At 41.8% G+C, this 144179-nt stretch overlaps 10 protein-coding genes and 1 non-coding gene across 12 annotated transcripts in view; 3 read left to right on the top strand and 8 right to left on the bottom strand.

Moving 5' to 3' along the window:
* Positions 1-2019: 2019 nt before the first annotated feature.
* LOC119734593 (muscarinic acetylcholine receptor M5-like) lies at positions 2020-18638 on the bottom strand. The gene is made up of 5 exons (XM_038208128.1): positions 17459-18638; positions 16029-16232; positions 9235-9315; positions 2541-2644; positions 2020-2112 (listed from the first exon to the last, which is right to left on the bottom strand). Exons 1-5 carry the CDS (start codon positions 18636-18638, stop codon positions 2020-2022), a joined length of 1662 nt encoding a protein of 553 aa, XP_038064056.1.
* Positions 18639-18928: 290 nt separating this feature from the next.
* Positions 18929-23059, bottom strand: LOC119734594 (muscarinic acetylcholine receptor M1-like). Its single transcript, XM_038208129.1, has 2 exons — positions 21713-23059; positions 18929-18955 (listed from the first exon to the last, which is right to left on the bottom strand). Exons 1-2 carry the CDS (start codon positions 23057-23059, stop codon positions 18929-18931), a joined length of 1374 nt encoding a protein of 457 aa, XP_038064057.1.
* Positions 23060-23339: 280 nt separating this feature from the next.
* Positions 23340-27093, bottom strand: LOC119734595 (muscarinic acetylcholine receptor M1-like). Its single transcript, XM_038208130.1, has 2 exons — positions 25762-27093; positions 23340-23351 (listed from the first exon to the last, which is right to left on the bottom strand). Exons 1-2 carry the CDS (start codon positions 27091-27093, stop codon positions 23340-23342), a joined length of 1344 nt encoding a protein of 447 aa, XP_038064058.1.
* A 293-nt stretch (positions 27094-27386) lies between these two features.
* On the bottom strand, positions 27387-31594 carry LOC119734596 (muscarinic acetylcholine receptor M5-like). Its single transcript, XM_038208131.1, has 2 exons — positions 30239-31594; positions 27387-27398 (listed from the first exon to the last, which is right to left on the bottom strand). Exons 1-2 carry the CDS (start codon positions 31592-31594, stop codon positions 27387-27389), a joined length of 1368 nt encoding a protein of 455 aa, XP_038064059.1.
* Positions 31595-64253: 32659 nt separating this feature from the next.
* On the bottom strand, positions 64254-68160 carry LOC119734597 (muscarinic acetylcholine receptor M5-like). Its single transcript, XM_038208132.1, has 2 exons — positions 66805-68160; positions 64254-64280 (listed from the first exon to the last, which is right to left on the bottom strand). The coding sequence occupies exons 1-2, from the start codon at positions 68158-68160 to the stop codon at positions 64254-64256; spliced, it is 1383 nt and encodes a 460-aa protein (XP_038064060.1).
* A 16-nt stretch (positions 68161-68176) lies between these two features.
* Positions 68177-72231, bottom strand: LOC119734598 (muscarinic acetylcholine receptor M5-like). The gene is made up of 2 exons (XM_038208133.1): positions 70876-72231; positions 68177-68209 (listed from the first exon to the last, which is right to left on the bottom strand). The coding sequence occupies exons 1-2, from the start codon at positions 72229-72231 to the stop codon at positions 68177-68179; spliced, it is 1389 nt and encodes a 462-aa protein (XP_038064061.1).
* A 117-nt stretch (positions 72232-72348) lies between these two features.
* On the bottom strand, positions 72349-75972 carry LOC119734599 (muscarinic acetylcholine receptor M5-like). The gene is made up of 2 exons (XM_038208134.1): positions 74695-75972; positions 72349-72372 (listed from the first exon to the last, which is right to left on the bottom strand). Exons 1-2 carry the CDS (start codon positions 75970-75972, stop codon positions 72349-72351), a joined length of 1302 nt encoding a protein of 433 aa, XP_038064062.1.
* Positions 75973-91073: 15101 nt separating this feature from the next.
* On the bottom strand, positions 91074-94330 carry LOC119734234 (muscarinic acetylcholine receptor M5-like). Its single transcript, XM_038207607.1, has 2 exons — positions 92601-94330; positions 91074-92280 (listed from the first exon to the last, which is right to left on the bottom strand). Exons 1-2 carry the CDS (start codon positions 93975-93977, stop codon positions 92116-92118), a joined length of 1542 nt encoding a protein of 513 aa, XP_038063535.1. The 5' UTR covers positions 93978-94330; the 3' UTR covers positions 91074-92115.
* Positions 94331-105452: 11122 nt separating this feature from the next.
* On the top strand, positions 105453-108770 carry LOC119734603 (muscarinic acetylcholine receptor M2-like). The gene is made up of 2 exons (XM_038208137.1): positions 105453-107168; positions 108609-108770. The coding sequence occupies exons 1-2, from the start codon at positions 105453-105455 to the stop codon at positions 108768-108770; spliced, it is 1878 nt and encodes a 625-aa protein (XP_038064065.1).
* Positions 108771-115237: 6467 nt separating this feature from the next.
* LOC119734284 (H(+)/Cl(-) exchange transporter 7-like) overlaps positions 115238-144179 on the top strand; it is a 33296-nt gene continuing 4354 nt past the window's right edge. Inside the window, exons 1-17 of one of the 2 annotated variants that reach the window (XM_038207692.1) lie at positions 115238-115311; positions 115971-116087; positions 118544-118660; positions 125877-125936; positions 126842-126907; positions 128541-128679; positions 130593-130702; positions 131456-131599; positions 132201-132284; positions 132888-133046; positions 135383-135493; positions 135894-136009; positions 136789-136924; positions 138822-138915; positions 141104-141273; positions 141906-141957; positions 143235-143448. In XM_038207692.1, coding sequence (XP_038063620.1) covers positions 115282-115311; positions 115971-116087; positions 118544-118660; positions 125877-125936; positions 126842-126907; positions 128541-128679; positions 130593-130702; positions 131456-131599; positions 132201-132284; positions 132888-133046; positions 135383-135493; positions 135894-136009; positions 136789-136924; positions 138822-138915; positions 141104-141273; positions 141906-141957; positions 143235-143448 — 1919 coding nt within the window. In that variant the 5' untranslated portion in view covers positions 115238-115281. Of the gene's footprint in view, positions 115312-115815; positions 115835-115970; positions 116088-118543; positions 118661-125876; positions 125937-126841; positions 126908-128540; positions 128680-130592; positions 130703-131455; positions 131600-132200; positions 132285-132887; positions 133047-135382; positions 135494-135893; positions 136010-136788; positions 136925-138821; positions 138916-141103; positions 141274-141905; positions 141958-143234; positions 143449-144179 lie in introns of those variants that run through there. The other variant, XM_038207693.1, reaches the window with a different exon arrangement.
* On the top strand, positions 140965-141037 carry Trnat-ggu. The gene has a single exon. It is a non-coding gene; the product is annotated as a tRNA-Thr (tRNA).

A 144179-nucleotide genomic window follows, 5' to 3' on the forward strand; every position in this document is an offset into this window, starting at 1 on the left:
TTAATACCGCTTAGAGTCTGGGTGCTGATAATTACCCGAGCCGGAGGCGAGGGTAATTATCAGCACCCAGACTCTAAGCGGTATTAAACGAGTGATAAATACCGACCGAGCACATATTTATTCCCATTCATAAATGCCTTATCCGTAAAAAAATTTCAAATAATTCGTTCAAAAAATCCCGATTTTGTTCAACAAGTTCACTTCATGCTTTTTGAAACATCCCTCTAGCAAAATAATGGAGTGTTCAGCTGGCGAGTAAGATGTAAACAACCCTTTTATGGAGATTGACGCGCGCGTAACATGTTCTGCGCGATGTCACGCAGAACGCACCTGGGGCGTTGCGTTTTGAGTTTAGAACTATAAAATTCTGACTCGCTTGTAGTGTTGCGCATGCCTACGTGAGGATTGTGAACGTTCAACCAATGAAACGCTAAGAGGAACTGGATTTTTAGGAGTCCACATTTTATTGTGACACTGGAAAAGTGTTTAAGACCAGCTAGCCATGTCTTTATCATCCGTTTAATACCGGCCACGTGACGGGCTCTCGACCAATAGGAATAGCTAAACTGTCTGAGGTATTTATGAATCTGATATAAACAGTACAATGTCGCTTTCAGTTCGCCTATTTAAAAAAAAAAAAAAAAAACATTAAGCCTCTTAATTCAGTTAGAAAACCAATGATCTAGTTTTGTGTGTGTTTTTGCTGGGAAGCAGGAACAGCAACAGGAAACAGTTTGGGATTTTTTTAAACGCATGTAAAACAGATTGCCCGCCAATGGCCTTATTTTGTCAGTTTCCCTTCAAAACGATAGTGTGTCAGATTTTATTTATATAATTATACATGTATTAATCTTCAGCAAGGATGGGCACAAGTCTATTTATATGCATGTATTAACCTTTAGCAAGGATTTAAATGTCCTGAAATTGCCAAGCTGGGCAGGCGTACATCTCCGGGTGACTACTAGTTATGCTATAAGTAACTTTAACGTAAAATAATATTCTTCAGGCAACGTGGGACTGAGTTTTCTGACAACAAATAAATTATACAAGTGCTATTTTTGAGTTTCATCCCGAAAACACAATTGGTTTTTAACATTGCTATCTTAGTAATTCAAAAGTTACACAATTTGAACGAACTTTGTCAACAAAAATATCAGGACGATTTTAGTATTGGCAAGTAAGTTCATATAATTTAACTGTTTGCGTTTTCATTCGAGTCATTCCCATATCCGTTTAGAATCGATTATACAATGAATAGGGACATCATGAACCAGTCTACTTGCATAGTGGATCTGCGCGGCCTAAAATGATAAAACCTCCTATTTTCCCCCAATATACAATGCCCCCTCCCAAAAAAAAGAAGTAATAATACTTTCTTCATTACCATTAATTCGTCATTGGGGCTTCACCTTATTTCTTTGGTTCTCATTTTTTAATCGACCCTATTTCGGGGTATGTATTTCCGCCGACAATTTCCAAAACCCCATTCACAGACGATTTTTTTTTCCAAATTAAAAAACAAAGAATACTGCATTCGAGCAACTAGGCTCTGTGTTATTCTGAAATGTTATTTAAATTGAATATCAGATTTTTTTTCTCGACTTGAAAATTACGGCTTACGGAAATCAGAGGGAAAAAGACAGATGAGAGAATGTTGCCTCTCATTATAATATTACTGGCTGCTGCCACTACAACTAAATTGTTAATGAGATGCTTCGTCCAGACATTACTGTAAGTCGTCTATAATTGGCCAAAAATGTTTTGTGGTTTTTGTATTTTATTCAGTGATATCAAATCATGATAAATTTATTGCGTCATTTAGTTTACCATCTTTACGAGTGCAACTATAGTTCAGATTGCTATTGCTTTTTGACTGACCGACCGGGCTTCATATAAAGTCAAATAAAATAATTATGAGAACCGTAGAGATAGATAGGGAAGCCCCAATAGGCCTACAAGAAAACAAATTTTGAAGAGCACGAACGGTGCACTTAGTTTCAAGCAAAAGATGCAGTGTCGTTATTCATCATCTGCAGGGTTTGCAGGGTCGACAGGGTCGACAGGGTCAGCGGGCTCAACAGCGTTGGCAGGGTCAACAGGGTTGGCAGGATTCTGCCAAAAACAAAACAAAAAATAGAAAAAAATCAATGTAAAGATTTTTTCCAGATGTTGGACAACCGATGATGACCAACTGACTTATTTTTGGATTATCTGTCACTTCTTTTTGGATAATTATTGTGCATAAGAAGGTAAACAAAATGTACTGACAATTCATTTTTGTGTTCCGCAAGCGTACTGCGATTAATGCTTCAAAGGCAGTTCTGGTAAAGAGTACACTATCTGCAAACAACTTCCAGTGTACAAGTTTGTATATCTTGGATAGATATTACATGTTGTCTTCAGACATTAGTGTGAAGTCGACATTACGATAACTTTGCCCTATAAAGAGTTGTTTTCGTACTCTGTAGGCCCAGGCATACTTGTTAATTTAACAGGCAACTTAAATACTGTTCACAGTAATTTGGTGTAATTAATATTACCCTGAATCTTGTCGCTCCGGGCTTGTTTGGGGCATACTTCAAGAATGAAGCTATGTCCTCCCTCGCCTTGGCCTCTGCTACTCGATGAGTTGTCATGCAGTCCCCTAATAAATGATAGAGACCATGAATTTAATGCTATATCAAAATGTACACGAGAAACTACCGACATTTTAAAAGGAAACAGCAATTCGTCTTGTGTATAAAGTCCGATTGAAGCTTAACACACACAAAAAGAGTGCACTGGAGAAGGGAGAAGAGAGGAGGGGGGAGAGTCCCGATTAAACAGCTAAATAGAATTAGTAACGTCTCTCTTGGGTGAGAGAAATTATCAGTAAAGAGTCAGATAAGATAATGTCTTACACACACTAGTCTCTACTGTTTTAGTCAGGAATATTTACATCTCAGCTCAATAGAGGACGTACTACAATGTTTAGTCAGGGCTGTGTGGGAGCTCTGTGGGTCAGAGCCCAGCTCGATCGATTGGTCAATGCTACATGACACGTGTAGGTGCTCTGCCCAGGTCAGAGCCCAGTTCACCAATCTCATAGCTCTGTGTAGGTCAGAGCACTATGGTCAGATATAGAGACTGAAATGCTAATTCGCGTTGCTATTACAACCGTACACTGTGTCTTTGAGCGGGAATTTTATAACGGACTGTTTATGCTAAAATTTGCGCTAGTTTTAGTTGAGAGAAAATCAACCCAGATCTATAAATTAAGAGATACGTTACCTATCGCAGCCCTATCCGGCCCGGCAACTATGATAAAATTGGCGATCATCGACATAGGGGCCCGACTTCTGGAAACAAATTCCACTTTAAAATTATTAGACAGACCTAACTAGTTGGTTCTCAATAAACAGGAATGTCAAAGATAGAGGGAAGGGTTTTGATTTTTTAGGGAAATTTGGGGGTAAAATGACGATGACAGCGCGGCAACACAACATGCAAACTGAAAATAAAGACGGCGATCACCGCGCGCGATGTACCATGAGCACGCACGGCACGCTGAATCGCAAGGTACAAACGGCGCAAGAAAATTGTGATTTCTACCTCAAGAAACTGTTAAAAATTGCAAAACGGGTGTCCTTAGAATTGAGAAGTCTGCTTTTGATTATAAAGGTGATTTTTTAGCAATAAAAAACTTTTTTGACTCTAATTTGATCAAAACAAAACAGGGGTCCTACGCTACACGATCGCGGTAAAATTTCCCCACACGTGCTGACGGGTTTTCCCGACGAGTTCCGTCCCGTCCGAACATGCCCTGATGAGCACTAAAAACTTGTCTCGTGGCAATAATTGCTGAATAGTTTTGTTCTAAGAACAAACAGGTCCTTTTTCTGTGCCAAACTAATGGAATCAAAAATATTTTTTAACTGCAACAAGCTAATAAATGATAGAGACCATGAATTTAATGCTATATCAAAATGTACACGAGAAACTACCGACATTTTAAAAGGAAACAGCAATTCGTCTTGTGTATAAAGTCCGATTGAAGCTTAACACACACAAAAAGAGTGCACTGGAGAAGGGAGAAGAGAGGAGGGGGGAGAGTCCCGATTAAACAGCTAAATAGAATTAGTAACGTCTCTCTTGGGTGAGAGAAATTATCAGTAAAGAGTCAGATAAGATAATGTCTTACACACACTAGTCTCTACTGTTTTAGTCAGGAATATTTACATCTCAGCTCAATAGAGGACGTACTACAATGTTTAGTCAGGGCTGTGTGGGAGCTCTGTGGGTCAGAGCCCAGCTCGATCGATTGGTCAATGCTACATGACACGTGTAGGTGCTCTGCCCAGGTCAGAGCCCAGTTCACCAATCTCATAGCTCTGTGTAGGTCAGAGCACTATGGTCAGATATAGAGACTGAAATGCTAATTCGCGTTGCTATTACAACCGTACACTGTGTCTTTGAGCGGGAATTTTATAACGGACTGTTTATGCTAAAATTTGCGCTAGTTTTAGTTGAGAGAAAATCAACCCAGATCTATAAATTAAGAGATACGTTACCTATCGCAGCCCTATCCGGCCCGGCAACTATGATAAAATTGGCGATCATCGACATAGGGGCCCGACTTCTGGAAACAAATTCCACTTTAAAATTATTAGACAGACCTAACTAGTTGGTTCTCAATAAACAGGAATGTCAAAGATAGAGGGAAGGGTTTTGATTTTTTAGGGAAATTTGGGGGTAAAATGACGATGACAGCGCGGCAACACAACATGCAAACCGAAAAGACGGCGATCACCGCGCGCGATGTACCATGAGCACGCACGGCACGCTGAATCGCAAGGTACAAACGGCGCAAGAAAATTGTGATTTCTACCTCAAGAAACTGTTAAAAATTGCAAAACGGGTGTCCTTAGAATTGAGAAGTCTGCTTTTGATTATAAAGGTGATTTTTTAGCAATAAAAAACTTTTTTGACTCTAATTTGATCAAAACAAAACAGGGGTCCTACGCTACACGATCGCGGTAAAATTTCCCCACACGTGCTGACGGGTTTTCCCGACGAGTTCCGTCCCGTCCGAACATGCCCTGATGAGCACCAAAAACTTGTCTCGTGGCAATAATTGCTGAATAGTTTTGTTCTAAGAACAAACAGGTCCTTTTTCTGTGCCAAACTAATGGAATCAAAAATATTTTTTAGCTGCAACAAGCTGACAAGTAGCTACCGTAAAAATAATAACTTTTCGATTCGCGACTGTCATGAATATTCATATTGTGGACGGATCCATTAATTTTGTAAAGGGGTGTGTCACCCTCTTTTGGCAGATAACATCGTTTTTCGTATTCATTCTTAACGAAAAAATTCTGATTCGGTTAAAAAAACTGAAAATGCTGGTGAATTTGGCCGAGGAAAGCACACCCTTCACTGCAGTTGGTTTGGTCCAACCGTACTACGTCACGCTGGAACACGGCGCAGCAGGGCGTGAGATACTGACCACGCTGGATGAATGCAAAGAGCACGCTTTTCATTCAGAAAATCGCAAGGCGCGTACGATTTCTTCAAAAGCGTATTGGCCCGATATACTATTGTATGCCTTGCTAGAACACTGCAAATTTAATCAACGGTAAATTTAATCATCCGTTCGCTTTAATTTTGCCCTTTCATTGCAAGCATTAGCATACATGGCGCTGTCAACAACTTGCCGAACTTTCCGAACCGACATTTGGGTTCGGTTCGGTTCGGGTTCGGTTCGGAAGGCCAAGCTCGGCTATTTTTAGTTCGGTTCGACGGTTCGGCTGCAGCACTACTATGATCGGACACATGGGCATGAGTCATGGGTGAAACAACACTTCCCTCTCTTTTGTGTAAATTTGCGTTTATTAGAAATCTCAAACAGATTATGTAAAAGGTATCTGAGGCATTACATGTATCCAGGCAATGATCAAGGAACCATGCACTATGAAATTCTATAGGCTACGTACCACAACTGAGTAACTTCATCATACATTGTGCGTAAAAACTTTACTTTTTAGCCTAATCTCCAAACTCAGATTTACTTCTTACAATCCTTATCCATGTCATCTCAGTGGCTTCCACATGATGTAGATACTAAAGGTTTTGTGCCCAGAAACTTTTAAGTGTTCATTTGATTGTAGTCTCAGAAATGGACTGCTATATGCACACACAATTCATGTCATTGAAAGAATTCTTACAGAAAATATAAGTTGTACAAGAGACGGTTACTTTGATTCATTCATATATATTGTAGCGTTTTCAGTGGTTCAATTTTATTCAGTGGACAGACAGAATAAGACACAAATGACACCAAATATTCCGGTTTCTTAACTTATAATTCTTTCCTCCAAGCATCCAAACAATGATCACACGATATCAGTATTACTTGTGATTTACCTTTATCTGCACTATGCAGGTAATCGCAACGTGGAGCCTGGGGTGTGTACACACGGAGCCGGCCTTTCAGAACAACCTTTACAACCAAGATCTGTGCAGCAACTAACCGCGCGCGCGCACGCACTTTTCGCGCCAATTTCACGCGGACTTGCGCAGACCCCAACCTCCACTAAAAGTAAACAGCGCCACCTACACTGGATTCTGAAAACTCTACAATATAGTGTAACCCAGGTCGGGTTTCAGTACTTACTTTTACCCGACAGGTTCCCTACTCCAGCATTCCTTTCATAACTTTGTAACTTCGTGTTTGTGTCATGTCAGCAGCCATTTGCGATCATGCTTTTTGCCTAGCGCCCTCTTGCGGCCAACTAAACTTTTTTTAGCACAGCGCGCGCCACCTAGAATTTTGCCCGCTACTTTTTAAACTATGCAAAGGGCGTAGCGAGTAGACGAGGTTTACATTCCACCGCGCTTTGTTTAAGTTAGATAGCTGGCATTCCTGGCGTTTCGTTATAGTTTTCATGTAGGGCTAGCTGCGAAATAACTTTGATTTCGATCCAACACCTTGTTGCATCCACACCATCATCATCCTGCGAGCATTGCACACTCCACTTTTGCTAATTTTGGGTGCGGCTCCCCGTTGTAGCAGCATAAAATTTTATATCCGGCGTTGCCAGCATTGCAGTTTGCAAGTTTTTTGCTGCTTCTGCATCGATTTGACATCGGCAGCCTGGCATGAACGTAGATCATCCCAAGTGGTGAGTAAATCCCTTGTGTGTTATTTAACTTTTTATGCCTGAATCTTTTTATGCCTGAATCTTTTTATGCCAGTCATTTTTATGCAACATTCTGGTCTTTTGTATGTTTCGTTAAATTGCCAGAAATTAAGGCCGTCGAAACAGACACGGCCGGAAACAAACATTTGTGATCACGACTTTAACAAAATATTAACTTTTGAATTAAATCTGTTTGTCGTGACATTACATTATGTGAATCAGCAATTCCCATATGATTTACTATTAAATTCCTGCATAGTGGCATGGCAAAGAAAGATTTTCCATTGACTGTATTTTATGCTTAGAACATTTATTTAAACACATTATTTCCTACTATTTTAATATTTTTTTTTAATATGTACTTTATTTTTGTGAATCTCCATTTTTCCTTTTGAACCAAATAGAAATTTGTAACTTTTGCAGCACGCAAACTTTAACTGAAATCTTACTGTTGCTATAATATTCACTTTCACATTTATTATTTGAAATAGACTTTCCCTTTCTCCCAAAAAAACCGGTTTTCTTTAAAGTCCAATGGTCATTCAGAAATTCGTTATTAGGGCATGGTATATATTCTTATTTCATTAGTTTATAACATTATTTAGTGAACAATTCATTTCTTTTTTCGGAATTAAACTTGCACTATTATACATACAATATTCTTATTCTTATAGTTGTCATTGCGAATAATTCTTCTATTTGGGCAACATGGTAAAAACTTTCACTGACTGATGTATTTATAAAAAGTATTCTTTGATTTAAAAGTAAGGAAAACAAATTTACTTTGAATTTAATGATGTCTTTAATAATGTACCTTGATCTGAAAGTTTTCCCATAATTCATTAGTCATTTATTGTTTGTAATTTCAGATCATTGGATAGATCTAGACAGCTTCCATTCCCTTTTTATACCAAAGTTCGTTATACACTAATTCTTTTGTTACCACCTGATGTAAATTTGTAAATATATTGTCTCATAAATTTGAAATCAATTTAATTGTGTTGTAAATAAAATATTTTGATATACTGAGACAACCAGAAAACTTCGCTCCAACCAAATTATTTAGTGGAACCACTCGGTTGAGAGGAGAGTGAACCATACTAAACCAATTTATTTCGCTCTCCCCGGTTACAATACATTTACTGAACCAAATTTTGACATACATTATGAAATTTGTGTTTCTCAAGTGAGACATAGACGTGGAAGTTCTAATAAGTGTTGTGGATATCTACTTGCCACAATTGCCTCTTAGTGATTCAAAATGACTGTAGGTGTGGACATCATGTATACTGTTAGTTATAGGGCTAAGGCCAAACTAATAGGAAATTGTTTCCATCACTTTACATGTTGTATAAGTATAGGCCTATATTACTGATTAATGTTAAAGGGAATAAATTTGTGCTTGGCCGGTTTTAAACAATATGTTTAAGACCGGTTGGAGTCTGGATGCTAAAAACTTACCCGAACCGAAGGCGAGGGTAATTATCAGCAGTTACCAGCAGGGTAATACCTTTTCGGTCAAAAAATCAAAACTTTTCTGTCCAAAAATCAAAACTAGTCAAAAATAATAAATTTCCAACGATTTTGGTCTATATGTTTACTTCATGTTTTTCGGGACACCCCGCTAGCTATATAATGGTATGCCCAGTCTCACGAGCAGTGGTAAACAACGCCATATGGTGAATGGCGCGACCGTCGCGCGTGCTGCGCGATGTGAAGCAGAACGCAGTTGTGCCGGTGTGCTGTGAATTTAGGACTATGAAATGGTGACTCGCTGGTAATGTTGCGCATGCCTACGTAAGGATTGTGAACGTTCAACCAATAAACGGTAAAAAGCATCGGATTCCATAGGAGTCCAAATTTCATGTGACACTTGAAAAGTGTTTAAGACCAGCCTGCCGGTCTGTATCATCCGTTTAAAACCGGCTACTTGCCTGGCTCTCGACCAATTGGAATGGCTAAACTGTCTAAGGTATTTACATGAATATTGATTAATGCTCGGCATTCAATTAAAGCGTATTGTTCTAGTTCTAGTCAGGCCCAAACATTCGCTTACTGTGTTCACCATTCTGCCACAGCTGATTGGCATCCTCGGTACCCCCATCCCCAGAGTACTGGTTCCCCGGCTCACCCTGGTCTAAATTGGACCATTTATGTATAAATTATGCTGTTTCCAAATGATTGGACAAATCTGACAATCTAACATACAGACCTGTGTGCAGAGTATAACTTTAATAGTAAACTTTACCTGACGACTTTACTCTCCGCGAGGTTAGCCTTAAATTGGATTTGTTTTGTGAAAAAGTGGGGTTTTTTTGCAACTATAAAATCACACGAATCACGAAATCACCAAATATTGTGTTTGTGTAGATATGTGTCTCCGTTAATGCTTATAAGTTATTGTTGATAACAGTTTACTCTTTGTTGCATCTGTGCATACATGTACTTAAATACTCACAATTTGTACATACTTGATTTCCACAAGCAAATTACCTAAGAATATGACAACTCTAAAAGCGGCATAAAAAGCTAACACTGAAGGTGAAACAAATCTGAAGTTGTTTACAATGAGCATAATACAAAAAAGTCATATTTAAAATGAGTTCAACTGCAGGACATGGGAATTAGCTCACGATGCCCTCTAGAATTATGAACGCTCTGACGGGGCGTCGTGAGCTTCCGCCCCAGCTTCTGCAAATATAGCCCTTCATGAATTCAAACACATATTTCAAGAACGTCTCTACATACTATTTTTTCTGGTTCATAACAAAGCTCTTGTAATTCGGGCGTTTCACAGTGCGATGCACCACCAAGAGTTTGCCATGGAGAGTCAATTCTTTGTAGTTTACGGTCGACAAAACATGGCCCATTCGAATGAGTGTCAGTAGACAACTTGAGCTAATTTTGTTATAGATTGGAGCACAGCGTTCTGCAGCTTACCAAAAACACCATATTGAGAGAAAGAAAAGAAAAGGGCAAACATATACTCGAATCATACACTTACGAAACTACTGACCGGAAAAAGTAACAATTTCAAATGTCCCGCGCTGCGAATTTGTCGATTTTCTCCCACAATGCACTGGGGAAAATGAACTCTCCATGGCAAACGCTAGGTGGCGCACTGCATTGTGAATCGCCCGAATTTACTGCCAGGTTTCCTGACAAGGCATTGATCACGTGCCCAGATTTGCATAAAGACAATGGGTCATATTTTGTGAGCGGATGGGGGAACTGCAGCAACGCAATATTGTGGGTAAAAACCTTAGAAACATCACTTGTAAATTTCGATTGTATAAATCTTTTTTTTGAAGAAATTAATTGTGGCATGTAAATTTACGCCACTATAACCTCGTGTGTAAGTACAAAAAAAATGTAAAGTACCCATAGTACATGTCGACAACGCTCTCTCTTTTGCTCAGAAATATAACCATTCAGACCAAGCTGCTACATGCATACAAAGTCAAGGAAACTTCTTTGTTTTCTCAGCACCCAAAGAGCTGGTGTCAGATAAAATTTGGACTCCTATGAAATTTGGTCTGTTTTACCTTACATTGACTCTCACCCTTACACGTTAACTGTCAGCGTCATATAAATGTCGTCATTTACGTATGCGCAACACGACCAATGAGTCCGCATCTCATGAGTACAAATTTCACACTACACCAGAAAGTAGCCACTGGAAATAAATACTCCAAGAAAGCTGTCTGCTGCCCTCTGTAGGAAGAGTGCCAGAATTGTACAGTTTTTCATGGTTTCGCTTTATACGCTCAATCACATTTGGAATTTAAGTCATACATGTACTTCGATTTTACTTTTCGTGATAACGCGAAAGACACACGGTGAAGCCTTTAAAATAGCATGTTCTAGTAATATGTTGTTTGTTAAATTTAACTAATGGGCATTAAGTACTTGCTTTTAGTTAAAATTCAGATTTAAAATACAGTAAAATATGCAATAGGTCTCTAATGACGTGTTTAAGGCGTACATGATCATTTGTGCATTTTAATCGCTTCCAATACAACACAATTAATCACGAAATACAGTTTTGTCTACAGCACTATCTGTACTTTCAAATTTTTTTGGAAAACACCTATTTCTTCTAAATGACTTCATTTCTTCTAAATGACAGCAAGCCAGACGGAATTATTTCAAAGAGTGTTGTGTACCAGTGCGATCTTTAATGCAAGTAAGCTTTTTGATGATAATAATTCAGTAGGTCATTTGGGGATAGATGCAAATGATCCTAGCGGCACAGGTGCACAAAAAGATGTGGATAAATATTACTATATTGTGAGAATTAATGAACACTCTTTGAAAGATGGACAACCACAAAGTTGTCACGTTCACACTATAAGTCTTTCACGAGTCTTGAATGCTCCTTCCTAAATGTACACTCTTGGAATCATCATACATACTGAGTCATTTTGTATGTTACTTTTTCAGCATGCCTTGATCCTCTTATCTTCCACTTTGTGAAAAATGGCGACTTTGTGACGCTCTTCCCGGTGCGTTTCTGGTGCGCTGGCACCGAAGAATCCTCATGAAGGCCGCCTTGAAAAGCGGGTTGCTGGCGGCGTAACAGAGAGGATTCATCGTACTGCTCAGACTGGCCAACCATCCAATTATCTGGAGGAAAGGTGACAAGATTCAAACTTGCAACGTCATTAAAATAATTCGTATTATGTTTCAAGCCATTGTATCGACAACATAATAGGCGTAGCATCCGGGGTACGGGGCGTTAAGGAGGTTTTTCCATCGGGCCAGCGCTCGTGCGACGCTTTGGCGTACTTATGTCGCCCGTTATTTCGCCAACGTTTTTTTATAGGCCCATGTACTTTTTTCCATCGGACCGACGTACGGCATTAATACAACAAATGTTTTGACGTCAGGCCTACGGCGGATAACATAGAAACCTGTCTTTATGTACACCATTTACGTGCAGTATGATTGTGCAGTGGATAGCAAGCATGTCAAGTAGAGCGTCGGCCGATCACAAAGTCGGCATAATGTTGGCAGGTTGACGTCAAATGCATGCCGACCGCATATCGATCGCCAACGTCGGCAAAATGGATGACAGACCGGCGTCACTACAACGCTGGAAGACCGATGTCAAAATATCTACCAATCGGCAACGTCGGGCAAACGTTAGCAAGCATGCGTCAAAATGCAAACCGATCGCCAACGTTATCGCCAACGCACACATTATTTATGTTATCGAAGGAATTCTTATGCGCCTATCAAATGTTTCCCCCACCCCTCCCCTTCCGGGCTGCCCCACCCAAGACGTGGGGATTGTCACTTTTGAAGTGACAAAATCCCCACCCCTCGGGCAAAATTTAAGTGACAATCCCCGACCATGCCCCGACTTTCATACGTGGGGCACACTAGTGATTGCCTGCCCATTAGTACGCCAATGTTAACAATGAAATTTGAGTGACCAAAATCCCCACCCTGGGCCATGAAAAACGTGACCGAATCTCGACATCAGACGGGGGGGGGGGGAGGGGGCTGAAACATTTGATAGGCGCATATGCAGACATTTACTTTGATTCATTCACATATACATCTATTGAACCTGATTTTCCGTTGTGCAGAGTAACTTTAATAGTAAACTTTGCCTCTCCGTGAGCTAGCCTTAAATTGAATTTGTTGAATCACCAAATATTGGGTTTTTTTGGGTAGATATGGGTGTTCTTTAATGCTTATAAATTATTTTTGATAACAGTTTACTCTTTGTTGCATATGTGCATATATGTGCTTAATACTCACAATTTGTACACACTTGATTTCCACAAGCAAATTACCTAAGAATATGACAACTCTAAAAGCGGGATCGCCTACGTTGGCCCAACGTTGGCAAGCCAATATACTGATCGCCAACGTCGGTATAACGATGGCAAGCAAAGTCAAAATGCATTCCGATCACCAACGTCGACAAGACGTTGGCAGGCCGGGATCAAAATACATACCGTTCAGCATCGTCGACCCAACGTTGGCAAATACAGAGACTGAAAACCAAATAAGCACAATATTGTTCACCGACGTCACAATTCATACCAATCCCCAACGTCGGGATGTTTGCAGGTCGACGTCGAATATAGACACTGTTCACCACCCTCAGGACAACGCCAGCAGGCTGACGTCAAAAAGCTTACAAAATCGGCAACGTCAGCACAATATTTGCAGGCCAGCGTCAAAATGCATACCGATTGCCAACGTTGGCGTAATGTTGGTAGGGTCGACATCGAATATTCACACTGTTCACAACGTCGGGGCAACGCCAGAAGGCCAATGTCAAATTGCATAACATCGCCAACGTCGAAATAACGTTGGTAGGCCAGCGTCGAATAATATACAGACTATTTAGCAACGTGAGTATAAAGGGTTGGCAGGCCAACGTCAAAGAACCTACCGCTCGTCAACTTTGTAATAACGTTGGCAAGTATAACAACAAAATGCATACCGATCGCCAACATCGACACCACGTTGGCAGGCCAGCGTCAAAACACAAACTGTTTAATTAACATTGTCGACACAATATTTGTGAGCCGACGTCAAAATGTATACCGCTCGCCAACGTGAAATGTACACCATTTGGCCCACCCCAAACAAATACTCAAGCAGGGTATTAAAAAAAACCTGTCCAACAAAATTAGTTCAGTAGCTTCATACATTTTTGAGAAAACTCTGAAAATGCTGTACAGTCAGTTGCCGTATCACGCGTAGCTGCTCTATTTTCTCGTCCACACAACTTACAGCAACGCGAGGCCAGCGAACGATGGCCGTAAAAAGGGCTTCACAAAATTCGCAATTTTTATGGCAAACCACAACTGATCCAAACAAACAAAGTTGTTTTAGGTAGTTAAAGACCTACTTCATACATCTATCAAGGTATTTTTTTTTCTAAAAAAAAAAAGATTTCGATGCATTTTGACGATATTATTTTACGCACAAATCGACTAAAAATTAGGTCATGGAATTTCCGGGTTTTTTTCGAGAACGACGAAAGTCTCCCAAATGTTGAGGTGATCAAACGAAAGAGTGAACCTTCATCTACAAAAAATCTCGTGAACGTGATGTCGTTAATATTTTAAGAATTCGACGTACACCTAATGTTTCCAACAACTTCCATTTTTCACAACGCGAAAAGATCGTCGCCATTGTAAAGCATAGAGCGAGGAACCCAAACACGGTGTGACCTTGTGACCCATACGCCCACTGATTGGTCGAGCTCGCGCTCGAGTATGGCCTGCTTAATATTCATAAGTCATTCGTTGCGCGAATAGCGCGTACTATTCACAATGTTTTCAGGCCAACGTACATGTTCGTCGGCGTACGTTTACACGCGTACATTGTGATTGCAAATCATGAAATCTCGCAAAAGTCTTCATTTTTCAACCGGCGATTTGGACCAAACATTAGAAGTCTCCTGCACGTGTTTTACATGAAAATGAAGCGTATACTTTCCTCCATCTAGTAAGCCTTGTTATTTGTTTCGGCCTTTTTTAAGAATCGAATGTACACCTAAAAACTATCGGCCCTCGATTTTGTTGATAAAAAATATGATTTTGTTTGACAGGCCATAACAACACTTTATATTTGTCAAAAGCAGTTATTTTAGTTATCAAAATAAAGCACATGATTTCAACTTTTTACTTATTTAGCCATCTTGGCCAAACTGTGCATGTATCTGTAGTCTCGTAGTCTCGTAGTCTTCTGTAGTCTTCTGTAGTCTCGAATAAATCTCTTAAAATCTCGAGTACGCTTTTGGGCCATGCGTGCTTGACCTCGGGACGAGAAACTGAGGTCAAACAGGGCTGTGTGCGTGACACGGCTACTGACTGTTCAGTCTTATTTTTCTCGACACAAAGCAAGGTGTCCGATGAAAGCTCTTCCAAAAATGTCAATTAGTACATTTGACTTGCACTCTCTTGTGGTATGATCCCAGTTTGTCACTCGGAAAAACAATTCTCGTTTACGAATCGTCGAATATATAATCTATTGATTCGGTCAGTTGGGAGAAGTATTTGCGGGTTTTTTCTTGCGATGGTTGGTCCTAACAAGGAAATGATGGCAACTCCTCTTTTCTTAAAAATGATAGCATACTTGGCGCAAACATTTTAACGGATGCATGATCCTATTATTATATACAATCCAGTAGGGAGTTTCACTGCTTTGGCAGTTTCATTTTTGAATGTTGCAATTGTTGTCCATTAACTTTAACCCTAATCAGGCCGGGTTATTTTGACCATCTCTTAGCCGGGGGCGGCTTCCGTCCCCCTCCCCCCTAAGATCTCGGCCGTCGAGTGACGAAAAGTTTTGAAACTCGGTACATGCATAGAACAACTCATCATAAACATACCCAGAAAATTTCATGATTATAGGTCAAAGGGTTTTGGAATTATGGCTAATTAATTATTCATATGTACGAATTGTAATTCTGCTCTGTGAAAATCTTTCGCTACGCGGCAACCCCTGGACCAATTTTTATGTTTTTGGTATCAAAAGATGGGCAAGGCTCGAGGCTAAAAAGTCATAACAGCTTGGGTCGCGAAGAAAAAAAATTAGGCTACCGCGGAAAAAGTTGAGGGGGGGGGGGGCGGATTCCAACCCGGCCCTTTTAGGGTTAAGTCTGTATCAAGACAAACCCTAAATTAAAACCACTTACATCAAATGAATGGCCTCTGATCGGCAAAGTGTAGGGATCAATTGCTGCCCAGGGCGGAGAAAATGGACCACGGCAATGCAGTGACAACCATGGTGATCATGATATATGTCAGGGTGTGCGTTGCACGGAGACTGGCCAGGCCACTCTCCCGTTTCGAACCCACGGTTAAGGCTTGTTTTTACGCTTGGGTACGACTGGGACGTCGGGGTACCGACGCTTGGCTGATGGCACCGGCGTTGTACGGGCTGTTTCTGGACGCATCGTGGTATTGTCCTTATTATTATCATCTTCGGTTTTCTCATAAGCCAGATTGGTCAGGACCATGGTGAGTCTCGCTGAAACGCTGAAGACTTTATCCTTTGTTTGCCCAGGCTCGGTATCAGGGGCTGTTTGTGAGTGAAATGCCCGGTCACACCGTTTGGTGTTTCATCAGGCGCTGCTCTTAACGTAGGATTCTCGGACTTATAGTTAGAGCTCATTTCGTTATAACACCATCCCTACCACTACTGGTCAATGTTTTAGTTTATCGTGTCGTTAAAAGGAGTGATTTTAAGGTGAATTTATATATTCGCAATCCGAAAAGTTTAACATACAAATCACATGCAGGTCATTGCTCCACAACTGTTCCATGTTCGGTTTTTGTGGCGACCGTTGCATTTGTACGGTGTTTTAACCCACGAATCACACAAAAAGTAAGTGTTTTCCAGCAAAATGAAAACAATTTACGTAGGGCTATGGAGGCCAACCGTTGCAAATTCGGAAGAGGGGCTGACTTTATTACAAACATGGGCACACTTTCTTCAGTTTCTCTTGCATTCTCTACACGAACCTATTGAGAGAAGGGGTGAGTACACCACAGCATCGATTTAAATACAGTCGTTGGGACTTCTCGTATTCTTGCTTATTTATAAAAGAATCTGACATGTTTATTTACTTGATTTTTTTTTGGGGGGGGGAATGAAAGGAGACATTGCCCTCAACAGCTTAATCGGTCAAAGTGGGGGGGTGCAACATTGCTAACTTTTCAAGGTGGGGGCATTGTTAAATGCCGTCGAATATACAGACCATTAAGCAACGCCAGTACAACGTTGACAAGTAGGCGTCAAAATGCAAACCGATTGCCAACATTGATACAACGTTGGCAGGCCGACGTCAAAATAGCCATCTTCGAAATAAATACCATCGTCAGTTCAACTTTTGAAGGCTGTCGTCAAAATAAAGGCCGATCGTCAACGTCGCGTCGGCACCACGTTCGGCAGTACAACGTCGAAATGAATAGGGACCGATCAAAGGCCCTCACAAGTCCAACAAGACCATCACAAGACATCAAGTACTTGTTATTGTGATATACTTGTGGCCGAACTTATGATGAACTTCTGATGGACTTGACAACAACACTAAAGTGAAGTCGATAAAGGTACATACTGAAATGAAATGAAATGAACCCAAAATGAAATGAAACAACTTACTTCAAATGAACGGCCCCTGAGAGGAAAAGTGTAGGGATTAATGGCGGCCCAGAGTGCGAAGATAGACCACGGTAGTGCTGTCACAACCATGGTGAACATAATGTACGTCAAGGTGCGCGTTGCACGGAGACTGGCCAACCGACTCTCGTACTTGGAAATCATGTTGGAGGCTCGTGTTTTACGCTTCGATGCGCCCAGTCCGACATGGCGTTTCGTCGACGTTTCATCTGGGTTTCCCGCTGGACGTTTCGCCGACGGTTCTGCCGAAATTTGCGAAATGTGGTGGATTGTGGTTTTTGGGTGATATTTGGTTTGGTATTCATCATTATCATCTTCGGTTTGCTCGAAGGCCAAGTTGGTCAAGCCCAAGGATAGTCCACTAGACACGCTGAAGACCTGATCCTTGGATGAACCTGGCTCGGTACCACGGGTTGTCTGTGAGTGGGATGCCCGGTCGCACCGAACGGCGGGACTGCTCAAGCCAGGTGTTTCGTCGGTCGCTGCCCGCGATGCATAATTGGAGCTGGCCTCCTCGCCGATGCCTCGCTTCTTGTTGACCCCTTTGCGAATGACGGCACTATAGACGAAGGCATACAGGACAGAGGTCACCAGCATCGGGGTCCAGGACAGGACTAGGATTGTGAAGATTAGTAGGGAAGGATGGAGCGCGTAGGGACCGGTGCACAGCGGGGGACGTATCCGTGTGGCCAGCCCGACGTACGGGAACACCACAATGACAGGCGTCCAGAGCAGTACCGGGATGATGTAGGCAAGGGATATCAGGAAACACGCGTGTCGCATGGTCTTATCCTTCAAGTGCTTGAGGGGCATGTTGAGAGCCCTAAACCTATCGTAGCAAATCACCACCGTCATCAAGAAAGTTGCCTGGAGGAAAACGTGAGAGATGAAGGTCATGCAGGTGCAGGCGACCTCGGTGAAGGGCCAGTAACCAAGAAAAGAATGGTAGAGGTTTATAATTGGTAGGACGCCCCCAACGAAGAAATCAGCCACTGCCAATCCCACGATGTAATAGTTGGAGTATGTACGAAGATTTTTCGTTGTGGCGTAGGCGTACAGCACTAAAGCGTTGCCGAAGAGGGTGATAATCACACTGACAACGCGTACGATGAATTCCGTCAGGGAAGATCTGCCTGGGAGTGGAATGGGTGTTGGCTCCTCGGTGCTTAAATCGAACCAGAAAGTGGTGTTGAGAAGATAGTCATTACCATTAATATCAGAAATGTTGTACAAAGATTGGTAATCAGGATCCATGGTGATGTCAGGTAATGGACCGTTGGGTTCAGATGTAAACTCTGTTACCATGTATTCAGTCATCTCATTTGTCCATCACGAATTTCCCGTTGTCAGAAGTTGTTCCCAATGTGGAGCTTGTCAAACTGTGAAGAGTAGTTTTACCAAAGTTGAAATGTTGTCCAGTCAAATGAAATGCGCAAGTGTTGTAAACTTACTTGATCAACTCCAAAATTACTGTTAAGATGGAATTTCCGTCGGGTTGATGTAAATCAATATTAGGTATTGCCCTTCACCGACCTATAAACACGGTATAGTCAGTGTGTATACTGATCCTTCAAATTCACACGGAGATTGCAGGACTAAACTCCGCCGAGCTGATCCAGTGGCTGAAAAGGGAATTGGAAATCAGTGACTTAGTCAATAAAAACATTGAATCGGGGCTGATGGCAACTTGATTGAGTTCAGTCTCCCTGAAGACATCAGCCCAATGAGTGCATTTTAGGGCAGAGAACAGCGTAAACGAAGCACTTCTGAGTACGATAGGAATGGATGTGAAGAATTCTGAAAACGGAGAAGCGGAGGAAATCTATTGTATCTGCCGAGAATTGTATCCTGTGATTTGATGGTGTGTGGAGCAGTCCGAGCTTTCGTCCAGAATTCTGACATCGCTGACCAGTGTTGGGCTTTTTATAAGTCCATTTGGCTACCGGCAATGACGCACTGTTTTTTGTTACTACAACGATCCTCACAAAATTTACTCAAATATTCTCAAATGGATGGATGTAACTCCTATGATTCTTGCCCCACGATCTACTGGGAAATTAATTTTCTTGATAAAGTGCATTCGGATGCATGTGCGGGGATGATTTTTTTTATGTTTTGACAGAGACGCTGAAGGTCTTCCAGTGAAAATTAAACAAACGGGAGATAAATGGAATCGATTAATACAAATTGGAATGTCCTAAGACGTTTAGAAGGAATTGATCTTGAACTTACACGCACAAATATTTCCCTGAAGAGAAGGGAAGTTTTCGACATTGCTGCAAAAAGTATTGAGCTTGTCAGAAAAACTCTCAGTTCAAACCATAAACTTGACTCTAGTCGAAATCCGTACACGAAAGTAAAGGCGCGCACTTGGGCACAGCGATTGAGAAGGCTGGGCCGGTAAAAGTGTTGTTAAATCTCTGTACAACGTCCGGGTAAGAGATCTGACTTGAGCTAAGCCTATCCAAAAAAAGACTTTCCCACTATATCGACTTTTAATATATACAAACAATATCAAGTGAGAGTTTATGGCAGCTAAATTCCCCGTTACTGCAGACTTCGCTTTGTCTATTTTTTTTTCAAAGAGGCTGATTCAATAAGTACGTTGTGCGACATCGTTAGGTCATTCAGGTTCCTTATGTAATTGTTTTAACAACTGGAACGGGAAAAATATTGCACAGATTTCTTCCTATAAAGTCCTCAAGTGACTGTGGCACGAACGCTTCCCGTTTACTCAAGGATACAATTTGCGCGCTTAAATAACAATGATCAACTCGTCTCAGCTGGCTTCATTCTGTTTATCAAACGCCTTCTAAAAAAACGTTTGCGTACGAAGAGAAAACTTGATCTGATTATGTGGTGGAACCACGAAGTGTGTGGCAACTATAATCTTATCGCAAGATTGTTAAACTGAAGAAATCTTCATACAGTTTGATACTTTTAGGAAGTTAGACTTGCGAAAAAGACGCCCTTGAGCAAATACGAACAATTAAGGACCACTGGTTGACGGGTGTAAGATTCGTAACCTACCTTGCATGTTCTCTTGTTGAATAAAGGTATGATGTCTTCACTAAACTCCAAGCGTCGAATATACATACGATTTAGTAACGTCGATACAATGTTGGCAAACAAACGTCAAAATGCACATCGATTGCCAACGTCGGCACAACGTAGGCAGGCCGACGTTAATTAAATGTATACTGCTCACCTACGTCGGCACAACGTTGGCGGCTAGGCCGACGTCAACATACTTACCGATTGCCATCGTATGAATAATGTTGGAACGTTGACGTCTAATATAGAAACTAATACCAACGTCAGTTCAACGTTGGCAGGCCGACGTGAAAATGCAGGCCGATCGACAACGTCCGCATAACGTTGTCAGGCCGATGTCGAATAAACAGATTGTTACCAACCTCAGTACAACGTTGGTGGGCTGACGTCAGTTTACATACCGATCAACAACGTCGGCAAAATAAAATAAAAAAAGTCGGCGTTAACCGACGTCGGGCCAACGTATCATCGTGGCAGTAACCATTTCCTCCCTGAACAGCCATAGTTACCTATTTTCTCCTTGGTGGGGAGAAGCAATTTGATAGCGAAAATGTTTCTTGCCAAAAGGACACACGCACTACAACCCACAGGCTTGACTCAACTTACAACCTGCAGAATTACCCACAGATCTTGGGTTCGATTCTCCAGTTCAGGGCACTCTACCTCAGTAGGCTGCGCCCACATAACAGCTCTTAAACAGGAATTAGATCTTGTATATCTGAGAAAGTCGATGAAATCAGACCCAAACGTTGCTTGTAATAGAGTAAGGAAGATGGAATTTTTGTATTTCCCAGTTTTGCCTTCCACCGACGTAACTTTGCAATCACTGTATAGGCCCTACCAATACTCAGTACCGTACTGTTTAACAACTTATTAGAAAGAAACACAAGCTTGCAGGGTAGGACACGAACAAGTTTCTGAAAGCACGGAAAGCACGACCCACGACCAAAATCGGATTCGAATCAGACAGCCGATACAGGGAATGGTTAAGACGTTTGCACGAAAGCAGGTGGTCCTGGGTTCGAGTCCTACCCGAAGCAATCTTACGTCCGTGAAAGCAGTGTAGTCAAGTTCATCACAAGTCATTACAAGTCCAACAATACCATCGCAAGTCATCCAGTCCCAAGTCAAGTCGCAAGCTATCCAAATGAACTGTGACGAAGGCACTTCTTTGTTATTGTACATCCAATTTCACTTGCGACTGGACTTGTGAAAGTACTTGTGCTTTTACTTCTTGTGAACTTCTGATAAACTCGACTACAAAACAACACTACGATAACATTTAAGTCAATAAAAGGGCAAAATCCCAAATTAAAGTCACTTACTGGGAATGCACGGCCTCTGAGAGGCACAGTGAAGGGATCAATGGCGGCCCAGAGCGTGAAGATGGACCACGGTAGTGCCGTCACAACCATAGTGAACATGATGTACGTCAAAGTGCGCGTTGCACGGAGACTGGCCAACCGACTCTCCCGCTTGGAACCCATGGTGGAGGCTCGTGTTTTACGCTGCAATGCGCCTAGGCCGACATGGCGTTTCGTCAACGTTTCACCCGCTTTTTTCGCTGGACGTTTCGTCGACTGTACTGCCGAAATGTGGCGGATGGTGGTTTCTGGATGATTCTTGGTTTTGTCTTCATCATTATCATCTCCGGTTTGCTCGAAGGCCAAGTTGGTCAATCCCATAGAGATTCCAGCAGAGACGCTGAAGACTTGATCCTTGGATGAACCTGGCTCGATATCAAGGGCAGTCTGTAAGTGAGATGCCCGGTCGCACCGATCGGTGGGACTGCTCAAGCCAGGTGTTTCTGCCCGCGATGCAGGTGGATTCTCGGATTTATTGTTGGAGCTGGCCTCCTCGCCGATGCCTCGCTTCTTGTTGACCCCTTTGTGAATGACGGCACTATAAACGAAGGAATACAGGACAGGGGTCACCAACATCGGGATCCAGGACAGGACTAGGATTGCAAAGATGAGTAGGGAAGGATGGAGCGCGTAGGGACCGGTGCACAGCGGGGGACGTAACCGTGTGGCCAACCCGACGTACGGGAACACCACAATGACAGGCGTCCAGAGCATTACCGGGATGATGTAGGCAAGGGATATCAGGAAACACGCGTGGCGCATGGTCTTATCCTTCAAGTGTTTAAGGGGCATGTTGAGAGCCTTGAACCTATCAAAGCAAATCACCACCGTCATCAAGAAAGTGGCCTGGAGGAAAACGTGATTGATGAAGGTCTTGCAGGTGCAGGCGACCTCGGTGAAGGGCCAGTAACCAAGAAAAGAATGGTAGAGGGATATAATTGGTAGGACGCCCCCAGCGAAGAAATCAGCCACCGCCAAACCAACGACGTAATAGTTGGTGTATGTACGAAGATTTTTCGTTGTGGCGTAGGCGTACAGCACTAAAGAGTTGCCAAAGAGGGTGATTATCACACTGACCATGCGTATGATGATTTCAATCAGGGGAGCTCTGCCTGGGAGTGGAATGGGTGTTGGCTCCTCGGTGCTTAAATCGAACCAGAAAGCGGTGTTGAGAAGATAGTCATTACCATTAATATCAGAAATGTTGTGCAAAGATTGGTAATCAGGATCCATGATGATGTCACGTAATGGACCGTTGGGTTCAGATGTAAACTCTGTTACCATGTATTCAGTCATCTCATTGGCCATCGAGAATGTTCCGTTGTCAGAAGTTGTTCCCAATGTGGAGCTTGTTAAACTGTGAAGAGTAGTTTTACCACAGGTGAAATGTTATCCAGTCATATGAAATGCGCAAGTGTTGTTAACTTACTTCATCAACTCCAAAATTACTGTTAAGATGGAATTTGCGTCGGGTTGATGTAAATCAATATTAGGTATTGCCCTTCACCGACCTATAAACACGGTATAGTCAGTGTGTATATTGATCCTTCAAATTCACATGAATATTGCAGGACTAAACTCTGCCGAGCTAATCCAGTGGCTGAAAAGCGAATTTGAAATCAGTAACTTAGTCAATAGAAACATTGAATTGGGGCTTATGGCAACTTGATTGAGTTCAGTCTCCCTGAAGACATCAGCCCAATGAGTGCGTTTTAGGGCAGAGAACAGCGTAAACGAAGCACTTCTGAGTACGATAGGAATGGATGTGAAGAATTCTGAAAACGGAGAAGCGGAGGAAATCTGTTGAATCTGCCGAGAATTGTATCCTGTGATTTGATGGTGTGTGGAGCAGTCCGAGCTTTCGTCCAGAATTCTGACATCGCTGACCAGTGTTGGGCTTTTTATAAGTCCATTTGGCTACCGGCAATGACGCACTGTATGTGCTACCACAATGATCCTCACAAAATTTACTCAAATATTCTCAAATGGATGGATAAACTCCTATGAGCCTTGCCCCACGGTCTACCGGGAAATTAATCTTCTTGATAATGTGCATTCGGATGCAAGTGCGGGGATGATTTTTTGTATGTTTTGATAGAGACGCTGGAGGTCTTCCATTGAAAATTAAACAAACTGGAGATTAATGGAATCGATTAATACAAATTGGAATGGTCTAACACGTTTAGAAGGAATTGACCTTGAACATACACGCACAAACATTTCCCTGAAGAGGAGGGACATTTTCGACATTGATGCAAAAAGTATTCAACATGTCAGAAAAACTCTCAGTTCAAACCATAAACTTGACTCTAGTCGAAATCCGTACACGATAGTAAAGGCGCGCCCTTAGGCACATATATACAAAACAATATCAAATGAGAGTTTATTGCAGCTAAATTCTCCGTTACTGCAGACTTCGCTTTGTCTATTTTTTTTCAAAGAGGCTGATTCAATAAGTACGTTGTGCGACACCGTTAGGTCATTCAAGTTCCTTTATGTAATTGTTTTAACAACTGGAACGGGAAAAATATTGCACAGATTTCTTCCTATAAAGTCCTCAAGTGACTGTGGCACAAACGCTTCCCGTTTACTCAAGGATACAATTTGCGCACTTTAATAACAATGATCAACTCGTCTCAGCTGGCTTCATTCTGTTTATCAAACGCCTTCTCAAGAAGGAAACTTGATCTGATTATGTGGTTGAACGACGAAGTGTGTGGAAAATATAATTTTATCGCAAGATTATTAAACTTAAGAAATCTTCATACAGTTTGATACTTTTAGGAAGACGCCCTTGAGCAAATACGAACAATTAAGGACCACTGGTTGACGGGTGTAAGATTCGTTACCCTACCTTGCATGTTCTCTTGTTGAATAAAGGTATGATGTCTTTACTAAACTCCAAGCGTCGAATATACAGACGATTTAGTAACGTCGATACAATGTTGGCAAACAAACGTCAAAATGCACATCGATTGCCAACGTCGGCACAACGTAGGCAGGCCGACGTTAATTAAATGTATACTGCTCACCTACGTCAGCACAACGTTGGCAGGCCGACGCCAACATACTTACCGATTGCCATCGTATGAATAATGTTGGAACGTTGACGTCTAATATAGAAACTAATACCAACGTCAGTTCAACGTTGGCAGGCCGACGTGAAAATGCAGGCCGATCGACAACGTCAGCATAACGTTGTCAGGCCGATGTCGAACAAACAGATTGTTACCAACCTCAGTACAACGTTGGTGGGCCGACGTCAGTTTACATACCGATCAACAACGTCGGCAAAAAAACAAACAAAAATCGACGTTAACCGACGTCGGGCCAACGTATCATCTGGGCAGTAACCATTTCCTCCCTGAACAGCCATAGTTACCTATTTTCTCCTTGGTGGGGAGAAGCAATTTGATAGCGAAAATGTTTCTTGCCAAAAGGACACACGCGCTACAACCCACAGGCTTGACTCAACTTACAACCTGCAGAATTACCCACAGATCTTGGATTCGATTCTCCAGTTCAGGGCACTCTACCTCAGTAGGCTGCGCCCACATAACAGCTCTTAAACAGGAATTAGATCTTGTATATCTGAGAAAATCGATGAAATCAGAAAAGCACGACCCACGACCAAAATCGGATTCGAATCAGACAGACGATATAGGGAATGGTTAAGACGTTTGCACGAAAGCAGGTGGTCCTGGGTTCGAGTCCTACCCGAAGCAATCTTACGTCCGTGAAAGCAGTGTAGTCAAGTTCATCACAAGTCATTACAAGTCCAACAATACCATCACAAGTCATCCAGTCCCAAGTCAAGTCGCAAGCTATCCAAATGAACTGTGACGAAGGCACTTCTTTGTTATTGTACATCCAATTTCACTTGCGACTGGACTTGTGAAAGTACTTGTGCTTTTACTTCTTGTGAACTTCTGATAAACTCGACTACAAAACAACACTACGATAACATTTAAGTCGATAAAAGGACAAAATTCCAAATTAAAGTCACTTACTGGAAATGCACGGCCCCTGAGAGGCACAGTGAAGGGATCAACGGCGGCCCAGAGCGTGAAGATGGACCACGGTAGTGCCGTCACAACCATAGTGAACATGATGTACGTCAAAGTGCGCGTTGCACGGAGACTAGCCAACCGACTCTCCCGCTTGGAACCCATGGTGGAGGCTCGTGTTTTACGCTGCAATGCGCCTAGGCCGACATGGCGTTTCGTCGACGTTTCACCGGCTTTTTTCGCTGGACGTTTCGTCGACTGTACTGCCGAAATGTGGCGGATGGTGGTTTCTGGATGATTCTTGGTGTTGTCTTCATCATTATCATCTCCGGTTTGCTCGAAGGCCAAGTTGGTCAATCCCATAGAGATTCCAGCAGAGACGCTGAAGACTTGATCCTTGAATGAACCTGGCTCGATATCAAGGGCAGTCTGTGAGTGAGATGCCCGGTCGCACCGATCGGTGGGACTGCTAAAGCCAGGTGTTTCTTCGGTTGCTGCTCGCGATGCAGGTGGATTCTCGGATTTATTGTTGGAGCTGGCCTCCTCGCCGATGCCTCGCTTCTTGTTGACCCCTTTGCGAATGACGGCACTATAAACGAAGGAATACAGGACAGAGGTCAACAACATCGGGATCCAGGACAGGACTAGGATTGCGAAGATGAGTAGGGAAGGATGGAGCGCGTAGGGACCGGTGCACAGCGGGGGACGTATCCGGGTGGCCAGCCCGACGTACGGGAACACCACAATAACCGGCGTCCAGAGCATTACCGGGATGATGTAGGCAAGGGATATAAGGAAACACGCGTGGCGCATGGTCTTATCCTTCAAGTGTTTAAGGGGCATGTTGAGAGCCTTGAACCTATCAAAGCAAATCACCACCGTCATCAAGAAAGTGGCCTGGAGGAAAACGTGATTGATGAAGGTCTTGCAGGTGCAGGCGACCTCGGTGAAGGGCCAGTAACCAAGAAAAGAATGGTAGAGGGATATAATTGGTAGGACGCCCCCAGCGAAGAAATCAGCTACCGCCAAACCAACGACGTAATAGTTGGTGTATGTACGAAGATTTTTCGTTGTGGCGTAGGCGTACAGCACTAAAGAGTTACCAAAGAGGGTGATTATCACACAGACCACGCGTATGATGATTTCAATCAGGGGAGCTCTGCCTGGGAGTGGAATGGGTGTTGGCTCCTCGGTGCTTAAATCGAACCAGAAAGTGGTGTTGAGAAGGTAGTCATTACCATTAATATCAGAAATGTTGTACAAAGATTGGTAATCAGGATCCATGGTGATGTCACGTAATGGACCGTTGGGTTCAGATGTAAACTCTGTTACCATGTATTCAGTCATCTCATTTGTCCATCACGAATTTCCCGTTGTCAGAAGTTGTTCCCAATATGGAGCTTGTTAAACTGTGAAGAGTAGTTTTACCAAAGGTGAAATGTTGTTCAGTCAACTGAAATGCGCAAGTGTTGTAAACTTACTTGATAAACTCCAAAATTACTGTATTCATAAGACAGAATTTGCGTCGGGTTGATGTAAATCAATATTAGGTATTGCCCTTGACCGACCTATAAACACGGTTGATCCTTCAAATTCACATGAATATTGCAGGACTAAACTCTGCCGAGCTAATCCAGTGGCTGAAAAGATAATTTGAAATCAGTAACTTAGTCAATAGAAACATTGAATTGGGGCTGATGGCAACTTGATTGAGTTCAGTCTCCCTCAAGACATCAGCACAATGAGTGCGTTTTAGGGCAGAGAACAGCGTAAACGAAGCACTTCTGAGTACGATAGGAATGGATGTGAAGAATTCTGAAAACTGAGAAGCGGAGGAAATCAGTTGAATCTGCCGAGAATTGTATCCTGTGATTTGATGGTGTGTGGAGCAGTCCGAGCTTTCGTCCAGAATTCTGACATCGCTGACCAGTGTTGGGCTTTTTATAAGTCCATTTGGCTACCGGCAATGACGCACTGTTTGTGTTACCACAACGGTCCTCACAAAATTTACTCAAATATTCTCAAATGGATGGATAAACTCCTATGAGCCTTGCCCCACGGTCTACAGGGAAACTAATTTTCTTGTTAATGTGCATTCGGATGCAAGTGCGGGGATGATTTTTTTAATGTTTTGATAGAGACGCTGAAGGTCTTCCAGTGAAAATTAAACAAACTGGAGATTAATGGAATCGGTTAATACAAATCGGAATGGTCTAACACGTTTAGGAGGAATTGACCTTGAACTTACACACACACATTTTTCCCTGGAGAGGAGGGAAATTTTTGACATTGATGCAAAAAGTATTTAGCATGTCAGAAAAACTCTCAGTTCAAACCATACACTTGACTCTAGTCGAAATCCGTACACGATAGTAAAGGCGCGCGCTTGGGCACATAATATACAAAACAATATCAAGTGAGAGTTTATGGCAGCTAAATTCTCCGTTACTGCAGACTTCGCTTTGTCTATTCTTTCTCAAAGAGGCTGATTCAATTAGTACGTTGTGCGACATCGTTAGGTCATTCAGGTTCCTTTATGTAATTGTTTTAACAACTGGAACGGGAAAAATACTGCACAGGTTTCTTCCTGTAAAGTCCTCAAGTGACTGTGGCACAAACGCTTCCCGTTTACTCAAGGATACAATTTGCGCGCTTTAATAACAATGCTCAACTCGTCTCAGCTGGCTTCATTCAGTTTATCATACGCCTTCTAAAGAAACGTTTGCGTGCGAAGAGAAAACTTGATCTGATTATGTGGTTGAACCACGAAGTGTGTGGCAAATATAATTTTATCGCAAGATTATTAAACTTAAGAAATCTTCATACAGTTTGATACTTTTAGGAAGTTAGACTGGCGAAAAAGACGCCCTTGAGCAAATACGATCAATTAAGGACCACTGGTTGACGGGTGTAAGATTCGTAACCTACCTTGCATGTTCTCTTGTTGAATAAAGGTATGATGTCTTCACTAAACTCTAAGCGTCGAATATACAGACGATTTAGTAACGTCGATTCAATGTTGGCAAACAAACGTCAAAATGCACATCCATTGCCAACGTCGGCACAACGTAGGCAGGCCGACGTTAATTAAATGTATACTGCTCACCTACGTCGGCACAACGTTAGCAGGCCGACGTCAACATACTTACCGATTGCCATCATATGAATAATGTTGGAACGTTGACGTCTAATATAGAAACTAATACCAACGTCAGTTCAACGTTGGCAGGCCGACGTGAAAATGCAGGCCGATCGACAACGTCGGCATAACGTTGTCAGGCCGATGTCGAATAAACAGATTGTTACCAACCTCAGTACAACGTTAGTGGGCCGACGTCAGTTTTCATACCGATCACCAACGTCGGCAAAATAAAAAAAAAGTAGACATTACCCGACGTCGGGCCAATGTATCATCTGGGCAGTAACCATTTCCTCCCTTAACAGCCATAGGTACCTATTTTTTCCGTGGTGGGGAGAAGCAATTTGATAGCGAAAATGTTTCTTACCAAAAGGACACACGCACTACAACCCACAGGCTTGACTCAACTTACAACCTGCAGAATTACCCACAGATCTTGGGTTCGATTCTCCAGACCACGAGTTCAGGGCACTCTACCTCAGTAGGCTGCGCCCACATAACAGCTCTTAAACAGGAATTAAATCTTGTATATCTGAGAAAGTCGATGAAATCAGACCCAAACGTTGCTTGTAATAGAGTAAAGAATGTGGAATTTTTGTATTTACCAGTTTTGCCTTCCACCGACGTAACTTTGCAATCACTGTATAGGCCCTACCAATACTCGGCACCGTACTGTTTAACAACTTATTAGAAAGAAACACAAGCTTGCAGGGTAGGATGGTTGTGGGTTTAAGCTTTACAGCTGCTATTCTTATTTTGTGACTTTGGATAGAATTCTCGTTTGGGTGATGACATTTTTGTATTTACCAGTTTTGCCTTCCACTGAAACAACTTTGCAATCACTGTTTAGGCCCTACCAATACTCAGTACCGTACTGTTCAACAACCTATTGGAAAGAAACACAAGCTTGCAGGGTAGGACACGAACAAGTTTCTGAAAGCACGGAAAGCACGACCCACGACCAAAATCGGATTGGAATCAGACAGCCGATACAGGGAATGGTTAAGACGTTTGCACGAAAGCAGGTGGTCCTGGGTTCGAGTCCTACCCGAAGCAAGCTTACGTCCGTGAAAGCAGTGTAGTCAAGTTCATCACAAGTCATTACAAGTCCAACAATACTATCACAAGTCATCCAGTCCCAGGTCAAGTCGCAGGCTATCCAAATGAACTGTGACGAAGGCACTACTTTGTTATTGTTCATCCAATTTCACTTGCGACTGGACTTGTGAAAGTACTTGTGCTTTTACTTCTTGTGAACTTCTGATAAACTTGACTACAAAACAACACTACACTAACATTTAAGTCGATAAAAGGACAAAATTCCAAATTAAAATCACTTACTGGAAATGCACGGCCCCTGAGAGGCACAGTGGAGGGATCAACGGCGGCCCAGAGCGTGAAGATGGACCACGGTAGTGCCGTCACAACCATAGTGAACATGATGTACGTCAAAGTGCGCGTTGCACGGAGACTGGCCAACCGACTCTCCCGCTTGGAACCCATGGTGGAGGCTCGTGTTTTACGCTGCAATGCGCCTAGGCCGACATGGCGTTTCGTCGACGTTTCACCCGCTTTTTTCGCTGGACGTTTCGTCGACTGTACTGCCGAAATGTGGCGGATGGTGGTTTCTGGATGATTCTTGGTGTTGTCTTCATCATTATCATCTCCGGTTTGCTCGAAGGCCAAGTTGGTCAATCCCATAGAGATTCCAGCAGAGACGCTGAAGACTTGATCCTTGGATGAACCTGGCTCGATATCAAGGGCAGTCTGTGAGTGGGATGCCCGGTCGCACCGATCGGTGGGACTGCTCAAGCCAGGTTTTTCTTTGGTCGCTGCTCGCGATGCAGGCGGATTCTCGGATTTATTGTTGGAGCTGGCCTCCTCGCCGATGCCTCGCTTCTTGTTGACCCCTTTGCGAATGACGGCACTATAAACGAAGACATACAGGACAGAGGTCACCAACATCGGGATCCAGGACAGGACTAGGATTGCGAAGATGAGTAGGGAAGGATGGAGCGCATAGGGAGCGGTGCACAGTGGGGGACGAATCCGTGTGGCCAACCCGACGTACGGGAACACCACAATGACCGGCGTCCAGAGCAGTACCGGGATGATGTAGGCAAGGGATATCAGGAAACACGCGTGTCGCATGGTCTTATCCTTCAAGTGTTTGAGGGGCATGTTGAGAGCTTTGAACCTATCGTAGCAAATCGCCACCGTCATCAAGAAAGTGGCCTGGAGGAAAACGTGATTGATGAAGATCATGCAGGTGCAGGCAACCTCGGTGAAGGGCCAGTAACCAAGAGAAGATTGGTAGAGGAGTATAATTGACAGGACGCCCCCAGCGAAGAAATCAGCCACCGCCAAACCCACGATGTAATAGTTGGTGTATGTACGAAGATTTTTCGTTGTGGCGTAGGCGTAAAGCACTAAAGTGTTGCCGAAGAGGGTGATAATCACAATGACCGAGCGTATGATGATTTCAATCAGGGGAGCTCTGCCTGGGAGTGGAATGGGTATTGGCTCCTCGGTGCTTAAATCAAACCCAAAAGTGGTGTTGAGAAGGTAATCACTACCATTAATATCAGAAATGTTGTACAAAGATTGGTAATCAGGATCCATGGTGATGTCAGGTAATAGACTGTTGTCTTCAAATGTAAACTCTGTTACCACGTATTCAGTCATCTCATTGGCCATCGAGAATGTTGTGAAGTGTAGTTTTGCTATGATGAATCTTGTCGAGTCAAATGAATCGCGCAAGTGTTTTATACTTACTTGAAAAAACTCCTCCAAATTCACACCGACATTCCAGGACTAAACGCCTCGGAAATCCAGTGGCTGAAAAGCGAAGTGTGAATCAGTGAAACAGTCAATTAAAACATTAAATTTAGGCTTACGACAAATGCATGGACTTTACACAAGTCTCCCTGAAGATATGGGCTCAATGATTGCTTTTTAGGGCGGAGAAGAGCGTAAACGGAACATTGACTTAAGTTTCTGAGTTCGATAGGAATGAATGTGAATAATTCTGAACACGAAGAAGCGGAGACAATTTCGTTGAATGTGCAGAGAGCACTCGCGTATCTGACTTGTGATCAGAAGGTGTGTAGAGCAGTCCGAGCTTTCGTCCAGAATTCTGACATCGCTGACCAGTGTTGGGCTTCTTATAAGTCCATTTGGCTACCGGCAATGACGCATTGCTTGTACTGAAACTACGATCCTTACAAAATTCTCTCAAATTCACTCAAATTGATGGACATAACTCCTGTGGTTCTTGTTCCACGGTCTCCTGGGAAATAAAATTTCTTGCATATATGCGTTTTGACTTTAGCGTGGGGATAGTTTTTTGATGTTTTGATAGGGGCTCTAAAGGTCTTCCCGTGAAAATTAACAAATGGGAGATTAATAGAATCGACTAATACAAATTGGAATGGTTGGAAGACGTTTAGAAGGAATTAACCTTGGACTTACACGCACCCATTACCCTGGAGAGGAAAATTTTCGAATTATTGGTTGGAAAAAATTTGAGACATATCACTTAAAACTCTCAGGTCAATCCGTTCTGGTACAGCGATTGCGGATGATTTTCCGGTACAAAAGTGTTTTTTAATCCTGGTTGTACGTCCACCTTTTGGATCTGACTCGGGATAAGTCTAAGTATCAAAAATATGCTTTTTGCCATCGTATCAATTTAAAAAATTAAATCCTGTGAAAGTTTATTGCAGTTAAATTTCAACGTTTGATGAAGACTTCGATTTGTCTAATGTTGTTTCACAGAAGCCGGTTTGATAAGAACCGTGATGTGCGACATCGTTAGGCCAGGTTCTTTAATGTTATTGTTTTAACAACTGGAATGAGAAAACACACGGCATAAATATCTCATACTTTAAAGTCGTCGAGTGGCTTTGCCACACGGTTCTCGTGTTGCGAAGGGTACAATTTGTGCGCCATAATAATAATGATCAAGTCTCCCGGTTTTTTTTAGAAATTTGCTTTTCGTCTCAGATTACTTCATTCCGTTTATTAAACGGTTTCTGGGGAAACTTTGCGCGAAATGAAAACTTGATCTGATAATGTTGCCGAACGAAGAGGTGTGTGGCAAATAATCAACATGAACAGAGTTGAACATGGGCTGACATTGTTTTGCAAAGTAAATACTAGGTGAAAAATAATATCCCCATCCCAATGATTCACAGTTAAGGTGAGATGTACATTACTAAGTCCTTTTGACGTTATGTACTTATCGCAAGATCATTGAACTTTTGAATTCTGCATACAGTTTGAAAACTTTATGAAGTTAGACTTCCGGGAAAAAACATCGTGGCTGACGCCGTTGAGCAAATACGACCAAGAACCACTGGTGACCGGGGCCATGTAATCCATTCGCCATCATGCATGTCGTAGACTCAAGCCATTATTGCTCAGTCATCCGTAGCAATGATGTCATGAACTTGATACCATTTAAAAGAGGACATACTTACCTTTTTTCAAGATATATGACTTTTTCTGAAATATTGAGTGGCTTTGTTATAATCTACATTTAAAAATGGGTGTACTTTTTTTGAGGCACCCTGTATATACTGATCGTCAATGTCGGCATAATGTTGGCAGGTTCACCTCCAATATAGATACTGAATTCCAACGTCTGTACAACGTTGATGCCGAATATTGAGTGGATTTGTTGTAATCTAGTATATAATCTAATATTGAGTGGATTTGTTATAATCTACATTTAAAAATGGGTGTACCTTTTTGAGACACCCTGTATATACCGATCGTCAACGTCGGCATAATTTTGGCAGGTTCACCTCCAATATAAAGACTGAATTCCAACGTCTGTACAACATTGAAAGGCCGACGTTAAAGTGCATACCGATCGTCAACGTCGGTATATAAAGGTAGGAAGGCCGACGTCCAAATGAATACCTCTCATCTACGTCGGCACAACGTTGGCAGGCCGGCGCCGACGTCAAAATACCGATTGCCATCGTCGGAATAATGGTGGCAAGTTGACGTCTAATAAAGAGACGTCAAAATGTTACTTGTGATTGTTACTATTTTGACTTGTGACCGAACTTGTAGTCAACTTCTGACTCGACTACAATACTTGGTGAAAGTTAAGTCGATAAAGGGACAAATCCCAAATTAAAATCACTTACTGGGAATGCACGGCCCCTGAGAGGCACAGTGAAGGGATCAATGGCGGCCCACAACGCGAAGATGGACCACGGTAGTGCCGTTACAACCATGGCGAGCATGATGTACGTCAAGGTGCGCGTTGCACGGAGACTGGCCAACCGACTCTCCCGCTTGGAACCTATGGTGGAGGCTCGTGTCTTACGCTTTGATGCGCCCAGGCCGACATGGCGTTTCGTCGACGTTTCATCGGGGTGTTTCACTGATCGTTTCGACGACGGTATTGCCGTCTGCTGAGAAATGTGGCGGATGGTTGTTTCTGGATAATCCTTGGTGTTGTCTCCATCATTATCATCTACGGTTTGCTCGAAGGCCAAGTTGGTCAAGCCCTTGGAGAGTCCAGCAGAGACGCTGAAGACTAGATCGTTGGATGAACCTGGCTCGGTATCAAAGGTTGTCTGTGAGTGAGATGCCAGGTGATAGGTGCTCAAGCCAGGTGTTTCGTCGGTCGCTGCCCGCGATGAAGACCGATTCTCGGATTTATAGTTGGAGCCAGCCCCCTCACCGATGCCTCGCTTCTTGTTTACCCCTTTACGAATGATGGTACTATAAACGAAAGCGTAGAGGACAGAGGTCACCAGCATCGGGATCCAGGATAGGACCACGATTGTGAAGACTAGTAGGGGAGGGTGGAGCGCGTAGGGACCGGTGCACAGCGGGGGACGTATCCGGGTGGCCAGCCCGGCGTACGGGAACACCACAATAACAGGCGTCCAGAGTAGTACCGGGATGATGTAGGCAAGGGATATCAGGAAACACGCGTGTCGCATTGTCTTATCCTTCAAGTGCTTGAGGGGCATTTTGAGAGCCCTAAACCTATCGTAGCAAATCACCACCGTCATCAAGAAAGTGGCCTGGAAGAAAACGTGATAGATGAAGGTCATGCAGGTGCAGGCGACCTCGGTGAAGGGCCAGTAACCAAGAAAAGAGTGGTAGAGGGTTATAATTGGTAGGACGCCCCCGGCGAAGAAATCAGCCACCGCCAAACCCACGATGTAATAGTTGGAGTATGTACGAAGATTGTTCGTTGTGGCGTAGGCGTACAACACTAAAGCGTTGCCGAAGAGGGTGATAATCAGAATTACCAAGCGTATGATGAATTCAATCAGGGAAGCTCTGCCTGGAAGTGGAAAGTGTGTTGGCTCCTCGGTGCTTAAATCAAACCAGATAGTGGTGTCGAGAAGGTAGTCACTACCATTAATTTCAGAGATGTTGTACAGAGATTGGTTATCAGGTTCCATGGTGATGTCAGGTAATGGATTGTTGTCTTTGAACCAAACAGACGTTAACTTAGTTACCATGTATTCAGTCATCTCAGTATCCATCGAGAATGTTCCGTTGTCATTAGTTGTTTCCAATGTATAGAGCTAGTCAAACTGTGACGTGTAGTTTTTTTCCAAGCTGAAACGTTGCAGGTCCAATCAAAACGAAGTGGTAAAAATGATGATTGATAAACTCCTTCAAAATTCACACTGAGAGTACACAACAAAACGCTGCCGAAATCCAGTGGCTGAAAAGCGAAATGGGAATCAGTGAAACAGTTAATAAAAGCAGTGAATTGAAGCTTATGGTAAATGCATGGAGTTCAGTCTCCCTGAAGATATCAGCCCAATGACAGTGTTTTATAGGGAAGAAAAGAGCGTAAGCGAAGCATTTATTGTAGCTTCTGAATTTGATAGGAATAGATGTGAACAATTCCGAAAACGAATAAGCGTAGGACATTCTGTTGAATGTGCAAAGAACACTCGCGTTTCGATCTTTTTATAAGTCCATTTGGCTACCGGCAATGACGCACTCTTTGTACTAACATTACGATCCTCACGAAATTCACTCAAATTTACTCGAATTGATGGACAAAACTCCTCTCGTTTTTTCTCAACGAACTACTTGGATCTACCAGGAAATTAATTGTCTTGATGAGCGGAAGCAACGCGGGATGACTTTTATTGTATATTTTGATAGAGACTCCGAAGGTCTTCCAGTGACAATTGTACGAACGGAGATTAATGGAATCGATTATTACAAATAGGAGTGGTCTGCGATATTAAGAAGAATTTAATCTTGGACTTACACGCACAATTCCCCCCCCCCCTCCGGAAACCTTTCGAAATATTGGATGAAAAAACTGTTGAGCATGTCAGAAAAAAACTCTCAGTTCAAACCGTCCACTTGATTTAATTCAAAATCCGTACACGTGCGTTATAATAATCGTGCGGCAAATACGTGATAGCATTTAGTAGTGTTCCAGTCTAGTGTTGGTCCAGCGAATGAGAAGGTTTTGCCGATAGAAATGTTTGGGTTTTTTATCTTGGTTCACCGTCCAAGCAAAGAACTCGACTTGACCCATTGCAAACTACGCCTTAGCGACATTTAATATTATAACACATTTTTTCAGTGACATATCAGGTGTTTGTTGCAGCTAAATTCACCGAGGAGTGTCTTTTCGCTTCTACTTGATCTGATAATGTGGCCGAACGGTGTGGCACATAAACAACAAGTTTACGGCAGTTAAAAAACGAGAAGTGCTGATATTTTCTGCAAAGTAAAATGCTATTGGTACAAATATCCCCATCCCGATGCTTTACTGTTAAGATGAGATGGATTGGACACATTACTTAGTACTGTTTCTTTTGATTTCATCTACTTAGCCTATATCACAAGACGATCACATTTTTGAAATCTTCACACAGTTTGAAACTTTGATGAAGTTTGCTTAGCGGGAAACATCATATAGCTGACGCCGTTGAGCAAATACGAGCACTGGCTAACCAGTGTATGATTCGTAACCTACCTTGCATCTGCTCTTGTTCAATAGGTGTGATGTTTTCACAAAACTCCAAGCTTCTGGTTCATCTGTATTTAGCCTGGTACCAAATGAACTCGGCGCAAGAATGGTAGATGACACCGTGTGGGAATTAATTGAAACGGCATCGCGTGCGATCTGTGTGCGCGGGACCATGACTAATTTTTCGATCCTACTTGTTGCTGCATGCCAACCTTGCGTACTTTTGAGTGTAAATGGTATCGTCGAGTGTCAACAAAGAACCGTAGTGGTGAACAAAAAAATAACTACTGGAATCAGTCCATAAAAACCGGATACACCGCCGCTGAAGAGACTCGTATCTGCACGTCCGTTCAGTTTGCTGGCTTGCAGGTTTATCCATTGGAAAGTAAAGTACCCTCCAGGAATTGCTTTGGTGGATCAAGCGCAAAACTGATGAAGCCAGAGTAGAACATGACTGTACTATGTCTAGTCCGATCTCCTTATACAGTCGACAGGCCTAGTGTTCACATTTTTATAATGCGAGCCGATTTTGAAATATGTTGTGTTTCGCACAAATAGCCGGAGGCATGTAATCCATTCGCCGCCCTGCGTGGGGTAGACTGAAAACAGCATGTTAAGGAAAAAACACTTTATATGATCGATAGTCTTTTGCTGCAGTGGACAAAATCGTCGACATACAATCAATTCCAGAGTACTACTGCAATCATTGTGGATAATTCGCCACTCAATGGGTACAGCACGCATTTAGTTTAAGATTGAAAAAATGGCCATGAAATGAAGGCTTTAAAATGAAGTCCTCGGATTATGCACGTTTATGTCAATGTCCCAATTATACGCCCCCATTCCCAGTTGTTGTATTAAACGATGTCACGAGACCTCTTTGTTATGTTAATGTTCTATCCATATTCATTAGCAAGATGTAATGGCATGCTTAGGTTGTTAGCTGTGCACACACACAAAATTGCCAGAAATTTGCTTTTTGCTGTGGTCAATTCTGCTTTTTGCTGATCACAGAGGGCCAGCCTATAGTCCTCTTTGTACCTGACTGACTGACTGACTCCCCGACTGACTCCCCGGCTGCCCGACTCCCCGACTGACTCCCCGACTGACTGGCTGGCTCCCCGACTGACCGACTGACTCCCCGACTCCCCGACTGATTGGCTGGCTGCCCGACTCCCCGACTGACTCCCCGACTGACTGGCTGGCTGCCCGACTCCCCGACTGACTACCCGACTCCCCGACTGACTGGCTGGCTGCCCGACTCCCCGACTGACTACCCGACTCCCCGACTGACTACCCGACTCCCCGACTGACTGGCTGGCTGCCCGACTCCCCGACTGACTCCCCGACTGACTGGCTGGCTCCCCGACTGACCGACTGACTCCCCGACTCCCTTACTGACTGGCTGGCTGCCCGACTCCCCGACTGACTCCCCGACTGACTGGCTGGCTGCCCGACTCCCCGACTGACTACCCGACTCCCCGACTGACTGGCTGGCTGCCCGACTCCCCGACTGACTACCCGACTCCCCGACTGACTGGCTGGCTGCCCGACTCCCCGACTGACTACCCGACTCCCCGACTGACTGGCTGGCTGCCCGACTGACCGACTGACTACCCGACTCCCCGACTGACTGGCTGGCTGCCCGACTCCCCAACTGACTCCCCGACTGACTGGCTGGCTCCTCGACTGACCGACTGACTCCCCGACTCCCCGACTGACTGGCTGGCAACCCGACTCCCCGACTGACTCCCCGACTGACTGGCTGGCTCCCCGACTGACCGACTGACTCCCCGACTCCCCGACTGACTGGCTGGCTCCCCGACTGACCGACTGACTCCCCGACTCCCCGACTGACTGGCTGGCTGCCCGACTCCCCGACTGACTCCCCGACTGACTGGCTGGCTCCCCGACTGACCGACTGACTCCCCGACTCCCCGACTGACTGGCTGGCTGCCTGACTCCCCGACTGACTCCCCGACTGACTGGCTGGCTGCCCGACTCCCCGACTGACTACTCGACTCCCCGACTGACTGGCTGGCTGCCCGACTCCCCGACTGACTACCCGACTCCCCGACTGACTGGCTGGCTGCCCGACTGACCGACTGACTGACTCCCCAAGGGCCACTTGTGAATTAGACTTCCTTAATTCTCACCTTGGCCCGAGAGTTTAAAATAGGCTTGCCGTGGCCTCGTGTTCTGGAGCATTGACTTCGTGGTCTGCGGGTAATTCTGTAGGTTCTGGGTTCGAGTCCAGCCTGCGGCTATGGCGCGTGTAACCTTGGGCTAGACACTTTGTCACTCATTGCTTCTTTCCACCTAGGAATAAATTAATGAGAACCTGTGAGGGCAGAGATGGTTATTGTGGTTGATTTTAGCTGCTTTGCAGCATCGAGTTGCATACTCTCCTAGAAGCTGAGATGGTATTTGGAATGTTTCATTGTTCCAATGAGCAGGTAAATAATGATGTAGTGCCTTGAGCACCAATAACGGTGGATATGTGCACTTTATAAATACGCATTATTAAAGGGAATATACATCATTTGCTTTTGCTGTAATTTTCAGAAATGGATGGAATTGGGGGGGGGGGGTTGGAAATATATAGCAAATATAGTTACACTGACTTTTTTGAGGTTTTGGGTTCGAAAATGCTATAAAAACCAAGAAAAACAATCATTTTCCTGTAGTCTGGTTCCCTGACTCCACATAAGAAGAAACATGGTCGGCCGACCAGCGTTGGAAATTGATACAAAAATACCACTTTTCTTGAAAATGACAGTATACCAGGTGCCATGATTTTACAGGATGCTTTACACTGTCATTCACTAACAGTCCAGCAAGGTATTTCAAAATGAATTGGTAGTTTTATTTTTTGATGTTTGCAAATGTTGTATTTTCCCTTTAAAGGATTACCCCGTTATGTCAAAAAAGAGATGCATGAAAAGACTTCCGGTGATCAGCCATTTCTGACTCGACTGAATAAATTTACTAGCTTCACTGGGCTCGCTTCGTCTGGTTTACATGAAAGCCAGTCAGTGAGCCACATTCACGTATCATTACTCTTATACTTAGTTCAGTTCTTCTTAATAATTTGTACTGACAATTTCTGAATCTTTACTAAGTGAGTACCTGAATTCAGGTTGGCATAGCGGTACTTTCTTCACCTTCCACCGCTGTGACCCCGGTTCGAATCCCGCCTGGGCCAATATGTGGATTGAGTTTTCAGTCCCTGCCTGATTCCGTTGGTTTTCCCCAGAATATTCTTCTGGGCTTTTCCTCCCACCTCTAAAACTGTAACTTCTTTTTATTGTCTTCTCTCAACAGGTTTCTTCAGGCTTGCGAGCTACATTGCCTAGGGCGCTTTTGAGGAATCCTTGGTTTCATTACCAGAAATGATTAATAATAAATTTCGGTATTTTTACTAATTGGACCACGAGCAACAAATATAACCTACTTGCGACTTTAAAATGTTGCCTCTAAAGGGGGGTTCTAACATTAGGGAGACAGTTATGTGTCTCCCTAATGACCGGTGTTTCCTTATTATCAAAGAAATTACGATAAGGTGTCTCCCTAATATAATAATAATAATTATTACTATAATAATAATAATAATAATAATAATGATGACTGCTGCAATAGGGCGACAGTGTAAAAACTGATGCAATACGGTGACATTTCGATATCTTTAAATATACTTGCTTTTTAGACATGTTTTTGTAAAATTAATAAAGCTTTTAGAATTACAAACTCATGAAATATTTAATTTTATGAGAATGCACTTTGATGTAGAACATAACTTTTCATGCTGTCGCCCTATTAATTTTTTTTTGCTTAGTGCTGCAATTGGGCGACATTATTATGTGTTGCCTAATTGACACATTATTGATCACTTCATGAAAATTGGACAATTTGGCGACATAATCTGGCAATAGAGGGCGCTGTTCCAAAGTAAATTGTTGGATGTGAATTTTACGTTTATGGGCGCCTAGGGTTGTTTCCGGTTACAGATTTCTTGAGATTTTACAAATACAAGGAGGATTAGAAAGTCAGGGACCTGAAAAGTGTGTTGTTAAAGTGTGTTGTATCCTGCCTCCGTGCCTACGTCAACGTCAATACTCCAGTTCTAGATAGTAGATGTATCCAGTTCTGCTAAAGTGCTATGCGGCTGAGGATGAGACCTGGTCCATGCATGGTCCATGCATGTCAAGTCAAGCATGACTGATTGACCAGGCAGCTCAGGTGAACGGATCTACACGTATATGCGCGTGTGCATTGTCAACATGACGTGCATCTGAGGTTAACCCCTGTGTTGCCCCTCATGCCCCGGGTTCATATCAGTCATTGTAACTCAATGTTGCAATTGAGATCAAGATCACTGGCAGTCATTGCAATGGAGGAATAAAAAAAGAAAAGGACTGGGGCTCCCCTGACTCATGACAACCTCTGAAGTAGTCCATGTGACACTGACAAGGATGTTTCCCGAATTAAAAGGTGAAATTTCTCTTTTCTTCCCAAAGGTATGTAAACCTAACCACCATTTGTATTTTCACTTCCCACTGAAGCCTACAGGGGCGCACAAGGTGACCTTTTTGGGGGTGAAATCTGACGATTTTGATTGGGGGTTCGAGTGAAAATCGTAAAAAAAGAGTAGTAACCGCAATATAGCCATGGCCGCGGTATGCTGCGCTGAACAGTATACCGCGGCCACACTAGTGGGGCTAACGGCAATAGGGCCATCGATCTTGGACTCTACCTGCCCGACCATGTCCAAATGTTAAAAAGCGATCCGTAGAGTGCAAGTTACTCGGACTACCTCTGAAGTAGAGGCAGGATTCAACATCCTGTTCGAGGCCCAATTCAAGATTCATGTTGTCACATCTTGGCGCCTGCAGGGGAAAGTTTATTGCACTCGTATGGTGAGTTGTTATGTTTGAGGAAGTTGGCATGCCAGTTTGGTTTTGAAAACACCACGATATGGTAATTTTGGGTTTGAAAATACTAAAATATGGTGATTATTTGGTTTTGAAAAGCACCACTTTTTGGTGATAGTTACTATTTGGTTTTGAAAAACACCACAATATGGTGACAGTTATTATTTGGTTTTGAAAAACTTGACAATATGGCAACAGTTATTATTTGGTTTTGAAAAACTCCAAAATATGGTGACAGTTATAATTTGGTTTTGAAATACACCACAATGTGGTGACAGTTTTTATTTGGTTTTGAAAAACCTTACAATATGGCGACAGTTATTATTTGGTTTTGAAAAACACCACAATATGGTGACAGTTATTATTTGGTTTTGAAATACACCACAATATGGTGACAGTTATTATTTGGTTTTGAAATACACCGCAATACGGTGACAGTTATTATTTGGTTTTGAAAAACCTTACAATATGGTGACAGTTTTTATTTGGTTTTGAAAAACACCACAATATAGTGACAGTTACATGTATGACATGTAGCTGTACAACATGAACAATATTGTGACGGTTTATTATTTAGCTTGTGGAAAAAGAATGCAGTAAAGTGACAGTTATTTTTTTTCTTTAGAAAAAGACAACAATATGGTGACAAATATTTTAAGGGTCTTGTGGTGCTTTCAGTGAAATATGTAGATTATTTATTAAATTGCCCATACAGACACTAGATGCCGGTACAGTAGGCCTAATCCTCCTTGGACAATGGTGCATGGAGACATTAATTTGCAAAGAAATTTGCGATGTGTGTCGTCCCTTTAGAGTGACCATAACTGATACGATTGGGGTGGCACAGTTGTGTGGTGCAATCGAAAGGTCTATCTATGGATGGACATTGAAGTTGTACATGTATTCATGCACATTACGGTAGAAGGAACATTTCAGTCAGTTATAAAAATGAAACTGCATGTACAGGGGTATGACGTGTATGTGTTTTCACCTGCTGAAAAAAAGAAAATACAGGTACTTTTATTTGTGCCAGATAACCAATAACCATGCATGAACATTCACATTTACTTGAACTGTTACAAATATATTTTTATAACCAAAGAAGCATAAATTTGCAGTAGTGTATTGTTTGTAATGGTAAACACACAAATTCAAACATGCATGAAGGCATCTATGGATGCGTCATCCTCAGTTGTTTCAGATTTAAGATACATGCAATTATGCAAAAGAACCAGATCCCTTTATTAAATCCATCATATTGAATTATCTAGTTGACAATCATGGACTCCAGTTCATTCCATGAAGGTGGTTACACATTGAGGATATTACAAATGTAGGTGTTGCAAACATTGTGCCAGTATTTTCCAGTTTTCTATTGGTCACGTATAGAGCTTGAACTAGAGAACATACATGTAGAAACTATGCTTATCGAGAAGCTTGAGTTATAACAGAATGTCATTGAATCTGGATTGTTTTCTATTTTTTTCAGGATTTTTGAAGTTATAGGATGGAAGTTGTCTTTGACATACAATTCTGCATTCATACAAGCATTTTCGCTGTTGTTTTGTAAAATTGTTGCAGCTGAATAAATAGAGTTCCCCATTATCGTTTTCAATCTTGCTTTTCAGACACATTAGTAATGGACAGAAAGTGCCTCACCCTGTTAAGTTGCACACACTTTACCATGTTTACAAAGTGATACTGTAATTGTCAGACAAAATTTTCCAACTGTGAATTATCCAGAAGGCCTCAATCAGTATGCTCATAACAGAGAGCTTTAAACAACAGTGTTTACACTAGATGCAAACAAGAACATTCCTATATATATATATATATATAAACGTATGTTCCCATAGGCAATTTGATTTTCTGGTACAAGTGCCCTTTGCTCGGCAAAAATCACCTTGCCCCTCCGAGAATGTAGTATCAGCCCTGTATTTGTGCCAGATAACCAATAACCATACATGTACATGAACATTCTCATTTACTTGAACTGTTACACATTTTGTTCATACATTCATGACATTTGTCACCCAAGAAGCATAAACGTACAGTAGTGTATTGTCTGTAAATATGGTAAACACACAAATTCAAACATGCATAAAGGCATCTATGGATGCGTCACTATATATAATTTTTAAATATCTTTTTGACAATCATGGACTCTAGTTCAGTATTTATTCTGGTCATTCCATGAAGGTGGGTACACATTGAGGATATTCGAAGGTGTTGCAAACATTAATTGTGCCAGTATTTCTCGTCTGAGTTATTTTCAAGTCTTCTACTGGTCACGTACATGTACAGATACCATGTATATAGCTTGAACTAGAGAACATAGAAACTATGTAAACCAAGGAGCTTGGTTTATACCAGAGTGTCATTGAATATGGATTGTCTTCTATTTTTTCAGCACTTTTGAAGTTATAGGATGGTAGTTGCCTTCGACATACAAATATGCATTCATACAAGCATTTTCGCTGTTGTTTTGTAAAATTGTTGCAGCTGAATTAATAGAGTTCCCCATTATCGTTTTCAATCTTGCTTTTCAGACACATTAGCAATGGACAGAAAGTGCCTCACCCTGTTAAGTTGCACACACTTTACCATGTTTACAAAGTGATACTGTAATTGTCAGACAAAATTTTCCAACTGTGAATTATCCAGAAGGCCTCAATCAGTATGCTCATAACAGAGAGCTTTAAACAACAGTGTTTACACTAGATGCAAACAAGAACATTCCTATATAAACATTAATTTGTGTTCAAACACTTCATTTCAAACTTGCCCTATTTTTCAATTTAATGTGGAAAGTATATATACATGTACACAACTCAGGGGCGGATCCGGGGGGAGTGGGGGCCACCTTTTCCTTAAAAAAAAAAACCCAAACAGTAAGCAAGATATAAAGAGGGAAAGAGACTCAAAAGGGAAGAAAAAGGAGAGTAAAACAATAATTAATAGTCGGACTGTAGCCTGCTAGCCTGATAAGTTGCACATAAAGATGAATAATTCAGGTCTGACATATTCTTCTTCGTACTTAAATTAAGAAGCGCAGCATGGGGACCAGAACCTGAGACGAGGCAGCGCACACGATGAAATAAATAAAGGGTGGCGCAACTAGACAGCGCGATCGAGCGGCGCCTTGCAAGACCATGTAGTCATGTATGACAGGGCCCGCGGCAGCGTGCGACGCACGACGAAACAAAAATAGCAGCAGACCTTCAACTGAAGATCAGTGCTACTCATTACTGTTCATAACAGTGGAGGACAGATATGGCTTCTCACACGAAAATCACTGATTTCTTCCGCACTCAAGAAAGAGGGTAAATATCAATTGTTTCTCTCAAGCTATGATTATTGAATTTGTTGAGCAATAAGATCCTCGATGGAATACAGGGCCAGGCCATAATGTAATATAAATGTGTATTCTCACATTGTTGCTCGATCTGACGTAGACAGGCATCACTTGAAATTAAATGATAGCAATGGACAGAAAGTGCCTCACCCTGTTAAGTTGCACACACTTTACAAAGTGATACTGTAATTGTCAGACAAAATTTTCCAACTGTGAATTATCCAGAAGGCCTCAATCAGTATGCTCATAACAGAGAGCTTTAAACAACAGTGTTTACACTAGATGCAAACAAGAACATTCCTATATATATATATATATATAAACGTATATTTGTGTTTAAACACTTCATTTCGAACTTGGCCCATTTGACAATCTAATGTGGAAAGTTTTACATATACACGTACAATGTAATACTGGTACAAATTTTGAAACATTTACTCAGTAAAAAACAGAATTGTCCAGACCATCAGTCTCACAGAGTTTTTTGCACAGGGTGTCATGTGTTGGCCATGTATGGAACTCATTCCTTTACTTGAAGGTGCTTTAAAACATTACATGCATATTAATAGGAAAAGAAAATGCAACACACAAGTTTGGTGCTCAATGAGAAATCATTTGCAAGATCCAGGGGGTAGTTAAGCCAGGATACATTAATTATGGCTGGCTGCAATCCCATGATGTTCTACTTATGTACATGCCCTAACCTTTGTGCGAACAGAATGTTTTCATCATCCTTTAAATTGCAAGAAAACTTGCCACATCCAGGTACTTGTACTAAACTCATGTGTTTTGGGGGGCGGCTCATAAATTCATTTACCTCATTGATCAGATGCCTCACGAGTCTGAAAATCTCACCCTCTAACCAAAAAGAGGGCCATCAAGTTTGACGCCTAATTACATGTACCGGTACTGGGTCCGAGGCATAGGTTTGATGCTTCATATAGGTTCAACGCCACATTGGAGTGACACCTCATAAGTCCGACAATTGAATTCCTTTTTATTTCTGTCCATAAATCTAATGCCTGGTCAGATGCCTCTTAAGTCTAACAGAACTCAACCCATCAAACCCCAACAGCATGTTTTGTTGGAATCTGTCTGGATGGGCAGTACCCCTAAACTGTCAGTCTTTTACATTGGCTTGGCACACCTCCAGAAACTCAGTCAGAAAAATGTGTGCATGTACAGTTTCCCATATGGTGTTGGAATTTGCCAGGATGGGTATGGTTCCTCGGTAGTAAATCATGCAGGCTAATAATAAGGCATTGTTAATGAATACATAAGTACAAGTGTTGTGTACATTTTGTAAATGTCAGATTAATAGCACGTTTTTAACATTGCCCACGTCACAAATATAACCTTTGGCAACACTAAGTTCTTGCTGTTGGGCAAACAAACCATTTTGTGAAATGTTCCATAAGTCTAACAGCTCATAAGTCCAGCATCACACGATTGGACTTGCATACAGGGGTATGACTTGTCAGACTTATGATACAGTCCTGTGTATTCACAGTTACACCTCTATGTTCCGACACCCCTATGTTCCGACTGCACATATTCCTATTCCTAACCCTAACCCTAAACCTAACCGGGAGTAACACAATCTAGGTTGTAAGAACAAAGGGGTGTCGGAACATAGAGCAGTCACCGTATTCACCTGCTGAAAAATGAAAATGCTTCTACATGTATTTGCAGGCCTGATACTTCACGGAGGCAATAAAGGCAATTGCCTTCGATGCCCCTGGTCTTTGCCTTGATGCCTTTGGAAATGTTCCCATAGGCAATTTGATTTTCTGGTACAAGTGCCCTTTGCTCGGCAAAAATCACCTTGCCCCTCCGAGAATGTAGTATCAGCCCTGTATTTGTGCCAGATAACCAATAACCATACATGTACATGAACATTCTCATTTACTTGAACTGTTACACATTTTGTTGATACATTTGTAACCCAAGAAGCAGGTGCGGTTCTTGAACCAATATTTTTGGGGGGCTAGCACGGTGGATCCAGAATTTTTTCCAGGGAGGCGTGTTGAAATGTAGACCGGTTATTTTTTGCAGACACTTTGTCCTCCGAAAATCAATAGGTGGGGGGTGTGGGGGGGGGGTGTGTGTGGGGGGGGGGGGGGCTCATGCCATATTTTCAATGGGGAGCGCCAATAAAATCCTAAAATCATTCACACTATATTAACTAATGCACCCTTGTCACGGCTATTTCTTCTTTAGGGGGAGACCGTTCGAATGTACATCACAATCATTCTTTTTGCTAATGCAATTTTTTTTTTTTACGGAATTTATTTTGGGGGGCTAGACAAAAAATTTTGGGGGGGGGGGGGGCTACACCTCCTAGCCCCCCCGTAGAACCGCGCCTGCCAAGAAGCATAAACGTACAGTAGTGTATTGTCTGTAAATATGGTAAACACACAAATTCAAACATGCATAAAGGCATCTATGGATGCATCACTATATATAATTTTTAAATATCTTTTTGACAATCATGGACTCTAGTTCAGTATTTATTCTGGTCATTCCATGAAGGTGGGTACACATTGAGGATATTCGAAGGTGTTGCAAACATTAATTGTGCCAGTATTTCTCGTCTGAGTTATTTTCAAGTCTTCTACTGGTCACGTACATGTACAGATACAATGTATATAGCTTGAACTAGAGAACATAGAAACTATGTTAACCAAGGAGCTTGGTTTACACCAGAATGTCATTGAATATGGATTGTCTTCTATTTTTTTCAGCACTTTTGAAGTTATAGGATGGTAGTTGCCTTCGACATAAAAATATGCATTCATACAAGCATTTTTACTGTTGTTTTGTAAATTGTTGACAAAATTTTCCAACTGTGAATTATCCAGAAGGCCTCAATCAGTATGCTCATAACAGAGAGCTTTAAACAACAGTGTTTACACTAGATGCAAACAAGAACATTCCTACATAAACATTAATTTGTGTTCAAACACTTCATTTCAAACTTTGCCTATTTTTCAGTTTAATTTGGAAAGTATATATACATGTACACAACTCAGGGGCGGATCCGGGGGGAGTGGGGGCCACCTTTTCCTTAAAAAAAAACCCAAACAGTAAGCAAGATATAAAGAGGGAAAGAGACTCAAAAGGGAAGAAAAAGGAGAGTAAAAAAAATTAATAGTCGGACTGTAGCCTGCTAGCCTGATTAGTTGCACATAAAGATGAATAATTCAGGTCTGACATATTCTTCTTCGTACTTAAATTAAGAAGCGCAGCATGGGGACCAGAACCTGAGACGAGGCAGCGCACACGATGAAATAAATAAAGGGTGGCGCAACTAGACAGCGCGATCGAGCGGCGCCTTGCAAGACCATGTAGTCATGTATGACAGGGCCCGCGGCAGCGTGCGACGCACGACGAAACAAAAATAGCAGCAGACCTTCAACTGAAGATCAGTGCTACTCATTACTGTTCATAACAGTGGAGGACAGATATGGCTTCTCACACGAAAATCACTGATTTCTTCCGCACTCAAGAAAGAGGGTAAATATCAATTGTTTCTCTCAAGCTATGATTATTGAATTTGTTGAGCAATAAGATCCTCGATGGAATACAGGGCCAGGCCATAATGTAATATAAATGTGTATTCTCACATTGTTGCTCGATCTGACGTAGACAGGCATCACTTGAAATTAAATGATAGCAATGGACAGAAAGTGCCTCACCCTGTTAAGTTGCACACACTTTACAAAGTGATACTGTAATTGTCAGACAAAATTTTCCAACTGTGAATTATCCAGAAGGCCTCAATCGGTATGTTCATAACAGAGAGCTTTAAACAACCTGTTTACACTAGATGTACATGTACAATGTATCTGAAATCTTCTTGTTCCAGTTTTAAATTTGTTTACAAATCGATTCACCCATATTTATCCGTAATTGAGAAATTCCAGCTTCAAGAGACTGATACAAAAGGTATGGATTACCTTAATAATTTTGAAATGTTTAATTTACAGTCAGGGTTTCTTAGATGGAGTCCAATCAATGCTTTGTAAATGTTCGTGCACACCATATAGAGAGAAAATATGTACATGATGTAGACTTTAGCTTGAGGAACTCCAGCTGACAATGACATGCTCATATTCATTCCAAGTTTCAGTTCAATATTATTATTAGGAATTCAACAATTGTTGGGTCATTCATGAAGTGAGGTACCAGTGCACAGTGTAATTGGTTTAAATGTTGCAAACATTGAACTGTCAGCATTTCTCGTCAAAGTATATTTTTAGTCCGAGTATTAACTTGGACCCAACTTATCGCCTTTTTAACATTCGGACATGGTCTGGCGATAGTGGGGTCCAAGCTAAAAGTTATATGCCGAGCAACACAATTAGTGTCATTGACCCAAAAACCCGACATTGCCCAACAACATCATCAGATTTCACCCTCAAAACGGCCTCCAAATTACTGCAACCTGAGGTACATGTAGACATCGATAATTAAGATGGTTGTGCTGAAGTTTACTTAGTATCCGGATGAAAAGTGAAAATTCCCGTTCAATTCCGAGAGCTCCCCTCGCGCTCGTGAACACGTTAAATTTCCGACTCGTGTTAACGTTTGAACGATGAGATGTGGTCTTCATGCCCAGCGTACATTCGAAGGTTGCCGTATCCCGAGTGCGATTCCGTTACCGAGCGCGCGTGATGCATCGATTATGATAATGTAATTGCGTTTGTAAACACAAGTGCATGTCGAACGGTAAAGAGGGAATCAGGAACCAGCTTGAACTGGTATTCGCCATAAAAGCTGCCGTAGTTCCCGACTCCCTATTATCGTTCGAAATGCACTTGTATTTACCAGCGTGATCCAGTCTACTCATTATCATAATCGATGCATTGCGCGCGCTCGGTAACGGAATCGCACTCGGGATACGGGGACCATCGAATGTACGATTGGAAATGAAGACCACATCGCATCGTTCAAACATTAACACGAGTCGGAAATTTAACGTGTTCACGAGCGCGAGGGGAGCTCTCGGAATTGAACGGGAATTTTCACAACTTTGCACAACGTTGTGGCAACGTTATGTGTTAGCTGGGTTACCGGTGACTGCTCTATGTTCCGACACCCCTATGTTCCGACAATCTAGATTGTGTTACTCTCGGTTAGGGTTAGGGTTAGGGTTAGAATTAGGGTAAGGAATAGGAATAGGTGCAGTCGGAACATAGGGGTGTCGGAACATAGAGGTGTAATCGGGTTACCTATCGCAGCCCTATCCGGCCCGGCAACTATGATAAAATTGGCGATCATCGACATAGGGGCCCGACTTCTGGAAACAAATTCCACTTTAAAATTATTAGACAGACCTAACTAGTTGTTTCTCAATAAACAGGAATGTCATAGATAGAGGGCAGGGTTTTGATTTTTTAGGGAAATTTGGGGGTAAAATGACGATGACAGCGTGGCAACACAACATGCAAACCGAAAATAAAGACGGCGATCACCGCGCGCGATGTACCATGAGCACGCACGGCACGCTGAATCGCAAGGTACAAACGGCGCAGGAAAATTGTGATTTCTACCTCAAGAAACTGTTAAAAATTGCAAAACGGGTGTCCTTAGAATTGAGAAGTCTGCTTTTGATTATAAAGGTGATTTTTTAGCAATAAAAAACATTCTTTACTCTAATTTGATCAAAACAAAACAGGGGCCTTACGCTACACGATCGCCGTAAAATTTTCCCACACGGGTTTTCCCGACGAGTTCCGTCCCGTTCGAACATGCCCTGATGAGCACTAATAACTTTTCTCGTGGCAATAATTGCTGAATAGTTTTGTTCTAAGAACAAACAGGTCCTTTTTCTGTGCCAAACTAATGGAATCAAAAATATTTTTTAGCTGCAACAAGCTGACAAGTAGCTACCGTAAAAATAATAACTTTTCGATTCGCGACTGTCATGAATATTCATATTGTGGACGGATCCATTAATTTTGTAAAGGGGTGTGTCACCCTCTTTTGGGAGATAACATCGTTTTTCGTATTCATTCTTAACGAAAAAATTCTGATACGGTTAAAAAAAAACTGAAAATGCTGGTGAATTTCGCCGAGGAAAGCACAGTGGACAGACAGAATAAGACACAAATGACACCAAATATTCCGGTTTCTTAACTTCTAATTCTTTCCTCCAAACATCCAAACAATGATCACACGATATCAGTATTACTTGTGATTTACCTTTATCTGCACTATACTGGTAATCGCAACGTGGAGCCTGGGGTGTGTACGCACGGAGCCGGCCTTTCCTCCATGTTCAGAACAACCTTCACAACCAAGATCTGTACAGCAATTAACCGCGCGTGCGCACTCACTTTTCGCGCCAATTTCACGTTGACTTGCGCAGACCCCAACCTCCACTAAAAGTAAACAGCGCCACCTATACTGGATTCTGCAAACTCTACAATATAGTGTAACCAGGTCGGGTTTTAGTACTTACTTTTACCCGACAGGTTCCCTACTCGAGCATTCATTTCATAACTTTGTAACTTCGTGTTTGTGTCATTCCACATGTCAGCAGCCATTAGCGATCATGCTTTTTGCCTAGCGCCCTCTTGCGGCCAACTTAACTTTTTTTAGCACAGCGCGCGCCAAGGGCGGATCCGGGGGGGGGGGCCAAAGGGGGCCATGCACCCCCCCCCCCCCCCAAAAAAAAACGAAACCAATTTTTTTTTTTTTTTTATGTGACATCGCAATAAAGGCAGGCAATGAGTACACCACCATCTTTTCCTCAAAAAACATTGGTTAAAGTGGTCAGAAATTCCCTCATATCGCACCACAGAGCATCTAGAATCCAAAAATATTTCGGGGCCCTTAAGAGGGCCACGAACCCCACGCCGTATTTTTTTTGACCCACTTTTTGGGGGTACCCACAAAAAATTTTGCCCCCCCAAAAAAATGTTGTGTTCTGGATCCGCCCTTGGCGCGCGCCACCTAAAATTTTGCCCGCTACTTTTTAAACTATGCAAAGGGCGTAGCGAGCAGGCGAGGTTTACATTCTACCGCGCTTTGTTTAAGTTAGATAGCTGGCATTCCTGGCGTTTCGGTATAGTTTTCATGTAGGGCTAGCTGCGAAATAACTTTGATTTCGATCCAACACCTTGTTGCATCCACACCATCATCATCCTGCGAGCATTGCACACTCCACTTTTGCTAATTTTGGGTGCGGCTCCCCGTTGTAGCAGCAATAAAATTTTATATCCGGCGTTGCCAGCATTGCAGTTTGCAAGTTTTTTGCTGCTTCTGCATCGATTTGACATCGGCAGCCTGGCATGAACGTAGATCATCCCAAGTGGTGAGTAAATCCCTTGTGTGTTATTTAACTTTTTATGCCTGAATCTTTTTATGCCTGAATCTTTTTATGCCAGTCATTTTTATGCAACATTCTGGTCTTTTGTATGTTTCGTTAAATTGCCAGAAATTAAGGCCGTCGAAACAGACACGGCCGGAAACAAACATTTGTGATCACGACTTTAACAAAATATTAACTTTTGAATTAAATCTGTTTGTCGTGACATTACATTATGTGAATCAGCAATTCCCATATGATTCACTATTAAATTCCTGCATAGTGGCATGGCAAAGAAAGATTTTCCATTGACTGTATTTTATGCTTAGAACATTTATTTAAACACATTATTTCCTACTATTTTAATATTTTTTTTTAATATGTACTTTATTTTTGTGAATCTCCATTTTTCCTTTTGAACCAAAAAGAAATTTGTAACTTTTGCAGCACGCAAACTTTAACTGAAATCTTACTGTTGCTATAATATTCACTTTCACATTTATTATTTGAAATAGACTTTCCCTTTCTCCCAAAAAAACCGGTTTTCTTTAAAGTCCAATGGTCATTCAGAAATTCGTTATTAGGGCATGGTATATATTCTTATTTCATTAGTTTATAACATTATTTAGTGAACAATTCATTTCTTTTTTCGGAATTAAACTTGCACTATTATACATACAATATTCTTATTCTTATAGTTGTCATTGCGAATAATTCTTCTATTTGGGCAACATGGTAAAAACTTTCACTGACTGATGTATTTATAAAAAGTATTCTTTGATTTAAAAGTAAGGAAAACAAATTTACTTTGAATTTAATGATGTCTTTAATAATGTACCTTGATCTGAAAGTTTTCCCATAATTCATTAGTCATTTATTGTTTGTAATTTCAGATCATTGGATAGATCTAGACAGCTTCCATTCCCTTTTGACTGTCGTTCTTTTTATACCAAAGTTCGTTATACACTAATTATTTTGTTACCACCTGATGTAAATTTGTAAATATATTGTCTCATAAATTTGAAATCAATTTAATTGTGTTGTAAATAAAATATTTTGATATACTGAGACAACCAGAAAACTTCGCTCCAACCAAATTATTTAGTGGAACCACTCGGTTGAGAGGAGAGTGAACCATACTAAACCAATTTATTTCGCTTTTCCCGGTTACAATACATTTACTGAACCAAATTTTGACATACATTATGAAATTTGTGTTTCTCAAGTGAGACATAGACGTGGAAGTTCTAATAAGTGTTGTGGATATCTACTTGCCACAATTGCCTCTTAGTGATTCAAAATGACTGTAGGTGTGGACATCATGTATACTGTTAGTTATAGGGCTAAGGCCAGACTAATAGGAAATTGTTTCCATCACTTTACATGTTGTATAAGTATAGGCCTATATTACTGATTAATGTTAAAGGGAATAAATTTGTGCTTGGCCGGTTTTAAACAATATGTTTAAGACCGGTTGGAGTCTGGATGCTAAAAACTTACCCGAACCGAAGGCGAGGGTAATTATCAGCAGTTACCAGCAGGGTAATACCTTTTCGGTCAAAAAATCAAAACTTTTCTGTCCAAAAATCAAAACTAGTCAAAAATAATAAATTTCCAACGATTTTGGTCTATATGTTTACTTCATGTTTTTCGGGACACCCCGCTAGCTATATAATGGTATGCCCAGTCTCACGAGCAGTGGTAAACAACGCCATATGGTGAATGGCGCGACCGTCGCGCGTGCTGCGCGATGTGAAGCAGAACGCAGTTGTGCCGGTGTGCTGTGAATTTAGGACTATGAAATGGTGACTCGCTGGTAATGTTGCACATGCCTACGTAAGGATTGTGAACGTTCAACCAATAAACGGTAAAAAGCATCGGATTCCATAGGAGTCCAAATTTCATGTGACACTTGAAAAGTGTTTAAGACCAGCCTGCCGGTCTGTATCATCCGTTTAAAACCGGCTACTTGCCTGGCTCTCGACCAATTGGAATGGCTAAACTGTCTAAGGTATTTACATGAATATTGATTAATGCTCGGCATTCAATTAAAGCGTATTGTTCTAGTTCTAGTCAGGCCCAAACATTCGCTTACTGTGTTCACCATTCTGCCACAGCTGATTGGCATCCTCGGTACCCCCATCCCCAGAGTACTGGTTCCCCGGCTCACCCTGGTCTAAATTGGACCATTTATGTATAAATTATGCTGTTTCCAAATGATTGGACAAATCTGACAATCTAACATACAGACCTGTGTGCAGAGTATAACTTTAATAGTAAACTTTACCTGACGACTTTACTCTCCGCAAGGTTAGCCTTAAATTGGATTTGTTTTGTGAAAAAGTGGGGTTTTTTTGCAACTATAAAATCACACGAATCACGAAATCACCAAATATTGTGTTTGTGTAGATATGTGTCTCCGTTAATGCTTATAAGTTATTGTTGATAACAGTTTACTCTTTGTTGCATCTGTGCATACATGTACTTAAATACTCACAATTTGTACATACTTGATTTCCACAAGCAAATTACCTAAGAATATGACAACTCTGAAAGCGGCATAAAAAGCTAACACTGAAGGTGAAACAAATCTGAAGTTGTTTACAATGAGCATAATACAAAAAAGTCATATTTAAAATGAGTTCAACTGCAGGACGTGGGAATTAGCTCACGATGCCCTCTAGAATTATGAACGCTCTGACGGGGCGTCGTGAGCTTCCGCCCCAGCTTCTGCAAATATAGCCCTTCATGAATTCAAACACATATTTCAAGAACGTCTCTACATACTATTTTTTCTGGTTCATAACAAAGCTCTTGTAATTCGGGCGTTTCACAGTGCGATGCACCACCAAGAGTTTGCCATGGAGAGTCAATTCTTTGTAGTTTACGGTCGACAAAACATGGCCCATTCGAATGAGTGTCAGTAGACAACTTGAGCTAATTTTGTTATAGATTGGAGCACAGCGTTCTGCAGCTTACCAAAAACACCATATTGAGAGAAAGAAAAGAAAAGGGCAAACATATACTCGAATCATACACTTACGAAACTACTGACCGGAAAAAGTAACAATTTCAAATGTCCCGCGCTGCGAATTTGTCGATTATCTCCCACAATGCACTGGGGAAAATTAACTCTCCATGGCAAACGCTAGGTGGCGCACTGCATTGTGAATCGCCCGAATTTACTGCCAGGTTTCCTGACAAGGCATTGATCACGTGCCCAGATTTGCATAAAGACAATGGGTCATATTTTGTGAGCGGATTGGGGAACTGCAGCAACGCAATATTGTGGGTAAAAACCTTAGAAACATCACTTGTAAATTTCGATTGTATAAATCTTTTTTTTGAAGAAATTAATTGTGGCATGTAAATTTACGCCACTATAACCTCGTGTGTAAGTACAAAAAAAATGTAAAGTACCCATAGTACATGTCGACAACGCTCTCTCTTTTGCTCAGAAATATAACCATTCAGACCAAGCTGCTACATGCATACAAAGTCAAGGAAACTTCTTTGTTTTCTCAGCACCCAAAGAGCTGGTGTCAGATAAAATTTGGACTCCTATGAAATTTGGTCTGTTTTACCTTGACTCTCACCCTTACACGTAAACTGTCAGCGTCATATAAATGTCGTCATTTACGTATGCGCAACACGACCAATGAGTCCGCATCTCATGATTACAAATTTCACACTACACCAGAAAGTAGCCACTGGAAATAAATACTCCAAGAAAGCTGTCTGCTGCCCTCTGTAGGAAGAGTGCCAGAATTGTACAGTTTTTCATTGTTTCGCTTTATACGCTCAATCACATTTGGAATTTAAGTCATACATGTACTTCGATTTTACTTTTCGTGATAACGCGAAAGACACACGGTGAAGCCTTTAAAATAGCATGTTCTAGTAATATGTTGTTTGTTAAATTTAACTAATGGGCATTAAGTACTTGCTATTAGTTAAAATTCAGATTTAAAATACAGTAAAATATGCAATAGGTCTCTAATGACGTGTTTAAGGCGTACATGATCATTTGTGCATTTTAATCGCTTCCAATACAACACAATTAATCACGAAATACAGTTTTGTCTACAGCACTATCTGTACTTTCAAATTTTTTTGGAAAACACCTATTTCTTCTAAATGACTTCATTTCTTCTAAATGACAGCAAGCCAGACGGAATTATTTCAAAGAGTGTTGTGTACCAGTGCGATCTTTAATGCAAGTAAGCATTTTGATGATAATAATTCAGTAGGTCATTTGGGGATAGATGCAAATGATCCTAGCGGCACAGGTGCACAAAAAGATGTGGATAAATATTACTATATTGTGAGAATTAATGAACACTCTTTGAAAGATGGACAACCACAAAGTTGTCACGTTCACACTATAAGTCTTTCACGAGTCTTGAATGCTCCTTCCTAAATGTACACTCTTGGAATCATCATACATACTGAGTCATTTTGTATGTTACTTTGTCAGCATGCCTTAATTCCTCTTATCTTCCACTTTGTGAAAAATGGCGACTTTGTGACGCTCTTCCCGGTGCGTTTCTGGTGCGCTGGCACCGAAGAATCCTCATGAAGGCCGCCTTGAAAAGCGGGTTGCTGGCGGCGTAACAGAGAGGATTCATCGTACTGCTCAGACTGGCCAACCATCCAATTATCTGGAGGAAAGGTGATAAGATTCAAACTTGCAACGTCATTAAAATAATTCGTATTATGTTTCAAGCCATTGTATCGACAACATAATAGGCGTAGCATCCGGGGTACGGGGCGTTAAGGAGGTTTTTCCATCGGGCCAGCGCTCGTGCGACGCTTTGGCGTACTTATGTCGCCCGTTATTTCGCCAACGTTTTTTTATAGGCCCATGTACTTTTTTCCATCGGACCGACGTACGGCATTAATACAACAAATGTTTTGACGTCAGGCCTACGGCGGATAACATAGAAACCTGTCTTTATGTACACCATTTACGTGCAGTATGATTGTGCAGTGGATAGCAAGCATGTCAAGTAGAGCGTCGGCCGATCACAAAGTCGGCATAATGTTGGCAGGTTGACGTCAAATGCATGCCGACCGCATATCGATCGCCAACGTCGGCAAAATGGATGACAGACCGGCGTCACTACAACGCTGGAAGACCGATGTCAAAATATCTACCAATCGGCAACGTCGGGCAAACGTTAGCAAGCATGCGTCAAAATGCAAACCGATCGCCAACGTTATCGCCAACGCACACATTATTTATGTTATCGAAGGAATTCTTATGCGCCTATCAAATGTTTCCCCCACCCCTCCCCTTCCGGGCTGCCCCACCCAAGACGTGGGGATTGTCACTTTTGAAGTGACAAAATCCCCACCCCTCGGGCAAAATTTAAGTGACAATCCCCGACCATGCCCCGACTTTCATACGTGGGGCACACTAGTGATTGCCTGCCCATTAGTACGCCAATGTTAACAATGAAATTTGAGTGACCAAAATCCCCACCCTGGGCCATGAAAAACGTGACCGAATCTCGACATCAGACGGGGGGGGGGGGGGAGGGGGCTGAAACATTTGATAGGCGCATATGCAGACATTTACTTTGATTCATTCACATATACATCTATTGAACCTGATTTTCCGTTGTGCAGAGTAACTTTAATAGTAAACTTTACCTCTCCGTTAGCTAGCCTTAAATTGAATTTGTTGAATCACCAAATATTGGGTTTTTTTGGGTAGATATGGGTGTTCTTTAATGCTTATAAATTATTTTTGATAACAGTTTACTCTTTGTTGCATATGTGCATATATGTGCTTAATACTCACAATTTGTACACACTTGATTTCCACAAGCAAATTACCTAAGAATATGACAACTCTAAAAGCGGGATCGCCTACGTTGGCCCAACGTTGGCAAGCCAATATACTGATCGCCAACGTCGGTATAACGATGGCAAGCAAAGTCAAAATGCATTCCGATCACCAACGTCGACAAGACGTTGGCAGGCCGGGATCAAAATACATACCGTTCAGCATCGTCGACCCAACGTTGGCAAATACAGAGACTGAAAACCAAATAAGCACAATATTGTTCACCGACGTCACAATTCATACCAATCCCCAACGTCGGGATGTTTGCAGGTCGACGTCGAATATAGACACTGTTCACCACCCTCAGGACAACGCCAGCAGGCTGACGTCAAAAAGCTTACAAAATCGGCAACGTCAGCACAATATTTGCAGGCCAGCGTCAAAATGCATACCGATTGCCAACGTTGGCGTAATGTTGGTAGGGTCGACATCGAATATTCACACTGTTCACAACCCCGGGGCAACGCCAGAAGGCCAATGTCAAATTGCATAACATCGCCAACGTCGAAATAACGTTGGTAGGCCAGCGTCGAATAATATACAGACTATTTAGCAACGTGAGTATAAAAGGTTGGCAGGCCAACGTCAAAGAACCTACCGCTCGTCAACTTTGTAATAACGTTGGCAAGTATAACAACAAAATGCATACCGATCGCCAACATCGACACCACGTTGGCAGGCCAGCGTCAAAACACAAACTGTTTAATTAACATTGTCGACACAATATTTGTGAGCCGACGTCAAAATGTATACCGCTCGCCAACGTGAAATGTACACCATTTGGCCCACCCCAAACAAATACTCAAGCAGGGTATTAAAAAAAACCTGTCCAACAAAATTAGTTCAGTAGCTTCATACATTTTTGAGAAAACTCTGAAAATGCTGTACAGTCAGTTGCCGTATCACGCGTAGCTGCTCTATTTTCTCGTCCACACAACTTACAGCAACGCGAGGCCAGCGAACGATGGCCGTAAAAAGGGCTTCACAAAATTCGCAATTTTTATGGCAAACCACAACTGATCCAAACAAACAAAGTTGTTTTAGGTAGTTAAAGACCTACTTCATACACCTATCAAGGTATTTTTTTTTCTAAAAAAAAAAAGATTTCGATGCATTTTGACGATATTATTTTACGCACAAATCGACTAAAAATTAGGTCATGGAATTTCCGGGTTTTTTTCGAGAACGACGAAAGTCTCCCAAATGTTGAGGTGATCAAACGAAAGAGTGAACCTTCATCTACAAAAAATCTCGTGAACGTGATGTCGTTAATATTTTAAGAATTCGACGTACACCTAATGTTTCCAACAACTTCCATTTTTCACAACGCGAAAAGATCGTCGCCATTGTAAAGCATAGAGCGAGGAACCCAAACACGGTGTGACCTTGTGACCCATACGCCCACTGATTGGTCGAGCTCGCGCTCGAGTATGGCCTGCTTAATATTCATAAGTCATTCGTTGCGCGAATAGCGCGTACTATTCACAATGTTTTCAGGCCAATGTACATGTTCGTCGGCGTACGTTTACACGCGTACATTGTGATTGCAAATCATGAAATCTTGCAAAAGTCTTCATTTTTCAACCGGCGATTTGGACCAAACATTAGAAGTCTCCTGCACGTGTTTTACATGAAAATGAAGCGTATACTTTCCTCCATCTAGTAAGCCTTGTTATTTGTTTCGGCCTTTTTTAAGAATCGAATGTACACCTAAAAACTATCGGCCCTCGATTTTGTTGATAAAAAATATGATTTTGTTTGACAGGCCATAACAACACTTTATATTTGTCAAAAGCAGTTATTTTAGTTATCAAAATAAAGCACATGATTTCAACTTTTTACTTATTTAGCCATCTTGGCCAAACTGTGCATGTATCTGTAGTCTCGTGGTCTCGTAGTCTTCTGTAGTCTCGAATAAATCTCTTAAAATCTCGAGTACGCTTTTGGGCCATGCGTGCTTGACCTCGGGACGAGAAACTGAGGTCAAACAGGGCTGTGTGCGTGACACGGATACTGACTGTTCAGTCTTATTTTTCTCGACACAAAGCAAGGTTTCCGATGAAAGCTCTTCCAAAAATGTCAATTAGTACATTTGACTTGCACTCTCTTGTGGTATGATCCCAGTTTGTCACTCGGAAAAACAATTCTCGTTTACGAATCGTCGAATATATAATCTATTGATTCGGTCAGTTGGGAGAAGTATTTGCGGGTTTTTTCTTGCGATGGTATGTCCTAACAAGGAAATGATGGCAACTCCTCTTTTCTTAAAAATGATAGCATACTTGGCGCAAACATTTTAACGGATGCATGATCCTATTATTATATACAATCCAGTAGGGAGTTTCACTGCTTTGGCAGTTTCATTTTTGAATGTTGCAATTGTTGTCCATTAACTTTAACCCTAATCAGGCCGGGTTATTTTGACCATCTCTTAGCCGGGGGCGGCTTCCGTCCCCCTCCCCCCTAAGATCTCGGCCGTCGAGTGACAAAAAGTTTTGAAACTCGGTACATGCATAGAACAACTCATCATAAACATACCCAGAAAATTTCATGATTATAGGTCAAAGGGTTTTGGAATTATGGCTAATTAATTATTCATATGTACGAATTGTAATTCTGCTCTGTGAAAATCTTTCGCTACGCGGCAACCCCTGGACCAATTTTTATGTTTTTGGTATCAAAAGATGGGCAAGGCTCGAGGCTAAAAAGTCATAACAGCTTGGGTCGCGAAGAAAAAAAATTAGGCTACCGCGGAAAAAGTTGAGGGGGGGGGGCGGATTCCAACCCGGCCCTTTTAGGGTTAAGTCTGTATCAAGACAAACCCTAAATTAAAACCACTTACATCAAATGAATGGCCTTTGATCGGCAAAGTGTAGGGATCAATTGCTGCCCAGGGCGGAGAAAATGGACCACGGCAATGCAGTGACAACCATGGTGATCATGATATATGTCAGGGTGTGCGTTGCACGGAGACTGGCCAGGCCACTCTCCCGTTTCGAACCCACGGTTAAGGCTTGTTTTTACGCTTGGGTACGACTGGGACGTCGGGGTACCGACGCTTGGCTGATGGCACCGGCGTTGTACGGGCTGTTTCTGGACGCATCGTGGTATTGTCCTTATTATTATCATCTTCGGTTTTCTCATAAGCCAGATTGGTCAGGACCATGGTGAGTCTCGCTGAAACGCTGAAGACTTTATCCTTTGTTTGCCCAGGCTCGGTATCAGGGGCTGTTTGTGAGTGAAATGCCCGGTCACACCGTTTGGTGTTTCATCAGGCGCTGCTCTTAACGTAGGATTCTCGGACTTATAGTTAGAGCTCATTTCGTTATAACACCATCCCTACCACTACCGGTCAATGTTTTAGTTTATCGTGTCGTTAAAAGGAGTGATTTTAAGGTGAATTTATATATTCGCAATCCGAAAAGTTTAACATACAAATCACATGCAGGTCATTGCTCCACAACTGTTCCATGTTCGGTTTTTGTGGCGACCGTTGCATTTGTACGGTGTTTTAACCCACGAATCACACAAAAAGTAAGTGTTTTCCAGCAAAATGAAAACAATTTACGTAGGGCTATGGAGGCCAACCGTTGCAAATTCGGAAGAGGGGCTGACTTTATTACAAACATGGGCACACTTTCTTCAGTTTCTCTTGCATTCTCTACACGAACCTATTGAGAGAAGGGGTGAGTACACCACAGCATCGATTTAAATACAGTCGTTGGGACTTCTCGTATTCTTGCTTATTTATAAAAGAATCTGACATGTTTATTTACTTGATTTTTTTTGGGGGGGGGAATGAAAGGAGACATTGCCCTCAACAGCTTAATCGGTCAAAGTGGGGGGGTGCAACATTGCTAACTTTTCAAGGTGGGGGCATTGTTAAATGCCGTCGAATATACAGACCATTAAGCAACGCCAGTACAACGTTGGCAAGTAGGCGTCAAAATGCAAACCGATTGCCAACATTGATACAACGTTGGCAAGCCGACGTCAAAATAGCCATCTTCGAAATAAATACCATCGTCAGTTCAACTTTTGAAGGCTGTCGTCAAAATAAAGGCCGATCGTCAACGTCGCGTCGGCACCACGTTCGGCAGTACAACGTCGAAATGAATAGGGACCGATCAAAGGCCCTCACAAGTCCAACAAGACCATCACAAGACATCAAGTACTTGTTATTGTGATATACTTGTGGCCGAACTTATGATGAACTTCTGATGGACTCGACAACAACACTAAAGTGAAGTCGATAAAGGTACATACTGAAATGAAATGAAATGAACCCAAAATGAAATGAAACAACTTACTTCAAATGAACGGCCCCTGAGAGGAAAAGTGTAGGGATTAATGGCGGCCCAGAGTGCGAAGATAGACCACGGTAGTGCTGTCACAACCATGGTGAACATAATGTACGTCAAGGTGCGCGTTGCACGGAGACTGGCCAACCGACTCTCGTACTTGGAAATCATGTTGGAGGCTCGTGTTTTACGCTTCGATGCGCCCAGTCCGACATGGCGTTTCGTCGACGTTTCATCTGGGTTTCCCGCTGGACGTTTCGCCGACGGTTCTGCCGAAATTTGCGAAATGTGGTGGATTGTGGTTTTTGGGTGATATTTGGTTTGGTATTCATCATTATCATCTTCGGTTTGCTCGAAGGCCAAGTTGGTCAAGCCCAAGGATAGTCCACTAGACACGCTGAAGACCTGATCCTTGGATGAACCTGGCTCGGTACCACGGGTTGTCTGTGAGTGGGATGCCCGGTCGCACCGAACGGCGGGACTGCTCAAGCCAGGTGTTTCGTCGGTCGCTGCCCGCGATGCATAATTGGAGCTGGCCTCCTCGCCGATGCCTCGCTTCTTGTTGACCCCTTTGCGAATGACGGCACTATAGACGAAGGCATACAGGACAGAGGTCACCAGCATCGGGGTCCAGGACAGGACTAGGATTGTGAAGATTAGTAGGGAAGGATGGAGCGCGTAGGGACCGGTGCACAGCGGGGGACGTATCCGTGTGGCCAGCCCGACGTACGGGAACACCACAATGACAGGCGTCCAGAGCAGTACCGGGATGATGTAGGCAAGGGATATCAGGAAACACGCGTGACGCATTGTCTTATCCTTCAAGTGCTTGAGGGGCATGTTGAGAGCCCTAAACCTATCGTAGCAAATCACCACCGTCATCAAGAAAGTGGCCTGGAGGAAAACGTGAGAGATGAAGGTCATGCAGGTGCAGGCGACCTCGGTGAAGGGCCAGTAACCAAGAAAAGAATGGTAGAGGTTTATAATTGGTAGGACGCCCCCAGCGAAGAAATCAGCCACTGCCAATCCCACGATGTAATAGTTGGAGTATGTACGAAGATTTTTCGTTGTGGCGTAGGCGTACAGCACTAAAGCGTTGCCGAAGAGGGTGATAATCACACTGACAACGCGTACGATGAATTCCGTCAGGGAAGATCTGCCTGGGAGTGGAATGGGTGTTGGCTCCTCGGTGCTTAAATCGAACCAGAAAGTGGTGTTGAGAAGATAGTCATTACCATTAATATCAGAAATGTTGTACAAAGATTGGTAATCAGGATCCATAGTGATGTCAGGTAATGGACCGTTGGGTTCAGATGTAAACTCTGTTACCATGTATTCAGTCATCTCATTTGTCCATCACGAATTTCCCGTTGTCAGAAGTTGTTCCCAATGTGGAGCTTGTCAAACTGTGAAGAGTAGTTTTACCAAAGTTGAAATGTTGTCCAGTCAAATGAAATGCGCAAGTGTTGTAAACTTACTTGATAAACTCAAAAATTACTGTTAAGATGGAATTTCCGTCGGGTTGATGTAAATCAATATTAAGTATTGCCCTTCATCAACCTATAAACACGGTTTACTCAGTGTGTATACTGATCCTTCAAATTCACACGGAGATTGCAGGACTAAACTCCGCCGAGCTGATCCAGTGGCTGAAAAGGGAATTGGAAATCAGTGACTTAGTCAATAAAAACATTGAATCGGGGCTGATGGCAACTTGATTGAGTTCAGTCTCCCTGAAGACATCAGCCCAATGAGTGCATTTTAGGGCAGAGAACAGCGTAAACGAAGCACTTCTGAGTACGATAGGAATGGATGTGAAGAATTCTGAAAACGGAGAAGCGGAGGAAATCTATTGAATCTGCCGAGAATTGTATCCTGTGATTTGATGGTGTGTGGAGCAGTCCGAGCTTTCGTCCAGAATTCTGACATCGCTGACCAGTGTTGGGCTTTTTATAAGTCCATTTGGCTACCGGCAATGACGCACTGTTTTTTGTTACTACAACGATCCTCACAAAATTTACTCAAATATTCTCAAATGGATGGATGTAACTCCTATGATTCTTGCCCCACGATCTACTGGGAAATTAATTTTCTTGATAAAGTGCATTCGGATGCATGTGCGGGGATGATTTTTTTTATGTTTTGACAGAGACGCTGAAGGTCTTCCAGTGAAAATTAAACAAACGGGAGATAAATGGAATCGATTAATACAAATTGGAATGTCCTAAGACGTTTAGAAGGAATTGATCTTGAACTTACACGCACAAATATTTCCCTGAAGAGAAGGGAAGTTTTCGACATTGCTGCAAAAAGTATTGAGCTTGTCAGAAAAACTCTCAGTTCAAACCATAAACTTGACTCTAGTCGAAATCCGTACACGAAAGTAAAGGCGCGCACTTGGGCACAGCGATTGAGAAGGCTGGGCCGGTAAAAGTGTTGTTAAATCTCTGTACAACGTCCGGGTAAGAGATCTGACTTGAGCTAAGCCTATCCAAATAAAGACTTTCCCACTATATCGACTTTTAATATATACAAACAATATCAAGTGAGAGTTTATGGCAGCTAAATTCCCCGTTACTGCAGACTTCGCTTTGTCTATTTTTTTTTCAAAGAGGCTGATTCAATAAGTACGTTGTGCGACATCGTTAGGTCATTCAGGTTCCTTATGTAATTGTTTTAACAACTGGAACGGGAAAAATATTGCACAGATTTCTTCCTATAAAGTCCTCAAGTGACTGTGGCACAAACGCTTCCCGTTTACTCAAGGATACAATTTGCGCGCTTTAATAACAATGATCAACTCGTCTCAGCTGGCTTCATTCTGTTTATCAAACGCCTTCTCAAGAAGGAAACTTGATCTGATTATGTGGTTGAACGACGAAGTGTGTGGAAAATATAATTTTATCGCAAGATTATTAAACTTAAGAAATCTTCATACAGTTTGATACTTTTAGGAAGACGCCCTTGAGCAAATACGAACAATTAAGGACCACTGGTTGACGGGTGTAAGATTCGTTACCCTACCTTGCATGTTCTCTTGTTGAATAAAGGTATGATGTCTTTACTAAACTCCAAGCGTCGAATATACAGACGATTTAGTAACGTCGATACAATGTTGGCAAACAAACGTCAAAATGCACATCGATTGCCAACGTCGGCACAACGTAGGCAGGCCGACGTTAATTAAATGTATACTGCTCACCTACGTCAGCACAACGTTGGCAGGCCGACGCCAACATACTTACCGATTGCCATCGTATGAATAATGTTGGAACGTTGACGTCTAATATAGAAACTAATACCAACGTCAGTTCAACGTTGGCAGGCCGACGTGAAAATGCAGGCCGATCGACAACGTCAGCATAACGTTGTCAGGCCGATGTCGAACAAACAGATTGTTACCAACCTCAGTACAACGTTGGTGGGCCGACGTCAGTTTACATACCGATCACCAACAAACAAAAATCGTCGTTAACCGACGTCGGGCCAACGTATCATCTGGGCAGTAACCATTTCCTCCCTGAACAGCCATAGTTACCTATTTTCTCCTTGGTGGGGAGAAGCAATTTGATAGCGAAAATGTTTCTTGCCAAAAGGACACACGCGCTACAACCCACAGGCTTGACTCAACTTACAACCTGCAAATTACCCACAGATCTTGGGTTCGATTCTCCAGACCACGAGTTCAGGGCACTCTACCTCAGTAGGCTGCGCCCACATAACAGCTCTTAAACAGGAATTAGATCTTGTATATCTGAGAAAATCGATGAAATCAGAAAAGCACGACCCACGACCAAAATCGGATTCGAATCAGACAGACGATATAGGGAATGGTTAAGACGTTTGCACGAAAGCAGGTGGTCCTGGGTTCGAGTCCTACCCGAAGCAATCTTACGTCCGTGAAAGCAGTGTAGTCAAGTTCATCACAAGTCATTACAAGTCCAACAATACCATCACAAGTCATCCAGTCCCAAGTCAAGTCGCAAGCTATCCAAATGAACTGTGACGAAGGCACTTCTTTGTTATTGTACATCCAATTTCACTTGCGACTGGACTTGTGAAAGTACTTGTGCTTTTACTTCTTGTGAACTTCTGATAAACTCGACTACAAAACAACACTACGATAACATTTAAGTCGATAAAAGGACAAAATTCCAAATTAAAGTCACTTACTGGAAATGCACGGCCCCTGAGAGGCACAGTGAATGGATCAACGGCGGCCCAGAGCGTGAAGATGGACCACGGTAGTGCCGTCACAACCATAGTGAACATGATGTACGTCAAAGTGCGCGTTGCACGGAGACTGGCCAACCGACTCTCCCGCTTGGAACCCATGGTGGAGGCTCGTGTTTTACGCTGCAATGCGCCTAGGCCGACATGGCGTTTCGTCGACGTTTCACCGGCTTTTTTCGCTGGACGTTTCGTCGACTGTACTGCCGAAATGTGGCGGATGGCGGTTTCTGGATGATTCTTGGTGTTGTCTTCATCATTATCATCTCCGGTTTGTTCGAAGGCCAAGTTGGTCAATCCCATAGAGATTCCAGCAGAGACGCTGAAGACTTGATCCTTGGATGAACCTGGCTCGATATCAAGGGCAGTCTGTGAGTGAGATGCCGGGTCGCACCGATCGGTGGGACTGCTCAAGCCAGGTGTTTCTTTGGTTGCTGCTCGCGATGCAGGCGGATTCTCGGATTTATTGTTGGAGCTGGCCTCCTCGCCGATGCCTCGCTTCTTGTTGACTCCTTTGCGAATGACGGCACTATAAACGAAGGCATACAGGACAGAGGTCACCAACATCGGGATCCAGGACAGGACTAGGATTGCAAAGATGAGTAGGGAAGGATGGAGCGCGTAGGGACCAGTGCACAGCGGGGGACGTATCCGTGTGGCCAGCCCGACGTACGGGAACACAACAATGACCGGCGTCCAGAGCAGTACCGGGATAATGTAGGCAAGGGATATCAGGAAACACGCTCGTCGCATGGTCTTATCCTTCAAGTGTTTGAGGGGCATGTTGAGAGCCTTGAACCTATCGTAGCAAATCACCACCGTCATCAAGAAAGTGGCCTGGAGGAAAACGTGATTGATGAAGGTCTTGCAGGTGCAGGCGACCTCGGTGAAGGGCCAGTAACCAAGAAAAGATTGGTAAAGGAGTATAATTGACAGGACGCCCCCAGAGAAGAAATCAGCCACCGCCAAACCCACGATGTAATAGTTGGTGTATTTACGAAGATTTTTCGTTGTGGCGTAGGCGTACAGCACTAAAGTGTTGCCGAAAAGGGTGATTATCAGAATTACCAAGCGTATGATGATTTCAATCAGGGGAGCTCTGCCTGGGAGTGGAAAGGGTGTTGGCTCCTCGGTGCTTAAATCGAACCAGAAAGTGGTGTTGAGAAGGTAGTCATTACCATTAACATCAGAAATGTTGTACAAAGATTGGTAATCAGGATCCATGGTGATGTCACGTAATGGACCGTTGGGTTCAGATGTAAACTCTGTTACCATGTATTCAGTCATCTCATTGGCCATCACGAATGTCCCGTTGTCAGAAGTTGTTCCCAATGTGGAGCTTGTCAAACTGTGAAGAGTAGTTTTACCAAAGTTGAAATGTTGTCCAGTCAAATGAAATGCGCAAGTGTTGTAAACTTACTTGATAAACTCCAAAATTACTGTTAAGATGGAATTTGCGTCGGGTTGATGGAAATCAATATTAGGAATTGCCCTTCACCAACCTATAAACACGGTTTACTCAGTGTGTATATTGATCCTTCAGATTCACACGGAGATTGCAGGACTAAAGTCTGCCGAGCTGATTCAGTGGCTGAAAAGCGAATTTGAAATCAGTGACTTAGTCAATAAAAACATTGAATCGGGGCTGATGGCAACTTGATTGAGTTCAGTCTCCCTGAAGACATCAGCCCAATGAGTGCGTTTTAGGGCAGAGAACAGCGTAAACGAAGCACTTCTGAGTACGATAGGAATGGATGTGAAGAATTCTGAAAACGGAGAAGCGGAGGAAATCTATTGAATCTGCCGAGAATTGTAACCTGTGATTTGAAGGTGTGTGGAGCAGTCCGAGCTTTCGTCCAGAATTCTGACATCGCTGACCAGTGTTGGGCTTTTTATAAGTCCATTTAGCTACCGGCAATGACGCACTGTTTGTGTTACCACAACGATCCTCACAAAATTTACTCAAATATTCTCAAATTGATGGATGTAACTCCTATGATTCTTGCCCCACGGTCTACCGGGAAATTAATCTTCTTGATAATGTGCATTCGGATGCAAGTGCGGGGATGATTTTTTGTATGTTTTGATAGAGACGCTGGAGGTCTTCCATTGAAAATTAAACAAACTGGAGATTAATGGAATCGATTAATACAAATTGGAATGGTCTAACACGTTTAGAAGGAATTGACCTTGAACATACACGCACAAACATTTCCCTGAAGAGGAGGGACATTTTCGACATTGATGCAAAAAGTATTCAACATGTCAGAAAAACTCTCAGTTCAAACCATAAACTTGACTCTAGTCGAAATCCGTACACGATAGTAAAGGCGCGCCCTTGGGCACATATATGTACAAAACAATATCAAGTGAGAGTTTATTGCAGCTAAATTCTCCGTTACTGCAGACTTTGCTTTGTCTATTTTTTTTCAAAGAGGCTGATTCAATAATTACGTTGTGCGACACCGTTAGGTCATTCAAGTTCCTTTATGTAATTGTTTTAACAACTGGAACGGGAAAAATATTGCACAGATTTCTTCCTGTAAAGTCCTCAAGTGACTGTGGCACAAACGCTTCCCGTTTACTCAAGGATACAATTTGCGCGCTTTAATAACAATGATCAACTCGTCTCAGCTGGCTTCATTCTGTTTATCAAACGCCTTCTCAAGAAGGAAACTTGATCTGATTATGTGGTTGAACGACGAAGTGTGTGGAAAATAAAATTTTATCGCAAGATTATTAAACTTAAGAAATCTTCATACAGTTTGATACTTTTAGGAAGACGCCCTTGAGCAAATACGAATAATTAAGGACCACTGGTTGACGGGTGTAAGATTCGTAACCCTACCTTGCATGTTCTCTTGTTGAATAAAGGTATGATGTCTTTACTAAACTCCAAGCGTCGAATATACAGACGATTTAGTAACGTCGATACAATGTTGGCAAACAAACGTCAAAATGCACATCGATTGCCAACGTCGGCACAACGTAGGCAGGCCGACGTTAATTAAATGTATACTGCTCACCTACGTCAGCACAACGTTGGCAGGCCGACGCCAACATACTTACCGATTGCCATCGTATGAATAATGTTGGAACGTTGACGTCTAATATAGAAACTAATACCAACGTCAGTTCAACGTTGGCAGGCCGACGTGAAAATGCAGGCCGATCGACAACGTCAGCATAACGTTGTCAGGCCGATGTCGAACAAACAGATTGTTACCAACCTCAGTACAACGTTGGTGGGCCGACGTCAGTTTACATACCGATCACCAACGTCGGCAAAATAAAAAAGACAAAGTCGACGTTAACCGACGTCGGGCCAACGTATCATCTGGGCAGTAACCATTTCCTCCCTGAACAGCCATAGTTACCTATTTTCTCCTTGGTGGGGAGAAGCAATTTGATAGCGAAAATGTTTCTTGCCAAAAGGACACACGCGCTACAACCCACAGGCTTGACTCAACTTACAACCTGCAAAATTACCCACAGATCTTGGGATTCGATTCTCCAGACCACGAGTTCAGGGCACTCTACCTCAGTAGGCTGCGCCCACATAACAGCTCTTAAACAGGAATTAGATCTTGTATATCTGAGAAAGTCGATGAAATCAGAAAAGCACGACCCACGACCAAAATCGGATTCGAATCAGACAGACGATATAGGGAATGGTTAAGACGTTTGCACGAAAGCAGCTGGTCCTGGGTTCGAGTCCTACCCGAAGCAAGCTTACGTCCGTGAAAGCAGTGTAGTCAAGTTCATCACAAGTCATTACAAGTCCAACAATACCATCACAAGTCATCCAGTCCCAAGTCAAGTCGCAAGCTATCCAAATGAACTGTGACGAAGGCACTTCTTTGTTATTGTACATCCAATTTCACTAGCGACTGGACTTGTGAAAGTACTTGTGCTTTTACTTCTTGTGAACTTCTGATAAACTCGACTACAAAACAACACTACAATAACATTTAAGTCGATAAAAGGACAAAATTCCAAATTAAAGTCACTTACTGGAAATGCACGGCCCCTGAGAGGCACAGTGAAGGGATCAACGGCGGCCCAGAGCGTGAAGATGGACCACGGTAGTGCCGTCACAACCATAGTGAACATGATGTACGTCAAAGTGCGCGTTGCACGGAGACTGGCCAACCGACTCTCCCGCTTGGAACCCATGGTGGAGGCTCGTGTTTTACGCTGCAATGCGCCTAGGCCGACATGGCGTTTCGTCGACGTTTCACCCGCTTTTTTGGCTGGACGTTTCGTCGACTGTACTGCCGAAATTTGGCGGATGGTGGTTTCTGGATGATTCTTGGTGTTGTCTTCATCATTATCATCTCCGGTTTGCTCGAAGGCCAAGTTGGTCAAGCCCATAGAGATTCCAGCAGAGACGCTGAAGACTTGATCCTTGGATGAACCTGGCTCGATATCAAGGGCAGTCTGTGAGTGAGATGCCCGGTCGCACCGATCGGTGGGACTGCTCAAGCCAGGTTTTTCTTTGGTCGCTGCTCGCGATGCAGGCGGATTCTCGGATTTATTGTTGGAGCTGGCCTCCTCGCCGATGCCTCGCTTCTTGTTGACCCCTTTGCGAATGACGGCACTATAAACGAAGACATACAGTACAGAGGTCACCAACATCGGGATCCAGGACAGGACTAGGATTGCGAAGATGAGTAGGGAAGGATGGAGCGCATAGGGAGCGGTGCACAGTGGGGGACGAATCCGTGTGGCCAACCCGACGTACGGGAACACCACAATGACCGGCGTCCAGAGCAGTACCGGGATGATGTAGGCAAGGGATATCAGGAAACACGCGTGTCGCATAGTCTTATCCTTCAAGTGTTTGAGGGGCATGTTGAGAGCTTTGAACCTATCGTAGCAAATCGCCACCGTCATCAAGAAAGTGGCCTGGAGGAAAACGTGATTGATGAAGATCATGCAGGTGCAGGCAACCTCGGTGAAGGGCCAGTAACCAAGAGAAGATTGGTAGAGGAGTATAATTGACAGGACGCCCCCAGCGAAGAAATCAGCCACCGCCAAACCCACGATGTAATAGTTGGTGTATGTACGAAGATTTTTCGTTGTGGCGTAGGCGTAAAGCACTAAAGTGTTGCCGAAGAGGGTGATAATCACAATGACCGAGCGTATGATGATTTCAATCAGGGGAGCTCTACCTGGGAGTGGAATGGGTATTGGCTCCTCGGTGCTTAAATCAAACCCAAAAGTGGTGTTGAGAAGGTAATCACTACCATTAATATCAGAAATGTTGTACAAAGATTGGTAATCAGGATCCATGGTGATGTCAGGTAATAGACTGTTGTCTTCAAATGTAAACTCTGTTACCACGTATTCAGTCATCTCATTGGCCATCGAGAATGTTGTGAAGTGTAGTTTTGCTATGATGAATCTTGTCGAGTCAAATGTATCGCGCAAGTGTTTTATACTTACTTGAAAAAACTCCTCCAAATTCACACCGACATTCCAGGACTAAACGCCTCGGAAATCCAGTGGCTGAAAAGCGAAGTGTGAATCAGTGAAACAGTCAATTAAAACATTAAATTTAGGCTTACGACAAATGCATGGACTTTACACAAGTCTCCCTGAAGATATGGGCTCAATGATTGCTTTTTAGGGCGGAGAAGAGCGTAAACGGAACATTGACTTAAGTTTCTGAGTTCGATAGGAATGAATGTGAATAATTCTGAGCACGAAGAAGCGGAGACAATTTCGTTGAATGTGCAGAGAGCACTCGCGTATCTGACTTGTGATCAGAAGGTGTGTAGAGCAGTCCGAGCTTTCGTCCAGAATTCTGACATCGCTGACCAGTGTTGGGCTTCTTATAAGTCCATTTGGCTACCGGCAATGACGCATTGCTTGTACTGAAACTACGATCCTTACAAAATTCTCTCAAATTCACTCAAATTGATGGACATAACTCCTGTGGTTCTTGTTCCACGGTCTCCTGGGAAATAAAATTTCTTGCATATATGCGTTTTGACTTTAGCGTGGGGATAGTTTTTTGATGTTTTGATAGGGGCTCTAAAGGTCTTCCCGTGAAAATTAACAAATGGGAGATTAATAGAATCGACTAATACAAATTGGAATGGTTGGAAGACGTTTAGAAGGAATTAACCTTGGACTTACACGCACCCATTACCCTGGAGAGGAAAATTTTCGAATTATTGGTTGGAAAAAATTTGAGACATATCACTTAAAACTCTCAGGTCAATCCGTTCTGGTACAGCGATTGCGGATGATTTTCCGGTACAAAAGTGTTTTTTAATCCTGGTTGTACGTCCACCTTTTGGATCTGACTCGGGATAAGTCTAAGTATCAAAATATGCTTTTTGCCATCGTATCAATTAAAAAAATTAAATCCTGTGAAAGTTTATTGCAGTTAAATTTCAACGTTTGATGAAGACTTCGATTTGTCTAATGTTGTTTCACAGAAGCCGGTTTGATAAGAACCGTGATGTGCGACATCGTTAGGCCAGGTTCTTTAATGTTATTGTTTTAACAACTGGAAAGAGAAAACACACGGCATAAATATCTCATACTTTAAAGTCGTCGAGTGGCTTTGCCACACGGTTCTCGTGTTGCGAAGGGTACAATTTGTGCGCCATAATAATAATGATCAAGTCTCCCGGTTTTTTTTTCGAAATTTGCTTTTCGTCTCAGATGACTTCATTCCGTTTATTAAACTGTTTCTGGAGAAACTTTGCGCGAAATGAAAACTTGATCTGATTATGTGGCCGAACGAAGAGGTGTGTGGCAAATAATCAACATGAACAGAGTTGAACATGGGCTGACATTGTTTTGCAAAGTAAATACTAGGTTAAAAATAATATCCCCATCCCAATGATTCACAGTTAAGGTGAGATGTACATTACTAAGTCCTTTTGACGTTATGTACTTATCGCAAGATCATTGAACTTTTGAATTCTGCATACAGTTTGAAAACTTTATAAAGTTAAACTTCCGGGAAAAAACATCGTGGCTGACGCCGTTGAGCAAATACGACCAAGAACCACTGGTGACCGGGGCCATGTAATCCATTCGCCATCATGCATGTCGTAGACTCAAGCCATTATTGCTCAGTCATCCGTAGCAATGATGTCATGAACTTGATACCATTTAAAAGAGGACATACTTACCTTTTTTCAAGATATATGACTTTTTCTGAAATATTGAGTGGATTTGTTATAATCTACATTTAAAAATGGGTGTACTTTTTTTGAGGCACCCTGTATATACTGATCGTCAATGTCGGCATAATGTTGGCAGGTTCACCTCCAATATAGATACTGAATTCCAACGTCTGTACAACGTTGATGCCGAATATTGAGTGGATTTGTTGTAATCTAGTATATAATCTAATATTGAGTGGATTTGTTATAATCTACATTTAAAAATGGGTGTACCTTTTTGAGACACCCTGTATATACCGATCGTCAACGTCGGCATAATTTTGGCAGGTTCACTTCCAATATAAAGACTGAATTCCAACGTCTGTACAACATTGAAAGGCCGACGTTAAAGTGCATACCGATCGTCAACGTCGGTATATAAAGGTAGGAAGGCCGACGTCCAAATGAATACCTCTCATCTACGTCGGCACAACGTTGGCAGGCCGGCGCCGACGTCAAAATACCGATTGCCATCGTCGGAATAATGGTGGCAAGTTGACGTCTAATAAAGAGACGTCAAAATGTTACTTGTGATTGTTACTGTGATTGACTTGTGACCGAACTTGTAGTCAACTTCTGACTCGACTACAATACTTGGTGAAAGTTAAGTCGATAAAGGGACAAATCCCAAATTAAAATCACTTACTGGGAATGCACGGCCCCTGAGAGGCACAGTGAAGGGATCAATGGCGGCCCACAACGCGAAGATGGACCACGGTAGTGCCGTTACAACCATGGCGAGCATGATGTACGTCAAGGTGCGCGTTGCACGGAGACTGGCCAACCGACTCTCCCGCTTGGAACCTATGGTGGAGGCTCGTGTCTTACGCTTTGATGCGCCCAGGCCGACATGGCGTTTCGTCGACGTTTCATCGGGGTGTTTCACTGATCGTTTCGACGACGGTATTGCCGTCTGCTGAGAAATGTGGCGGATGGTTGTTTCTGGATAATCCTTGGTGTTGTCTCCATCATTATCATCTACGGTTTGCTCGAAGGCCAAGTTGGTCAAGCCCTTGGAGAGTCCAGCAGAGACGCTGAAGACTAGATCGTTGGATGAACCTGGCTCGGTATCAAAGGTTGTCTGTGAGTGAGATGCCAGGTGATAGGTGCTCAAGCCAGGTGTTTCGTCGGTCGCTGCCCGCGATGAAGACCGATTCTCGGATTTATAGTTGGAGCTTGCCTCCTCACCGATGCCTCGCTTCTTGTTTACCCCTTTACGAATGATGGTCCTATAAACGAAAGCGTAGAGGACAGAGGTCACCAGCATCGGGATCCAGGATAGGACCACGATTGTGAAGATTAGTAGGGGAGGGTGGAGCGCGTAGGGACCGGTGCACAGCGGGGGACGTATCCGGGTGGCCAGCCCGACGTACGGGAACACCACAATGACAGGCGTCCAGAGCAGTACCGGGATGATGTAGGCAAGGGATATCAGGAAACAGGCGTGACGTATTGTCTTTTCCTTCAAGTGCTTGAGGGGCATGTTGAGAGCCTTAAACCTATCGTAGCAAATCACCACCGTCATCAAGAAAGTGGCCTGGAGGAAAACGTGATTGATGAAGATCATGCAGGTGCAGGCGACCTCGGTGAAGGGCCAGTAACCAAGAAAAGAATGGTAGAGTGTTATAATTGGTAGGACGCCCCCAGCGAAGAAATCAGCCACCGCCAATCCCACGATGTAATAGTTGGAGTATGTACGAAGATTTTTCGTTGTGGCGTAGGCGTACAGCACTAAAGTGTTGCCGAAGAGGGTGATAATCAGAATTATCAAGCGTATTATGAATTCAATCAGGGAAGCTCTGCCTGGGAGTGGGAAGTGTGTTGGCTCCTCGGTGCTTAAATCAAACCAGATAGTGGTGTCGAGAAGGTAGTCACTACCATTAATTTCAGAGATGTTGTACAGAGATTGGTTATCAGGTTCCATGGTGATGTCAGGTAATGGACTGTTGTCTTTGAACCAAACAGACGTTAACTTAGTTACCATGTATTCAGTCATCTCAGTATCCATCGAGAATGTTCCGTTGTCATTAGTTGTGACGTGTAGTTTTTTCAAAGCTGAAACGTTGCAGGTCCAATCAAACGAATTGCGCAAGTGGTAAAAATGATGATTGATAAACTCCTTCAAAATTCACACCGAGAGTATCCGACAAAACGCTGCCGAAATCCAGTGGCTGAAAAGCGAAATGGGAATCAGTGAAACAGTCAATAAAAACAGTGAATTGAGGCTTATGGTAAATGCATGGAGTTCAGTCTCCCTGAAGATATCATCCCAATGACAGTGTTTAATAGGGAAGAAAAGAGCGTAAGCGAAGCATTTATTGTAGCTTCTGAATTTGATAGGAATACATGTAGATGTGAACAATTCCGAAAACGAAGAAGCATAGGACATTCTGTTGAATGTGCAGAGAACACTCGCGTATCGATCTTTTTATAAGTCCATTTGGCTACCGGCAATGACGCACTCTTTGTACAAACATTACGATCCTCACGAAATTCACTCAAATTTACTCGAATTGATGGACAAAACTCCTCTCGTTCTTTCTGAACGAACTACCAGGATCTACCAGGAAATTAGTTTTCTTGTCGAGCGGAAGCAAACGCGGGATGATTTTTATTGTATATTTTGATAGAGACTCCGAAGGTCTTCCAGTGACTATTGAACGAACGGAGATTAATGGAATCGATTATTAAAAATTTAATTAATAATATTAATAATTTGGGAGGCTAATCATCCTTACTCGCAGCTGGTATGCTGAATTGCGAAGGACGCGGCTACAACGTGGTCGGGCCGCTGGCACGTAAAGACGCCTATGGCTGCCGGCCACATCGACCCATATATGACCACGGAGCACAGCCTGAGATCGAAAGTGTTTGATTTTTCCGGAGGGAGGAAAACCGGAGGGCCCGGAGAAAAACCCAACGCACAACTCTACTCACATGTGATCCGCGGCCAGGATTTGAACCGTGGTCACCTTGGTGAGAGGCGAGCGCTTTACGCACAAGCCACCCATGCCACCTTCATTATTACAAATAGGAGTGGTCTGCGACATTAAGAAGAATTTAATCTTGGACTTACACGCACAATTCCCCCCCCCCGGAAACCTTTCGAAATATTGGATAAAAAAACTGTTGAACATGTCAGAAAAAAAAACTCTCAGTTCAAACCGTCAACTTGATTCAAGTCCAAATCCGTACACGTGCGTTATAATAGTCGTGCGTCAAATACGTGATAGCATTTAGTAGTGTTCCAGTCTAGTGTTGGTCCATCGAATGAGAAGGTTTTGCCGATAGAAATGTTTGGGTTGTTTTTTATCTTGGTTCACCGTCCAAGTAAAGAACTCGACTTGGCCTATTGCAAACTACGCCTTATCGACATTTAATTAAATAACACATTTTTTTCAGTGACATATCAGGTGTTTATTGCAGCTAAATTCACCGAGGAGTGTCTTTTCGTTTCTACTTGATCTGATAATGTGGCCGAACGGTGTGGCACATAAACAACAAGTTTACGGCAGTTAAAAAACGAGAAGTGCTGATGTTTTCTGCAAAGTAAAATGCTATTGGTACAAATATCCCCATCCCGATGCTTTACAGTTAAGATGAGATGGATTGGACACATTACTTAGTACTGTTTCTTTTGATTTCATCTACTTAGCCTATATCACAAGACAATCACAATTTTGAAATCTTCACACAGTTGGAAACTTTGATGAAGTTTGCTCAGCGGGAAACATCATAGCTGACGCCGTTTAGCAAATACGAGCACTGGCTAACCAGTGTATGATTCGTAACCTACCTTGCATCTGCTCTTGTTCAATAGGTGTGATGTTTTCACAAAACTCCAAGCTTCTGGTTCATCTGTATATAGCCTGGTACCAAATGAACTCGGCGCAAGAATGGTAGATGACACCGTGTGAGAATTAATTGAAACGGCATCGCGTGCGATCTGTGTGCGCGGGACCATGACTAATTTTTCGATCCTACTTGTTGCTGCATGCCAACCTTGCGTACTTTTGAGTGTAAATGGTATCGTCGAGTGTCAACAAAGAACCGTAGTGGTGAACAAAAAAATAACTACTGGAATCAGTCCATAAAAACCGGATACACCGCCGCTGAAGAGACTCGTATCTGCACGTCCGTTCAATTTGCTGGCTTGCAGGTTTATCCATTGGAAAGTATAGTACCCTCCAGGAATTGCTTTGGTGGATCAAGCGCAAAACTGATGAAGCCAGAGTAGAACATGATTGTACTATGTCTTGTCCGATCTTCTTATATACAGTCGACAGGCCTAGTGTTCACATTTTTATAATGCGAGCCGATTTTGAAATATGTTGTGTTTCGCACAAATAGCCGGAGGCATGTAATCCATTCGCCGCCCTGCGTGGGGTAGACTGAAAACAGCATGTTAAGGAAAAAAACACTTTATATGATCGATAGTCTTTTGCTGCAGTGGACAAAATCGTCGACATACAATCAATCCCAGAGTACTACTGCAATCGTTGTGGATAATTCGCCACTCAATGGGTACAGCACGCATTTAGTTTAAGATTTAAAAAAATGGCCATGAAATGAAGGCTTTAAAATGAAGTCCTCGGATAATGCACGTTTATGTCAATGTCCCAATTATACGCCCCCATTCCCAGTTGTTGTATTAAACGATGTCACGAGACCTCTTTGTTATGTTAATGTTTTATCCATATTCATTAGCAAGATGTAATGGCATGCTTAGGTTGTTAGCTGTGCGCACACAAAAAAATTGCCAGAAATTTGCTTTTTGCTGTGGTCAATTCTGCTTTTGCTGATCACAGAGGGCCAGCCTATAGTCCTCTTTGTACCTGACTGACTGACTGACTGACTCCCCGACTGACTGGCTGGCTGACTCCCCCCCCCCGACTGACTCCCCGACTGACTCCCCGACTGACTCCCCGACTGACTCCCCGACTGACTCCCCGACTGACTCCCCGACTGACTCCCCGACTGACTCCCCGACTGACTCCCCGACTGACTCCCCGACTGACTCCCCGACTGACTCCCCGACTGACTCCCCGACTGACTCCCCGACTGACTCCCCGACTGAGGGCCACTTGTGAATTAGACTTCCTTAATTCTCACCTTGGCCCGAGAGTTTAAAATAGGCTTGCCGTGGCCTCGTGTTCTGGAGCATTGACTTCGTGGTCTGCGGGTAATTCTGTAGGTTCTGGGTTCGAGTCCAGCCTGCGGCTATGGCGCGTGTACCCTTGGGCTAGGCACTTCGTCACTCATTGCTTCTTTCCACCCAGGAATAAATTAATGAGAACCTGTGAGGGCAGAGATGGTTATTGTGGTTGATTTTAGCTGCTTTGCAGCATCGAGTTGCATACTCTCCTAGAAGCTGAGATGGTATTTGGAATGTTTCATTGTTCCAATGAGCAGGTAAATAATGATGTAGTGCCTTGAGCACCAATAACGGTGGATATGTGCACTTTATAAATACGCATTATTAAAGGGAATATACATCATTTGCTTTTGCTGTAATTTTCAGAAATGGATGGAATTGGGGGGGTTGGAAATATATAGTAAATATAGTTACACTGACTTTTTTGAGGTTTTGGGTTCGAGAATGCTATAAAAACCAAGAAAAACAATCATTTTCCTGTAGTCTGGTTCCCTGACTCCACATAAGAAGAAACAGAGCAGTTTACATACATTGGGGAATTGTAAGGTCAGGGAACCAGTCTAGCTGGCTTGTACCCGTTCATAGGTGTGTAATCGATTGCAAACAAGTGCGATGGTCAATTGGGGCCAGTATTTGAAGAAAAAAAAGCCAGTTTTTTTCCAACGCTGGTCGGCCGACCAGCGTTGGAAATTGATACAAAAATACCACTTTTCTTGAAAATGACAGTATACCAGGTGCCATGATTTTACAGGATGCTTTACACTGTCATTCACTAACAGTCCAGCAAGGTATTTCAAAATGAATTGGTAGTTTTATTTTTTGATGTTTGCAAATGTTGTATTTTCCCTTTAAAGGATTACCCCGTTATGTCAAAAAAAGAGATGCATGAAAAGACTTCCGGTGATCAGCCATTTCTGACTCGACTGAATAAATTGACTAGCTTCACTGGGCTCGCTTCGTTTGGTTTACATGAAAGCCAGTCAGTGAGCCACATTCACGTATCATTACTCTTATACTCAGTTCAGTTCTTCTTAATAATTTGCACTGACAATTTCTGAATCTTTACTAAGTGAGTACCTGAATTCAGGTTGGCGTAGCGGTACTTTCCTCACCTTCCACCGCTGTGACCCCGGTTCGAATCCCGCCTGGGCCAATATGTGGATTGAGTTTTCAGTCCCTGCCTGATTCCGTTGGTTTTCCCCAGAATATTCTTCTGGGCTTTTCCTCCCACCTCTAAAACTGTAACTTCTTTTTATTGTCTTCTCTCAACAGGTTTCTTCAGGCTTGCGAGCTACATTGCCTAGGGCGCTTTTGAGGAATCCTTGGTTTCATTACCAGAAATGATTAATAATAGATTTCGGTATTTTTACTAATTAGACCACGAGCAACAAATATAACCTTCTTGCGACATTAAAATGTTGCCTCTAAAGGGGGGTTCTAACATTAGGGAGACAGTTATGTGTCTCCCTAATGACCGGTGTTTCCTTATTATCAAAGAAATTACGATAAGGTGTCTCCCTAATATAATAATAATAATTATTACTATAATAATAATAATAATAGTTATACTAATAATAATAATGACGCAACAGCGCCCTCAGGTTCGACTCGGGAAATAGCTTGGCTATTGTGAACAGTGAAAGTAATTGAGTTTTATACAGTTCAGAGTCATAGATATTTGCACAAATTAGTACGAAATTCTTTGCGAGGCTCGGTTTTAAAATGAAACGTCGTCTCTGGGGCTTTGCGATTAAAGCTGCTTCTTTTATGACCTCGTCCTAATAATTCGGAATTGAATATTGCTGTTTGTACACGCATGCCTAATTCACTTGAAGGTTATCGAATACTTTTATATGGGGTCTATTGCCGAGTTTGACCCGGTCACAAAATTGATTGCCGTGGAACAGTCCAAGCAAACCAGGAAAGATTTACTTTCAATATACAAGAAAAATAGCACTACATGAAACATTAAAAGCTTCAAGAATGACCGAGACAATACAATGCAGTTGTTGATTAAAATTGTAATCAGCCGCATGCCTTTGATGGACATGTCACAATGCCGCTTGGGACGAAACGCCGGATGCAAAATGCCATCCAATTTGCTTCAAATCAAAGTCAAAACTCTTCAATTTCACTAGGTGGGTATTTATTAAATTACTGGACAAAAGAAGCTAGATTGTTGAAATGCTCAAAAAGGTATCTCAGGGGAAAGGAGCACGGGAATGAACGAGAGTTTACAAAAAAGAGCAGTTTTTTTTTCATCGTAAGATCTACCGACGAAGTGTCCATCACAGACTCTAACCTTCCCTAAAGCTACAAAGTACTGATACAGGGTGGTGCATGCAAAAAGAAGGAAACCCACGTTTGACAGCAATTTTCACCTTCTTGAACATATTTCAAAAATTCAATTGAATGGTATTAAAATATTGATCTTTAAACATAAGTGACGAAAACATTATTGCAAATGCATATTTGGTCTCTGAGATATTATAGTTTAAAATGTTTATGTGCCAAACCTGTTTGTCCATGGACGGCTTTATTCCATCCGCTGGACTGAGCTCCGGAGCTTGATTTGAAGACAAAAAAACACTACACTAGACTTACACGTGGAAAACAGTGATTTTGGTGACTTGTATTCAAATTAGCATTATAACACTATTCGTGCGATTGTTTCACCACGCATGGTTGAAGAGCTATTATAATTCACTACATAATAACAAAACAGTTCAAATAAGTTAAGTAAGTAGGTTAAAATTCCTGTCAAAAAGTGGGTTTCCTTTTATTCACCACCCTGTACTTGTAAACTGTAGTATGCAATACCACAGTATGCAATACTTTAACAGATCAGTGGGAACAACCCTTGTAATATATTTTGGTATTTGGTCCACAATTTAATAATTTATGAAGTACTTTGTAGCATGTGGTACTTTACCCCAAATTAATTCTGTGGGAGTTTGAGTCACCTCTAGTTTACCATTCTGCTGATATATCGTACGATAACAAGTGGTTGTGCATTGGTATCAAGTTGAATATCGTTTTGGTGAAAATGGTTGGTTGGATCAGAGGGTATATATATACTTGTAAGCTACGATAACATGAAAAGATTGTCGCGTAGAGACAGCTCACATAGCAACGTCGTGGAAGGGTCCTCATTAATAAAGATCAGCCTCGATTTCGTTTCAATGTGGCGCACGCGCAAAAGGTCAATGTCACAGTCACGCGACAGCTGGTTTTGCAACAGCAGCAAAAGAGTCCAAATTATATGATTGTTAATCGAACTTGGAGCAGTTGAAATACATTGAAATATATTGAAATGTATCACTTTGTGTCTCACCATTAAAATGTACAAGAGATTGACAATCCTGAACAATGTTTTCAGATGGCAAATTTTTTGATGGATGCGCTACAATTTAGACTAGCTGTTTATATTCTTGACTGTATATCCACCACTGATTCTTCTGGGAAATGCAGAACGAGAGCCATAATATATATCCAACTGTACTCTTTATAATATTATGCAATATTGGTGTTGGCGGTCTGCCCACACACTGCCCATGCGGCCTTATAGTATACTTCTTTTAATAATTACGTCCAGACTCTATATGAAATTTCGGGATCGGAGGCCCGAGAGTTCTCCGACCCTATCAAGCATTGTGTGACCCATAACTCGATTTATTTTTCCCCGCAGTAAGTTGATTTTCATAAAGGGGAGCATGGGCGTAAATACCGGGAAATGCTTTTGTCAGTGGGTTCGGCGGGGATCATTTACACACAATCAAGATGCGCAACAAGGTTCTCGCTGTCGCAATGATGGTGACGTGACAGGCAAGGAGTCACTCATTCCCTGGAGGGAGAAATTCAATGGGTTTTCAACCATGACAATCTTTCTCGACACTAAGATGGAGTGAGACCGGCACAAGGGGACACATGCCTTACGCGGAATCCTCGTGGCATGTGGAACGTTACTTCACAAACAGAGTAAATGTAGTCATAAAAGGGATAATAAAGAAGATGTTATAGCAGTAAATTTAAATTTAATGCAAAGATTACCGCTGCAAACTGACTGTCATGTCAGTAAAGCACTGCTACTTGTTTCATACAAACTCCGAGTCCAAAGTCCGGACAATCTAAGGACTTCTTCATCATTATCTCCCACTCGTTGTAAACACCACCTAGAAAAGAAAGGTACGCACGAATCGTGGAAAGTCGGGTCGGAGCACTCTAAAGACCAAGGGTCTTTTCAGAGAGGCTTGGGTTATTAATGATTTTATTAATCCATGCGTAAGTAGGCGGCAAAACCTACATGCATTCACGTCATTACAAAGCCGTTGCATGATTAACATCCATTTCATTACACTTCTCAAGTGTCGTGTAGGTTGGACATTAACAGTTTCACAAAATAGGCGGTTTCGTTATTGGAGCATGAAGTCATCGAGTGACCTTCGCAATCGATTTTAGGGGATCAACTATGGTCGGGTACTCCATACTGACTTATAGACCTTATGCGTATATAGCGGCCACCTTAGAGGGCATCTTTTGTTATTTTTATTTCAATAACAATGAATGCACAAAAGGTTCACTCATGCATATTCCAGCAAAACAAAGGCACTGACCTCTAAGATGGCTGCTACGCATAAGGTTTATTATACCTAAAACCCCATTGTCATCTTCTACAATGGTCAATGACCAAAATTCCAAATTTAAGAAAACTTACTCACAAGTCTTCAAGCTGCACATCAATATAAAGCTGGTATAGGTCCTAGCTCTAAAAGCCTGTTGGCACCAAGGGCGTCAATCGCTTCTCAAAAGTGTGTGGGGGGGGGGAGTGATAGGCCTACATATATGTATCTTGATCATGACTAATGTGAGTGCGAAGCCTAGCAACGTGGGGTTCGGGGCCCGCTATAAGGCCCAGGGGAAAAATGGATTCAGATGCTCTACGGTGCAACCTGACCACTTTTAACCAATTTTGTTTTTAGCAAAAGATCACCATTTTAAACATCATTTTCGAGTTTAAAGTCTTTGAATCAGCTATTCTGAGCTATAGAATCACATATGTCGGCTACAACTTTATTCGAATTTTTCCTCCATAAGCTGAGTAATTAGTGCCGATGTGGAAAAGTGTAAATCCATCCACGCAAAAGTCAATTCTGCGAGACATTACTTCGTATTCTTATCAAGGAAAAATAATTTTATAACCACTTGAAAAAAAGGTCATGTGAAACAACACTGTAAACAATACTTTAGCTGGATTTGACTTAAAAAAACACTCGCACCCAGCTGACTACAGCTAGGGTCAGCCGGGTGCAAGTTGAACTGGAGTCAAATTTAACTAGAGTATTTTCAGAATGAAGTATTACTACCTGCCTTGGGAGTAGGCATTCTGCACTAAAACAGGGACGTAGATGACGGCAGTGTAAAAAGAATATAAGAAAACTAGGCCTGTTGACAAAAACATCGATATGATTAGAAGGGACAAAATCAATCGTGCCAGCATTCATTATAGAGGCGTGGGCAGACAAGATTAGATCATCGTTACGGGGAGGAGTGAAAAAAGATGAAAATGACTCGAGTAAATGGTGCTATAATGTCAAATACGGAGAATAAGATCAGTGGGTTATTTCTTGTCAGAATTGATTATGTGTTTGCGACTGTATGTTTTGATCGCAAGGGAAGGCCGATTCGTGATCGGCAAAGAACGCAATAAAACCCCGTGGCTGGCTCGGTGTCAAGGGATATACGGCGGCCGGCTGTCACAAAATTGCACGTGTATAGCAAATAATTATGTTGCATTTGTTTACCCGCTTGCGATTGTAATGAAAGTGGGTTGACATTGTTTCATGATTTATAGTGCAAGGAAAGTCCAGGAACAGTCTTTTAATTCAACAAAACAGGCTACTTATAGAGTTATTGCTGAAATTAGGCCTAATCAGTGGTAGCGAAGTGAGCGATAGGTAATACGGGCACTACGTACATTCAGTACGAGATCAGGAATACGTGACGTCATCCGATTTATCATGGTATAGATTTCATATCGATTACAGATTCTAAATGTGGCGGCGGTAAAGTACTCATGGCGATAAAGTATTTATCCTCCTAGTCGTCTTCGTCCAAGACTTCGACAAGGCACTGACGTCATCGGATCAAAGATTCGGTGTATAGGCTTACCGTCTCTGCCCTAGATGTGACAACTCTGAAGCATCGTTTTGTTGACCAGTCTTTTAGAAGCCACTCAAGAAGACAAACACGGCCGGAATAAATACACTGTGCTGTGTCCCAAAGCGACTTAATACTATAGGACATTGGCTCAGTGAGAATGCCATACCTCGAAATAAGTAGATGGTTGGGATTTGGCATAGAGGCGTATTTACTGCTGTTTCTCGCGATATTTGCATGCAGGTATCAATGGGCGAGGGGCACTGACACACAGCCAACCTCGTTCCCATGGATACGCTCTTCCTGCGCCATGCTACTTTGACACCGTGCCTTGCGCGGTCGTGAAGGAACACGCTCGCAACCCGCTGGTGCTATTTCATACTTCAAAAGCCTGGTATATTTTGATCCCAGGGTGACGAAATCCAACAGATACGGGCTCTCACAGTCTCATCATCGCCATATTTGGGTGTTGTTTTTTTAAAGTATGGACTACTGGTTTTGCATTTTTTGTTACACTCTAAAAAGTCCCTGTTCGGATTTGACTCGGAATGCGGGTCATATTATTTGACACGATACTTTTGAAGGTCAGAATGACACTCTTCTGGTTCAAAATACACATTCATGTATTTGCAAACGTTTCCGGGTAATTATAGGCCTGAACCCCCCCCCCCCCCCCCTCAAAAAAAAAAGTATCCAGAGAAGTGTCATATTGACCCGGAAAGGTGTCATTTTTCAGGTCACATAATATGCAAGGGCGGATCCAGCCCCCCCCCCCAAAAAAAAGAACCCAACTGTTGTTTTTTAGACTGACGTCGCAATATTAAAGCAGGCAGTGCGTATACACCACCATCTTTTCCTCAAAAAGATTGGTTAAAGTGGTCAGAAATTGCCTCAGATCACACCAAAGAGGCTCCAAACCCCACGCGGTATTTTTTTTTTGGCCCTCCCCCCCCCCCAAAAAAAAAAATTGTGTTAACGATCCGCCCTTGTATATATGACCCGGACTCCCTGTCAAATTTGTCCCGGGACTTTTCAGAGTGTAGACTTTTCTGAAAAGACGACTCCCTTCTTGCAAATTTTCGCAAACAAGACTTGTTACGCTTATAAACCATTACTGAGAAACCCGTTGTTTTCATTATATAAAGAGGTGGGCATCCTTTCAATTCAAACATTACAACCATTGTTTTATACAAAGAATATACCTTCAGTCTCAGGTGCTTCAGTTCAGAAGTGGATTGCGTTACACTTTTCATAAGTCAATATTTGCCAGATATGGATGTTTTACATCGCCTTGCATGTTTGTTCTCGATGGTGAAAAACCGTGCAGTGATTGAGCGTAAAAAACGGCACTTTCTGTCTGATGGAGACGGATGGGCCTGTAATACAAGAGGCAATCAAGCGCTCAACATTAGATTATCGGCAAATGAACCTCGCGGATTTGCCCCAGAGCTTACATTGCGTCCATCTAGTTTCGTGCGTAATACTCCAGGAGGTTTTAACGGCCGAACGCGGGCCAGTTTAATTGTGAAATACCGGTGTTTTATGAAATTTTGACTTTTCATAGAAAGCGGATCTTTGATTGTTTTGCTCATGTCTCCGTTCACAGAACTATATAGACGAGTGCGGGGCTAATAGTATAAAATAAAAGAGACCAGATTTCAAGGTAGTCCGAATTCCATGGGAAACTCCACAACTAAGTTGTCAGGTGATGAACTCCTTTTAGTGATTAAAAACGGAATAACAGTAGAGTTAATGTTAAGGTGTTAATTCCGTTCAATTAAAAATCAGACCAATACAATTCGACAAGTTTTACCGTTTTGTGCACTGTGAATTTTTATTTGGTACGCAAAACAAATGAACAAAATACTATGTACAAAGTTATGAATAAACATTTTAGACTCTATTAAAAAAAATCTATACAGTTTAATTTGAGACATCGTGTGTTTAAAAAGTCACGTCTTAAAATCCCCAAGTTTTACGAAGTGTTGTAGCAACTGCAAAATAAAAACACAAGTTTATCGGAACTGGCACGCCTGCGCAGTCCCAAATGTACCACGTGGTACAAACTGCACCACGTGGGTACAAATGGTCCAATGAGAATGGCATAAATCTGTAGGCAAGTGTCAATTATGCGTGGCGCCCACGCACAGAAACCAATTGATTCAACTATGGAAACTTTGAAACAAAAACCTTCCACAACAGGTCAACCGAAGGAAAAATATACACTCTAAAATTGTATAAAATGACGACAGAATTGTTAAGCTATCTTTCTCGCTTAATTTGATCCATTTGTTTACGTTATGACAGAATTACTGATAAATATTTCATTGTATTTTGTGGCTCATTTTTCAGATGGATTTGCCTATCATCGTGGACAATAGAGAAGAATGGATGATGAGAAGATGGGGAAACCAGTGGCTGTTTATTGTACAGGGTGGATAAAAAATAAACGAAACCGAAATATTATTGCTAATGGGAACAGACGTAGGGCACATGTGAATCAAAGGGAGATATCCTCTATGTTGGGTTGAATCTCCTCTTTAAAATGACACCCTGATCATGTCATTACATTCACGGTTGACTGAGCAGTGACCAATTATTTTATGAAAGGGTCTATTAAGAGAATTTGCCACTTTTCAATTGTGTTTTTTTGTGGTGTCAATTGTCACTGAGTGAAAGGCTATGGATGCCTATCAAGGCAGGTGGGGAAAAAAGAGATTTCACCATGAAAAGTGACGCAATTCTCTAAATAGAATATTTGGTCACTGCTCAGTCAACCGTGAATGTAATGACATGACCAGGGTGTCATTTTAAAGAGGAGATTCAACCCTAACAGAGGATATCTCCCTTTGATTCACGTGTGCCCTACTTCTGTTCCAATTAGCAATAATATCTCGGTTTCGTTATTTTTTATCCACTCTGCATAGACTATACAAGTGATGCACAAAATGTGCGTCGTTTTATACTACGCGTTCTTTTAGTTATCACAGCGAAGCCATTTTTGCATTCCTTTGGTCGAAGGGAGTTGTACTAATAATGGACACTCGGAAACTGGATGGGGACAATCTCTTTTGCTTCCTTTTTTATCATTAAAAGCCGATTGAATGGTAATATTCTATTCAAACAAATCGTTTAAAGTGCTACTGCAACGTAGTCCGGAGGAATTTTGATAAAAATTCTGCTAATTGGACCATAATGCCAAGAAAACTGTGTCACAATTTTAGTGTCCTATTATTGAGCCCCAAATCAATGGAATAGGCCTACATAAAATCTAGGGTTGGGAAATTCACGAGTGAATGTAGTTTTCTCGTCTGCCGAGACCTTGACAATGAGGATAATTATTCAACAACAAAGTGAGGACAATGATTCGATCGATATGCGAATCACCACGTAAAAGGTCGCCATGAAAAGACGGCCATTACCGGCACAATTGAGCAATCCACTCCGTTTATAGTGCATTCTGAAATAGGATCGCAGACAGAACATATGCGGAGATGATTTAATTAATGATCGTTGGTCATATCTGTCACTTACTGTTCGTAAGTGACTGAAATACATTTATTAACATGTAACGTACAGTCAGTGGCGCACCCAGGATTTGGTTTTGGGGGCTAAAAAAAAATTCAAATTTTGGCCGCAAAAAAAAATTGGGTTTTTTTTCGAGGGGGCAAACTATTTTAATGTTGATGCCGCCACTTACACCCCTATTATATACTCGAAAATTGGCCATACATATCACCAAGATCAAATCGTGGAACTAAAAAAAATTCCCCCAAAAAAATAAATCAAAATGACAACCTATTTGGGGGCTGAAGCCCCCGAGGTCCCCCCCCCCCCCCCTTTTTGGCTGCGCCACTGCGTACAGTAATTTTGACATTTTATTCAGTTGTGGGCAATTATTTTTTATTTATACATTAACGAGTACTTTGTGAAGACAAATGTATAAGATGGGATTTCTGAATCCCCCTGCAATGAACCCCTCCCTCCCCCAAAAATGATCGATTTCGACCGATTCAACCGATTGATCGACCAATAGACGATCAGCAAATGACAAGACTCCAAAATAGTGGTTTGGTGATTTTTTTCAAATTCTTTTAAAAGGCATATAAGATAATTTAAAAATATCCTGAGATTATCTACCAAACTACTACCGAAATGCTTTGATTAAAGATCGTACTGGTCATGGGCGTCGCGGGGGGGGGGGGGTAAGGGGGTACTTCCCCCCCCCCTCCCCTGGATAAGAGGAGGGAAGTAGGGGGGGAGGAGGAAAAAGAGGTCCGAAGCCATATTGTTGTTGATTTGATGGGGTTATAGGGCAAATGTTCCCCTGCCCACGCTCGGAAAATAATAAATTGAGAATATGTTTAAAAAGTTAAGAAATTTTGGCAAAAAAATGTGCTTCGCTTCCCCCCCCCCCCCCCCCCCCCCCCCTCCCTGGAAAAAATCAAGGCGACGCTCATGGTACTGGTACTAAACACCCCGTGAAGTTATTCCGTCTGGTGTGCTGTCATTTCGAAGAAATAAAGAAATGTAGTTGATTTCCAACGATCATTCAATTGACTGAGTGCTATGGACAAAATCGTGTTTCGTATAATGCTCAAAAGGTTGTGCATGGTTTTCACTCTTTTTTTCGAAAAGTGTATTATCCTGTGAGTTCAAGATCAGACCGTAACAATACGCCTCTGTACTGATGACGTCACACTTTGTTTACACGTGTGCTTTCTTATGGGAGCCTGGTGGGGACGACGGTTTCGTAGCCCCATATATAGGAAGGCGCACACGTAAACAAAGTGTGACGTCATCAGCACGGAGGCTGATGCAGTTTTTAACGTTCTTCTTTGGCTTTCGTGAGGTGTTATAATTGGAAACGGATGGAATGCAAATGATGTCTTTGTTGTGTAAATCATGACCAAAAAAAGTACGATATGCCAGCAATAATATTATGATCGATTTAACATCACTACATCAATGTTTTCTTCCTCTAAAGGCACTACCAGGTGAATTGTTCAACACATAAAATGGCCTCACCCGTGCACATCTGGGTTTTTGTGACTTGTCATATAAATATGCTATTAAAAATAGATTGTGTAGCCACCGTGTCGCAGTATTAAAGGTGCAGCAATGTGACTGACAGACGACATGAGTGATCCACAGTGGAGCTATTCTTAGAAATACGTATTTTTCTGTTGGCTTGGAAATAACGACGCCAACATAATCCTCTTTAAGTAGTGCTAGAAAAAACAGTCAGATTCGAAGCCAGAAAATTCAAAATAACTCAAGTCTATTTGAAAAAGCAGGGATAAACTGCTGTTGATCAGGGATTCCGTTCTCATTGTACAGAGTGTGCAAAAACGAAAAGCGCAACATTCAGAAAGCATTAAAGCCTGACTATTTCTCAATCCACTCCTTTTTACCCCATTCCATTTAGGTCCCTAGATCCAGAAATACAATCAATTAAGTGAATTCTACTTGGGTGTAAATTCTACTAAGGCCACTCTCACCTGTAATGTCACCAACCTCAATATCTATTCAATGCCTAGTCAATGCTTAACCCAGATTCAGCACGTCCAGGTGAGAGTGGCCCAAGTAAAATTTATACCCTTTCACTTAATTGATTGTATTTCTGGATCTAGGGACCCAAATGGAGTTGGGTAAAGAGTGGTGGATGGAGAAATAGCCAGGCTTTAATGTAATATTAATCATTTTATTGAAGAAAAACACAATAAACAGTTTTAATTATTTGTTTTCTGAATGTTGCACTTTTTGGGCACTCTGTATCGGTCTCCTAATGCTTTTTAAAACTGGTTTTCACAGACTTAATCGCAATACTTGAACGATATATCGGTGGTATAACAGTGGTGTTTACAATTATAGCTAGTGAGTCTAAGTCTGCGGTACGTTCCATTTGTATATAAGCATGCATTCGCAATGTGCTATCTCGAAGAATTATGCAAACAGTTTGCGATTCTTGAATTTCACGCCAAAAGTGGGACATGTAATATAAGTACGTGAAAATGAACCTCGTTCACCCGTTTGATTGAATATTGTCATGGTAACTGTCATTTTGTAATTGCGAGTGCTTTACTAGAAGAATTATGGTGTGCCAATAGATGAATACACATTTCAGTGAACTTCTGTTGTATACAAGGCAATAACGACGTGCTATATAGACGTGCATTTTAACACCACTGCTCATAGACTTGCTTCGAGAATAATTAATCAGGCCATGTAGCCATTTCTGTCGGTATGCCACAGGTATGTTAATTATTCAAATATATCAGAAACAAGACTATGAGTTTCGGCATTGAAAAAGACATCGTGTTTTATATACAAGACTGATCTGATAGCTAGCATTTATTTTCTGCACCCTGTGTAGTCTCTATTCATATAAACGTGCCTTGTTTTTCCAATTTTACTCTTTTGAAATAACCTCCTCCCCGGGCCATAAAACATAAAGAAGTTGAAATTTATGCATGGCCTTGGGTTCGATTGGGGGGGGGGAGGAAATAAATCACTAAGTTACATAGCTTTCACATCTATTCTTTCATATCAGGCGCGATTCACTGATGCTGATGTGTCTTTCCATGTAAAATATGTCCCTTTCTTACTTCTTTCCTGTTCTGAATGCATCAATATGACCTCCTAGTCAAGATCCCTAGAGGGCGTTTCAGGAGGAAACCAACCAAGTACCAAGTAAGTAATATAAAATGGTCAATTATTAGTATGTATTAAGATACACATTAGTAATGCTGCATCCTATCTACCATTCTGTGAGCCTTGAGACTTCATGGTTGAACTCCGAGGTACAGAGCGCTTCCAGCAGCGAAGAATACGCAAGAAAGCCTCCTTGAAGGGCGGGTTGCAGACGGCATAGCAGAACGGATTCACGGTACTACTCAGGTGTGCCAGCCACCCTAAGAACTGAATTAAAGAAGGAAATACAAAAAGACGTTATTAAGGACATGTCGTGGATTTGTGAGGCATGCACAACGCATTTGAAATTTTGTGAAACGTATCTTAGCTTACGAAAATGCATGTGACAGAAAACAGTGGTTCGACTCAGTTTTCTGGGTCAGAATTGACCTAAAACTTTTCTGGGTCGAAATAACAATTTTCCGGGACAACGGTCTGGAAAAGTTATTTAGAGAAGTGTCATTTTGAGACGAAAAAGTGTCAAATCAAAATAATCTGACCCGTATTACGGGTCGAATTTGACCCAGGACTTCTAAAAGTACACCTACCTTGAACTGATTATCCGTAATAGGAAAGTTGTAGGGACTGACGGCTCCCCAGAAGGCAAAAACTGACCAGGGTGCAGCCGTGACAACGGTAGTCACCAAGATGTACGTAAGGGTGCGAGTGGCCCGAAGACTAGCCAAGCGATTCTCGCGTTTAGAGCGCCTTGATCGCGCAGAGAAGCCAGGTCGTTTGTGTGGATTGACAGAGGCTGTGGTTACTTTCTCCTTCGGTGCTTCAAGGTTGGTTCTGGTGTTGCCGTTGTCATCATCAGCCTCATCCTCGTTTTGCTCGTAGGCAAGGTTTGTCAGACCCATGGAGACTCCCCCAGATATGCTGTAGACTTTGTCCTTAGGTGGTAGTTCTGCGTCTGTTGGGTCTGTTGAATCAGCTTTAGGAGCCGGGCCGTCAGCTAGGCGATAGCTTCTCTCACGAGGTTCACGATCTGCGGGCTTACAAGCTCTCTGGGAAACCTGCTGCTCGGATTTAAAGTCGGAGCTGGCCTCCTCGCCGATGTGTCGCTTCTTGTTGATACCCTTGCGGATGACGGCGCTGTAGACAAATACATAGAGGATAATGGTGGCTCCCATTGGGGCCCAGGACAGGCAGAGCATGGCCAGGATGAGCAAGGGAGGATGCAGACCGTAGGATCCGTGGCACAAGGGTGGTTGTATCCGCGTGGTGAGTCCAGAATACGGAAAGATGAGGATCAGAGGTGTCCATATAATGAGGGGTATGATGTAAGCCAGGGATATCATGAAACACGCGTGCTTGAGCGTCTTTTTTTTTAGGTGTTTGAGCGGCATGTTCAAAGCACGGAATCTGTCGAAGCAGATGACGAGGGTCATCATGAAGGTGGCCTGGAGGAACACATGGATTAAGTACTGCATGGCGGAGCACAGACCCTCACTGAACGGCCAAGTGTCCAAAAACCAGATGACGTTTTCAAGACCGGGTATGATGCCGCCGCTGACCAAGTCAGCGAAGGCCAATCCCACGATGTAATGATTGGTGTAGGTCCGAAGCTTCTTTGTGGTGAAGTAGGCGTACATGACCAAAGCGTTGCCGAAGAACGTCGCCAGGAGAAAGACGGTGCACAGGATGATCTTGAGAACGAGATACGGAGGGGGTTGGTGTGGTTTGGGCGGCATTAATGTGGAGTGCACCGTCGAGAAATTGGTCCACGTACTTGCATTGGTATGATAGTCGTCGTAACTGTCATCTTCGTAATGTCCAGTGTCCATAGACCTATTGGTGGAGCTCACAGTGCTATTCAATAACGAGATACTGTCATTTCGCCATCCAGATGGTACGAACCCAGTTTGTACGCTACTAACCTCCGTTCCAGTTGTGAGCAATGCGTCGACAGCAGTAGTCCCCATTTTTAACGAATAGCCTGAGTTAAAAAAAAAATGGTTGTTTTGACGCAGAGCTGTTGTTTAAAGTCAAGAGGCACACGATCGAGACGCACGAGTGGCAATGTTGTAGTGCCGAGATGACTAAGGTGATATACCACCGCGATCGAAAACGGTGACACGTTATGTCAATAGCCGCAGTTTGTTCTCGTTATAACAGCTAGCCCACTGTCTGTGGTAAGGGATCACGTCAGAAGTGCTGTTGGTATATAGTCAGGTTGTTCCATCCAGACCTAAATACAGTCATTCATTAAGCACTCCTAACTCCCTGTCGATATTAAAAAGCCAGTATGAGACAGCGTGTAGCGGCGGATTTGCTAAGTATTTGTGTGCCCTTTGAGTAAAAGCGGCCCACTGCCGTATTACCTCCCCCAAATCAATTGAATATTCTTTCTATAGGTGATCGCGAGTTGAATGTCGTCCACGGGCAAAACAGATTACGTTGCTAAGTCGTTATTCTTTGTTATTAGTTATTATTAGCTTCTTTTTTGCGACGGACCTTACACACACTTTGAGTACAAGGATCCCACCAAATGCCAATGCACAGTTTTATAATGATTTGATTTTGGTCATTTCTATTGCGCGCAGTCCGTCGTGAAGTTAAATCAACCATGAAATCAACCGTTCAGGCTAATTGCGCTACCTTTATTACTGACAGCTATCTCTACACGGTCAATGCACAGATTGATTGATGACCACCGTAGAATAGGCGCCCCCTGTCGATTTTGCCCACGGTGTTTTCGGCCGACAACCCCGCCAATTCTTGAGCTTAGGATGCCAATCGACCGTTCTTTTAAAGAGAGATACAAACCGTCTGACCACTACTGCGCAGACTCACAACAAATAGTAGTCAGTTTTAGGCAATCCCATTGGCCAAATCAATCAACACGTGATATGGGTGAAACATTTCGGATCTTTCTTGTTGAATTATTCATCATTTTCAATATCTCACATTGATTGCACGTAATTTAGCAATGTTTTATTCCTTTATATAATTTGGTGCAACTTAGGGATGTGTTATGCTTCCGATTGCTAGTTCGATATTTTCCCAGGAGATTCCCCAACAAAACTGTTGGATGTTTGGAAAGCATTTGTGCATGCCTTATGTCAATCGTAATGCAATTACATGCACTAATATCATAGTCTCTCTGTCTCAAAAAGTTCAAATTATATCGAAGAAATGTAAAGGCTTTCTGGCCTATACACAGTCATGTCCCCGAGGCCGGGGACAATATCCTGTCTTGACATAGGCGCAATTGGAAAACGTCTTAATGGACGATTGGTGGCGCTCTCACCAAACAAATTCAGCTTTCATCTCAACCTCCGTGACAGGGGTTAACGTACTTTGAGCCTCGTTTCTAATAGTAACCCATGGGTAGGAAACTGGCTTTATGTATCCTGATTCGATACAGCAAAAGTAAGTATGGATATATGTCGTGTTCTTGGTGGTGTAATTTCCAACGTGCATTACGTATTTTAACGTTCAATGTGAATTATTACGTCACTCCACCTCAAAAGAACCACCTTTTCCAAGTTTTTTTTTTATAATAATGTGAAATGTGACACTGTATATTGGCTGGGATAAGCTTGTACTGACATTTTAAGTTTGTAAAGAAAACCGTGTATTCGGATCTCACGCCGCCACGAATAGATTATGTTTTTACCCCAGACACCGCATACAAAAACAAGAACAACATTTAAAGCACAGCCAGGCACCAGACTGTTTCTTATTTGCATGCATGTGCAAACGTTTTGAACAAGCAAATGATCCAAAACACCCGGTTGAGAGAGTAGGTAGTGGTGGGAGCGTACTGCTCGGTACCATGGGAACGAATTTGGCTATCCTCTGTAATCTCGTGCATGTTGCTGTATGCGCAACAGTGTGAACCTCAGAATCTCAGAATGTTGACTAGACATCACCACCAGGCGTCATTGTCTCGTATAAAATCAATGTGAATTATCATGATTCTCAGGATTGTTAGCACTTTACTTATAGCACTGATATACTGTTCGTAAAACAACAGGAATTAAGAAGAGCTTGAAATTGTATGTAATAGATATAGTCCTGCTTATATTCGAGTCACCAAATGTCGAGTCCGAGTCTGAGTCACCTCTCCCGAGTCTGAGTCCCGAGTCATGCAGGTCGAGCCCGAGTCTGAGTCACCTTTAATATATATTGGACATAGATTTTGAGACACTGCTAAAACTTCACAGTGTAAAATGTTTATATTTGTTCACAGCTTTTCTCTAATATAATGAACTGGAGATACGTGATGTCAAATTATGCAAGGTACAAGTGTCTATGGAAAGGATAGTACCGAACACTATTTCAAGCTTGCATTTACGCAATATCAGGTGTGGACGCTGGGGTACATGTTTCGATACATTGATTTCCCAAATTAATATATCGAAAACAAGCCAGCTACACACGCTGTGTGCGTTTCTTCTGCATCGCACTGGCTGTATCACTTGCTCAGGAGAGGATCGTCTTCAAACTAATTTGTGATTATATTGTTGGGGGAAAAAAGAGATGCGTGGTAATTTTGGCCGAGTCCTGAATCATGCTGGTCGAGTCCAAGTCAAAGTCCGAGTCTGCAAGTCCGAGCATGGGCGTCGCGAGGGGGGGGGGGAGCTTGCCCCCCCCCCCGGAAAAGCCAACATCAACACACACAAAAAAGAAGGGGAAAAAAGAGAGGGGAAAAAAGAAAAAGAGGCGCGAAGTCATAGTGGTGTAAATTTAATGAGTTGGGGATCAACATGTCCCTGCCCCCTCTAAAACTGAGAAATCGAGAATATGTTGAGAAATACAGGAATTTTTTTGGGAAAATATGTTTTGCCCCCCTCTAGAAAACAATCCTGGCGACACCCATGAGTCCGAGTCCGAGTCATTTGTCATCAAGACTCGAGTCCGAGTCCGAGTCACGAAATCAGTGGGACTCGAGTCGGACTCGAGTCCGAGTCCGAGTCATGTCACGAGTTATACAAGTCTGTCGTTTTGTTGTTGTTAAAACACTATATTGGCATGCAATTTCCACAAGTAACAATTACATGCATTTCGTGAATGTATATCGACACACCGTATGCGTTTAATACGTAGCAACAAAATTTGAACTATAAATATCAATGGCATTTATCGTTAAAGGGATAAGTAAAAAGTTGGACATATAACAGATACAGTTACAGCTACGTAACAGCAGTGACTAATTCGGAATATACCCGTTTGGTACTGATGTTGTAAGGGATCGTATTGGAAGTGCGTATTTTGATTGGCTTTGATGTATGCCTCTTTGTCCTTGATCGTATACTGGGACTCTCTCTACCGAATATACCATTGAAATTAATGGACGATCACGACTCAAGCGAATAAATGCTGGTTACTAAATGCATTCTTGGCCCTATACAAGCACACAGTGACAAAAACCTGATCCGAATTCGTATGCAAGTCCACTGCCTTAGATTCCTGAACAAATTTCTTTTACAATTTTCTTGTACATAATTGTTTTATCGGATTGATTGCGTTTCCAATTGTGTCTACTAATTATTTTAATGTATGTAGGGAAGCAGTGGAAAAAAAGCTTTTAACTGTTTTGGTACACAGCAAAAAGAATGTAAATAGATAATTTAATTGAATAACATCTTGTTCTCCACGTCCATTTCAAGTCTGTATTCAGTATTGCTATGTATTCCTAAATTAATACTTAATTAACGTAGTTCTGTATCCGTTGTTTATTTTTGGGAAAGTGAAAAAGAAAGTCTGTCTCCGGATAGTCAATTACGAAGGACACTCTTCGGAATTCATATTGTCTTACTGTGTCAATATAGGCAGACGCTAGCTGACTTTACTTACTGTCAGACATGTCAGTCTTTGGAAATTTAACTGGAACAATTAGATGCAAAAGCACGTTTTAAAAAACGGACGGGGAAAATTCTTTCACAGGGTCTCAGTCAATAGCCCAACATGCACTCAGGCATTCTATCGGGCATTTGTGGGTATAGTGTTGCAGTTGTAAAATGCGCCAGGGGATTGATGTTTGCTCTACCACAAGCGAAATACGGAAGCAGGCCTGCATAACTATCACTTATGGTATCTTTATATGCGTACACAATCTTGATTTGAACCGAAAAATATTACATATCAATTCCTTTGTGGTCAAAAGGACCCCCATGTGAACCGGCCAAAAGCGCACAGCCAGATGACATGTGGGACATAGAGATAAGCTCCCAGGCTATGTGTACATGTATGCACGTGTACAATAAACAGACCCTACGCGCTCAGCCACGAGTAACGGCAAATTTTATTAGAGTTTAGTTGGACAGTTCTTTTTTAAATGAATATTGGCGAGCCTTAACCTCAACCAATCACAATAAGGGTTATATTGTTGGAAAGCTGACGAGACAAAGAAAAATGACTTAAGAGAACTAAGCTCCCAGGTGGCGCTATTGAACGTTGTGATGATATAAGTGGACCAGCTCTTGGGTGAACGCGTGGTTTACACACAAAACTGGGAGATTTTTGACTAAAAATGCAGTGTTAAACATAATTTTGGTGAGGGAAAATCAGTGTTTTATTTAGTTTTATCATTCATTTTCTGAAAGAATATATTGTTAGGGTCATACTGTAGTAAGAACTAAGGTAAACTCTGTCGAATAATGTAGTGGCGGCGATAGATGCGAAAAGGGCCTGTTTTCGCAGTGTTCTCTCATAGAGGTTGCCCATGAAAACCTGCCCGTTGGGTTAGTTCCCCAAAGGAATCCATATGCGTGCAGATATTGCAGTTATTGGGAGTGTTTCATTAATGGAAGTGTTTCATTTGTTTCATTCAAAATGTGAATATTATCAATAAAGGTTGCCACGTGACCATGAAGCTAGAATGTGGCCTTGGACAATTTCTATAAAACCTCAGGCTCTTGAATAAGATGCATTGTCAAAGGGATTGTCATTTAAAATCCTATCAAGTATGGTTTTTTCATAGGCCCGGATTAAGTGCTTCGTAAGCCCTAGGCACCACTGTTCCGAAGAATAGAGAAGGAAGGGAAAAGGAAGAGGGAATAAGAACAAAGTGGAGAATTAATGCAAATAATAAACACCGCTGCTCAAAACTCCGCGAAGCTAAAATCCGGTTTTGAAACCATGTCAAAAGATTGTACATTCTGTCATGTCGGCACAAGCTGCCGCGCGAAGTCGCTTCATATACGGGGGTTGACAGCTACAGCTGTGCATATAAAAAAAAAAATTTTAATCCACTATAGGATTTAAAGACCCCCCCCCCCCCTGCAGTCTGGGATCAGGGAACAGGACCCCTGAACAAGGTATGCGCAAAGTACTGAGCATGTACATGCAGTTTTGCGACAATGAAATAAAAACATTATAGCTGGGTTGAATTTTGTATTTTTGAGCAATTTTAAAATTAATTTCGAACGATTACAGTACAAGTTCTCAATATAACAAATTAATCATTCTTGCAATTGTCCTCCGATAGAAAAGAAAGAAAATAAAACAAAAAGTTATGTGGCGATGGCCAAGTCTTCAGGAGTCGGACTTATGACCCTAACTCAATGAGCCCCTTACCGACTTCCATATAGAACTCTTCCGGGACTCGGTACCCGGCCCACCACACCTCCTTCCCTGTCCATCCATGTAACTCGAAAGTCAGGCACCATAAAGGGAGGAAACGAGGTGGCACCCTAAGCCTTGCTGCCGAGTCAGCAAAAGAACCCCGTACCTATACGCAGACGCCAACCTGGACTTCGCAGACAGTCCCAACTTGTGAGTCAGCTTACCGACCGACCGAGCTAACTGCTGTTGGTAAATGACGACGGGAAATTAATACTCTTAAATGACAGAACCGCGGGCATCGAAAACCAAAAAATGACACCAAGCGGGTTCGAACCCCTTACCCTGGGTCCGCTGTCAGACAGCTTAACAACTAGGCTGTTTCAGTAGGTGCTTTTCTCTTTGCGTTTAAAACATAATCCTTATTCCCGCAGTGGGAGTTATACTTTGTGTTTTATAGCTGCACGAAAGATGCATCAGCATCGTGCTATACACATGAATGCCGTTACGTAACTCTTTTCTACAATCATTCTTATGTACCGAGCAGTTGACTATTCAGAGCCTACGAGCAATTAAACTTACCACGCTCGTCCTTATTCTGTCTCATCAATATTGTTTCGCGTCGCACGTCTTTCCGCCGGCACTGACATGTCGCTATGATTGAGAGAAATTCTAGCAAGCTTCCCCTACCTCATTAAATTTATATCAAACTACTGAACCGTTTACAAATTGTTACGAGGGAATTTTGTTTATCTTATTCTAATTCAGCTCCCTTAGCTAGCTTGGGAAAACTCATCTTTTCTTGTACTTACGCTAAGTCTATACAATACAATGTCACATTAACGTCAGCCGGTGGCATGATTAGAATCGTGACCACGCGAGTGCAATGACGGCCAGTGGCGTAAATCTGTTCTGGCGAGTGGGGGGATGATCAAAATCCTAAATTCGGGCGATCACAATGCAGAGCGTCACCAAACGTTTGCCATGGAGAGTCAGTTTTTCAAAATTACTGTCTACAAAACAAGGCCCATTTGAATGAGTGTCATTAAACAACTCTAGCTAAGTGGTTATAAATTCGGGTATAGCGTATAGCACATTATTTTGTGACCTAATGTGGCAAAATGAGGAATGTCCCCCAAAACCATGTTATGAGTACTCCACGCCTGAAGTTGGATACACTAGGAAAATCATGTAATAAGAACCGGAAAATGTCCCTGTCTACAAAAAACACATAATAAAAATATGTGGCTATAGATTAGGCCTATTGGGAGTGGGGTTACAAGGAAGGATCCAGAACACACTTTTGTTGGGGGGGGGGGGCTGTACAAATCAAGTCAGGCCAAACTGGTTTAGGTCCTAGCTCTAACTAGCCTTTAGTCAAGTCCCACGCGCCTACCCGGACACGTGACGCACCCCGGATACTGACACGTAAAAAGACTAGCACGAGCGGTGAAGCCGCGAGGGCCTTTACCATCTCGTGGAGAACGCTTATGTTTTTCTTTACATTTGTCTACCGATTAGGTAGACATGCATAATGCATTACCCGTTGTGAATTGACCAATAAAAATGCAGAATTACTAACTTAAGTCAGCCGTCGTCTGGCGCCAGACAGCACGCGCGCCATGTTGCTGGTAACCGCAAACCACCGTTAGATGATTGGTTTATATTGCTTGATTTATATTACGTGAATAAATAAATAAGTGATTAGTTCCACGAGATAGTAAAGGCTTCGCCGCTCGTGCTAGTCTTTTTACGTGCCAGCATCCGTGCGTTACGTGTCCGGATGGTCCGGGTATAGGCGCATGGGACTTGACTAAAGGCTAAGCTCTAACAGCCTGTTGGCACCAATTCTCGAGGGCGTCATTCGCTTCTCAAAGTGGGGGGCATACATGTGTATCTTGATCAGTACCAATTGTGCGAGTGCGAAGACTAAACGGCGCGGGGTTCGGGGCCCCTGAAAAAAATTGGATTTTATAAGCGCCCTGTGGTGCGATCTGAGGCAATTTCTGACGAATGTCAAAGTTTTAGCACAAGATCATCATTGAAACATCTTTGTCGAGTTTGGAGTCATTAAATCAGCTGTTCTGAGCTATAGAATCAAATGCAGGCTACATATTTTTATTCAGGGACGAAAATCGTTGGGGAACAACATCAGTCCCCCCTCGTTCCCCACCGATCGACGTCCATGGTTTGCACCGTGCTTCAGAACGACAGACTTTACACGTACATTTTATACGTACGGCCAATGCATACATGCTGTACAGCGTCAGTTGGTGAAATCGAAAATTCTGAGAGAGACCCTAAATCTTGTTTAAAAAACTTTTCTCTGCGCGTGTGGGTGTTATGTGTGGGTAGGCCTTTGTGTTTTATGGCACACTGCGGTACTTTCGTAGGCCCTCGATCCCCCAAGTTTTCGTAGGCCCTCAAATTTTTCGAAGGCCCTCGGCACAGTGCATACTGGGCCCGTTCTTACATATAACCAAACTTATTGATCGCTTTCTTGCTGTATACACACGATTCTGTCAGAGAAAGGTCAACGTCTGCGTAAAATATGGCCCGAAAAGTGTCAGAGTAATTTTTTTTTTTTGTAAATTCAAGTTTTGGATAATATTTATATACTCGTGCTTAAATAAACAGCTATCAAATATACTTTTTTATCGTGTATGGAATGGTATTTCGGAGGGGTAGGGGGTGTTAAAATGGGATCACGTACATAGAGGGCGCTGTTTCAACAGGGTGACTCTCTTGAGGGCGCTTTTATATTCAGAATGTTCAGAACCTTCAGACTTTTTTTTTAAAGGGAGATAACCTTTTTTAATAGTTTAACAAGACGATCAAATTAGTTATACATCAGCGTTCTTGAACCATATTTTCCCCCAGAAATTAGAAGGCTGATAAGACTTGAAAATGACCCAGGTATTTTAATGGAGATATGTTGTGTGTCTCTTAGAGGCAACATTGTCCCTCAGGAAGAAATGATGTTCACATGACTTTCACAGGAGGCAGTTAGATCACTTGGACTCCGACTAATCAGCCTGAAGTGATAATAGAAACTGGAAAAACAGTGTCACGTAAGCAGTGATCCGTTTGTATATGACACTGGTCATACACCAAAGTTAAGCATGATGTTTTAAGATGCCTGTACATTTCAAAGAATCCCAACGTGTATAAATTTTTGAATAATGTCCTCCAATTTGTTGTTTCAAGCGATCATGTCCGTCCGTTCAAAAGGTCCGTCCAAGTGTCCGTCTTAACCATTATATTCGTTCGTTCCGCGCTATTACTGACGAAGTCGATAGAGGATACTTTCAATTCCCAAAGCGATGCTTCCAATTCCTGACGCGCAAAGTGCAGTTAGCATTTCAAAGAGAGGCCGTTGTAGAGTTTCATCCGTCGTTGGGCCCGAAGAAAGGGCAGGTGCGGCGGTGAGGGTGAGATCTAAACACCTCAAGATCGAAGGTTGCACTCAGTTGCGATCAATCAAAAACGTAGGCGGAAAGGATGCTTTTTAACAATTTCACTACACGGTGTCGTGCGTTTTTCGAATGGATTTCAATTGTGCTCACACTTTGTCGGCCGTCAAAGTGACTTCCCAAAAGATGCATCGCTCAACAGAATGTAGCTTCTCCTATCGTGATTTTTTGTTTTCAAAGTTTCATGTACCTTTATTGGTTCGTATTATGCGACGACAATACCAAACTCGACTGATCCCCCTCACTTTATAGACCCGGTTGTGACATACAGCGTTAAAAAATATATATATAAAAATAAAACTGCAATAATGCAATGGAGCCAACTTTTTTTTTCAAAACCAAGTTGAAGTTGTGAACTTTTTAAACCTTATCAGAATGACAAATTCGTTAGTAACCTTGTGTGAAAAAAATGAAGATAATGGCATTTATCGTTTGTCTTTTGTGAACCTTTTTACTGCAGTACCCGATTTACGTTTTTGTCCACGAGGCGTCAAAAAATTGCATACGAGCACAAACTGTGTTCCTTTAGAGCGGTTCTTTCCATGAGGTCTGGAGCTGAGACATGCATTGCCTTGCAGGGTTGCCAAGTAGAGGGCAGAGCTCCAATTGTGCGAAGAACGAAGGACACAGAAAGTACAGCATAGCCCAGAGAAACTCTACATACACATAAATAAGTGAAACAGAAAAATGAAGCTTGCGCTAAGGTTCAGTCAGTTTTAAATCTGTGTTGTCAATAATGTCTTTTTTGTACCCTTTCCGCATTTACGCAAACTTCTGATGCTTCATGGACAAAAATGTAAATCAGGTACCGCAGTAAAAAGGTTCACAAAAGACAAACGGTAAATATAATTAACTTCATTTTTTCACACAAGGTTACTATTAACGAATATGAAATTCTTACACGTTTACAAAGTTTAAAACTGCAAATTTGTTTTTTTTTAAAAAGGTTCCTTTGCATTATTTCACTTATTTTTTACTCACCCTGTGTTACGTCGGAGGTGCGATCTTATACGGGTGGCATTGAGTGTTCAATTAACTCTTAAGCAACATCATCTCTAAAGCTCGGAAACTTCTCGGAAACGTTCGAAGATTTCAATTTTTGTATCGTAAACTTGAACAAGATCCAGCTATGATCAGGGTTTTGTTTTGGTGTGAAAACATTTCTATCAGCTCAGTGATAGAAATTCACGAAATGTATCTGTTGGTAAATCGCCGAACTCACTTATATACCTTGGGCACTTCTTTCTACACACCCCGGTCCCCTTTCACTAAAAAAAAAAACACAGGCCGCTATCCGATTCCTTTTATAGCCCGCAATCACAAGAATCTCTCGCTATTTGCTCAAGGATATCCGATAGCTAACATGAGTGTGTTACAGCTTTATTTACTTGTGATTGTTTGCCTTCCAGTCAATCATTAATTGTATTCATTAATTGCGATTCGCAAGGACGAAATAAGCAAACAATTAAGTGTCCTGAAATATCCTTGTTCTCTGGATATACATGGAGAGAATTATTGTTTCAAAATTCCAGATAGCTGAAATTCGACCCGTTTATGGGTTCACACGAGGAAACATAAACGCAACGCACAAATTCCGATTTCATCCAGTGGAACGACCAGCAAATTATTGTTTGCCTATTACGACTCCCCGGAAAACTGGGGAAACACGAGATGTTTGGGGGTTTACTCTTGCATTCTGTTTGCTCAACGTGCCTCGGTGGTTCCGAAGAGAGTCCTTGCGTTATCTGCTCGTGTGGATAGGATTGAATGATCCATCCGGCCATCAACGTATACACACTCCTCTCCTTGGGTGGACTCTCAGGGACTCTCAGCGACCGGTGCGCCGTAACCAGGTCTACTATCGATGAAAAAATCTTTCCCTTAAGCCATCGCTCATCTGTTTCCCCCCTTTGTTGACCGGTTGTCAGTTGGTATACGATTGTATGGCTATACTATTTCCGCCACTTCCTTCTCTGGGATCGTCGGTGTCGCCTGCGGCTTCTAGATCGATATTGCTGACAGAAAAATCAGAATTCGTAAAGAGGGAAAAACGCTTCATCAATTCAGTCGCCGAAGCTTCACGTGGTTATTCGAGTAAATCCCAGATAAAATTGACACGGTCATTGATCTATTGAGAGCGCGAGAAGAACTTCAATCGATACCAAGAGGGTCATCTTCAGCCAAGTGGATTTAATAAACCTATCAGTGGATGAACTTGAAAGATCTTCTTTTTTTTCTAGACCGGCTTTAGTGGACATTTTCGATTAACTGAATCGAGAACAATTTGTTGATTGAGCCTGGCCTGTGACGCATATCAAGCAAGTGTATCAATTCAAAAAAAGCACCAACAAACCCAATTTTTTGCAACGCAAGTATACTTTTAATCCAGAAGATCGACAGTGGATCAACAACACAATGGTGCAGTTAGGATCTAATAGGCTTACCAATTCTAGTATTGGCAAGCGGAGTAATTCGACCGTCACTTATCCGTACGGGTGGACCGCCAACGGTGACTTGATCAATTCAAGTGAGTGGATTAACAGCTCTTATGAGTGGATCACCGCCACCACGGAACAGTCTGGACCTCATCAGTGGACCAACTCTGGCGCTAATTCTAGTGAGCTGATCGGCTCCACTGACGGTTGGAACAACTCAACTGAGTGGATTAACTCCACGGTGGAACCAGGTGGATCATCCCCGCGCCAGTTTCCCCCACCACCTCTATACCTGTTCATCATCAAATTCATCGTCTGTGCCGTGTTCCTCTTTATGTCGTTTTTTGGCAACCTGCTCGTCTGCTACGCCATGGCGACGACAAGAAAACTGCGCAGTTACAACAACTATTATCTCTTTGGCCTTGCAGTGGCCGATCTAGTCAGTGGAGGGGTTGTACCTTCCATGTTGAACATCATCTGGCTGGTCGACTACTGGCCATTCAGCGAAACTTTCTGCACTGTGTTGACGTTCGCCAACCACGTCTTCCTCCACGCCACCTTCCTGATGACTTTGATCATTTGTATCGACAGATATCGAGCTCTGTACCACCCCGTCAAGCACATGAAAGAGAAGACCTTGAGACACGCCTGTTTGATGATGTCCATCGGATACGTCATTCCAGTCTTGGTCTGGACACCACTGATTGTGGTGCTACCTTACGCCGGAGTAACGGAGAGGATTCGCCCGCCCCTCTGTTACCCTTCGTACGGCCTACACCCAGGCTTGCTAATCCTGGCTTTCCTAGCTCTCTCATGGGTGCCGATACTGGCAACTACAGTACTCTACGCTCTTGTGTACTGTGCCATCATTCGCCGGGCTAGGGAGCATAAAAAACAACAAGTGGGTAAGGAGACCTTGCCCATGGAATCTCAAACTGTGATTAGGAAAACCTCAAACAGGAAAGTCAACATGGAATCTTCTCTAAACTCGCCGTCTGAGAGTGCCCCTGCTACAGGAAATCCAGATGCCGAATCGTCTTCGATGCCTCCTACTACATCCACAAAGAAGTCCTCCTGCATCTCAATAGGGAGTGTGAACCTAGCTTTTAACGAAGAGAAGGGGAGAGATAACAGTTCTAAAGCTAAGACCGGAGAAGGAGAGCCAATCAGCGAGACTGCTCTCAAATTTCAATCGTCTTCTATGTCTCCTGGTACAGACATAGAGAAGTCTTCCTGTGTTTCAATAGGGAATGTGAATCTGGCTTTCAAGGAGGAAAAAGCGAATGGGAGCATCAGTGGTGAACCTCAGACAAGACAAGGAGAGCCAATCAATAAGACTCCCAAGTTTCAAGCGTCTTTGATGTCGCCCAGTACAAACATCAAGAGGCCTTCCGGTGTCCTAGTTGGGAAGATAAATCTGGCTTGCGCTTCTGAGGATGAAGAGAATGAGGACATCAGTTGTGAACCTCAGACAGGACAAGGAGAACCCATTCAGGAATCTGCTCCCAAATCAGCTCCGACTGCGAAGCCGCGTGTCGCGAAGAACATCGGCCGCAAGGCGAGCCTTGTGAACCTTAGAGCGACCCGAACCCTGACGTACATCTGGGTAGTGATGGTGGTATCCGGCATGCCGTGGTCTGTCTACGCATTGATAGGGGCTGTCGCTCCGGAGCAAACCCCAGATACAGACACAGGGGTAATGATTATTGGCTGCTTCCCCACACCTTACCCCCTGCCAGGCGCGGTTCTAGAACCAATATTTGGGGGGGGGGGGGGCTAGCACGGTGGATCCAGAATTGTTTCAGGGAGGCGTGCTGAAATGTAGACCGGTAATTTTTTCCTGACACTTAGGCCTCCGAAAATCAATAGGTGGGGGGGGGGGGGGGGGGGCATGCCATATTTTCAATGGGGAGCGCCAATAAAATCCTAAAACCCTTGTCACGGCTATTTCTTCTTTAGGGGGAAGACCGTTTGCATGTACATCACAATCCTTCTTTTTGCTAATGCATTTTTTTTTTTACGGAATTTATTTTTGGGGGGCTAGACAAAATTTTGGGGGCTACAGCCCCCCCCCCTAGCCCCCCCCCCCCCCCGTAGAACCGCGCCTGCCCCCTGCACACACACAAAAAGATGAAATTATCCCCCCCCCCTCCTATTATAAATGATACTTTAAATGAAAGTAAATGAATTATAAATTAATGAAGTTAGAATAACCAAGATTGGAGACTCAATAATATTAGGAGTCGTATTGGCGTGGTGGTGTTTTCCTCGCCTTTCACCCCTGGTTCGAGTCATTATCATTCCGGGGTTTCCATCCACTTATAAAGGGCTCATTTAATGTAGTTTTTTATGCAATACATGTAAATGAACCCTTGCGTCCTTATATAACCTCATTTCAATTATCGTTTTGCCATTTTCAAGGGTATTTTGGTGCCTTATCATGCTAATACGAATTTCCATATTCATGAGCATAACGTGTGATGCCATATCAAGCAGAAACCTCAATGTTACAGCCGTTTCAACACTAAAAGTTGCCAGAATTTTGGATATTCTGTTGTAAATTGTCTTTTTTGGTCAGTACATGGCAGTAAGCCAATGAGCAAATTTTTCTCACAAACGTTTCAATGAACACATTTTTTTGGTTCACAATTTGAACAGAAAACCCCTAAGCTGGATTGATATCACATCAACAGCGCCCTCAGTTGTCCGGAAAAACATGTTATTTTTTGAAATGTTTAAAGAAGTGGACTTTTTCAATAAAAATTAACCAAAAACGAGAGTCAGTATTTCATCTAATGTACCTTAACAGACTTGACATGTTCTTGTCGTTTACCCTCTTAAGGTTTATTGGGAACTTCCGAAGTACAGTGTCAATCCACTTTTGAAAAACAGTTGTTTCCATCACCAGAGATATGGAACAAATAAACTATTAAAGCATTCGAATATTTCAGGTTTTGATTCCACAGAAGTCGTTTTAGAAGATACTGTAAAAGAATCTCTAGTTTTGTTTGTTTTTACATTAAGAACTTAAATTTCACCGGATTTCATATTTTCAAAAAGATCTATAAAACACTGATATAAAAAAAACATATTTATTTTTCGAATTTTACAATCTCGTTGTTTCTTTTCCCAACAGCTCTTGTCTTTCTTGGCACATCTGAGTAGCGCAGCCAACCCGTTCTGTTACGCCATCTGCAACCCTCTTTTCAAGAGAGCCTTCAAGCGTATCCTCTGCTGTCGCCGTTGTCGGAGCTCAACCCGAGCAAACGGGCAAGAAATGGACCGGCGCGCCCGGTGAAGTCACCCGCAGACTCACGAGCAACTCCGACTCCCGGCCGGATGGGTTTGAGATATGGACTTCGAAGCAGAATACTTGCGTATGCGCGTCACCGGGACGTTTTCTAGGGGGGGGGGGGGGGAAGCATTCATCTTAAGCGATGGAAGAAATCACCGGCCGTGTAAAAATTGAAAAGAGGTGCTAGACTTCACTCGACCGTTTGTTAAAATACGTTCATGTTGTTGGATATACATTAAACATGGGCGGATCCAGGATCAGCAAACAAAATGTTGAAATGTAGACAGTTTTTTTTTGTCCGGACACTTGGCTCCGTAAATGGTAAAATCAATTGGTGGGGGAGGGGGGGGGGGGGCTCATACCGTACTTTCAGTGGGGGCGCTGTTCCGACGAGTATTAACACTATACACAAAAGCGTACAAATACCCCCTCGCCCACAACTCGGCTCCGTCCGTATGGCGTATATAATACCTGTATAATTGTTTTTATATGTCAGAGCAGGGTGGGAGGTTAGCTTTTTTTAAAATGAATTTCTATGGAATTGTTGTAATGTTGTTGAAATAATGTGCTTAATTGCCCCCTCCAGAAAAAAGTCATGCAGTCGCCCACGTTTGAGGACCTGTTCTCCTCCAACCCACCCCTAAAGAATCAGTAAGGCCTTTGATTGCAAGGCTAATTTTAAATTCCTCGATGGGTTGACGCTTAGTAGTACTGTGTTAATCATATTACTTTTCATGCTGGTCACGGGTGATTTTCAGAATAATTTTTTCTTTCCTTTAGGCCAAAAAAAAAAGTCTCCGGTTTCTGGTATGCGCGCGCGTCGCCGTAGCCATGCGCGTCGGCAAAATGAAAAAGTTTTTTTTTCAATGAAAGATGATGTCTCAAAACCACCAAACTCACTGGTTTGACTGGAATTCTGCTGCTGCACAATTTTAACGTGTTTTTAGATGGGGTTATGATCGAGAATAAGCTTAATGTAGCCTCTCTGAACTCCCATATATTTGCCCTAAGTTTAGTCGGGCACCATTTGCAGTCATCAGTCGACATTTGAAGCAAAAATGTCAGGTAAAAAAAAAAAAAAAGCCGCGTCGCCGCACCACTTTTTGGACAAGCTCCATACCAGAAACCGGAGACTTTTTTTTTTGCCTTATTTAAGTTTTTTTTATAGGCCTCAATTTCTCTAAAAGAGTGACAACACATTTGATTTGAAAAATTTGTTTTTGTAAGTGTATAATATGAAACAAATAGGCTATATAATTATTTTTAGGAAATAAATAATTTCTCGGCAAAATTATAATGGCGAATGAAAAGCGTGTATTTTTGGCATAAGGAACGCTGAATTAAGTCCGGTTACGCAGTTTACAACTTAACTCCAAATAAGCATTTTATCGAATTATGTACATAAAACTCGAATAGCTCATTGTAATAAGTAACTAATTATCCATCAGTTATTAACAAGGGCGCGTGTCATTCAGTTCACAGATTATTGGGTAATATGTGTTCATTTTGTTTCTAATTCTGTATGGAACAGTTGTATAGTTTGGAATGTGCCGTACGTTAAGCTACAATCCTGGCCAAATCTCGCTGGGCCCCAAACCCCCCAGCCCCCGGTCAATGTTGTCTCTCGTTGCGTGGTGTGTGCTCCATCATGTAGCTGGAGAGAACAACATTGACCGGGGGAGCGGGGAGTGAATGACCGTGGGAGGCTAAGGTTATTCCAAGTGTCCCAACCATTTTGGCGGGATTGTAGTCGATGATTAGTCTGAGCATGCATCACGACCATGGTATTGGTCATGGTCTTTTTCATTACTCCGCGTTATAGACAGGGGAAGGGTTTGACACAAAAAACCTCTGGATCAGCGCCTTTCCGGCTAGAGCGAATATTTGTTTGGGAGTATGCCCTAGACCTACTGCTATTTCGATTTGGGGTTTTTTTTGGCAATTTTTTTGGGGGAGGGGGCTGAGCAAAGGATTTTAGCCCCCACCCCCTAGAACCGCGCCTGAATTACCATATTCGTAGAGAATGCTCATGCACAGTCCATCGAAATCAATTTTTGAAACATACGGTACATTTTCTAAAGATGCATTGCTCGTGCTATTTTCGAGTTTCGTCCCGAAACTTTAGACTCCTTTTCTAAATTGCTATTATTGCTATATAACCCTTTTCGGATATGAGTGTTTCACATCAATATCTAAAATTGCGCAGTGAATAGAAAATCACAAACGTTAATTGATAGGTGGAACTAAGCTTCGTTTTGATTAGTCATAGATTAAGTACATGTGCATGTACATTTATTTTGTACTGTGTATTTAACTTAATCCATGAAGAAGACTTTTGTCTCGTTTTAATATAAGTTTTATTACAATAGTTTTCCGAACAGAGGTGAATTTCAAACTAAACTAAAGTTTAATAAAATAGAGGATTAAAAAAAATCGAAAAGTTATGTGCTAGCCAAGCATTCAGGGATCGGTCTGAGCCATAACAATGCCCCAGCCAATCCCTTAGGGCTCTTCCGGGATCTCGGCGTTCCCAGCCAATACACACTTCCTTCCCTATCCATCCATATAACCCCGGAGGGCCAGGCACCATGTAAAAGCAAAGAGCTAAGGGAGGAACAGGGCGGCACCCTAAGCCCTGATCCCCCAAGTGGACCACATGCCCTGAACCTGTACGAAGGCGCCAACCTGGAACTCACGGACAGTACCAGCAGCAGTGCTTACCGATTAAGCTAAGTACTTTAAGACAGGAAATTAAATCTCTTATAATCAATGACTGAACGCGTACGTTAAAAACCAAAAAGACATTAGCGGGATTCGATCGCGGGGCCCCGCTAATTGAGGACGACGAATAGTACCACTCGGCCGTTCGGGCTACCTGATAAACAGCTTTCTTCAAAAACAATTTGTCTTAATAGGCGAGGAGACGCGCCCGGGAAGAGTACTGGGTCCATTTGCTTACAGGAGATTGGCTCCGCGGATAACAGGTGATACTCAGACTATTGCTTTGGCTCAATGGAGGAAAATATGTCGACATTTTTGAGGAATAATGACCCCATTGTGTTTGATTTGTTTGAAGTTGTATACCGCATCTTTATATCCAAAACAGCCGTGTGCTAGACGGACCATTGGGTAACAATGAACGCTGCAATTGTGTATAGCCTATTTGAACGGCAGATATGAAGATATCTACTCTTTGTATCAGGGCCAGCACTGCAGATTCTCACCTCCGTCTACAATTAACTACTCAGTCGCTTAATGATTGGGATATCTTTGAAAGAAAAATGAATGACTTATCTTTCAAGTGATTTGCCAATACTGCCTCTGGCGTCTTTCCGCAATATGTCAAATTCGGGCCTTAAATCTGATCGCTGTTCTCAACTTAAGTCCTTTATCAGCCGTAATCTAACATCAACTTTGTGAGAAATAAAGTTTGTTTTAGAAAATAGCTAGGTCTTGGTAAATGTTTAAAGTTCGACTCTTATCAACAAAGAAGTTATGCAAGGCTACGCAAAGAGGAAAGTTGGGGCGAATCTTTCTTCTTTTTTCGTGGGGCCTCACCAGTCTGAGTATCACCCGATATCCACGGAGCCCAGACTCCTGTCTAACGCAGATTTATGCGATCTTGCGCATCAGCCAATCGGAGTCGACTTTACTAGATCGTGACGTCATTTCATTCCCAAATCAGGACTTAATGTTTGATTGGTCAATTCAAATGCAGTGTTTTTGTACAACCATTGTAATGTAATACAGAGAGCGTCACACAACTTTGTTGCTGTGTCTGGGGGTTTTATCCATGTCAATGACGCGACAACGGGTGATGACCGAAGACCCGATATAGAAAGCGCTCGCTGATTGGTCAAAACCTAGAGGTCAAGATGCGGTTATCTTGCATATTAATTAATCAGCGAATTTGCTTGAATGTACTAATAGACCATGGCCCCTTCATAGACTAGACGATCGATGCGGTAGGACCAAATATATTGTTTTTAATGTTTAACTGTTAATAAATTTAGCCTAAAATTGTCTCCATAAAACATACATGTACTGTACATTTCTTGTCTATAGATTTAGCATCCACATTATATACATCTTTTAATTGTATCAGGGGCTTTAACTTTATAAGTGCCGGATGTAATTAGGGGCTTGTGATGTGCCGGATTTAAAATTGAAAACAGTTTTCAAAAGGTCATGTATACTCAAATGAACCGGGGGGTTAGAGGACATAAAGCAAAACATACGTTTTAATTAAATGACAATTTATCAAAAATAACATTTTTTTGGTAAACTTGAACTTCGAACCGGTGTTCATGTTTCAATCCGGAGCCAAATCCATGAGGTCGTTGGTGCGTGTCATGGGAACGATATCAATAGGAAAATCTCTTTATTCTTTTGTTGGTTTTACACAAGGCCACTTTTGTCATGTAAATACACACACGTGGGTTGTTTTGGCTCTGTGCAAGCTATACGCCTGTACCGTTTACCGAGAACTTGATTTTTTTTGAAGAGGAAGTATAGTGTAGTTACTGGTATCGGATGCTGATATGATGATGATTATGCTCAATTCTCGTCGAAACTAACAGTTGCCGGTTACATTTTGCAGACGCTAGTTTTACTCGTGTGGAGTGACATTGTCTACAGTAAGGTAGGAATTTAAATACAGCTTTTACGACGGAAACAATCTTGTCCTTTTAGGAGAGTAAAGTCTGCTGTATGCGACTAGACAGTTGACATTCAGTGTGTAATTGGCACTTTCGTACAATATTAATCTCTCACACAGGAAACCTATAGCAGAATCCATCCCACCTGGAGTGTGTACTGTCTGGTACACTTTAAAATCGGGTTTAATGTGATAACACTGACAATATTGCTCAGTTAAACCCGGCTGGGTCTTAGTTCATACAGCTGTTAAGCATAGTAAGTTACTAGGCTAGCATAGAAAATATTTTAATAGGGAAAAAAAACAGGTTATAGCAGCCAAAATGTCGTGGAATTGATGTACATGGTGATGGGTTCTCAGCTGTTAAATATTTTACTCCTAAAATTGTTAAGCAAGCATTTCTGCTGATACAGTCACATAGCATTTTATCTTGTAAGCTGTTTTGCATAGAGGAAAACAATCCACACTGGTCTTCTTGTCAGTTCAGTCTAAACTTACGCCCATTGGTCAGTAAGTAGCACTGGAACCATTAGAACCGGAAGCTAACGCAACTTGTAACCGTTCGCCCTATAGTAATCGTTGTGTGCGCGCGTGTATGACGTTTTTTACTAACGAACCGGATAGGCCTACTTAATGAAATATAGGTCACGGATGCTGCGTTGGTCTACTAACGACTATAGTTTAGAGGAAAGGACTCGGGGAAGGCAACTAATAAATGCATAAGCAGAGAGAAAAAATCATGAAAAAACATTAGAAGAAAGACAACTTTAAAAAAATCATAATTTGGAATATATATCCTCAGCTCTCCGCATCTTTGTGAAGTCCAATGCAGTAAAAGAATTGAGTGGTTCATGCATCTTGATGGGTTCACTAAATGCACCATGCACTTCGTCTTATTGTGTAAATGTTGTCCAAAATGTAATCACGTTCCGTTGGGAACTCACTTCATTCGTTTACAGCATCTCTTGACGGAAGCAAGGCGCTAATGTCTCAATTTGGAAGTTTTCTCTTGTAATTGTGAACTTGGGCGAGTGCAAGGCCGTCACTTGGGAAATCTTCGACACTTTGTTAAGCACGCGATTTCCTGCCGCGAACAGTTAAGTGTCAATAAAGTTCAACCCAAGAGTTCTTTATGGAAGTTTCTTACTAGGGAGACGCGGGGGGGGGGGCGGGGGCGGGGGGAGGTCACACGGGGTGGCACGAGGACGAAGGACACTGCCACTCCCCACTCGAGACAGGCGGCTCCGGGTCCCATACCAGAAGTTTTGTTTGGAACTATATGAACATACCTATTGGAGCGCCGGCCCCCTCCTCCAGAAAATAAGGCCCCGGTCCTCAGTGCCCTAGGCTTTAGACCAAGTGCCGCTAGAGGAGCTGTGGGCCGGGGGGTGTCCCCCTCCCCACACTTTGTGATTTTGCGGACGGGTGACCAGAAATACAAATATTTTTTATAGCTTTAGTCTGTCAGTAAATTAACAATGACCACACTGTATTTCTCATACCTTTTGGTTGGTATTCGCTAACCAAAATAATCATAGATAAATGTATTGTCGATTATAATCTATTTTGATTTAAGAGGCCAGCAAGTTTGGTTTGTGGGGGAGTTGTTGGGGGTGTTGGGGTGTTTGTTTGTTTGTTTGTTTGTTTGTTTGTTTGTTTGTTTGTTTGTTGGGGTGTTTGTTTGTTTGTTTGTTTGTGTGGGGATGTTGGGGTTGGTGTGTTTGTGTGTTTGTTTGTTTTTTGGTTTTTTGGTTTGGTTTGTTTGCTTTTTTAACAAAACAAATCTTGTCCTGAAATTAACAGAATATACTGCATCTACGTCAGACAATGCCCCTGGCAAACGCTTAGCGCACAATTATGAGCCTACGACTTCAGCTGAAGACTTTGGTAAGTTTTCAATTCGACAGGCATACTTTCTGCGATTTTTCTAAACCAAAAGCACAATATAAATATATTTTGACAATCTGTACCCGTATGCCGCACAGCTAAGATGCCAAAAATGAAGTGATTTCTTTTAATTTGTTGAGAGCGCCCTCAGTTCCCAGAGTACATTTTAGATGGGACGAAGAGTCTTTTTTGTAATGCCGTACAAAATGAACAAAGCTTCATAATTTATTGTGTTGAGCAATCGCAAACGTCTATAAGTAGGGACAGTCGACTTGTTTTCTGTTGGAGGCTATGCCACAGGGAACAACGGGGAAATAAGGAACGAATTTCCGAAATTACGTGTGGTATGTGCAGGCTTCCTTAGAAGGCAGCACAGTGTAGTACGTGTAGTTTAGTTACAATCGCCACATGCCATGCTATTTTTAGAAACACACAGCTCCATTCATTATCACGTGTTACCCGGTAGTTGTTACGTTTAATTGTGTGTACACTTATATCACCTGACCGTACCACTTCGAGTAGAGTACGATTGTGATTGACCCCATTTTCACGGCATTGTTGCATGTTGACAGCTGAACTGTTTCGGTTTTTTTGGTCAAACTCAAAGTAACTTCCTCTTTGAAGTTCTTGTAAATGTAATAATGTAAAACTTTCCACAGAATCCAATCGTGTCGGATATGGCAACAGGAGGACTGCGTTCGAACCGATCGAAGGACGATCGGGTCCCGCTGCTTGGCGATCGGCGATATCTCAGGCGGAGTCATGACGAAATTGAGGTAGGGTTACCCAAATGGAAAATCACCCAAATCAATCATCATCTAGGCTCCTAGTCCTACGTTGTTTGGCAATGGAATTCAAATATGTTCATGAATCCTTTGTAGGAAAAATGTTGCAACCTGACACCACTTCCGCGATTGTGTACAAAGTCAATGGAGTCAGAGAGTCAAAAAATGTTCTACATGTGTACATTTGATTTCCTAACAAAATTGGGAAGTAACTATAGAATGCAGGGCCACGCCGGAAAAGGTTTTTTTTTGTAGTTGGATGCGATGTGAGGAGTGGGGTCGTTCAGTAGAATGGAACTCTTTTGAGAACGAAGCAACGTACGTTGGTATATGAGACTTCTCCTGTGCGTACGCGGGTATGAACGTAGATGTATAAAAAAAACATAGAGGGCGCACGCGGAGAACGAAGCAACGTTGAAATATGAAAGTTCTCTTGTCCTATGCGTACGCGGGTATAGTAGTACGGTATGAACGTAGATGTATAAAAATAGAGGGCGGTATAAAGAGTTAATTATTGACAAATACGTAGTATATATACCGAGTGAGACGGCTTGGGATGTCTTGGATGCGGGGTGGATGCGGGGTGGATGAGCATGAAGTAATCAATAGAGGGCGCTTTATTTACCCAGGACCCTCTACTGTATTTACCCTAGGTAGGACCTACTGCTTTATTTCCCTATCTAAAACCAACCCCAACCACTCATTCCGTCTTGGGATGCGCGGATGCGGGGTGGGCATGAAGTAAATTTTAATCAATAGAGGGCGCTTTATTGGACGCCTGGATGCGCGGATGCGGGGTGGGCATGAAGTTAATTTCAATCAATAGAGGGTGCTTTATTCGATGCGCGGATGCAGAGTGGGTATGAAGTAAATTAAATCAATAGAGGGCGGTATAGAAAACCGACTGCGCATCCACGCAGCCATGGATGCGCGGATATAGAATGGAGTGGCCCTGTATTCTATAGAAATGTTTCTCAGTCCGAGATTCTGTATCTCTGTATCTGTATGGCTACGTTGCAGAAACCTATTCAGGCATTAGCGCAACGGAGTACTGAGGTACTCAAGGCACTGGGAGTTATGTCTATTGCTAGATGAATGAAGGGCATGAGAGATATGAGACCCATGTGGCACCAGGGTTTAAAAGGTGCTGCGGCCACTGCCAGAAACACTGGGGCAAACCCCTTCTCTTACATGTACATGTATGTCTTAGCGATAAGTGTTACTGGGTTCTTTAACGTGCATTACACAACACACGGGAACTACGGCTTTACGTCCCATCCAAAGAACGAAGCAATAGTGGTAAAGTGCCTTGCTCAAGAGCACCAGCACCATGTTCCCACGGTCAGGATTCGAACCCATGTACCATGGCACACGAGTCGAACACCGTAACCATTGGACCACAGCACCCCACTTCATATCTTATTATCATTTTTGCAATGAATGACCTTCATTGAGAATGAGATGATATAATGAAGAAAAAAGTGGCGTCGGGTTGCCATAAATGTGACGGTAATACTGGACTACCTCCGTATTAACCGTCACAAATCCACATGTGGTAAGTTGGACGGAGAGTCCGTTGCAAAGGGAGCCGAAAATCCATTCGAAATGGCAATTATTTTGTCACTTTATACTCACACAATGCCGTCTACTGCTTAATATCAACAAAATGTTAAATTCGGCACCTTCAGAGGTCTAGTTATCTTGTAATTTCGAGTTGAATTCTGACGACTTTTACAGCCATTGTTCACGAAAGCGTCGTGTTGCATGTGACGTCATGGGTTGTGATAAATCGCGCCCTCACTAGCTTGCATCAAATTTTGACAACGTGCATTTGTACGGCTGTTGCCTGTCATTCAGTTTTGGTCAAAAGTGCATGTATGCAGGCGCACTTTTGACCAAAACTGAATGCAAAACCAGTCCGCCATTTTGACATCCCATGGAGGAACGTTTTTGAGACGATGTTTTTGGGAGCTGAAGACTGATCGTCTTTTCTTGACCAGTTGGATGAAGAATTTTAGATACAGGAACGTGTTTCGGCAAAAGGTATGAGTTCCTCTACGAGCAGGTACCCTAACTTTGGAAATCTCTGTCCTAGATGAGAAGATAATCTCAAACAAAGTCAGTAGTAAAATCGCTACAATCAGCATGATCAGTTTCAGGCATCCAGGGGACGTTTACCGCTCTGGCCGTTCTACAGAGCTTGTGATAGTAGGAGTCAGTTGCTTACAGTGACTCGAGTCAAGTCAATACCCGTCGGGACTCAAGTCGAGCCGCCAAAAATTGTGACTCGAGGCAGACTCAAGTCAAGTCATTGACTCGAGTCATTACAACTCTGATTCAAACTAATTTAAGCAACCCCCACCTTCTCCCCTTCCAAATGTGTTCGTCATAACCAGATATGTTTCTTTGTTTTAAATTTATTTTGTTAAAAACAACCATGACAACAGACAACGCATTCAGTGCAAGGATCAGCAGAAACCGAAGAATCTGGTGATGCGGGGACCAGCCAGCGTCACGCATCGGGGCTTCGCTACCGACGTACAATGTCATGGAAAGATACGACGGTAAGTTCTGAAAAATATTATTGGCCCTAGAGGGTGAAATTAAACAGAAAAACATTGCGGATATAATATAAACTATAAAAAACAACGCCCACGATTCTGGACAAACTCTCAGTGCTGAGGTTTGTTTTAAAAAGTTTGAGCAATATGCTCCAGAGAAAGCCGTGGAAAGTTGGGACTTTTTTTGCTTTGTTTAATCAAAGCGTCGTCTTTCACTTTTACATGAGATAATTGTTACAGTAAATCGAATATTCTCGAATAAACATTTCTGATATATTGATTATTGAAATTCTGATATCGACGGCGCTTACATGTAGTTAGTAACATTTCAGTGAGTGTAGGCACCGGTACATGTACATGTAGGGGGCATTTGGCTAATACAATGTACGTTTCCATTTACATTTTCTGATAATAAGATCACATTTGCTTACTGGCAGTTGGTTTATAAATATTGGTCCTTTCATTATATCTTAGTCTTAAAAAGTTGCTACATGTACATTGTAGGAGCCAGTCTGCTCTCATGTATCCCATTGCTTGCCTTTTTCTAACTAAAAACTCCTCCCTCCATCCCGCCCCCCCCTCCCCCCCCCCCCCCCCCCCCCCCCCCCCCCCCCCCCCCCCCCCCCCCATTCCTTCCCCAAAACTTGAATATATATGCCGGTAGAGCCAAAACATGTTTTTATTTATCATCAATGTTTTTATTTACTTGAAAATATACAAGTCTCATTTCCATTTGTTTTATCTCTGCTTTGCTATTTATCACACTCAAGTGCTTCCAGAGTCCAACATTTATCTGTGCACGTACGCCAAAAGTTTGTCACAATTTAACACATGGCACTTGTCGTGTGCAAAAAAAAGGTCGAGGTACTTCTACTATGTACATGTGTAGGTCATGTAGGCAGGGGAAAAAATATGTCATGTGATTTTGTGACGCAAGCAAAATTCACTTCATGATTGAACTGTTAATAATCTCAACGATAAAACCACCTCAGTCACTGTGTAAATAAAAATCAGCACTGCATTTGCATAATTTACGTGCACGTATGTAGAGTTGAACTTTTCTAGGTCTATCACATGCCTATAACTTATAAGATCAAAGGTACAAGGAAACCATACAATAGAACTTCAGTCTATTTTGGAGGAATACGAAAATCACTCCACAATGCAATACCTTTTTTTTTATTCCAGTTGCAAACTCCTGCAATTCAGTGTCAAATAGATATCAATTTACAGCAGTTCCTTTCCCTATGCTGTACAATCTTTAAAATCCTAAAATTGTTGTCATTGACTACATTATGTATCATTTGCGTTTTGTATTTTGTAAAACTTTGTAAAATATAGTTTGGGTAAAGAAAAAGATGGCAGCTATAAATGTATGTAAATATCATTGTGAAACATGAGAATGTTTTAAAGCGGCTTTTGATTTAAAACTGTACATTCAGATGTACATGTACACGTAGCTTTGGATGATTTTTCATTCATTATACATCTATAGGCTACATGGTTCGGTCACATTATATAGAAACACTGAAATTATTGCACCAATGACATGCATGATAATAATAATAGTGGATATTTATAAAGCACACGCATCCACCAGGACTGGTGCTCAAGGCGCTACATCATTATTACCCCTGCTCATTGGGCACCTGAAACATTCCAAATACCATCTCAGCTCCCTGGGTAGTATACAGCTCGATGCAGCCTGTTAGGCGCAAGGAAGAGCTACATGTACCGGTAATTCAATCACAAACACCATCTCTGCCCTCACAGGTACCCATTTACTCCTGTGTGGAGAGAAGCAATGAGTGACAATGTGCCTTGCCCAAGGGCACACGCACCATGACCCCGCCAGGACTCGAACCCACAACCTGCAGCTTATACCAAATGGCATTTCACCTCTGCGAAGGATTTGTGCTCAAGCTGAACCAAAAACTCTCACCGATGTGAAAATCAGATAGCAAGACCCGCAATCGGGAATGTGACTTTATGTTATTGCCGATGTGTTTCCATAGCAACCAGTGTTTGATTTTGCTCAGCTTGGATCTCTGCAAACATTCCCCTCCCCGTCCAAAATGCGTCAGGCGCCACTTTCGTTCTTTGGCCAAATTGTTTGTGTCGTTTCAGATGTCTCGCAGTGTCTGTTAAACATGGAACCACAATAAATATTTTGCCTTCGGCTCATGACACATTTCAGATAACATTACCACTCTAAAAAAGCTTTCAACCATTTGGTGGTTGACTGCTGGCATGTCACGTTCACATGTGCCTAAATACTTTGAAAGTACACAGAGATGTAAATCAATATCCCTTTTACAATATGTACCGGTAGGAAGTCAGGTGTTTTTTTTTTGTAACATACAATGTACAAATATACATACCGGTATGTACATGTGCCTGTACAAGCAGTCCTTGGTTTTTTTACATTGTAAAGTCTACCGGTACTTTGCAAAATATAAAAACATGTTTAAATGATGGTTCAATGTGGGACGAATTGGTTGAATCAATTTTGTTGTCAAGAGCTACGGTACATTGTATTCTTTGTATTGGTTTAAAAAAAAAAGGGCTTTTGGCCAATAGGTGGCAGCAGACATACCTTGCATTGTGGGCTCCGTGCACATTTACCCCCCTCAACGGTAAGAAAGGGAGAGTTGGGAGAGACCACTGGGAGAGATATGAACGCACTGCTGATGACGTCTGATGCTCACGTGAAGACGCTATGGCTTTATGCACATGCAGAAAACAATTAGTCGTGCGTACTTTGCGCTATACGCGCGGAACCAGTACGCACACGTCGTTCCAATCTACTGCTCTTTCAACAGTGGTAAAAGAGCGCCCTCTCTTGTTTGAGCACGGAGCCCATGGAAAGAACGGACTACCGGTATCTTGGTTTTTGTGTACATACTGTTCTTATTAAGACAAGTTTCAGGTGAACACAAACAAATCCATGGAATGTACATGTATACATGTACATTTACTTGAAAGGGAATGAGTGCAAGCTTGGCAATACACAACATGATTCCAAAGTCCTCTTTGGTCGATGCTTTTTTTTCCGCAATTTACTGCCACATATAATTTAGCATTTTATTACATTAGGCTATAGGCCGTCAGCTGAAAATCTTAGGAGGCCTAGAAAATGACGTTCAACTTAACATTTTTAGACAACAACGGATTTAAGATGATTTGAGGGTACTGAATCTGAATCTGGACACCCCCGATGCCATACATGTACTTGCACGTTTTGGCTGTAAATGCTCTTAAAGATGTACATGTATTACATCAATTTGCTGATATACTACACAATTAATCTGGACAGTGGGCAAGACACGAAAATGCTTTAACATTTATGACATTTATTTTAAAAATGATACTTTTTATTTATATCTGCAGTTGCATTGAAGTTATTTCGAAGCCATCATTGAATTAAAGCTGTCTTTTAATACATTTGTTTACATTTTAAGCTGTATTAAATCTACCGGTGCTACCCGGTAGGTGATTTAGGTGACAGGTGATTTAAACATTGAGGTTTATTGCAGTTTCAATTTAATAAAGGGGAAATTCTTTTTTGTATCTTTGGTTTAAGTAACTTGGTATTTAATTAAAGTTACCAGAAAATTAAAGGGGTATTACTCCAGGTATGTAAAACCTCAATACAAACAAGCCTATGGCCAATGGAAGTGAATGGGCATCATAAAGGGTCCATGAAGTGAATTTTTCTTAGGAACATATTTTGTGCAACTTTCTACTCCTCTTAAATGTATGAAAACTATTTGACATCCCTTTTTAACATCTAACATTTGACATCCTGGTTAATTTTCTTTAAACAATTAAACAATTTCCATGCTTTTCTGGACAACTAAGGCGCTGTTGCTGTGATGTCATTTCAGTAAGACACTGTTCAGTTTAGGGGTTTCCTTTTTAAATTGTGAACCAAGAAATTGGCTTATTGAAAACATTGGTGAAAAGTGTTTGCTCATTGGCTTACTGCTATGAACTGACACAACAACAAATCACCAAAGAAAAGAACATTTTCGACAGCGAAATTTCCAAAATACTGGCAACTTTTGGTGCTGAATTTACACTGAGGTTTCTGCCTGAAATGACATCACACTGTTGCTCATGAATATGGAAATTTACATTATAATAAAAACCAGAAAGGAACCAAAATACATGTACCCTTGAAAACGGCACAACGAAAATTGAAAGTAGGTTAAATGGGACACAAAAGTGCATTTCCAAAGATTCCTTTGAGCTTTTCCATTACTGTTAAATTGACATTTATTCTATAGTGTTTCTGTACAGTCCCATCCTGTACCAAGTACATGTACATGTTCAGTATTTGTGTACATGTACATGTACCGGTATATAACATGTAGGATGTTAAAAGTACCGTACCTACACATGTACATGTACACATGTACACATGTATACGTATACATCATGTACATGTACGACTTTCGTTCACACCAAATCTTCAGGACCCAATATCACCAACCAGTACCAAGCAGAAATACTGCAAAGCATACATGTATCAATGTACTAAGCTGATATTGACAAAATGAGTAAACAAAAAATGTAATCGGGTGTTCCTAATTCAAAATAAAATTCAATATGAGCACAATTTAATGTGGGAACTTATCAGTTGCAAAAAAAAACAAAAATACCGATTCAATATGAAAATTTGTAGTTGGGTACTCAGTGTTTCCCCTGGCTAATGAAATGAACGAGGTGGTAAAAATTCAAATTGATGATTGAAACAAAATTGATGCAGTTTGCAAACTCAGAAGGATGCTGCCCTTACAAAAATGCGAGATGATTCCATTTACACATCCAAATTGTGAGTTCTTGATACATAAAGGTCAAGGAAAACGCTCATAAATCACAAAAAATGAACATTTTTCGATTAGTAATTCCTTTATTGCCAATCTTCACAGCGAGGTGGTGATATTGGCAAAAATTGGGCGAGGTGGTCACTGAAAGTAGCGAGGTGGGCCGCCTCACGTTTGAATGGGCAGGGAAAACAATGTGGGTACTGTTTTATATATACCAAACACACAAAAAAAAACACAGATTATCTCCTTACATGCCTTATTGCATTTGCAAGCGTGTGAATTTGCAAGACTGTCGCAAGATTTGCCGTCGTGATATTCGTGTAAATCGAGTGTAAAAACAAATCAATACAAAATATCAGGCAACGGCAAAACACTAAAAGTGAATTTACCAGTAATATAAGATCCACTTCAGGACAATTTCAAGGCTTTACTTCCCGCAAATTGGATCCATTTCCCACACAAATCCCCACTTCCAGGAACAAATACTATTTCGAGGGGCAAACCAAAGCAATAATTTTCCAAACTCCGACCGTTTTCATTGCACTTGATCGCTCGCGTTAGATGCACAGCCACGCTTTGAACAAACACAATTCCAACCCCTTAAACGAACCAATGTGCACTTAGGACACGATTTGACAGCACTATCGCAAGACTTACATGTATAGGCCATCAGCCTCGGCCCGATTTTGGCCACCGGTATCAAGATCAAATGAGGGGAATAATCATCATAGCGATTTTTGGCAAAAAGTACCGACCGGTATACACCTCCAGAGGTGGAAAATAAGGGAATAAATGTGTGCTCCGGAGGTTTTTATCACTCGTTTAATACCGCTTAGAGTCTGGGTGCTGATAATTACCCGAGCCGGAGGCGAGGGTAATTATCAGCACCCAGACTCTAAGCGGTATTAAACAGAGTGATAAATACCGACCGAGCACATATTTATTCCCATTCATAAATACCTTATCCGTAAAAAAATATCAAATACTTCGTTCAAAAAATCCCGATTTTGTTCAACAAGTTCACTTCATGTTTTTTGAAACATCCCTCTAGCAAAATAATGGAGTGTTCAGCTGGCGAGTAAGATGTAAACAACCCTTTTATGGAGATTGACGCGCGCGTAACATGTTCTGCGCGATGTCACGCAGAACGCACCTGGGGCGTTGCGTTTTGAATTTAGAACTATAAAATTCTGACTCGCTTGTAGTGTTGCGCATGCCTACGTGAGGATTGTGAACGTTCAACCAATGAAACGGTAAGAGGCACTGGATTTTTAGGAGTCCACATTTTATTGTGACACTGGAAAAGTGTTTAAGACCAGCTAGCCATGTCTTTATCATCCGTTTAATACCGGCCACGTGACGGGCTCTCGACCAATAGGAATAGCTAAACTGTCTGAGGTATTTATGAATATGTGATAGCATTGCAACGGTGGCAGCTTTTTGGGTGTTATCACCAGTTTTTTCAAAAAGTCCATCAAAATGCTTGTTATTACTCTAGGGGCGGTATATGTACCTTGTGCATGCGCACTATAATCATTTATGCGCTGATTTGATACTGACCAAACCCTCGGGCTGATGGCCTATTAATACTACAATGTCTGACGCATGTGAAGTTCATAATAAAAATGTCTGGACTTGTCTTGTCTTGATCTCAATTTTCCCTGAAGAGTTGAAACACTTATTCCTACTGAAATTGGTCAAATAAAGTTTAAAAAGACCTTGCTATTGTTCGGGCCGTCAGGTTTTCCAAAATAAATGTCATGACTACCGGTATACATGTACATGAACATGTTTGTGGGCAATTCCACGGTTACTCACGTTACATTTTTGATGTACTTTTGAGTTTCCTTGGGCTGTAATTACCTTACTGAAAAGGTTTAATAACTGTTATCCCCATGGTAGATACATCTAGACCTACTCCAGGAAAATGTGTTATGTATGATAAACAAGACCCACAAAATCGGTTACTCACGTTACGAAAATGTAACGTGAGTAACCGATTTTGTGGGTTTTGTTTATCATACAAATGTACATACATGTAGCACATTTTTCTGGATGTCATCTTTGGTGCTTAGGTAGGTCTAGATCTACTCTATCTACCACGGGGATAACAGTTATTAAACCTTTTCAGTAAGTAATTACAGCCCAAGGAAACTCAAAAGTACATCAAAAATGTAACGTGAGTAACCGTGGAATTGCCCATGTGTATAAATCACGTTGGCATGTGCATGTAATAATCAGATTTGAGGTTGACCTGAGTGTGCATGTCCACAAATTCATGCTTAGTTTCTTTTGTTCATTTAAAATTAGTAAAAACTGTCATTTACCTTTTACACCTAATTGCCTATAAGTTAACATGGTTAACCTGCATGTGTTTGTTTCAACAGGACGTCGACACTGCCCCAGAAGAAATAGGAACTACAAAGCTTCTCTCTGCCAAATATGAGGTACTATTGTGTTTGTTTCTTCAATAACAAGGTTGTTTATTGAATTTTTGAAAATTCATTTGCTTGAAATTGATTTCAATTTATGTATATTAATTATTAATACAGAATAAGAAAATTTCCTGCAAACATTTTAACTTTAGCACATCAGGAAAAAAGTAAAATAAAAAAAAAATGAAATTTTTGAAAGTATATTTGCAGTTCCAAATTCACAAATACCTTATTAACTCAACTTTTGTTTTTCTGTTGGGACGATGAGGCTGGAAAAACTGATTGATTTCAGTCATGAAAGTATTTACTAATGTCAGCATTGAGGAAGTGTAGCTTGTCAATACAATGGAAACACTTTTCCTGTTATAGTATATCAGTCCACACCGAGATAAAGAAAACAACGTGGAAAGTTTTGATAACACAGGATTTCCAAATAAACAGTTTAAGAGTGAAAGTTTTGGCGAATAAACAAAATCTGGAGAAATACTCTGTTCTTTAGGACCTTTTCTTTTTGAAATGTTTAAAAATACTACATTTTTCATTCTTTTTCGGTGAAAATTTTGCCAAATGGAATTTAAACTGAGTAACATGTATTTGGACAATGAAGGTTCACCAACAAATAATGCAAGCTATTTTATACAACCAGCCTGTGGAAAACATTTCCTAGTATTTCAAAACCCACGATTGGGTTTTTTTGGTGTAATTTTAAGCCAGTTGTTCATCGTTCTTTCATTTTCTTTTAAAATTCTGTTCAAATTGTTCTGCATGTAACAATGTGTGTATTTTTTTATAGTATGAGAAAAGCATAATGACATGGATGACAAAAATTCAAATTTGGAACCAACATGTATGCACATTTAGGCTGTTGGTTAGATTAATAAAATGTCTAAAAAAATCTTGTTTCTGAATTTATATAGAGTCTTGACTATGACGAAGCTGAGAACTGGCTGTATATCAAGGAAGAGAGCAAACTAGGAGCAAGGGTAACAATCCTCTCAAATCCTGCCTTAACCCTGCTTTAAGTACTCCCCCCCCCCCTCCCGCCCGTTGGCGATTGAACAGTGCAAAAAACTCACTGGTTCCCCGAGCACCATTCCCTAGGGGAGTTTGTAAGGCTCCTTGTCTGGACACCAGTGGAGATTTGGACTTTAAGACGTGCTTTGCAAGCGTCAAGCGGTCTCGGACAACAGATCAAACTGATTGTATCTAGTTAATTTTAAAAAAGGAAAAAAAGGAAACAAACTTGGATTGATACTTTCATTCCCTTCAGAAGTTATAGTAGGGAGAATTAGTTGGACTTTGAACCTTGCTTTAGGCATTGATAAGATCCTGTGAATTCTCCCTACAGCCATGGATAAATTTGCATGGATGTATCAATCTGAAAAAGGTCACCGACGCTATTTCTTACTTTCAACCAACTTATAGGCAAGTTGTTGTCAACTGTAAACATCCTGTTTTGGCCTGTGTTTGTATAAATTTGAATGACTTGATATGCCCGAAAAACCATCATTTGATTTTGAACATATTCAGTGAAATTGTGTTGTACGTGTTCAAATTGCTAACAGATACAAACTTCCTATGGTGTTAAATAATCAAAACCTTTGCCTTGGCAAAGTGAAAGTGAAAGAAAGCAAATTTCCGTTTTTGAGCTGGGAATTCTGGAATGACACGCTGTGATGAAATATGAATGCTGAATTGACAATTTATAATGCCCCAAACTCGAATGAGAACTATAACCTTGAAGTGTGTTTGGACATGTTATTCTTTCGATTTTGCATTCAGCTGTACTTTATTCATTCATTTAATCCCGTCGGATTTTAACCCAATATCAACATGAACTTCCTGTAACCTTAACTTCAAGTTTTTTTCCTATTATTGCGCAGACCCTCCTGCAAGTGCAATCCACAATGATCCAACATCATTGTACATGTGTAATTCTATGGCACATGCTTTATATTTTTAACAATATTGAAAAATGAATAAAAGTACTGCCCCCCAAAAAACTTTTCAACACTATCATTGTCTGTGAGAAAGGTACTGCTAGTGTCTGGCCTTTAACCTGTTTGATTCTTAACAAAAATTGGACAATCAAGTACTGGGTTTTGCCCTCCACCAACACAAATTTTTATTAGCACTGTAAGCTCAGTGCTGCGTAAGAGCTTGCAAAAAAATCACAAGCTTGCTTGGGTGGGACTCGAACCTACAACCCCCTTCTTACTTGTGAGGACTTCTTTAGCAGTGACGTCTGTCACGAGCCATAATGGCCAATCAGGCCGGCGTTTATCTCTGGTTTCCTTGGCATGAAACAACAGAGAATATTTCTGTTCCCCCGGATGGGATGCTAGTCCATCGCAGGATACTCCCAGCTAATGTAAGTAGCCATTTATACTCCTGGGTGGAGAAAGGCAAGTGGGGTGAGGCGGCTTGCCCAAGGGCACAACATATGGCCAGCAGCTGGGTTCGAACCCCTGATGACCCTCTGATCATGAGTCACGAACACTAACCACTAGGCCACACTCCCCTACAAACACAACAGCTTGACAACTGACAGCACGAGGTGCGGGGAACGCATCTTTACTGTTAATTCTCATCTCATGTTTTTTTCTGCGGCTATAGAGGGTGGGTCATGCCAGAAAAGGGCTGGCGCGCTGGGTCATCATGTTCCTGATTGGTACCCTGACTGCAATGGTAGCTGCCACCATTGATATCCTGATCAGTCTCCTGGCTGGATGGAAGTACGGCGTTGTCTCGGCTTGTATCCTTTATGCTGGAAAAACGACAAGTTTTTAAGTTCGAAATCAAGACTACTTGTGATAATCTCAAGTTGATTATTCAAAAACAGCTGTTTCTCATGTTAAGGCAAAAAAAAATGATAGCTCTGGTTCCGGTTACCCTACCGGTACATACCCTATTTTGACAGCCCCTACCCTAATTGTTTATTCGGAAAAAAAGGGGAAAAAACCAAAAGCCTTCAATTACTACCTTTTATTCTTGACTACACGCAGATACCTACGTTATGTGTACATATGATCAACACACACAAAATTCCCCCCCCCCAAAATAAAATTCCCTTCCTACAGGTACCCACACTATTTTCAAATGTCATGTAATCGGAAGCAGAAGTATTATTTGTTTGGCCTATGTCTATTCAGATGTAAAATATTGCTGATAAGATGGATATATTTTGAAGACTTTTTCCGTTTGTTTTCCATCAGTATAGTGATAGTTCTGCGAAATTCCATTTGATTATTCTGATGAAATCTTTTTCGCAGCATCAAGCTCCTTTAGTTGTAGACAGTTGTTGCTGATAAAAAGGATGCATTTTGGACAACTTACTATTAAACTTTGGTTCCATGAAGCACTTTAGTACAAATTTATATTGACACATAAAGAACCATTAATACAGCCTGTCTAAAAAAAAAATGGAACAATCAGAAAAAAAAATTGGTTAAATATGAAATTTCAAAATAAGTCATTCTTACTTGGCATAATATTGAAGAACAAAGACTGGGCTTTCCAATAGTGTTTGTTTGATCTTATTTGCTTTTGTCAATTCAGAGATATAATCAATTTAGTGCGATACACCAAAATCGATTTTGTGCCACTTTTATGCATGGGCAGAGTTGTTTCGAGTACTGTGCCATGCTGTCTTGAAGCTCACAAAAGATTGCAACTTGGCAAAAGAAACAAAACACAGATTAAAGTACACAAAGGAAGTCTGGTTTTCTCGATACAAGCTTTAATAGTCGACATAATAAGTTAAATGATAAATATTTTCTTTTCATAAATAATAAACAAATAAAAATATTTATTGCATGTTTTAATGAAATACACTAATTCTTTCACCGTTCTCACTCAACCAGAAAGTGGCACAAACTCGATTTTTGTGTTCCGCAGTAAACTGGAGTTATCTCTGGATTGACAAAAGCAAATGAGATGAAACAAAAAGTATTGGAAAGCCTGGTCTTTTGTCTTTAATGTGATACACCTTGAAGAGTGAGGGTCAAATAATATGAATCTCAGCATACATGTATTTCATGGGTAAGCAAGGACTTTTCAATGTTATTTAGAATTCACAATGATTTCCACGGTAAGCAGAGCCTTGATATTTAACTATTTGTATTGAGCGACTAACCAAATAATGTTAAAATAATCTATTCATCAATTAAGACCAAACAACATGCAGAAATGTATGTTTTTAGTGTTGAGCAATTTCAGACTTTTGTTTTCCATTTCAGCTTTTGAAATGATTACATGTATAGTAATTACCCTGGATGGGACATTTGGGAGACATCCCCACAGACTTGTGCACACAATTTTTCAAACTTAGGCCTAAATGTGCCCTAACCCAATATTCCAATGTCCTTTTTCCTTGAATTTCTGTATGTTTACCATGTTTACTACCTGTAATTAGACCACAAGCACCAAATATAATCTAATTGGGACAGTAAAATATAATCTAATTGGGACAGTAAAATTGTGCCTCTAAAGGGGGGCTGCAACATTAGGGAGACATGAAAATGTCGGGAGACATCAGTCATTAGGGAGACATGAAAATTTCTCCCTAATGACCGATGTCTCCCATCGTACGAAGAAATTACGATAAGGTGTCTCCTAATGGTACCATAACATGTATATTTCCTTGACTTTGAGTGACCCCAACTTCAGATCTGGTGACCCACATAGACGGTACAAACATCTTGGTTCCGTTCATCATATGGCTGGGCATTGATGTCCTATTTGTATCCATTGCAGCCGTCATGGTCGCCTATGGAGAGGTGGGGCTTAGAAGAGGTTGTGGGAGGGGATTTAGAGAAATATATTCTCTTAGGCCAAATAAAAAAAAACATGTTTAGCGTCCTGCCTTTTTGAAAAAAAGGAAGGAGGAGGCCCTTTTTTTCCTCGCTCTCTCTGAAATGGCCGCCCGACCGGGCTATTTTTCAAGATGGCCACCAGCTTTTGTTTTACATGGCCACCACTTGGACTCAGGAAATGACATACCAGATGGGCTAGATGCAACAGACAAACAGGTCAAAATGATGTCACTGTTTAAAATTTGGAAAAAAAATCATAAAAAAAAAAAAGGAGGCGGTGTCCAAAAAGGAAGCGGGCGGGGACGCTAAACGTGTTTTTTTTTTATTTGGCCTGTGAACTGCACAAAGTTGTACTCTTTTTCATCTTGGCATTCCTTTCCACCTGTCAAGAGTAAATTAACTAATTAAATAAAAACATGTATGTATCCCAAGTATTTGTTGAAGAGTATTCCCAACTAGTTTTTCAATTTCTACAATGGCATAAAGGCAAAGTCAATGTTCTAGGAACAGTCAATGAAAGTTCAGTGCATGAAGTTGTGCTGTCTAGTATCATGGCACCGTACAATCCTAAGTGTGTCGGGATAGATCCAAAAATTACTATAATCCTGCCAGTCAGGGGTAATAATACCTTTTCAGTTTGATCCTGAAGTAAAATGTGGCAAACTGACTCCACAGATTCATTTCTGAATAGTACAATCTTTTGGTTTTTACGAACAGCCTGTTGCAGCTGGAAGTGGCATACCGCAGATCAAGTGTTATCTGAATGGCGTCAAGGTACCGCACGTTGTCCGGATACGAACACTAATCTGTAAAATGTTTGGTGTGACGTTCGCCGTAGCGGGAGGACTGTCTGTAGGAAAGGTAACAGTTTTAAGTTCTTCAGAATTTAAGTGTTTGCTGCTTTTTAAGTCTTTGCTCCAATGAGGCATGGTTGGTCCACTCAGAGTGGTTTAGCAGAAAACGTACTAAGAAAAGATCAGTTGAGAGCCAGCTGAGTTTATCCCATGAAGTGGACGACTCGTCAGCTGAGTTTATCCCATGAAGTGGACGACTCGTCAGCTGAGTTTATCCCATGAAGTGGACGACTCGTCAGCTGAGTTTATCCCATGAAGTAGACGACTCGTCAGCTGAGTTTATCCCATGAAGCGGACGACTCGTCAGCTGAGTTTATCCCATGAAGTGGACGACTCGTCAGCTGAGTTTATCCCATGAAGTGGAGGGCTTGTCAGCTGAGTTTATCCCATGATGTGGACGACTCGTCAGCTGAGTTTATCCCATGAAGTGGACGACTCGTCAGCTGAGTTTATCCCATGAAGTGGACGACTCGTCTGTGAAGTTTCCATGGGCCAACCAAGCCTCTTCCCCACAAAGAGGATGAGGCAAAGCTTTGTTACATTACTGTTTGGCATTTTTGCCATGAAGGCTGAAGTTTAAGCCCTTCTGATGTGTTGTTTCACTGCAGGAAGGCCCAATGATTCATTCTGGTTCCGTCATAGCAGCTGGCGTATCTCAGGGAAGGTCAACAACATTCAAAAGGGATTTCAAGGTAAATGTCAAAATTTATTGCAGTTTTCTGCTATAAAAAAAAAATGTTGAAGACCGAGTTTTCTTCTCAACATGTAGTTTTCAGAAATGGATGGATTTGGGGGTTTGTATTTCATTTGCAAATATTTGTTACACTGACCTGTTTGAAGTTTGTGCACATAGGTGCTGGAAAAACAAAGGGAAAAAATGCACTTCTAGTAGTCTGGTTCCCTGGCCCTACTTAGACGTCCGGAATTGTCAGGTCAGGGAACCCGGTAGCTGGCTTGCACCTGTTCGCGGATGTGTAACCGATTGCAAACAAAATGTGGACCAACTAAACTTGGTAAATTGGGGGCAGTATTTGAAAAGAGTCAGGTTTTTTTCCAACGATGATCGGCCATCCATCGTTGGAAATAGATACAAAAATTCCACTTTTCTTGAAAATGACAGCACACCAGGTGCCACGATTTCACAGGATGCTTGAGACTATTATCCACTTACAGTCATGTAAGGATTTCATAATAGTTTGGTAGATCTGTTTTTGGATGTTTGCAAGTGTTGTATATTACCTTTAAGGTGTCAAGATTAAAATGTTTTATTTGTCCTTTCCATTGCATTTTGACAGGTATTTAGGTACTTCCGTTCAGACCACGAGAAGCGAGATTTTGTCTCGGGTGGTGCTGCGGCTGGTGTGGCAGCGGCCTTCGGTGCTCCGGTGGGTGGAGTCTTGTTTGCCCTGGAGGAGGGGGCTAGCTTCTGGAACCAGTCGTTGACCTGGAGGATTGTAAGATTATTTGCTTACTTGTTCCTATCTTCCTATCTTAGGCCGGGTCCAAATCGCTTGGCTACGACCGGGAATACCACCTGCACCTATGGAAGCCACTGGCTAGCGGCTACAGCCACTTCCCATAGACTCATGTGTTATATCCAGCCGTAGCCAAGCGATTCGGACACAGCGTTACTCGCATTAGTACAGTGTTGAAATCGTGTAAGCATACTTTTTTGTCTCTCAAATGCTGCAGTGTTAAAATCTGCTAAGCGAATTTTATATTACAGAAGGATCGATGCCAACTACCAGCTGAAAGCAGTGGGAACATATTATTAATTTTGACTAATAACCAATCAAACATTGTGCTTGGGCTGCCATTCAAATCAAACCCTGTAAATTCATTAATTACTTGCGATTCAGAAAGCATGTAAAAGTAAAGTCTGCCATGAGCCTATGTGGCCCATCAGGCCGGCGTTTATCTCCGGTTTCAGTTGCATGAAACGACTGAGAATATTTCTACTCCCCCAGGATGGGATGCTAGTCCATCGCAGGTTACTCCCCAGCTAATGCCAGTACCCATTTATACTCCTGGGTGGAGAGAGGCAAGTGGGGTTGAAAAGGCTTGCCCAAGGACACAACGTATGGCCAGCAGCTGGATTCGAACCCCTGACCCTCTGATCATGAGTCACGAACCCCGACCACTAGGCCACACTCCCCAAAGGAAGTACATGTATGTAAAATAGAAAGTAAAAGTGGTTTTCCTGTTTCTACTGAATGGCTGGATGAGTGATTTCTTTTTTCACTTCCTTCCTTGAAGAGGCTTTAAATTACATGGTAACATATTGCTAAACCAACAAGAAAGGAATTTCCATGTAAGAATCACACACGATGTTGTTTCCCTATTACAGCCAAGGACAACCATTAAGCATCAACATTTCCTCCGCAAAGCTGCCCACAGCATTCTTTGTCGGGAAGTTTTCTCTGAAATCGGCTGTGCCACCCGCATATTTTATATAGGTGGGCGAAGTTATCTCACTATCTACTAGGCTACTGTGGCAAGCTTGACAGCAGCTGTACTTTAAATGTAACAAGCTGACTAAATAATAACAATCGTGTTGACGTCATTGTTCTTCTCTCATGAATAAACATAACTTTCCCAATCGAAATAGTGAGTCATTCATGGCAATTGCTTCACACGCCTACGGAAAGAAATTTGCATGCTTCTTCGTCAGCCAAAATCACCTGACTCAGACATGGTCATGTGACGCATCACCTGAAAACCTATCAACACTGTGCAAGTTGCCACAAGTCCGGGCGCCTATTTTACTGAACCGCATATTTAAATGCCTGGTTTTTCGACAACTCAAACCCAGCATAGGCTTTACGTCTTGTCAGGCTTGTGAAAAGTGTTCCCCCTTCACTTGTGTTATTTAAAAGATAAGATGAGAAGAAGCGAAAAACGCTCAATGGGATTCGAACTTGAATCACCTGATTAGAAGTCAGGACTACTTCCAACCAGTCCACGAATCCGCTGCCTAGCGTCGGTGATTGAATAAACACCATTATTTCTCTAAAGCCCTGCACCCGATTTCATCAAACTCTTCGTAACTTACGATGCATCGCAGCGATGCGACGCGTCGTATCTCTACGATGCGTCACAGCTGCGACGCATCCTGCGATCCATTTCACGAAACACGTCGTAAGTGCGACGCGTCGTAGGTGTATTTATAGCACAACTCGGTGACTGTTTTATGTATATTGTCAGCGTACAGTAAATAGTCGTCTGATATTCAACAAAGAGTCGTCGGATCTCAGCTAGAAATTTGTTAAAACGTAAAACAAAATGGTGCCCATGCGATGCAATTTTGAAGGAAAACAAGTTCTCAGTGGACTGTATAGCTACTAACTTGAAATTTCAACTGCAATATTCCAGTGTAATTCATAATTATTCGATGAATTTTCTATTTACAACTTAACACACATTGCCTCGGTATTATAATCTTGTTTTTGTAATGTTTATGGCATCAAACTGGCTTGGAAAGGGACTCTTGGTATTTTGCGATGACCACTATGTTCGTCGTAACTTGCGATGTGTTTTAAGCCGTTCAGCACATCGCAACTTTCGTGAAATGGATGATACGACGCGTCGGGAGTTGCGACGTGTTACACGTCGTAACTTGAGTTGCGACGTGTCGCAGCGCTTCGTGAAATCGGGTGCTGGACATCCTATTAATATGCATATTTGGGTAAATCTAGTTGACAAATTTGAACCAGCCTGCCAGAGTTGGCCTCCTTGCCCGTTTATAATTTATTGAATTAATAAACAATTTCATTTAATTTTTTTTCTGTAGTTCTTCGCCTCCATGATTTCAACATTTACCCTCAATGTTCTTCTAAGTTTCTGGCAGGGAAAGCCCTGGAATCTCTCCAATCCTGGCCTCATCAATTTTGGTCCTTTTGAGGTAGGACTTTTTTTAAATTTGTTTCAAATTATCCGACTTCTTGTATCAAGATTTTTCGCATTGTGCATGGAGAGAATATTCGCTATCAGTTTCTGTTTTTTGTTTCCATATTCCTCAGAAAAAAGTATTATTTTATTACTTTTTTTATGATTTGTTTATGATTTCGGTTTTATCAACATGTTTTGTACTTACTTTCAATACGAAGTAAAATAGGCATCTTCAAATCATTTGGCAACACCATCCTAAACTTTGTGTGCCAAAATGTATGCAGCAAAAATGTCAGAAAATCTTTTTTTAAAGCTACCAGAAATTAATTTAACACCAACTGTTGTGTTGAAAATAGTAGTTTCTCTTTGCACTTTTAAAGGTTTGTTTGGCTTTTGTCTTTTTCCTTTTGCAGGGTTTAATGTACTTCAGCTATGAAATCCCAGTGTTTCTTCTGATGGGAGTTTTGGGCGGGTTATTCGGTGCAATATTTAATTCAATCAACTATAGGTTGTCAATCTTCAGACTAAAGTGAGTACTCTCAGATAGACTATCATTATTCATAGTAAAAGTATATGACTGTTTTGTGTAAGATTAGTACAGTGATAGAATTTCAGTCAAAATTCCCTTACATGTATATTATTATTTTGTAGTTAAAATACTTACTGAATACTTTAACAATAAAAGTAGCAGAATATGAAGATATGCAAATAGTTATTAGATGTGAAAATAGTGTTTTAATTTTTAGTGAAAACACTTAGTGAAATATTAGTGAAATCATAGTGAGAATAGTTGAGTGACAGTACAGTGTATATTAATATGATTTCCCCCGGAAAAAGATTGTTGTCACAGTAATAAAATATATTGTGAATTAAGCATGTACTACAATGATGCATTGCAGAAATATGATGTGTACATGTATAATAGAGATGTAAATCCATCATTAAGAGTTTTACGTTTGTACTATACTAGTTGTACACTGCTTCTATATTGTATTAAACACAATTTCTCTTTGGATAACTAACCATTTTAGCTTGTTATACAGGGTGGTCCAACAAAAGTCTCCATTTTTTCAGACGCACATTTCTCAAAATTGGGGACACATGTTGAAATTCTTTCAGCTGTGTTAAACTTATGAACCGGAATACAGTTTAACCACAATGATGTTCAACTTTTAGTTTTTCAGGTGTGTAGTTAACAGAGTATCATTTTTAAGTACCGAATAGCATTAAAATAGCATTAAAAAAATTAGCCGTTGTCAAGATGTTTACTGACCAGAGCTTTACTCTCCAAATTGTTTTTCTTCCCAGATATGTTTACTCTCGGTACTCGTGTGTGATAGAAGCCATGATTGTTGCCTTGGTAACGGTCACGATATCCTTCCTGTGTATTTACTTGAGCGATGACTGCCGGCCCATCACCAGGGACATGAAGAACTCGTTACAGGTAAGGAAAGAACCTTTGGACAACACGAAAGTATACAATTTATTCAGCCTCGACTCCATGGGCGCATGCGCGTTCCTTACACTAACCCCTGGCCGTGATTATGACGTAAATTACGCTGATTGGCTATTCACAGCATACTACGCGCGCATTTTGAAGATTGCACGCTGGGTGCGCCCATAATGCGCTCGCGTGCTTTGCACGTAAACGTCATGTACGAAAAAAAATTGTTATTCAAAAGTCGCGATGCCTGTATGATAGGGATTATGGCAGCCTCGTTTTTCGCTAAAAAAAACCTGTATCTTTGGTTGTACAGGGACGAAAGGGGTACGTACATTTAATACAAATCTTTGCTTAACGCAACGTCCAAGCGTTATGTTTGAAAGGATTGATTCTTCCAAATCACAACTTTTAACATTTTAAGATGGCGTCGGCACGTAAAACGGATAAAGTGCAGCCTAATTATAATGTGCCATATTTTGACACATTTAAATTACACAATTCCAGGGGTTAAGATCGCACAAGGCATGATGGGAAACAACATGGCGCAGCAAGATCGTACCCATGGGGAACGAGGTTGCAATTTATTATACTGATCCTAGAGGGGCCAGTCTGTAATCCTCTTTTGTACATAACTGACTGAAGCCGTGTCTAAATTACTTGTCTACGGCTTGAAATTACACTCCTGTCTATGGTAGCCGCTGCAGCCGCTTCACATGTAGCCAAGTAATTCGGACATGGCCTGACTGACCACTGTCACTTGTGAATTAGACTTGCAGAAGTCCAAAAAAAGGCCCAAAAATTTAAATTTGCTGGCGCCAGAGGGCCAGCTTACACTTTTCTTTGTACCTGTCTGACTGATACACTGACTGATTGTCACTTGTAAATTAGACTTGCATAAGTCTAAAAATGACCCAAAAATTTGCTGATCCCAGAGGGCCAGCCTACTTTCTTCTTTGTACCTATTCGACTGAATGACTGACTGACTGACTGACCACTTATTGTCATTTGTAACTTAGACTTGCATAAGTCTAAAAATGACCCAAAATTTGAATTTGCTGGTGCCAGAGGGCCGGCCGACAGTATTCTTTGTACCTATCTGACTGACTCACTGACTGACCACTGACTGATTGTCACTTGTATTTTAGTCTTGCATATAAGCCTCACCTCGACGCAAGTGACTAACTTAACCCCTTTGACCGAAATGGTCTCGAACCAGCTGTACTATGCTTGCCTAGCCTTTTTATATTATTATTATTTTTGTTTTTGGCATGTTTTTTTTTAATTTCATACTTGATTTTCCTAAAAATACTGGCCAGCCAACACAACACCAATTTGTACATAAAAACTAAACATTCCATGGAAGTTCCCATAACCAATCATTCACTCACTTTCATAACATCTGTCTTCATTCCACAAATAACACAGTTGCTTCTTTGGTTCGTATTTCTGTTGCGCCTTTTATTTATTTCTATTCATTAAATGGAATTTTGGTTGGGGTGATGTAAATCAATATTAGGATTTTTGCCCTTCCCTGACGTATAAACACTGTATACTGTGAAAATTGGGAAAAAAATCACTCGGGTGGGACTCAAACCCACGACCTCCTGCTTTCTAGTGCAGACGTCTTACCTCACAAACACTTGCTGGGATCGGTTGGCTGGTTTGAATCTGATATAGCAGCAGGTACTGCAATCAAAGTATTCATAAGATGGAATTTGCGTCGGGGTGATGTAAATCAATATCAGTTTTTTTTGTCCTTCAACAACGTGCATGGCCTCCTGCTTTCTAACTTTCACTCGGGAGGTAACTTACTGAGTATACAGTGTTTATACGTCGGTGAAGGGCAAAAACCTAATAATGATTATATACATTTTTGTTTCTACATTTCTTGTTACAGATGTTTTGCAACGATGGCGAGTACAGTTCCTCGGCTTCCTTGTTCTTCAACACACCGGAAGAGTCGGTCAAGAGTCTGTTTCACGACATGCAAGGTAAACAGCGCCCTCGCTTGTTCACTAGTGCGTGGATGAGGCAAATACATGCGGACGAGGCAAATATCATGCCCAATCCAGATCAGTGTCCGCATTACTTACCTACGGCTTGAAATTACACACCAGTCTATGGTAGTGGCTGCAGCCGCTTCCCATAGACTCGTGTGTAATTTCAAGCCGTAGCCAAGGAATATGCATGGACACGGCTTTATTTAATGTGAGATATGCTCAGAAGTTCTTCGGTCCCGATACCAAAGTTCCCAACAGTAGAATTGATTCCTCATGTTAATAGCACCCTCTGCTGCCGCGGTGGCTAGACTGCACTTGCCCCGGGTCGGGACCAGCTGCATTCTGGGAACAAAATCCATATGTAGTCTTGGACCTGAAGTCCGTATCATTGAAATCCATACAGGGAAGCTAACTAGGTGAATTATAACAATTGAAAAGTTGAACAAGAACTTGACTGGAGCGGGGCTTGAACCTGCGACCGTCGGCTCCGGTTTGTGACTTTGGGCGTGATCCCTGGCTGTATGGCACACTGGTTAATGGCTTCTGACAATTAAAGTGCCCCTTGAACAAAGATATTAACATAACCACCAACATAGGGCTGGATAGCTCAGTTGGTAGAGCACCGGAACGGTTATCCGGAGGTTGCAGGTTTCAAGCCCTGCTCCATTCAATTTCTTTGTTGTACTTTTCAGTTGTTATAATTCACCAGAGGTGGCAGCAAGTCATTTTTTGCAAGTCCAAGTCAAGTCACAAGTCATTGTTTGCAAGTCCAAGTCAAGTCACAAGTCATTAGGTCCAGTCACGAGTCAAGTCACAAGTCATTTGGTCTAAACACAAGTCAAGTCACAAGTATCTTTGTCCAAGAACACATCAAGTTGCACATTATTTTGTCCAGCTGTAATAAGCTAAAAGAACCTGGCGTCAACTTACGAGTTATTTTGAACCTGCCTCCTTAATTCCCCTTTTTCAATGTGTTGCAATTACTATTCTTGTACATGTAGTTTATCACATATCTGTCGGATATTAGCCCTTTGTATACTTTAATAAATTTACTTTACATTGTAGAAATAAATGTTGAGATGACATGAAAAAAAATACTTCACTCACTCGATTACATGTAGTATACTAACACTTTATTGTTCAATTTTCATGTATACTAAACGCCTACCAATGGGTTAGACTATCCGGTATTTTACATGCAATTGACAAAGGCCTGCTTTCTTTTCATGAAAGGTTCCTTTCAAAGTTTGTTCAACCATTACATTAAGCATGAGACTTGGTCATTGAAAACTGTAGTTTGTTGTGACAGTCTTATTGAAAACTTTTGAAACTAGTGGGAACTATTCATTTTACTGGATTCAGTCACTGAGGACTATTTCTGGAATGAAACGTTCTCGCTGCATCTATAAACTGCATTTATAAACACCTTGAGTGGCCTTTTGGGGCCTTGTTTTGGGCGACTTCAATTTATAAAAAAATCTATATTTTCATGTACAAACTGTTACACTTCAAATATACAAGATTTGATAGCATAGTATCACTCAACTTTGCTCTGTGTGGCCTCATAATTATTCCTCCATGACTGAATACACGTTCGATGGGGGAGCTAGTAGCAACGTAACAGCTCAGCTCACTGATATGATCTACAGCTGCAGCTGGGCGAAGTAGAAACCGTGCAAGCCAAAGTCCGTTTTTTAATGCACGTTATAGGCGTAAACCGAATAGCTAATTAAAAGTATAATAGCTTAATTAAAGTGTATTGGGTCGCTCGAGTAGCAGCTGACTTGGGTTGGTAACAAGTCATTTTTTGCAATCCCAAGTCAAGTCACAAGTCAATGTTTGCAGGTCCAAGTCAAGTCACAAGTCAAAGCTGGTATTTACAAGTCAAGTCACAAGTCACAAAAATAGCGACTCGAGTCCGACTCGAGTCAAAGTCACATGACTCGAGTCAGCAACTCTGTAATTCACCTAGTCAGTTTCCCTGTGTGGTTCATTTGAAAATTTGTAATAAAAAGCAGTATTGGGGAACCGCCAACATAGGGCTGGATAGCTCAGTTGGTAGAGCACCGGAACGGTTATCCGGAGGTCGCAGGTTCAAGCCCCGCTCCAGTCAATTTCATTGTTCGACTTTTCAATCATTGAAATCCAGCTTAATTTTCTTGTCCAATCTTTCCCTTAGGTTCCTACAGCGTAACCACCCTGACTGTCTTCTGCATTTGTTACTTCCTCCTCGCGTGTTGGACCTACGGACTGAGCGTGCCCAGCGGTCTCTTCATTCCATCCCTGTTGACCGGCGCAGCCTGGGGCCGGCTGATCGGCACCGCTATGCCCTATATCTTCCCTGAAGCTGTGAGATATGATAACTTTTATTGTATCAATCTTTGACAGTTGTGCAAAAAAGTGGAGTTATTAGTTTGAAGGGGTGTGAAATCTCAGCTTGATAGCTGATTTCAGCTTTTTTTGTTTTGGATATCATTTTTTTCCTTCTCTTGCTGTGTACAAAAGTATAGGAGATTTCCATATTTCAGCTATTTTGCACCTTTTTCAGCTGTTTTCAGCTATTTTTATCAGTGGTCACTCACACCTCTGGTGGTGCTTATATATATATTGCCCATGGATTCTTCCTTGAATATATACACAATGTAATACAATGTAGTACAATGCTGATGAGTTTAAATAATGCACTTCGCAATTATTACCCCTGTTCATCTGGCTATGATTTCAATTTTCTGCAGCAGGTTGAGATCTGTGCAATCTGGTCTGTAAGTGTAAACAAGTTTCGAGCTATTTTTTAGCTCATATAGGGCTAGAAACTGTAGGTGTATTTTTGTTAGCCTTACAGACCTTTTGAACCTCGTAGTTTTCATTCTTATGCCCTGGAATAAGAATACATGCAAGAATTTGTAAAAAGCTTAATTTTATCTAATTTGGACAATAGTTCTTGTTTTTTTCATATTTTTTTATATTCTTGTTTTTCTCAGACATTGTCCTCGCCAGGAATATACGCATTTTTTGGGGCAGCAGCTCAACTTGGTAAGTTGCAATTTAAAAAATTTTGGGAACAATTATCCAAACTACTGTTGCCTGGGAGAGAGACAGCCATTTTGTGCTCAGCAAGGACCCATTTTTATATAATATTGGATGGCTTTGAGGAGGATACAAGAATATATTGCACACGCTGTGAGATGAGAGCAATATTGTTATAGCGAGTGCAATATATTCTTGAATCCCCTGAAAAAAAAAACATCAAATATTATTAGGCCTATTTATATCAGGCTGACTTGATACGCAAGAACTAAATTTCAAGACACTGTCTTTATTTATCGAATTTGGTTGAATGTTCTTAGCTTACCGAAGCAAATTTTGCGCCGCTTAAAGCTGCCATAGTGGTTGTTGACAACAGTGCGCCTATAGCCTGCTGCTTGATGCGGTACCGCGCGACACTCTGTTGATAACTGTGCGGTTCTATGCTCTTGATTGTGAGGGAACCAGTGAAATTTGTTAAAATGCCCGGATAAAGACAATATCAAAAATAATATTGTCCTCACCCAGGTACCTTTTAGTGACATAATATTGCAGTCATCCAGGTACTTTTATGAAGCATACAATAAGCTGATTTATTTGTACAACTGGAATCCTGATATAAATAATAATATACATTGTATAATGTTTATATATATTTAAGTGCATTGTTACTAAAAAAATTGTCATTGTGTCTTATATATACAGGGTGAGTTAAAAAAAACGAAACCCAAATGTTGAGACCATTGTTTTGGTGAAGTTCTGAATGTAGCACTTTCAAAATCTAGGATATAAAAGCTCAATTCATAAGCTTTCTTTTAGTACAAGAATCATTCAAATCACTCATGTACTTTTCAAGTTAAAGACTTTTAAACACAACCACCGTTTTAAAGTTCTGTCCACGGATCACAAGATGGTAAGTGTGCTTTCAGCAAAATGAAAACAAATCACATAGGGATGTGTGTGAATTGTTTTCGGTCTGCTGAAAGAGCACACACCTTTTGTGTGATCCATGGACAGAACTTTAAAACAGTGGTTGTGTTTATTCCAACTTGAAACTTGTAACTTGAAAAGTACTTAAGTGATTTGAATGATTCTTGTACTAAAAGAAAGCTTATGAATTGGGCTTTTATATCCTAGATTTTGAAAGTGCTACATGCATAACTTCACTAAAACAATAGTCCCGACATTAGGGTTTCGTGTTTTTTTACTCACCCTGTACATGTATCTGTCCACAACATTCAGCAGTTGATATATTTAAGATCTTTCTTATTTTTCCCATGTCGTAGGCGGCATTGTACGCATGACCATCAGCCTAACAGTCATCCTCATGGAGGCAACCAGCAACATCACCCTAGGCTTACCCCTCATGCTCATCATGGTCCTAGCCAAGTGGGTCGGCGACATCTTCAACCACGGCTTGTATGACATCCACATTGAGCTGCAGAGCGTGCCGCTGCTGAACTGGGACCCCCCGCCAATGAGTACAACCATACGAGCCATGTGAGTTCCGTCTTCTGACTCAACAGACTCGAAACTCAAATTTCTACGATTGTGACTACATTATGAGTAGACTTCACTCACTAGAATTTGAACATTGATCTGGAAATTAAATCTTAGCCTGTACAGCAAATGTCAATTCTGTCACAAGCATAGAGCTATATTAAATTACTAGAGCGCTAATTCCACATTCTTACACAAGGAGATACTTTGACGCCGTCCTGCTTGCAGACATTTTGAATTCATGCGCGTGTTTGTAGAACATAATGAAATGACATTGAGTGAATTTTGAAAGTGTACTCAAAATGCAACCAAGGCGTGCGTCATGCCGGTTAAAAAAATGTCTCGGCAAAAATCATCTGCAGCGGATACGCGCACGCATTTGCATTGTTTGCGCAGAGCAAAATGAAACACTCATTTACTGATTGTGCAGTTTGTTTTTTGGCGCATGGGCTTCAATAGTGCACCTGTGTAGAATACAAATGCAGATATGCAAAAAGCTGTACAAAAGCCTTATAAAATTTCAAGTTTTCCATAGGTTTGTGCACAAACATGGATGCGCCCAGCAGGCATCACTTAGTACATTGAGTCAGCGCTCTAGTAATCTAATATAGCTCCATGGTCACAAGCCAATATGGCTCATCAGGCCAGCATTATCTCTCGTTTCCATAGCATGAAACATTGAGAATATTTGTATTCCCTCTTGATGTGATATATGCAAGTCCATCAAAGAT

This window comes from Patiria miniata, unplaced genomic scaffold, assembly GCF_015706575.1.
Source record: "Patiria miniata isolate m_02_andy unplaced genomic scaffold, ASM1570657v1 HiC_scaffold_27, whole genome shotgun sequence".
NCBI lineage: Eukaryota > Metazoa > Echinodermata > Asteroidea > Valvatida > Asterinidae > Patiria > Patiria miniata.

Coding starts and splice junctions, on each gene's coding strand:
- LOC119734593 (XM_038208128.1), bottom strand. CDS start 18,638: ATGGTAACAGAGTTTACATCTGAACCCAACGGTCCATTACCTGACATC. Junction 2,645..9,234: donor GTGGCAGAATGGTGAACACA/GTAAGCGAATGT, acceptor ATCATTTATTAG/GGGACTGCATGACAACTCAT. Junction 2,113..2,540: donor CCGGAGCGACAAGATTCAGG/GTAATATTAATT, acceptor TGTTTTTGGCAG/AATCCTGCCAACCCTGTTGA.
- LOC119734594 (XM_038208129.1), bottom strand. CDS start 23,059: ATGGCCAATGAGATGACTGAATACATGGTAACAGAGTTTACATCTGAA. Junction 18,956..21,712: donor TCAGAGGCCGTGCATTCCCA/GTAAGTGACTTT, acceptor TTCCCTTTTCAG/CCACTGGATCAGCTCGGCGG.
- LOC119734595 (XM_038208130.1), bottom strand. CDS start 27,093: ATGGTAACAGAGTTTACATCTGAACCCAACGGTCCATTACGTGACATC.
- LOC119734596 (XM_038208131.1), bottom strand. CDS start 31,594: ATGGCCAATGAGATGACTGAATACGTGGTAACAGAGTTTACATTTGAA.
- LOC119734597 (XM_038208132.1), bottom strand. CDS start 68,160: ATGGCCAATGAGATGACTGAATACATGGTAACAGAGTTTACATCTGAA. Junction 64,281..66,804: donor TCAGGGGCCGTGCATTTCCA/GTAAGTGACTTT, acceptor TTCCCTTTTCAG/CCACTGGATCAGCTCGGCGG.
- LOC119734598 (XM_038208133.1), bottom strand. CDS start 72,231: ATGGCCAATGAGATGACTGAATACGTGGTAACAGAGTTTACATTTGAA. Junction 68,210..70,875: donor TCAGGGGCCGTGCATTTCCA/GTAAGTGACTTT, acceptor TACTCTTCACAG/TTTGACAAGCTCCACATTGG.
- LOC119734599 (XM_038208134.1), bottom strand. CDS start 75,972: ATGGAACCTGATAACCAATCTCTGTACAACATCTCTGAAATTAATGGT. Junction 72,373..74,694: donor TCAGGGGCCGTGCATTCCCA/GTAAGTGATTTT, acceptor TTCGCTTTTCAG/CCACTGGATTTCCGAGGCGT.
- LOC119734234 (XM_038207607.1), bottom strand. CDS start 93,977: ATGGGGACTACTGCTGTCGACGCATTGCTCACAACTGGAACGGAGGTT. Junction 92,281..92,600: donor TTACGGATAATCAGTTCAAG/GTAGGTGTACTT, acceptor TCTTTAATTCAG/TTCTTAGGGTGGCTGGCACA.
- LOC119734603 (XM_038208137.1), top strand. CDS start 105,453: ATGGTGCAGTTAGGATCTAATAGGCTTACCAATTCTAGTATTGGCAAG. Junction 107,169..108,608: donor CCCCAGATACAGACACAGGG/GTAATGATTATT, acceptor TTTTCCCAACAG/CTCTTGTCTTTCTTGGCACA.